This window comes from Ornithodoros turicata, unplaced genomic scaffold (genome assembly GCF_037126465.1).
Source record: "Ornithodoros turicata isolate Travis unplaced genomic scaffold, ASM3712646v1 Chromosome34, whole genome shotgun sequence".
Classification (NCBI taxonomy): domain Eukaryota; kingdom Metazoa; phylum Arthropoda; class Arachnida; order Ixodida; family Argasidae; genus Ornithodoros; species Ornithodoros turicata.
This window is the reverse complement of record NW_026999361.1, coordinates 1,379,297-1,523,143: the sequence shown is the minus strand read 5'-3', so window position 1 is coordinate 1,523,143 and position 143,847 is coordinate 1,379,297. Positions and strand designations below refer to the sequence as shown.

At 45.2% G+C, this 143,847-nt stretch overlaps 5 protein-coding genes across 22 annotated transcripts; 3 read left to right on the top strand and 2 right to left on the bottom strand.

Moving 5' to 3' along the window:
• Positions 1-38,153: 38,153 nt before the first annotated feature.
• LOC135373906 (uncharacterized) lies at positions 38,154-52,327 on the bottom strand. Of its 4 annotated transcripts, none has more exons than XM_064606958.1 (6): positions 51,866-52,327; positions 45,434-45,917; positions 44,942-45,323; positions 41,257-41,406; positions 40,104-40,909; positions 38,154-38,490 (listed from the first exon to the last, which is right to left on the bottom strand). In XM_064606958.1, the coding sequence occupies exons 3-6, from the start codon at positions 44,987-44,989 to the stop codon at positions 38,244-38,246; spliced, it is 1,251 nt and encodes a 416-aa protein (XP_064463028.1). In that variant the 5' UTR covers positions 44,990-45,323; positions 45,434-45,917; positions 51,866-52,327; the 3' UTR covers positions 38,154-38,243. The 4 variants fall into 4 exon arrangements, with proteins under 4 accessions (XP_064463028.1, XP_064463029.1, XP_064463027.1 ...); XM_064606959.1 differs by lacking the exon at positions 51,866-52,327 and having other exon boundaries at positions 44,942-45,120; positions 45,200-45,323; positions 45,434-46,358; XM_064606957.1 differs by lacking the exon at positions 45,434-45,917.
• Positions 52,328-54,776: 2,449 nt separating this feature from the next.
• LOC135373902 (zinc finger protein 436-like) lies at positions 54,777-67,670 on the top strand. Of its 4 annotated transcripts, none has more exons than XR_010416652.1 (6): positions 55,314-55,598; positions 57,645-57,737; positions 57,843-58,063; positions 60,715-60,861; positions 60,926-62,902; positions 67,134-67,670. XR_010416652.1 is itself a non-coding variant. In XM_064606955.1 (5 exons), exons 3-5 carry the CDS (start codon positions 57,940-57,942, stop codon positions 62,290-62,292), a joined length of 1,638 nt encoding a protein of 545 aa, XP_064463025.1. In that variant the 5' UTR covers positions 54,777-55,063; positions 57,645-57,737; positions 57,843-57,939; the 3' UTR covers positions 62,293-67,670. The 4 variants fall into 4 exon arrangements, 2 of the variants coding, with proteins under 2 accessions (XP_064463025.1, XP_064463023.1); XR_010416651.1 differs by having other exon boundaries at positions 63,241-67,670; XM_064606955.1 differs by lacking the exon at positions 55,314-55,598 and adding an exon at positions 54,777-55,063 and having other exon boundaries at positions 60,926-67,670.
• Positions 67,671-69,590: 1,920 nt separating this feature from the next.
• LOC135373901 (zinc finger protein 883-like) lies at positions 69,591-88,814 on the bottom strand. Of its 8 annotated transcripts, XM_064606950.1 has the most exons (7): positions 88,520-88,728; positions 87,057-87,169; positions 86,714-86,946; positions 85,371-85,523; positions 80,618-81,736; positions 77,116-77,348; positions 72,737-72,997 (listed from the first exon to the last, which is right to left on the bottom strand). In XM_064606950.1, the coding sequence occupies exons 3-7, from the start codon at positions 86,844-86,846 to the stop codon at positions 72,842-72,844; spliced, it is 1,794 nt and encodes a 597-aa protein (XP_064463020.1). In that variant the 5' UTR covers positions 86,847-86,946; positions 87,057-87,169; positions 88,520-88,728; the 3' UTR covers positions 72,737-72,841. The 8 variants fall into 8 exon arrangements, with proteins under 8 accessions (XP_064463016.1, XP_064463015.1, XP_064463018.1 ...); XM_064606951.1 differs by lacking the exon at positions 72,737-72,997 and having other exon boundaries at positions 76,942-77,348; XM_064606946.1 differs by lacking the exons at positions 77,116-77,348; positions 80,618-81,736; positions 88,520-88,728 and adding an exon at positions 88,746-88,814 and having other exon boundaries at positions 69,591-72,997.
• A 209-nt stretch (positions 88,815-89,023) lies between these two features.
• Positions 89,024-107,180, top strand: LOC135373899 (tetratricopeptide repeat protein 1-like). 5 transcript variants are annotated; one of them, XM_064606942.1, is made up of 8 exons: positions 89,024-89,203; positions 89,483-89,576; positions 93,954-94,099; positions 95,926-96,063; positions 96,864-97,025; positions 102,603-102,788; positions 102,854-102,908; positions 107,006-107,180. In XM_064606942.1, coding segments are annotated over exons 2-8 (804 nt in total). In that variant the 5' UTR covers positions 89,024-89,203; positions 89,483-89,575; the 3' UTR covers positions 107,122-107,180. The 5 variants fall into 5 exon arrangements, with proteins under 5 accessions (XP_064463012.1, XP_064463013.1, XP_064463011.1 ...); XM_064606943.1 differs by lacking the exons at positions 89,024-89,203; positions 89,483-89,576 and adding an exon at positions 91,367-92,036 and having other exon boundaries at positions 96,933-97,025; XM_064606941.1 differs by lacking the exons at positions 89,024-89,203; positions 89,483-89,576; positions 107,006-107,180 and adding exons at positions 91,705-92,036; positions 104,177-105,453.
• Positions 107,181-118,177: 10,997 nt separating this feature from the next.
• Positions 118,178-121,202, top strand: LOC135373909 (peroxynitrite isomerase THAP4-like). The gene is made up of 11 exons (XM_064606961.1): positions 118,178-118,310; positions 118,375-118,567; positions 118,652-118,693; positions 118,919-118,987; positions 119,218-119,262; positions 119,332-119,391; positions 119,448-119,486; positions 119,648-119,686; positions 120,001-120,066; positions 120,271-120,330; positions 120,593-121,202. Exons 1-11 carry the CDS (start codon positions 118,234-118,236, stop codon positions 120,779-120,781), a joined length of 879 nt encoding a protein of 292 aa, XP_064463031.1. The 5' UTR covers positions 118,178-118,233; the 3' UTR covers positions 120,782-121,202.
• Positions 121,203-143,847: the final 22,645 nt, after the last annotated feature.

Below are 143,847 nucleotides of genomic sequence, written 5' to 3'. Positions count from 1 at the left end.
ACATCATTGCGCACAAGATTGTTGTGTTCTCCACGTATGACGTACACGTACCTCCCATGGCTGCAGGTTCCGTGATGTCCTCTTGTTCTCACGCGGTTTCCTTGCTGTACAAAAATGAGATTTTCCATTGAGACGCGGAGGAGGACAACAGCTTCCTTTCTGATTGAGAGATGCATCCTAAATATAAAATGCACACAACAGAGACATGAACACTGCATGTGCAGGGCGTTGGAAAGCGTCGGTGCTCTTCCATGCAGCGGAGCAGCACCTCGAAATGAGCGCTTGCAAGTGCACGGACTCGGGGTTTTTCGGACATGCGACTTTTCCGTCCCTTTTACCATGAAGTGGTTGTGTCGTCGCAGTGCGGGCACTAGTCTGTTTACATGGGCTCAAATTTACACAGGGTCATTTTGAAAAAGAAGCGAGCAGATACATAGAAAAAGGAAATACGAAACATATAGTTTTTAACCGAAGCGTTGTTGTGTTCACTGATCCCGAATACACGTATAGCACACATGCCGATACAGCGGGTATGTCATGTAATGTGTCACAAAACAGAGGCTTAAAATTCTACTTCGGGGTGTCACTAGCGCTTGTCATCGACAAACTTTTGGTGTGACTTGCGCGCACTTGATCGATTTGCAGTCGCGAGAAATATTCTCAATAGAACTCTGGCAATGTGCCAAGTCAGCGCAACTTTTTTATTTTGTTTGTTTCTTGTTGTCTTTCTTTGTGTTTTTTCTTGTCCGAAACAGAAAGGGCATTTCGTTTTCTTAACCAACTTCAACACAAAACACATTAATCCACTGCAATCAAAATAGCTGGGGAAGCTTTTCTTTGCGCAAAATCCCGACCGCGTCAATTACTTCGTCACGGAATGTAGAATACTGTGGAAAGAAACGATGAGTCTCCTCTTCAGTTCCCTCTTCCATGCTTCTGCTGATACCGGCAGCAAGGTTGAAACGACGCAGCTATCTGAAGCAACAGTGAGGAAGTTACAAGAAAAGCCGTGTCACTGGGTGCTTCGTCTTTTCGACTTTTCTTTTTTTTTTTCTTTTCTTTTTGTTTGCATAAGTTGACGGAGGACTGCACGGCCGGCAATTTCCGTGAATCGTACACCAGTTTTTCGTTTCTTTTTTACCATTACCCAGTAGCGCGGGTGTTTTGTGATGCCATGGGATGAGGCCTCGAGTCATGCAGTTTCTGTATGTATTTAGTTTGGAAGAAATATTGATTCGATTCAAAATTGAACATATAATTCCGTATACATGACATTCTCAGGTAAACATAAACAAGCCCCCGTCACAATTTCCGGTGCCACGGAGACTTCCGGTCCTTCCGCGACTAAGGACGCTCGGAACCAGCCGCCATGCAGAATTATATCTTTCGCTTTCCTTATTTGAACCTCTGTATGCAATAAGTCCAAAAATCACAAACCCAGAAAAGGGGCCAGATCTGATTGTCTGTCCCATTGACACACATGCATTTCCCGTTTTTCACCATGCTGTAGCAGGCCAGCAAATCACAATAAGGTCCTAAATTTTCATTCACAGGTGCATACTGGTATGTAGATGTCATCGCAGCAAAAATAGTAAAAAGGGAATAAGTAGGACTTATCCCTTTATTGCATACAGAGGTTCATTTGTTCAAGACGTGAGGCGTAAGCCTTTTTGTGACAATCTGAATTACCACAAAAAGGCGTATACGACCCTCTCTCTCCTCAAATCAGAAGCGATAACTGCATCAATCGGCACAGTGGGTGGCGCATAGCGTGTTGCTGCGAAACCGGATGTCATTTTGGCAACAAACCGGAAGCGGTGCAGAAAGGCATGTATTCGTTTCGGAACACAGTCATGCGCCTCGAGATCCGAAATATACTAATGTTCGCGCAGCCCAAATATATTTAATTGACCTCAAGTCCTTCAAGGATGTATTGCTCTGCATTTCACTCGTCACCGGAGCGGACAGAAGTGGTGCGCTTTCTGTTCTTCATTCTATCACGCTCGTGCCAGTGGGCGGGTCGCGTACACACTGATTTTGATCTGCATTGACGTAGACCCAACTTCAGTTGCCAGGAAAGGGAAACATTGTTCTTGAACTTCGGAAGTTCAAAACTCCCCCGCGCGACGTCATCTTTTGAACTTAGTTCTGCGTTGACGAGTCTAGCACCCCTGGGTTGTACCCGCTACCAAAAAACCAAGTAACGGGATACCGGTACCGGCTACTCCACACAAATGTGTGCGCCATACTACCGTTGCTACATATTTTGAAAAAATTAACGAGATACCGCTACTGAAGATAAGCAACGTAAATACTATGCCGCTACTTTTCCGCTCCGGTACCCTTCTTTAGGGAACACTTTGCCGTAGGCATCTCGTTGCTGAATGTGTCTAAAGACGGTGCAATATTTATGTTCCCTCACATCCCACACAACCATAATCAGTACCGCGGACGTCGGCGGCAGTAGTATAGTTTAAGACGGCATAATAACCGTACTGTACAACGACATCCTTTTTCTAATCCAAGATGGCCGATTCTAATCCAATTCTAAGCCAAAACCAGCTCTAAGCCAACAGAATCCAGTTCTAAGCCAAGACAGTCTTGTGATCCAGCACAAGCCAAATCCAAAGCCATCTGATTGGCCGCCATTAACCCCGCCCACTTCACGTTGACTGGTCCACGCCAAGCCCCACTGGTCATTGATTGGTCAATCGTAGCTCTGCTCCTTTATGCTAATTAGTTGGCTTCGCTCCGCCCACTTCACGTTGATTGGCGCACAACGAGCCTACTTATCGCGTTGATTGGTTGATCGTAGCTCCACCCCTTTATGCTAATTAGTTGGCTCCGCGTGCTTCACGTTCATTGGACCATACTATGCCCGCTGATCGTTGATTGGTTCACCATAGCTCTGCCCCTTTTATGTTAATTACTTGACTCCGCCCTGCTTCACGCTGATTGGTGCACGCCGACCCCGCTATGCTAATTAACCGGCTCCGCTGATTGGTCCTACTCTCCAGGCGACTATTGGCTCCTACTCCGATTGGCCCGACGGCGGCCTCGCTGCGGCTTTATCTCAGATGTTCAAACTTACCTATCTCTTCATGCCGATTGGCCCGCGCTAAGCCCGCCATAATGGCTAGCGGTTCCTGATTGGCCTACTGAACATAGCCTTCACCGGCGCCCGCCAGATGGTGCGTGGATCGCTCGGCGGTGGCTTCAGATGGTCCTAACCCAATTGGGTATCTCTATCTCATACGTCCAAACTTACCTCGTGCCACCAGATGGCGCGACTCATGTGCATCAACTCCACGCGATTCCACTTTGAGGCGTCACACGAGCGAGAGAACTTCGTCGAGATGTGCTGCTACATATTGCGCTCCCGTTTCACCGCAAACAAGTTGCGGGACATCATACGTGAAATCTTGGATGAGTACCTGTCGGCTTACAGGGAGCAATCACTGCGCGAGCTTCAGGAACTATGTCAGGAAGAAATAACAGTCCTGGAGACGATCATCAATCGCGTTAGGAGCTATGGATGAAAATAAAGATGCATCACACCTCGCTACACAGTCTGCTCAAGTTATTCCACGATGCCCATGCTGTTCCAGCATCCCGCTCAAATTCTCATCTCCGGCGCGTCCATGTGTGGGAAGACGGTGCTCACGCAGAATATAATGAGACACCCCGAGTTATTTAGCATTCCACCGCAGAAGATACTCTACGTACGAAAGTATGCAGCCGGCTGGGAAAAGGATTTCGACGGTGTGGAGTTTATGGACAGGATACCCGCAGATTGGGATGAGCGATATCCCACTCTCATAGTTATTCATGATCAAATCACGGAAAAGGGGGTTCTATCGGAGGTAGAGTCGTTGTTTGTACGTGGTAGCCACCATAGGAATGCGTCCGTGATCCTGATCACACAAGCCTTGTTCTATGACAACGCCGCTTTTCGAACGATATCGCTGAACGCCAGTTATATCGCATTGTTCCGGAACGCTCGGTCCGTACAAGAGATCGAAACCTTCGGACGTCAGGTATTCGGGAAACAGGGGCTCTCCTATTTTCTCGACGCATATAACCAGGCGACGGAGAAGGCGCATGGTTATTTAGTTGTGGATCTTCACTCACAAACACCTCCCTCTCGTAGCCTGCGAACGGATATTTTACCGCACGACCGGCAGTTTCTGTTTACGCCCGCGAAATGACGGCCGATCTTAGAAGACATCTCACGCTCCTCAAAGTATTGGCCACCAGCAAACCGGCGCACCGCGCAGAGTTACTTAAAGAGCTCAGCTGCGACGACATTCGAATCCTTTCGGAAATCTGTCTGAACATTCTACGTGGAAATATCCCACTTTCGACGGAACTTCATAAAAACTTGAAGAAACACAAAAAAATCCTCCGCTTCCTCGCTTACAAGTCACTTCATAAGTCCCCCAGCAGTTGAAGAAATATATTAGGGGACAACGAGGTGGTCTCATTCCCATACTTCCACTGCTCCTCTCAGGGCTATCAAGTCTCGTGGCGGGAGTCGCCGGGCGAGCGATATCCAAAGCCATCGGTCATGGCTCATAGAATAGAAATAGGTGAAGTTCTGAAATCTAGCGATTCGGCCGACGTAAAAGTGGGCAAAATACTAGAAGCCCTCTATTGCTTGCTGAAGCACGCTCACTATCATCCTCCTCCCCCACCCCCTCCTCCTCTAGAACCTGTCCATTCGGAGCCCGAACCGGAACCCGAACCGGAACCCAATCAATTCGATTTTAATCTTCTACCCTCCGGCGTTGATAAAGGACGCGCGAAATCTGTGCTAAAAGAATTGAAGGAAGTTTTCACCTGGCAGGCAGATAATGTGCTAGTATATAGAGGGAAGCGAATCAATCGCTCAAATATTGTGGCTCTCGTGAGCTACTTAGCACGTCGTAGCGCGCTCATCAAGAAACCCAGTTCGTACAAAAAAGTATAGAAAATTATAACCACTCTGAAAATGCACCGCATTGCTCGCTGGAGCAAATATGGGGCCCTATAGAAAGATCAAGGAGAAAGGGTTAGGTGGAGTGGATCGGTACCGACGTCATCACAACCCTAGTAGCACATATTGTGGCCTCGACGTTGCAGCAATGTTGCGAATGTTGCCCAATGTGGGACAACGTTTATCAACATTTCACAACGTTCCTGCAACATTATCAAAAGTGGACCAACGTTACTTGACATTCAGCAATGTTCAAGCAACATGGAATGTCAACATTTGAGCAATGTTGCGGCCGAACGTTCCTGCAGCATTGTCAGAAATGGACCAACGTTACTTGACATTCACCAATGTTCATGCAACGTTGCAGAGCAACGTTGGAGGTATATTGCGGCTCTACGTTTCCTGAACGTTGTTTATTGACTTTCCAGCCACATAACACTGCGTAACACCTCTTACCCACAGAGGAAACCTACCGGTTTTACAGCTCCCAACAGTAGGTAATTACATTAGAGACGAAAGCTTGAATTAAAAACACAGTACATGACAGGGAGGGATGTCAAAAATGTTGTTGAGTGCACTTGACTCTTGCAGATGCAAGGGCTAACTACAAGGACGGATCCTGCATGGTCACCGTTGCAAACGTTGTACGCACTGCTACACTTAATGAGCATTCCCCCAACACTTCGCATTTTAGTATATGCCTCATCCTGTTCGCAAATAGAGCCTACTGCTTGATGACAGTATCTCTATATCCAAACGGGATACCTACAGGGATACCCAAGCGGTCTCCCCTAGCCCCACTCCAGTATAAGTGAAGCGGAGATTTGCAGAGCTCAAGTCGGCTAACAGTGCCGTGCAAGTGCTTGCAGTCAGTATGCATCTCTGATCCGACGCAAAAAAGAAAAAAAGAAAAGTAAGAAGAAGTAGAAATATAATAGCGCACAAATACCTCCGCCAACCTCTTGCCAATATTACCTAAATGTTGTCATAACGTTGCCCTTATGTGGAATGTTGCAGTTGTCATGCTGCCGCAATGTTGTATAACATTTTCTAGCAACGTTGCTAGAACGTGGCCTGAAGAGGACATTAGCGACGTCTATGCAACGTTTGAAGAAAACATTGGGGCAACGTTTCGGCAACATAGTGTGCTACCAGGGAAGCTCACGCGCGCAGAAGCCGTGGAACAGCTGAAAAAAGATGCTTACACCCTTCACAAGCCAGTGAAGAAAAATTGTAAGCGGCGCTCCATCATCGCAACTCACGTGCAGGATTTATATCAGGCAGACCTATTCTGGATATGCGTAAATATCAGAAATTTAACAAGGGCTTCAGGTACATCTTAACGGTCACAGATACGCTATCCAGGTACTTGTACATGGTCCCCATTCGCACAAAGCGCCCGCAAGACGTAAAGAAAGCTTTCCAACGAGATTTCCGTCATGGAATTCCGAAGAATCTGCTCACGGATCGCGGAAGCGAATTTTGGGGTTCCCCCATTCGTCAGTACTTTCAGTCGCTACTAAATCACTATAGCACACAAAGTGGCCTCTTGTGAACGCGTGCAGAGAACAATTAGAGAAAGAATAGCCAGGCATTTCACTAGTACGGGGAAGTTTAATTATATCAACGCGCTGCCGAAGATAGTGGCCGACTATAACGACTCGGTACACTCCGTCACGGGCGAAAAGCCGAAAAACGTGAACGCTCAGGTGCATGCTAAGTGTCCACGGTTTTTCCCGTATGACATGTCCTGTACAATATCTACGCAGAATGGGTACTCCCCTATCACACCGGCTCTCCTCTGCCTTGACTCGCACTCCACTCCTGAAGCAGTCAGTGGAGGGTATACAGAATATGGGAATACTACGGTAACCAAGTTCGGATGTAACTAAGAATGTGTCATCAGCGTCATGACAAATGATTTTAACATCTATGGATCTGTCACTTGGAACAGTGCCTGAATGCTGTTGCAATACGCGCACCATGACATACATTCATCACAGGAATGCTTCCTTCCCCCTCATCGTCACCAGGAGAATATGTGAATGACTGGCACCAAATGCCCGTGACATATGATTGTATATGTGTCACACCTGGTTATTTTTTTTTTCAAGTAAGCAGTTCTTCAAAGCCACATGTGAAGAAAATTTACTGCTACACAAATTTGTGACTGGCATTAGCTTAGGCTTATCGCATACCATGCCATCCCCAACACAACTGACCTTCATGAAACACACGAAAAACAAGTCTGTGTAAGAGCTTGCGTCAACCTTAGGTTCATAAATCATGTGGTTGTGTGTGTGGAATTTTTCATTTCTTTTTAACGGGAAATTCACACTACTTCTGCTTCTTTTTAGAACCCCCCTCTCCTCCCACATTTTCTATTGCACCCTTTGGGGTGCATAAAGTTCAGTAAAGTGGGACGAAATAATTACATAATGCATTTGGCCGGAACTTGTGAAACTGTTGCTTTGGGTGCTGGTAAATCTTCTGAACCATTTCCCCATACATCATGTATTAATTTCCTGAAGTTGCCTGAAGACTGCATGTTCATCACTCGTTACTGAAGTTAGGTGGTTAGTCATGCAGAGGCATCTGTATTATTTTACTACATAATCAGTGTTATGTCCCATACGTCTGCTCCCAAACTTTGTCCTTCATGATGCAGTACACCATGCTCACTACATTAAACTGTCCAGTTGCATAGATTTGTGTTGACACAACTGGATGAATATGTCCGCCTCTACAAAGTGACAACTACCAAAGTGGTTCAAAAAATAAGTGAAATTGTGGAAGAAAGATATACAAACATGTAAATTTTAATAAAAGTAATACAGCACATTGTAGCTAAGATGCACGTGATTTCAAGTTACATTCCTTTCTTTGTGTGAGCTTATTTGCATTGCGCATATTTGGCCATTGCAAACTTCATCTCACTGTCTGCTATAGATCAATACAGAAAGCAAGCAGACAATGATCAGTGCTACTACAGAGATTTCATGCTAGAATGAGCACCTCTAGCTGTGCCTTGCTTTGATATTCCACTGTATTGTTTCTCAAGAAATAGCACTATCTCTCAATACAAAGCTGTACAGTCAAACTGCATAACCACACAGTGCAGAAATGCAGCCTGCGCAATAATTTTTCAGAGCTTTATCATCGGTGTAAAGAACGATTTGATTTTACCTTACTGGCGCAAGGATATCAAAGGGTGTAAAGAACGAGAATTAGTCGATGCAGGTCACAAACATGTAATCCTAGAATGCCCAGTTGCTTGAATTACAGTGTGTAGCTCAGGATGTCTGCAATCCAGTAAAGCATGGAAAAATGGGAAAATAGTCCGAGAACTATTCCATGACTGGAAAACAAAAAAAATGCTAAGCAAGCGGTGAAGAGCTGCCTATATAAATAAAAATTAACAAACTAAATTTACACAATTATACAGTGGCAGTTATCATTCTCATGGTATCACACAGGCCTCTTATGTCGTTTCACAGTCAAAGTTGAGTGATCTGTGTGAGGGTGGAGTGATTACTAACTGCATCACTAATGCAAATTCTTTCTGAACAAGAATCCTAAATTAAAAGCTTAAATAAGGAGTGATTTCACAGAGCGTAGTGCATGATGCAGTCGTCCGTGTCATTGTTCTTCTGTCCGCGTCTTTTGGCTGTCCACACACCATAATTCGTATGACCTACCCTGCCTTGCTACACTTGTTTAGTGCATGATGTGCTGTCGGCAGCCGTATTTTAGCATGGCATGGCATGAGCTGTGGATCTTTTACGCATTGGTGGTCGTGATGGTTTGGCATGTAATGGTGCGATGATAACCCTAGTGAAATTTACGATGCCAGTATGAAGTTGAGAGAGAAGCTTGTAAAGAATGAGCCTGGAAAATGTGTAAGTCCCGAACCAGTTGCATAAAAGTGTTCCCTCAATAATATATGAAGTTGAAGAAATAAGCACAATGCAATTATTGAACAAAATAACAGCACAGGCTTATTTGTAGCTGATGTTGCAGCTGTTGTATGTGTTTTCTTTGGTCCATTCCTTTTTGCTCTATCCTTTGAACACCACTCGTGAAACTGGTATAACACCCCCTTCTTTATGAGATGTTTGGTTCATTTTAACATCTGTATTTTGTGTACATGGTCTCATTAAACTACAAATCCTGAATGGTTCAGACGTAGTGTGCTGGCACTAAAGTGTGGCCATTTATTTTAACAATGTCGAATGCATCATATTAAATGACAAATATGCTCAGTAACTGTAATGACAAATATATACATTAGGTATGTTCCTATTTCGTGAAATTTCATCAGAGCAAGAGACACTCACAACGTAACAATGAATCTTTGTGGGCTGAACAGAACAATCAATTTAGTGCTTAGTGATCTCTACAATAATCTGATATGCTGAAATGCAGAAATAAAAGCGGTCAGAGTTAAGCACAGCAACGCACCGCACTGACAGGGGGTCACAACACTTCCACGCTCACAAGCAAGGACGCCCTGGGTAACATGACGAAAACAGAGCTAAACAAACAAACGAAATGCGCACACACGCACAGGACGACGACGCAAACAAGGCAGCAGCCTGAGTACGTCTTCCGTATCAGTCGCGCTCCAAAGAAACACAGCCAGCAAAGAGATACTCTAACGCGTTGCAGGTTTGTGACACGTTGAAAGTATCACGTCGATTTCTTAAAACGATAGCACCATAAAAGTTGTGCGTGTGGGAGTCCCATGCAGCATACGGCCACCCTTGCATCAACTTTCTTTGTGTTTACATAGCCCACAGTGATCAAACACTTGCACACACGTTGCGCTCATGACACCAGGCTCGAAAGCGTATAAAGGACGCTGCTGGAATGCCCCAGCAATCGAGAGGCAATCTTGATCGTTGCAGTTCACCACACATATCGCACAACAGACGATAAATAAGCGATGGTCGATGCGGATGAAATTATTACACGCAACCACAATCGACGACGAAACACTGACAATAGCACAACGATCACCTCCGCGAGGATACCTACTTCTGTTTTTCAAATAACATTGCAAACGCTCACTATGTAGTACACTTCTTTAGTGACCATAACAACCATATCTCGCGGAGCTTGTCATTAACAGATACAGAGGTAGATCTAACCACGGATTACCGATACCCGATACCCTGATCCGCAGCCACCTGCAGCAGCGCCATCTCAACTTTTCTTCCGTAACAACCTCATAATAGAAAGCAAAACAGGAGCCTTCCCTCCTTCGCAGTCCTGTCGTCTGCTACTTTCTCCCTCCCCTCAACCGTCACGTGACAACGTGAATAATGCGCATGCGTTGTGGTCAACCGTTTGGATGGCGCTTCATAGCCCACTGATCTCTCTATGGGCGTTTATGTTTAATCGCCCGGAGGCGCTCGGAGCGGATATGTCGTCACAGATCTGGCTCGAGAGCGTATGAGAATTGGCTCAGATCCGCCCGCTTTGTGTTTGGATATTCGCTCAGAGTCACCTCCGAGGCAGCTCGCTTCGCTCGGAGCTTGGAGGGCGAGCTCGCAGATCCTTCCCACAATTCCTGAGCTAGAAGATGGCGGCTATTTTGAAATTTTGAGATTGCTTTCATCCAGACAATCTAGACCGCCGTACCACACGAACCAGTTGTGGAATTAGTGCTTGAAAATGCAAAACTCTCTGACAGATGTCGAGAAATTTTTTGTAACACAGGCTTTGATGCAGAGTTTGCAGCCAGCGTCGTGATGGACGAACGCGCGAGTGGCCCCGCGTGAACGGCAAGCAAATCGGTCGTCGTCGTCTTCCACACATTACGTGCAACATGGAATGAAACATGAAATGATGTACAAAAAGAAAAAAGAAGGAACACAAAATCAGAAAAACTGACAGAAGCGAAACCTTCAAGCCACTAAGGCATAAACGGTGCCCTACGACGAACACCAACGGAAGCAGACGACACAGCAATAGATACTGCGCAAGCGCAAAGCCGTTATCGCTCGGTCGCGTATGGAATTTAATTTTCTCCTCGCTTTACACCCGGCCGATCGATTTCCGGTTCGGTGACGCACTTCCGCTCATCTCGGGTTCTGCTCCGAGCGAATAAACATAAACGCCCACGTATAAAGGCTGGATCGCGCATGGGAGAGGGGCTCGTGGGGGAGAGGCGTGCCTTCGGGCCGCCATGTTGGTGGGCCCTAAAGTGCTGTGCGTGCCCATAGAAAACAATGGGAGGCAACGGAGATTGTGAGTATTTATTGCGCTGCAAGCATTGGTCGTTGTTTGTCATCACACAATTTTGTAAGGTGACAGTATACTGATGTATCCTAACAGTGTTTCACAGGTGTCCTGCCGTTCGATTCTTAATTACGTTATGTTTTGCATTCCGAAACTAGACCGTCACTGCAGTGCAGCGCTGGGGATTGTACTACAGCACGTTTCCCAGCCAATATTTCAATAAGAAACGACTTGAGGTTAACAACAACCATGTATATAATACCCCATACCGCGTTCTGGACAAAAATTGTTCCATAAAGAACTGTCCGGGAAAGGATTTACTCGCATGGCAGAAAGAGATCGTTCTGTAGAATCACAGCCGCTGTTTTAGCCGTGTATGTGTTTAGTATGATTTATATCAAGCATCGCCTTAGAAAGAGTCTTTTAGTAAACGACAGGGGTGCTTTGCCTCGCAAATATGGACACACCGAAGCAGCCCAAATAATTACTTCACGCAATTAGATCACACTCGTTAGGACAGTTAATCAGGTAGTGATGTAAGCTTAATCAATTAAGTTACTTAGAAAGTGGTAACACCTCCATGAGACACAGGACTTATCTCTTTTTGAAGTACAGTCCTTTTATGTTTGTTTGCTTCTTCCTTTATTTGTTCTGATTATTTGCAGTCGCGGTTGTGCCAAACTGAATGTCCTTCTCCAGCACTCACATGCTTTTGTTGAATACAACTGCAGCGTGAGAAAAGCTGCTTGGGGACGGGGTCCTGCTATCCAGTGCTGACTTTGTCATGCTTGTTATGTGGAGCATGTTCCAAAAAATGCAGCTCCACGTATGGTCTTCAAATTGCAACAGGACTATTTGGAGCTTGAAACAGTTGTGATTTTGTAATTTTGGCCCTCGTGTACCCAGTCTGTGAAACGCAAACAAAAAAGTCTAACACGATATGCTTTTGTAATGAAGATCACTGATGATGAGTAAAGAGAATATACGAGTTCAAGTTTATTTAATATTTTATATCATTCATTAGATTATTCAACATTTTATGTCAAGTTTATACAACATCGTTTATTCAAGTTCAAGATTTATTTCTTGCACTTATGCGTTTCAGGATACAATGAACGTGCAGGGAGGTCGCAAAAGACTACATTTATTGTTTTGTGACCTTGCTACAATGGCAATATATATTTTAGGAATGACAATGGTCAGGTACGCTCTCTCAATTTTAGGTTCGAATGAGCAATGAATAGCAACTCCCCTCCTGATATTTTCTCATATATGCTAAATTTTAAATTTAATGTGATCAAATATGTGATAATATAATAATAATATATAAGAATATAATACAGTAAAACCTCCAAAGTCGGACAACTCCCCATGTCGGACAAGATTTCATTGCACGGGCAGGCTCCCATTGAAACTACACGGGGACGAAATTCTCTATGTCTGACACCTCCATATCTCGTAAGTAGGACAGGGCCTTTCCCTGCTAAGTCGGACAAAACCCTGGCCAAATTACCGTCCCATATCGGCCCATTTTTGCACAAAAAATACCCAAAACGAGCCAGTGGCCTTGACTTTCGCCCCTTTTTTTCCCTATACTGGTCTCAGAATTTTGTTGCTTTAGTTTTTCAGAGTCCAAAAACAAGTGCTGTCAGTGTACATCGTAATTCTTTGTGTGAGCACTTGTCTTCGGTTTGTCTAGAGCCTTTGAACGCACACTGCACCAAAGCAACGAAAAGTGGGCTGACGCTTCAGAGACAAGTCATCGCTGCTCAAAAAGCTCCAGAGATAATGCCATTGAGTGGAATCTGAACAGAATTGAATCTACTAAAATCAGTAATAATTATCAGTGAAGAGTGGGTAGAGGTACCACTGCCACCAGGTACCACTCATGACCATAAATTGAAGAAGGGGGACATTTCTGGCAACACAGCTGTGATCTTTTCCATTTTTTGTTTCCCTCATATTCTGTAACTCGGACACCTCTATAAGTAGGACACGCTTCTGCTGCACCGCAGGTGTCCAGCATAGGAAGGTTTCACTGTATGTGATAAATGAATGTGATCAACAGTAGATGTAAACAACATGAGTAGCCAGAGAAGTGCATTCTCAATAAATAATTTTCTTCTTATAGCGTATATGTGCATGCCTATTAACTGAAACAATTATCACAGTTCCATGACAAGTTTTAATTTCTGAGAGTGTACTGTAGAGGCTGCTTAAATCTACAACAGTTCATACAAGGTATTATATACTGTGAATGCCTTTAAAAATCCCATGTGACACATATGCCTTTACTTTCTGGAGGTGCTGTGGTAGTCAATGTTTGTGGGCATTACGCAGGTTCTGCAGGTTCTTGAATATGTCGAGGCAGCTGTGAAGTAACCTGCATTGATGATGATTATTCCAATTTTTATGGTGCATCGACAACAAAGGAAATAATACATCAAAACATTGGTTTGGGTGCAACCAGTTAAAAATGAATATGTTGTTTAATAAATGCATTGGACAAATGTTAAAACATCAGTTTAAAACATGGTTTACAATCCCTGTATCTTCTAAAAATTAAAAAGATTAAAAACTAGTCTAAAAAGAATATGGGGAACTCTTCTAAAAAGAATTATAATCTCTAATTATTATATTGCTGGGTGAAGGAGCCTAAAGTCTAAGGTGTGTTTCTGATGTGAACATGTAAGAAAATATGCAAAACTAAGAGAGGCTAACCACAGTGCGTGCACTGAGGTTGTTCCTTCCTGTAAAGTAGAAACCAGTGGATGAGGAACGTGATGCTTACCTGTACACCCAGCCGTATCACACTGCACAGATTATTCACTGGGTAGCCCTCATGACGAAACCTGTATTGAGAGACCACTTGTGCCTTAAAAACTGCTACAAATAGCACGACACGCTACAAATTATTACTATCGTAACAAGCTGACGATACAGCTCAGACACAAATGCGTTATTGAAGTCGCGCCACACCACCGTTACGTAGTTTGTTTGTCACAAATCAAACCAAGGCACAAAACAATACCAATACATGAAAAAAGGTGATAGTCGTGGTCTTATTATGACGTAATACCGAACTTGTGCGCGAAGGTAATTCAAAGAAATGAATGTGGCACTTGCTTCCGCAGAGAACACCGTGTACCATGCTAGCAATGCATGCAAAAAAGCGCTCGAGTGCTTGCACATACATTGATGACAACACTACCTGTGTAGTGTAACATGTTCTTTCAAGCATATTATGCACCCAAACTGTATTTGTCGCCGGGTAAAATGCAAGTGTGCTCGATTGAACGTCGGAAGAGCGATCAAGCAACCAGCATCCAGTGCTCGTTTTGGGCAAAAAAACACTTCATAATGGTCAACTAAATATACAGAATGGACGCCTATTTATTCCTTGATGAAGAGTGACTCAGTGCAAATTTAGGCCCTGTAACCTTGCCAGTACGGTTGGTACGACCGTAATTGCAAGAAGTTGCCATGATCGCTGCGGCGACTGTTGGGGGTACAGTAAGATGGCGGCCGGTTTCTTCACGCTCGCGCTCCCCATCCGCGATCCAGCCTTTTACAATCGAGATCAGTGTCATAGCCGGAGAGATCACGTGATCGATTTAAACCCGACGTCGCTAAACCAGTGGTTTAAGTCGACTGGTGAATACGGGTTTAAGCTACCGTCGCGCGTGCGCTCGGTGGAATTAATCCACAGACCACTGCATCTCGCCTTTGGAATCGTCGACATCGATGGAGATCACCCGGAGGGCGGTAGAGTACGCGCCGTCCCAACCGTGTTACCGCTCGCGCAGGAAAGAGCCGTTATGATGCGAGTTCTCCGGGTGCTAGTGATCAATAACGATCTAATTTTAGAACCCCGATCACCAATTACCGACACATTCAACGAATTCTTCAGAGCGACGAACGATACAGAATCAAGGGTGGAATACAAAGACAACACTTACTCGCTCTCTCTCCCGGCGAATTTCAACTTGTCGACCGAGTTCCTGGACCTCATTCAGGTGAAACACATCCATTGAAGGATCCCGAAAGCGTATCACGTGTAATCCCATAGTGAAGACGTACTGCATCCACATAAACACTCGAGAGACGGAAAGTCGGCGCATTTCACTTCCACCAAATTACTACGAAACACCCAAAGCTCTCGTGAGCGCCATCCATGAGCGTCTGCAGCCGGAGGCTTCCCTCACGTACGATGCATGGGCGAGCAAGTGTTCGTTGAGCTTGCGGGAAAACGTGTCGCTTACATTATCCGATTACTTTGCGTACCTACTGGGTTTCGGCGCAAAAACCGTATTTACCGAAAACGATACGGGCGTCGAGGAAGTGACCATAGATCTTCCCATTAACTGTATTATGATATACACCGCCCTCCGTAGTGGGAAATGGGCGGCATCCGATACTGAAATTAATTCCATTCGTATACGATAGAACGAAAGAACAACTGAGTTTCAGCTTTCTTCCCGTTCAGTATTTTAAGTTAGTGCAGCGCGAAATTTCCTCAATCACCGTCTCTATACGCGACGACACGGGTCGCAAGCTACCGCTACAAAATCGCGGTAGATCGACGCTGACGCTGCACTTTAAGCATGTACACTACCGATCTACGGATTTGGCGTTCCGACGGTATACAGGTCGCACCTGTACCAGAGGGGAGGAAATTTCTTTTCTCAGCTCGGGCGTTTCGCTATTCCACTCTTTAAACGCGTATCGCCCTACTTAAAAAAGACGGCTGTTGCGGCCGCTAAGCGCGTGACCAAAAATCTGTCGGAGGGAGACTCTTTCCGAAGTGCGCTTAAAAGATCGGCGAAAGATACGGACCGTGAAATTCTCCGAGACCTCGGAGGGGCTGGCGGGCGAAGAAAGAGGAGAAAACCGGACGTCTTCGACAGCATAAATCACGCTGGTTGCGCGGCCACAATTTAGTTGCGAGATGGACACGATTAACGTCGTACATCCCGACACTCCTCTGTTGGATAAGTCGGAAACACAGTTATTTTCCGTGTTGGGAATGCTTTGGCATATACTGAAGGGGGAATATGAGGTATTCTACCCGGTCGCTGACATATCCTCCGTCATAGAGCTTTCCAGCTTTCGAATTTGGGGCACCACTATCTCGACTTGAACTCCGCGCACATAGTGACGAAAGTCCGCATCGTACGTGACGATGGTTCGCTACCGGAAACACACGCTGGCGATCGGACGACCTACGACGAGGTCAACCCCGTCAACGCGTTCGCCAGCTCGCTTTTCAAGAACGTAGCCGTCTTCTTGAATCAGACCATGATTACGAATAATGATTTGTATAGCTATGATCCTGGATACCTGGATATTTTGCTTCACGCCAGCACCACGGAGCAAAATACCGTGCATAAAGCGGGTCTGTACACGCAAGAAGAAGCGCGTCAATCGGAAAACAACATTCGCGCTCGTGGACCGACCGAACGATACAACCTCACACGTGGCGGCAAGACCATCGACCTGGTTTCCAAGATCAACTCGGACATTTTCCTGCAGCCTAAGCTACTCATATCGGGAGTGGAAATTAGGCTTGTTTTTTATCAAGGCTCCGACGCGTTCCGCATTATGAAGACCGATCAGGAGCAGCACACGCATAAAGTGGAAATCATGAGTGGCACCTTGTACATGAAGAAAATCACCGTGTCTCCCAGCCTATTCCTCGGGCACGAAACGGAATTGCAGCAGCGCAAGGCTTTCTACACACTGGCCGGAAGTGAAACGCGTATTCGTTCGCTACCAGTTGGCAACCTGGATGCATGCCTGGAAGATTTATTTCCAGAGAAGATACCGTCTAAGGGGGTGGTCGCATTCGTGTCCACCCTAGCCTACCAGGGAGCATTCAATCGGGACCCGTACCGATTTGTGAACTGCGACATTGAGTCGGCGACGCTCACCGTGAACGGGACGCAGCGAATAGACACGTTCGACTTCAACAATAACCTGAACCACCGAAGCTACTTCAACCTCCTGGAGCAGCTGTGTAAGAAGCACATCTTCTACGAATACGACCACTACGTTGGAAACAACTTCCTACTGTACTAGGACCTGGATCCCGATCAATCCTCCGTCCACCTGTCACCGATCAGCTCAAGTTCCGACGTGCCTTCGCCGAACCCACGACCGTATTAATACTGTCCGAGAGTGTGCGAATTATGTCCATCGATAAGAATAGGAACGTCACACTGGATTAGCGATGTTCGAGCAAGATATCGAGAGACTCCTGAAGTACAACGATTACACTTCGGCACTTTTTCGTGGTGTATACGCTCGAGACGACCGTCTACCAGCGCTGGATAGACCGGGTATAATCGTGGTGAACACCGATCGGCGAAAGCAAGCTGGGGAGCACTGGATTCTGTACGCGAAAATGAAGGATGACCTCATCTACTTTGATTCCTTCGGATTGCCACCCATCGAACCCGAGTTGAAACGCCTCACCGTCGATGAATATAATGATGTCTGTATCCAAAGCCTGTATTCTCCAATGTGTGGTGTGTACTGTTGTATCGTGACGACATTGTTGGCGAAAGGGAAATCACTGAAGACCATTGTATCCCTGTTTTCCGATAATCTCGCCGCTAATGACCTAAAATCAATCAAGCTGCTAGAAAAGTTGTTTGTCGCTTAAAAAAGTGTGGTGTCCTTTATTCTCTATAGCTCCCCACAAACTATACTTTCTTAGTCAATGAATACGCGCTATAGCTCCCTATGATATCATTCTATCAATAGAGCTTCCCATCATATCAGCCTATCTTCCTAATCCATCACAACAACGCAACATTTTTTTCTCTTAAAATCAGAAATACATGTATTTTTATTTTACTGCTGATTACATATGGGACGCGGACTTCCGCTGGTTTCGCGGTCACTTCTTCTTCGCGTGAGTAAAGATGATGTCGTGCGATGCGACTCTTTTACGATCCCTGAATGTCTCCTTCTTCTCTAGTTTCAGATCTGGTAATTCTCGCATTTCTTGCAAATCTTCATCTGTGAGTCGCTTAAAACGACTGGGTAGGTACACCTTTACGCATTTATCGTTGTCCATCAGGAGTTCCACGTACACGGACTCCCCGTACATAGTATCCACTTTGCGTAAGTCCAACACGTCGAGCTTTTCGTTGTTCGGAACAATGCTCATTTTCTGAATGTCCCCATCACCTGGTTTCTTTAGTTTATCCAGCTTCTCGAAAATAGATGACATATCTCTCAGTGCAAGTTTCTACGCACGCCAAATGAACTGAAAACGAGGACAACTATTACCTAACTTTCCTCATCTTGAAGACAATAGTGAAACATACCTTTCTCGTTGTGCGCTTCACCGGGAGTCGACCGACGGAAGTAGCTTCACAGACCTCAAATGAGTTGTATATATCGCAACTTTTATATAAAGCACCCCTGGAGGAGCGCAAGGGTGGTGCGATTCTGTTTACACAATCATGCAGGAACAGCATGTGATATATGATGCGCGCGCGCGCGAAGGACATTTGGAACTTCTTGGAAACTGCATACGCGAACCCTTTGTTTTTGGTTAGAGAAAGATTGTTTCGGCAATGAGCAGGTGGTGACGTGGGCTCATAGGGATATTTTCCTTCAGATAGACTTGTCTCATCAGGCACAACAGTTTACTTTTGGTTTTAATACGCGCGGCCTCGGAAAACATGATTTACGAGGTGACCCAGTTTCTCGGAGAAAGCCTATTTACATCACCTTGACGCAACATTTTTTCGCAAGGGCCCGCCACGATGGGTGGAAGTGCGTTTTTGATATTAAACAGATGGCACCGTCGTGTTGGAGCTTGTCTCAAGGTGACCCAATTTCTCGGAGAAGACCTATTTACATTACCTCGAAACATACGCAACATTTTCTTCGACGGTGATAAAACAAAGCTCACCATAGAGTTCTCACTGCGGCTGCGCGCGTTCTGATATCAAACAGATGGCCTCAACACGGCCTCATCCTCGAGGTGCCACATGATTTACGACCGTGTGGAAACAAGCGAGCCCCGACGTGTTGGCGCATGTAGCGTGGATGCTGGTTTATAAGCCGCGCGATCGCCTCAGGGGGGGAACAGTCTGCTTTCACTCGCTTCACAAGTAAGTTATTCCCTTTACTTGTTGCACGTTTCTTACAGATCCGTTTATTTACAGTGCCTCGGTGTGTGTTCTGCTTTTTTGATCCTCACGATATCGAGGATGAATCGGATGACGATTCTCGGGACGGCGCACCTCCTACACTGTTTGCTCACGTGATGCGATCGCACCCAGACGTCGATACATCCTTCCTGCCCTTCTGCCAGACTGACACTGCATTTAGAGGTATCGTCAAAAGATTCATGCTATTGGCATCTGTTCACGATCAGGGAGTAGAGGATTTGCAACAATATTTAATGAGTCACTTTCACGATATGCTCGCTATATTGAGAGCGCAACGAATACCCTTTAGGTTTTGCATTTGTTCCGATGTTTTAATGGTGAAGGAAACTCGGGGGGAGATAACCGCGCACATAGCCCACTTTATGGCGTTTGCTCGCGAAGTCCACAGCGACGGAGCCATCGCGAATACCCTGATGGACTTGATTCAGGAGTCCACGGGACGCGTCGAAAATTATCAGTGGGAAGGGAGTGGGTTCGTGTCCACCGACGTCCAAAACGTTCAAATGTGTATTTCCGCTGTGAAAACTAAAAAATTCGGATGCAATGGCGCACTTCCCGATCATTTGGCTAAACGCAGGAACGTGCTGACGAATATTCATTTACCGGCAGTTAAGGAGGGTGAGTGTTTTAAATACAATACGCTCACCCTCCTACACCCACAGGAAAGGAATTCGTAGAAAAAATGTGAAAACTACGCAGCGGAGTACTGGTGGCATAGTCGCTTCCCTGTTTCCTAGTCTCATCTGGACGAATTTGAAGACAAAAACAAGATATCCGTGTACGTATACGAGTACGTCGATCAGGGAGTGCACTTGTCGCGACCCCCAAAACTCGAGTATGAAAAGAAAATTCACTTATTGGCTATAGACCAGCATTTTTTTTGGAATCAAGTCTCTCGAGCGGTTACTGATGAGAGACAATAGGGGTTTCGTATGCGAGCGTTGCACGCGCTCTTTTAACAAGGAAGAGAGCATGGCGAAACATCGTCGCCTGTGCGCGGACGTAAACGAAATCATATTGGAATTTTGCGAACCGGGCAAAAACTTTGTAGAATTTACTAAAATACAATACAAGCAGCAGTATAACTACGTCGTCGCGTTGGACATGGAGAGCGTACTCGCGCCCAGTGGTGTTGGCATGCAGCGTCACGTCACCTCGAGCTTCTGTGCCGTGCTCATGTGCACCCACGACTCGAAGGTGATGCGCGTCAGGACGCACCACGGTGAAGATTCCGCGAGGCAGTGCGTCAGAGCTTTGATGGAAATGCGGGACGAGATGATCGCCCTGAACGCCTGCCCCGCCGAAATGGTGCTGAATGATGAGCAACGAACGCGGCACAGAGCTGCCACCCACTGCGCGTACTGTAGGCGGGAGTTCGCGCAAGATCTACCCCGTGTCCGGCACCATGGCCATTCCAAGCGTTGTACTGCCGGCGAGACAAATTACATCGCGACGCTGTGCAGCCCCTGTAACGTGGCGTGCACGACGCGGGAAAAACTGCCCATCATGGTGCACAATCTGGCCTACGATTTGGCCGGACTGTTGCGGGAATTTCCCCTTCTCGAGTGGAAGCGAGCTCCCTTCATCGTGGCCAGTTCCATGGAAAAAATCCGATCGTTCGAAATTGGCACCTTCTTATTCAGAGATACCATGCAGTACCTAAATTCGTCACTGAGACAGCTCGTGGAAACCGTCAAATCGATGGGGGGCGAGAAGGCGTTCCAACGCCTGAGCCAGGTATTTGGAGACGACTACGAAATTTTGCTTCGTAAAGGTGTATTCCTGTAGAGCCACGTTAGCTCGTTCGCGGTCTACGACGAAAAGGCTCTGCCGGCAAAATCCGCCTTCCGAAACGATCTGACGGGGGAGGATATAAGCCATGAAGACTATCAGTACGCGCAGCACGTATTTGAACGTTTTGGATGCTCGAATCTGAGGGATTATAATGCATTGTACCTGAAAATGGATGCCCTGTTACATGCTGACGTAATGCAGCACTTCCGACGCCTGTGCTACGACGCGCGCGGATTGGAATTGCTTCATGGTGTTTCTCTGGCATCCTATTCGTGGCAATGCGCTCTAAATTACACGCGGGCAAAATTGGAGCTGATCATTGACGAGGACATCTACTGGACCATCGAATCGGGTGTTAGAGGTGGACTCTGTCAGGCGAGCAGGCGTCATTTACGGGCTAACAACCCGCTGTGCAGTGGCTACGATCCCGATAAAGAGGAGGTGTACCCCCATATCGTACATAGATTGCAACAATCTTTATGTATTCAGTATGATAAAGCACCTCCCCATCGGCGATTTCGAATGGGTCGACGATTTTAGCTCCGTGGATTTTACGCGTCACCCCACGGATTCGGACGTGGGATACGTGTACATGTGCGACTTGGAGTATCCAAAATCTATCCACGCGCTGACGCGGTACTTCCCCCTGGCTCCCGAGAAGGCGGTCGTCCTCAAGGAATGGCTCTCACCATTTCAGCGGGGGCTCCTCGAAGAGTTAATGTATCAGCCGGCGAATAGTAAAAAGCTGCTGCTCACGTCGTTCATTACGCGCTACTCGCGCTCTATTGTAGATTGGGCATGCGAGTGACAAAAATTCACCGAATTCTAAAATTTCGTCAGGCACCGTTCCTGCGTCCCTACATCGAGGACAATGTTGCCAGACGCGTCGCCTCGAGCACAACGTTCAAGAAAAATTTCTATGAAATCTCAAACAATGCGGTCTTCGGGCGTACGTTGCTAAATAAATTGAATATGCGGGACATTCGAGTAGCCTTCGATGAGGAGACGGCGAGTCGCCTCGGGAGTCAGGCGGAATGCGTGCGAATGGAAATTTTGTCCCCCGATTGTGTCATGTATGAAATGCACAAGGGAAAAGTGCGATGCGATTTCCCCCTGCGTATTGGCTTCACGATTTTAGAACTGAGTAAGTTCACCATGTACTCGTTCTACTATGAAACCCTGTTGAGTAAGCTCACTTGTCCGGTGATTACCTGCTACTTTGACACGAATTCTCTGGTCCTCGGCCTACTCTGCAAGGACTACGAAGATCAGTTACGTGCGGTCGCCGACGACCATTTAGACTTGTCTTCCTTCGATCATGATCATCCGCTGTACAGCGAGAGGAATCGCGGTAGGCTTGGCGCGTTCAAAAGTGAAACGGGTAGCATACCCATCGAGGAAGTAATATGCTTGAAAGCCAAAATGTATTCCATCAAATTAGCCAGTGGAAAACAAATTGCAAGAGCTAAAGGGGTCAAAAAGAACATTGTGCACAAACACCTCCTCCATGATACGTACCGTGATACCCTATTCAAGCACGCTAGCGTATCGCACAAACAGGTGTCAATAGTGGGAAAGAAACAGTGCATGTACACCACCAGAAATGTGAAAAGAAGTCTGATGGCGTACGACGACAAACGGTACCTCTATAATGACGTGCACTCCTACCCGTACGGAAGCTGCGAACATGGTAAGCTCGAGTGGATGACGTAGATAGCGGGATTTCACCTGGCGTTCTTTCCCCCCGCCACACAGATAATGCAGAGGATGAGCAGGAGTAGCGTCATTTGGACTGCGTCACTGGAAGGTTTTGGTACCTCGTTCTCTTCTCGCTCGTCTCGTGCGCGCAGGCGCTGGACGCCGGCAACTGTACGGCGAGCATCAAGCTGGAGTAGGATAAGCACACGTACGCGCACTAATGCCCTGGTGACATCTTAGCCATCAGGGAGTGGCACGTGGTACGTATGCGGTCCGGCATTAACCTGGACAGGAACGCTACTGGATCGTTGCGTACGTGCCTTCACTCGCTGGACGTGAGCGACAGCTACGAAGATATCCAGTGCACGTGGAAGTGCCAACTCACGGAGGACGAAATTTTTCTCAGTCGCTGTCCCGGAGACGTCTACATGATCCGTCACTTCCGCGGAACCATGCCCAGCATCAAAGGAATCAACCTTTCCAAGACCGCCATGCTTTTCCTCAAACATGTACTCAATAAACGTTGAAAGGTACTTTTTTCCCTGTCTGTTCGACCTCGTAGAGCTATGTAAGATAGAGATACCCAATTGGGTTAGGACCATATGAAGCCACTGCCAAGCGATCCGCGCACCACCTGGCGGGCGCCGGTCAAGGCTATGTTCAGTAGGCCAATCAGGACCCGCTAGCCATTATGGCAGGCTTAGCGCGGGCCAATCGGCATGAAGAGATAGGTAAGTTTGGACATCTGAGATAAAGCCGCAGCGGGGCCACCGTCGGGCCAATCGGAGCGCCTGGAGAGTAGGACCAATCAGCGGAGCCGGTTAATTAGCATAGCGGGATCGGCGTCCACCAATCAGCGTGAAGCAGGGCGGAGTCAAGTAATTAACATAAAAGGGGCAGAGCTATGGTGAACCTATCAACCATCAGCGGGCTTAGCATGGTCCAATGAACGTGAAGCGGGCGGAGCCAACTAATTAGCATAAAGCGGTGGAGCTACGATCAACCAATTAACGCGATCAGTAGGCTTGTTGTGCGCCAATCAACATGAAGTGGACGGAGCCAAGCCAACTAATTAGCATAAAGGAGCAGAGCTACGATTGACCAATCAATGATCAGTGGGGCTTGGCGTGGACCAATCAACGTGAAGTGGGCGGGGCTAATGGCGGACAATCAGATGGCTTTGGATTTGGCTTCTGTTGGATTACAAGTGGATTGTGTTGGCTTAGAACTGGATTCTGTTGGCTTAGAGCTGGATTTTGGCTTAGAATTGGATTAGAATCGGCCATCTTGGATTTGAAAAAGGATGTCGTTGTACAGTACGGTTATTATGCCGTCTTAAACTATACTACTAGCGGCATGTGCGACGCGGATATAGCCAAGCTTTCCGGTACGTCCGTGAAAAGCCACGCGCTGTGCAGGGGACACGACGACAACAACTTTATTTGATGATGATGAACGGGAAGTTTCATCGCCAACGACATGACGACGGGGAACGAAATCAAGCCAAAACTACGTATTTTGTCCCGGATTACGCGTCCACCACGTCTGCTATACCGGACGTCCCCGTTGTGGGCTGGCGCGGCTCTTTCCATGCTGGGTTTCTTTGTTTTTGTTTCCTGCCCGGGGTAGCGTCTGTGCCGCTTCAAGCCTGTTGCGAGGCGCGGTCATCTCTACTTCGCATGCGTTTCGGTTTTAACGCCGTGTTTAGAGGAGCACAGAAAGTTCTTCAGTCACGACCATTTTTCTTTCAAACTAAGCCGTTCACCGGACTGCTAAAACGCACCATGCGAAGTGGTTCACTCGACAGATGCATACATATCGCGGAATTTAATTTTGAAAATTGTGACCGCGTGCAACGGTGGCAATGCCCGCAACTAGCCGCCAGAGTCGCTTTGACGTCATCGCGGTGCAACCCGCTAACTGGATTGCTTGTTTGGGGAAGCGTCGTCTGCTACACAGAGAGAGAACTGGAAGCAGATACCAAAGAGAAAAAAAAGTGCGAAAAGCGCCGACCCCAATTGCAGCGCGGTCTCTCTTGTAACCCTGATGACATCACAATCCTCCTCCCCCTCCTCGTTTCGGCCTGCAGAGGGAGTCCAGCGGCAACGCGCGCGTGGATGTTCGGGGGAGTTTTATTCAAAGAAAAATATTGCAGACAGATAATTGTGTGTGTGTGTTAGTTGTCACGTCAAGTTACGTCCTTGCGTAATTCGCCAGAAACAGGAAATCTTTTGGATGGCTTCCTGGGCTTCTTTAAATGAGATGGATCTGCGCTTCTCTTGGGACGGTTTCGCAGAGCAGGTTTTTCTATGATAGTCATTTCGCGAGAAGAGCAACGTAAAAGCGCGCGCTCTACCGTCGCAAGACAAGAGCGGAGACATCTCCGTTTAAACACGGCATTCAGGCCGAAATGCATTCCGCTCCTCGCACACGGGGTTACAAACAGTGCACCAAACGTGAAGGTGAACGTAAAATGTTTATTTGCATATAATCTTCATATCATTAACTCAGAAACATGCACAACAGCGTACTAGATACGCTCATCAAATGAGGAATATGTTTGAAAACGAGAAGGCAAGCTGTCATGAATGGGGACACCGGCATGCGGAAGAAGCTTAAAAAATAACGGACTCATAAAATCCTATATGCAGTAAAGTTAAAATTTCTGCATGTTCCCACATATTAAAAGGCCATAGCACCCACTCCTCCAATTGCCGGGTGGATACTCATGAAACAAGGACAATCTATAGCAAGGCAGAGCACACTCACCCGACATATGATTATTTTTTCTTTTTTTGTATTTAACTCTGCTTCTGCGTATTCTTAGTACGTTATGTTGAATATAGTTTTGTTTAACGCCGAGGAATTACATTACATTACAAATAATTACTTACATCCCCATACCTACACGCCTCTGTGATCGATGCCTCAATAACGATTTTTTTTTAGATAGGATGGTAATACTTCCCGTAAGGATCTGGTACAGACGAGTGTTGTTATAGCAACTCTTTTGGATATTATTGTCCGAGTGAACGTCGACTGCGTATTCTGTGTCTCTGTTGTTTTGAATTTAGCTGAGGGTCCTGCTTGGTTTTCAAACGAAATCCTATGTGCAGCAAGCCTATCCATGATAACAGAAGTCAAGTCACTAATGTTCTGAATGCGACCAAGAAACTTGCGCGATACTCATAGAAAAGTAAAGAAACGTAATACAAGTTACATTGTCTTCTGTGGTCAACCTTCCCTCTGACTATGGTTTTCTTCCTCAGCAGTGACGCGACAGGTACCCGGATGAAAATGCCTAAGTGAAAATGGGCCTACTCAGGCATATTGTGGGCTAAAAAAAAGAAAGTCTGTATAGTTTAAACTTGTTGGGAATACGAAAAAAACAAACGTAAGCCAAGTCTCCCTCCTAAAAGCGCTCATTGAAAGTTAGTGCAATTAACTGAAATTCCCCAGACAGGGACTTGATTTAGACTAAAATTAAAAATACCAGAAGACCACTTGATGCTGCCTTAATGACGGCGCGAAATTTAAGTCGTGTATTGACCCATTGCAAATGATAAGGTGCGATTTTACGCGACTTGCACTATGTAAATGCGTTGGCCGTAGAAAGTTGAATTGTTCAATGACAGCTCAAATGAAACTTGTAGTTGTTTACTTGGTGTTACGTACGGGTGACAAGGAGGAGAAGCTGCTAGGTTTCATTGCATAGGAAGACGCGACACACTGCTGTTCATACCGCACGGGCAGAACAAACATGTCAGTCGCTTCAGTCAACCCCGCGGTGTGATGCACAGCAAAATGTTATTTGAGAGATGCAGGCTGCAGCTTACGAAACGTCTTCTCCCGAGTCAGTTACACCTGCTGATGCCGCGTGTTCTTGAACATTTTCTTGCGTGCCACACACGGCACAATTGTACAAGTGAGGTAAGTGAATACTAGAACACAGACCTCAGTCGAGCACAAGAGCAAGCTGATGATCCGGGATCCTAAAAACGACGAAAGTCGCATGGATTGTCAGTGTTGCCACACGTTAAAAACATTTATCTGTAGATCCGAGTACGAAAAATCTGTAGATCGAGCTATAAATCTGTAGCCACTCAAAACTCAGTGACTCGAACGTTTTGCCTTCGAATCTGGAATGTCTGCCTGTGTCTCTAAATTAGTGGAAGAGCAAGGGCTTATTTCGTTCCACTGTCGAATACCACAACGGGAATCTATTGCTGCGGCGCACTGCCTTTACGTCTTGGAACTTTCGGTTTCGGTTTGCGATGACGCGTTTTTTGTGATTGCACGTAGGTTTGTTTGTTTGTAAGGGGGAAAAGTACGTAGGTTTTAATACTTTGACATGTGTATTAGTAGTGACTGGACACAGACTGTCGGCAACGCTACAAGGCTTCTGGACACGTTCAATTAGCAAATTAGAGCTAATTGGGACCCCCCACATTAATCAGCATCATCCAATGAGTCATCACACTAATTGGGGATCATCTAACTCGTGTCCAGACCACCCTGTGCGTTGCCAACAATCTGTGTCCATAAAAAATAAAAAATAAGTAGAAACTAAAATAAAAAGATGGAATTAGAGTGGAGAGAAACAATTTATTCGAAAATCAACGACGCCGCGGCGAAGAAACCGCCCCGCAACGTCCGAGTGACCAGCGCCCGCCATGTTCGTAGTTGGCGACGGGCAGTTGCAGAGATCGACGACAGGTGGCCAAGTAGTTGCAAGGCATCACACCAGATGGCGCCACCATCATAGCTCTATGCGAGAAAGACAGAACAAGACACTAGCGGCAGGTAGAAAATGCCAACACTGCTGAACAAGTCTAGGCATGCGAGAGAAAAGGTTTAACACACAGAAAACAGTACACATCGGGGAAAAGGCAATCGACTAGGCCTAACCACAGCGTCAAAACACTATACAGCTAACACAAGGCGGGAACCGCTAAAAGTGCGTCAACACGGAGAAAACGCTTGCTCTCCGCTAAACAAGTCTAAACATGCGAGAAAAGGTTTAACACGAGCGCGGTCAAACATCTACAAATCACTCGTTGGTCACCGCTAAACACGGGGGGGGGGGGCACGGCGAACATGCCAGAAAAGGAGCGCGGCAAATCACTCACCTTTTCCCCCGCGGCGACTGCTGATCAGCCAGGCAGAAACTGAGTGGGCCCGGGGACGGCGGAGCAACCGAGCACACGTCTGCTCTCCGCGACAGCCAGCCAGAAACTGAGCGAGCGCGGGGACTGCGTCATCAGCCCCGACGTCCCCTCCAGTCCACGATGCGGGAGTCCATCCGTCGATCGCCGCCGTCGGCGGTGAGATTAAGCTTCCCCCCTTCTGGACCAAGAATCCCCGGGCCTGGTTCTCCCTAGTTGAGGCGCGATTTGCACTTCGGCATATTTCGTCCCAACTTACCAAGTACCTCAACGTTGTGTCCGCGCTGCCCATGGAGATCGCCGACCAGGTTGATTACCTCTTGGCTTCGCCACCGCCTGACAACCCCTACGATCGGCTGAAGGAGGCTATTCTTTCCCGCACTGAATGCACCGAGCAATCCCGGCTCTGCCAACTTCTATCCGAGGAAGAACTGGGCGATCGGCGGCCAACCCAATTACTGCACCGCATGAACCAGCTCCTCGGAGACTCGGCTGATACTCAGCCCTCAATCCTGCGGGAGCTCTTCCTCCAGCGGCTCCCACAGCAAGTCCGCTTGGTACTGGCCGGATCTGACGAGATCTCCCTCGATAACCTTGCCCAGTTGGCGGACCGCATCATCGACTACTCGGCCCCCTCTGCGCCACCTTTCACACGGGCTAGAACATCGCGGCTGTTTCCCCGTCTGATCCTACGCTCCTTGCCCTACAAGCGAAAGTCAAAGAGCTTACGGACGCTGTTGCCGCTATGCGCGCAGACCTTTCTGGTCGCCCACGGTACGACGCTCTCATTCTCGTCGGCGCCGATCCCCTTCCCGCAGCCCGGCCTCCCAGGGGGATCTATGCTATTATCACCAGAAGTTTGGCGACCGTGCCCTCAAGTGCACTCAGCCGTGCTCCTGGACGGGAAACTCGGGGGCCAGTCGATAGCGGCGGCACATCCACGATTTCACCAGTGGCCTTGCTGGTGCGACCACCTTCAGCAAGATCGATCTGGTCAAGGCCTACCACCAGATCCCGGTAGCGCCCGAGGACATTCCGAATTCGTCCGAATGCCGTTCGGTCTTCGGAATGCTGCACAGACATTCCAGCGCTTTATCAACGAGGTCATACGAGGTCTTCCTTTCGTGTTTGCGTATCTGACGACCTACTCATTGCCAGCAAGTCTCCTGAGGAACACGAAGCACACCTGCGCCAGCTGTTCCAGCGCCTGCACGACAACGGCCTTGTCATCAATCCCGGCAAATGCCTTTTAGGCGTTCCGTCGTTGGAATTCCTCGGCCACAGCGTGTCGGCGGACGGCATTTCACCGCTCCCGTCCAAGGTACAAGCCGTTCAAGACTTCCCCGTGCCTTCTTCACTGCGGAAGCTCCGCGAGTTTCTCGGCCTCGTAAACTTCCATCGCCGTTTCATCCCACACTGTGCCGACCTCTTGCGGCCCTTGACCGACCTGCTTCGTACGCACACCAAGGCGAACTCCCCTCTGACTCTCTCCTCAGAAGCTTTCACTGCCTTCCCAACCATCAAGGCGGCCCTTGCTTCAGTCCCCATGCTCGTACACCCGGTGTCTTCGGCCCCTACACGCCTAATGGTGGACGCCTCATCTCATGCCGTTGGCGCCGTTCTCCAGCAGCAGCAGTCCGGCGATGATTGGGCCCCCTTGGCTTTCTTCTCTCAGCGGCTCAAGCCGTCCGAAGAGAGGTATAGCACCTTTAGCCGAGAACTCCTCGCCATCTACTACGCTGTGAGGCACTTCCAGCATTACCTCGAAGGCCGGCGGTTCTACGTTCTCACGGACCATAAACCTCTTACGTTTGTCTTCAAGTCCAACCGTGACACATACTCCCCGACCGACCTCCGTCGTCTCTCTCTCATCTCGGAGTACACCACCGACATCCGCTTCGTTCGTGGTGATCAGAACGCTCCAGCCGACGCACTGTCACGCCTCGAGGGTGCCACCTGTTCGGCTGCCTTGACCTTCGACACTCTGGCCGCCGCGCAAGCGGGAGATCCTACGCTTAGTCACATTCTCTCAGACACGACCAAGCACTCCCTACAGCTTCAGAAGGCGCCTCTACCCTTTTCGTCGTCTGACATATGGTGCGACCTCTCCGGCCCCGTCCCTACTTGCCGCCCTCCCTGCGCTTCCCTACCTTTCAATATCTTCATAACACCAGCCATCCTAGGATCCGTGCCACGCAGCGACTATTGTCATCTCGCTTTGTGTGGCCGGGAATGAACACGGACGTTCGACGGTGGACGAGGGCTTGCATCGCTTGCCAAAAGGCCAAGATCAGACGTCACGCCAAGACACCCGTTCATCCCTTGACCTTGCCTGACGCACGGTTGCAGCACCTTCATGTCGACCTCGTTGGTCCATTACCCCCGTGCCACGGTCATCGCTACCTTCTTACTATCGTGGACCGCTATACACGATGGCCTTTCCATTGGCATTGCCATACTTTCCACTGCACTCCGACTTACTTCACCGTTACAGGAATCTCCGTTTTGCACTGTGCCGCACGTGGTTGTTATAATGTAGATGATTGTCAATCCTCTAACATGAATTTTGAACTTGTGGCTTAAACGTCCTTTGTTCTCTGTGAAGGCGCAACTCATCAAAGTTTCATCCGAGATCGATGTGACGACGGAACCAATTATGCGGGTCAACTTTCACGCGTTCTAATGGTAAAGGGAATTAAGATGAACAAACTGCTACGCGTGTTTCTTGCAGTTTAAATACATGTCAATCATTTTCGGACATGTGGCTTAAACTTGCTTTATTCCCCAACTCGCCAAAACTTTCGTTCTCAGCATTGTGCAAGGCCGTAATCTCCTTACGGGTTAACTCGTTCTAGGTACTAAAATAAGAAATATGTTAAAAATACATGCGTGCTTATTGTCATATATACAGGGTACGGGACGTAAGACAGACTAAATTTTATTAAATCCGCGATTGACTTCCCGACGGGAATATATCTATTCCCGACGGGATCTACTCAATGGTGGCGGTGTATTAGTAAATAGCGCAGCAGTTAATTAACTTTCGTAATTTATCTTTGTAATTAATGAAAATACGTTGACTGCGTAATTGCAAAGATGTAGAGTACAACCCTGGAGGGTCTACCCCACAAGAACCGACACGACAGCGCCTTTTTGTGTTCTATTGAAAAATGTGCGAAAATACAAAATAATTGAGCACTGCGCGGGTTTTGCGGCCAATTTCTCCTCTCCCTGTCTCGGTGTCACCCCTTTTCAACTGATATCAGGTTGTTCCTGAAATCATGGAACAGCCCGCTTTGTCCCCAGAAGTAAGCGTGGGGGGAATTATTCAGTCTACTGTATCATAAAACATGCCGTCTTTGATCTTCTTTCCGTCATTATCTCGTTTGGTCTGCTCAACACCTTCCAAGGCAGTTCGCGATTTGATGTGACAACTGGCACGCAATAAGACTACCAATGTATTACGTCGGAGATCACAAAACTAAAATCTGCGATTCTGCTGCTCGATAAGTGTGTACGTTCTACGACGATGGGGCATTTTCGCATATTCTTTAAAGGCACAGAAAAGTACTACTGTTTCGATCCTTGCTGACTAGACCTCTCAGAGTTATGCTCTACACAGAGCCGTAGCGACGGGGGAGGGGAGGCGAGAGGGGCAGCCGCGAGAGGCCCCTGCAGGTTGGTTGGACAGGATAAAGCGGGAACGAAGAAAATTTGAATCTAAGACCTATGCAGTGCAAATGAGCGTTTTCATTTCTTTGTTTACATGGCTTCTGACGGCAGTGGGAGAGGGGGAGGGGGGATTTACCCTGCCCTGGGCGCAAACTTGCCTCGCTACGGCTCTGGCTCTACAAGTCTGGAATTGCGCGTTCAACTTGTTTTCAGGAATTGTGAAGATTCATTATAAAAGTAGTTTTTTTCTTCTTTTTTTTTACACGACCAAAGTAACGGCTGCTGAGTGTGCGTTCCAAAGCGGTTGCGTCTTGGTTTCTCACGATGACAACATTCTGGGCTGGTGGTTCAGTGATGCAGATGTCGATTCTAGCTTTCATGTTCCCTGGTTTGATCTGAGAGTTTTAAGATTACGGCAAGGCAACAGCATCGCAATTTTCATCCTGAATGGCCTATTATTAGGCACTATGACATAACATGACTAGTATGTGAAAGGTAGACCACTTTCATTGCGTCCGAACCTACTACATCGTTATAGGAGCTCATGAACAAATTATGAGTTGACCTTTCGTGCCATCTACACTTCACCCACCTTCGTTATCTTATATTCGGTTTTGCTCCATCTTTGTGCTATATTTTTGTTTTAGGAACAGCAAGCCGGCCTTCGGTCAGGCTGACCTTTCCGAAATAAACGTATATCCCCCCACCCACCGCTTTGCAGAATGCCAAGGTGTTAACATTTCAGAACAACAGCAGACAGAGCATCTTTAACCGCCATCGTTACAACAGCAAGGCGCGTGGGGTCGAAATTCTTGTTTCTGTTTTTAAATTTTATTTGTTCATCCTTAACAATGTGCTCTCGTGCGCACTCACAAGGCTTCCCATGCATTTTAATCAAACTGTCATGTCAAGTCATGCACGTCCCACGGAGACTGCGGATTAAGCATTATAGTGCTTCCGACGGGTGAGAAAACTTTTACTTGGATCCGCGTTTTTCTTTACCGCTTCTCGCATATTATAAAGTGTCTTCATATGGGACATATAACTGTCGTTGCTTGCTAGTTGAGGTCTCTTATTTCAGGTTATCAATAGCAAGCGCATAAAAGCAGCTTTAGCAGACCGTTTGTAAGGTTATCATGCTTGTCTGTGCCAATTTGCAGTTATGTAAGACTCAGAATCTTATCCACTGGCAAGCCACGTTCAGGCAAGCCACGTTATGAATGGTTTGCTAAAATTTCCTACCATGTTCACCCCATTCCACAATGAAGCGAATTAGACGCCCGCAAAAATTCCAGAAGAATGGCGAATATGTGCGGGAAACATCACGGACGTTTGCGCGACTCTACTCTTGGTGCGGTGAAAGGAAACTTTGATATGACGTCCGTTGCTCCCTACCATCTTATCACCACAGTTTGCGATTGCACCTTTCTTCCTTTTTCTCGGTTTCTCGGACTTATTTGTGCAGAGTTTACCCAACACATCCAAGATAAGGAGAAGGCCCTCGCCCTACGTCACACAGGAAGGCCCGCTGTTACTATTGTGGATGCTGCTATGAAGTTAATGAAAGAGCGAACGAGAAGAAAGCTCGATGAAGATGAAAGTCACTGAAAAAGTTAGCCAGCTGTAGGGATCGAACCCACATCTTCTGGATTACCGGTCCAGGGCTCTGTCCCTTCTATGTTGTTCCAGCCTCAGAACATCAGTTTCCCTCTGTTTCTCTCTTGTTCAAGAAAGCTCGAAGCAGATCGCAAAGTTGGAAAGGCCTCCATAGGTGACGTAAGCGCGCAGGCACGAGGCTACCTAGGAGGTGTTGGTTTACCAATCACTTTTTGTGTCGAACGTGACTCTGCTGCCACTTATAGATGTTCTGAAGATAAGCACCCTTCCGCTTGTTTGTTTGTTTATTTAGGGGGAAAGGGTGTTGAAAACCGACAAGCTTTCTTGATGGTGGCGGGAAGAGACTGTAACGCGCAAAATTTGAAATTAAGCATTGAAATGTGCTCATGATAAGGCCAAGAACAAACTGAAGTGTATGGTACAGTGATAGCGGAGTAACAAGGTACAAGTAACAAAGTGAAGTGCAGTTACTGAATTCGTCTTCGAAGCCTATAGAGTATGTTTTTTTTTTGTTTTTTTTTCATCATAAGGGTAATTTCTGAGGGTTTCCTCCGACGCTGTCACACATACACCGGCACAGTCCCCTTAGAAGTCGCCCCAGGACGCACATTTCTCATCATCGACGGCATCCCGATTTCCCACAGAGAGAACAAAAATGGATATTGACCAGCCTACACGAGTGCCGGTCATCCCGTTCCACATGCTACGAGTAGCAGCCATGAATTATGAGCACCAGTACTGCAAAGAAAGGCTTGCCAAAAGTTATCAGAGCTGATTATCACGTTTTCATTCTGCGTTAGGCAATTGCTGCTGATAGCCAGGCTCGGCGCGCGATATCTGATGTTCCCTTTCTCGTCTGCCTACGCCTCTTTCTATCTTCCTTCCTCCTCACCTCATACTTTTCTTTCAAGTTGGCTTTCCTACATGTTCTTCTGCTATCAGGCAGAACCTGCATCGAAGGAGGTGTCCCTGAATTCTGGTCATGAGTTGCTCATTGTTTCTGTCCAGACTTATTGTCAGCATTTAATTAACAGTCTGTGGACAAGTAGGAAAGTCCCACCCACAAAACGCACTCTGGTCTCTGCAAGCAGGAGAAAGTGCTCTTCACTTGTGAAGAGCACAGTTTTGTGTTGCCCATTGCGCTCCAGGAACCTCCTCCTGTTCAGTCTCACCATAGTAACCACTGAGTCCATGGTCTGCTGCAGCCTGTGGCCAGCAGTGACCTTTTTCACATTACATATGGCTTGGACAGTGTTGTACAAGAACATACCATACAATTCTAAATTGAAGAGTAAAATTTCTAATTAAAAATTCCTATCTGAAGTATATTTTTTTCTTCAAAAAGCAGTGTCAAATTCTACAATAATTTCGCATTTTGTTCCAAATTCCAATTCTAAATTGCAAATTTCAATTTCATTTGTTTTTGTATTTGATGTTAGTGTGTAATTGTGTTGCTTATATTTTATGTTGTGTGTTACTTTATGTTTATGCATGTCAAAAAGCCTGCATCTTTTGCCTGTGCTGCAGTGAAAATTAGAATGGCACACCTTGTGTCGGGCAGGCATAAACACCGCCCACAGTGCATCTATTTGAAGCCCAAAGCTATTGAAGATTTCTCTCGCTCAAAGCCTCCAAATGCTTGCTCATAGGCCTCCCGGCTGCTTCTAAGTATTAACAAGGCATTACGCATTTCTTGTTCTTGGGTTGTCAGTGTTGTCACCTAAATCTGTAGACAAATACACTGAAAATTCTCATATTACACTCTAAATTCCAATTTTAAATGGACGTGCAAAATTTCCCATTGGAATCCATATTTTATGTTTAAAATTCCAATATGCAGAGCCAAATTCTGAATTGTAAATCCTTATTGAATACAGTTATCTTTTTTTGTTAGAAATTCCATTTCTATATCAAAGTACCAAACCCCTAATTGAAAATTATACGGACAACCTAGAATAAAGACTGTTCAAACATGAGCTGGCACCAGAGGTGGGCGTTTGTCCTCACTAGCCTCGCCCTCACCTCAGTTTTCTAGGAGAAAAATTTTCCTCACCTCATCTCACCTAAAAAAAATTTGAACATTTTTCCTCACCTCAAAAATGTTTTCGAAATTTTCCTCATCTCACCTCAAAAATTTTTGAAAATGTTTCCTCACCTCACCTCTATTTTTTATTGAAAATTTTTGCTCACCTCACCTCAAAGGAATTTTTGAGACTTTTCCTCACCTCACCTCAAATTTTTTTTAAATTTTCCTCACATCACCTCCCCTTAATTTTCTAAAGATACTTGTGTATTCGATGTGAAGATTGTGTATTCGATGCGCGTTGGCTTTGAGTGACTGCCAATGTAAATGCATATACCACAAGCGTGAATGCATGCCTCAAGCGTGAAACGTGTCATTTGACCATTATAAGAAAACGGCTTAACGGAAAAATATGGGGTAAACAACTTTTTTTCTGGACATTTAGTTTGTCACCAAATAGAAATAGTTTCATCAATTTGCCATTGAAATACATTTTCGAAATTGAACTCACGAAATTGCTTAGTCAATGTAACGTTCTTTTTTTTTTTTTTTTTTTCTTGCTGAAGGATTTGGCCTAGTCAATTACAGAAAACGCTTCGTGGAACGATTGTTATACCCGTAAAAGTTGCGCGGAAATTGAGGTTCAGTTGCGGGTATGCGAATGACGCGCAAAGTCGGGCGTCAGATCAGCGGCGAGAGAGGAGGGCAGTCCCCGCCCAGATGAGAGACAGAAGCTGCGGAAAGAAGGAAAGATATCCCGTGTACACGCTGGCAAAGTTTTCATAGAGTTCCTGTTCATAAACTTTTCCTCGCCTCACCTCAAAAGATTTTCCCATAGTTTTCCTCACCTCACCTAAAGAAATTGAAAATTCCTCGCCTCACCTCAAAAATGTTTTAAAAGATTTTCCTCACCTCACCTCAAATTTTTTTAAAATATTTTCCTCCCCTCAAACATCAGAAAAATTGGTCCTCACCTCACCTCAAATTTTTTTTCACAAATTTTCCTCACCTCACCTTAAAGATCACCAGAAAAATTGTCCCTCACCTCACCTCAAATATCGTGAGGTGAGGAAACCCTCACCCTCGCACGCCCTCGTGAGGGTGCCCGCCTCTGGCTGGCACACTGATCTGGCCTATGGCGCAAAAGGGGGAGGTTCCCTTTTTTTCTTTACGGTAGATGCCTGGACGGTGCTATACAAGAGCATACTGTGGAATTACAAATAAATAATCACATTTTGCATTCTGAATTCCAATTCTAAATTCAAGTGTGCAATGTATCATTAGAATTTTGATTTTATGTTCAAAATTCCAAATTGCACAGGTAAACCCCGAATTGGAAATCCTCATTTTACATTCTAAATTCCATCCCCTAAGTGTGAAATCTAGCATTACAATTCTTATTTTATGTTTAGAATTCCAAATTGCAGAGCCAAATTCTGAAATGAACTGAAGCCCATGACATGGAATTCTTGTGTAAAAAAATTATATTTTCATATAAATAATCTTGTTCAGTGAATGTCATTCGGCTAATTAATATGAGATGTAAATATAGACCACTAGTGCGTTGTGGAATTTTAAATATTATGCAGGTGATCTTGAATTTTATTGAGATGTTGCTGTCAGAATACTCATTGGCCACCCTCTATATCTGTCCTAGTTGCTGACCATATTTCTATAATGTGGAAAGGCAGGAAGTTCATACCTATGCCACGATTCTGTTGCATCATTTGTCCATGTACCACGGTTCCCATGTTGGTTCCATGTTAACAGAGAGTACTGCCCATGCATCCATGTGTTCTCGAAGTAGGGTACAAAAGTCCTCAACCCTGGCACCTGGGGTGCACTAGCCTTCAGTAAGCCCTATGCCATGTGCACAAAAGCGACTGGCACAAATGTCAGGCTTAGTCTGTCTCACAAACACATTTATATTTTCATTTTGTGCTATTGTGTGTGTATGCTGCCGCTAGTCCAAATTGCCTGCCCATTATGAAAATGGCACCCCCTATGCCGGGCAGGCATGAACACAGCCTGCAACGCACCAGGGAACGCCTGTTCAAAGTCGCTCCCCATCCAATCCAAGGATAGTGCAAGGTCTGGATCTTGCATTTCCTGCAGAAGCTGTTGAAACACACATTGGTTCAGGCTCCTTCCCGGCATCAAGAAGAAAGTCACGATTAAGGGCTTGCCATCCTTGTTGGCACTGATAGTCAGTATTTTGTCAAAAATATGTGGACAAGTGAAGGAACGTAACTTCCACGAAAACCTTGAAAATTCTAATTTTTACATTCTACATTAAAGTGTGAAATTTATCATTCTAATTCTGATTTCATGTTCAAAATTGGAAAGCCAAATTCTTATTTGAAAATTCTCATTTTACATTCTAAATTAAAGTGTGAAATTTATCATTCTAATTCTGATTTCATGTTCAAAATTGGAAAGCCAAATCCTTAATCAAAAATCCTCATGTTACTTTCTAAATTCCAATCCTAAATTAAAGTTTGAAATTTTTCATTATAATTCTCGTTTCCTGTTCAAAATTCCAAATTGCAAAGCCAAATTCTTATTTGAAAATTCTCTTCTTGCATTCTAAATTCTAATTCTAAATTTAAGTCTGAAATTTATCATTATAATTCTGATTTCATGTTCTAAACTCCAATTTGAGAATTCTGTGAACTTGCATTTTTATACTGTGCAGTCTCTACACTTATCGTTGTGCTCCATATTAACTTTGTTTTTGCTGTGGGTGTCTCACGTCTATTTACATATCTCTATCTATCTATAGCACCAAAAATGATTGTGAGTTTAATAAAAGTTATATAGGTTACAGATGCACTATTTACATAAATATGTGTTGATGTTGTAAGCAACTACAACCCGCAGTGTCGTTGGCCTTTTCTGAGGAATGCATCCATCATAATCTCCCCTGCCTGGAGTTTTTCTTCGAGGCGGGGGATTGCGGCACCTTTCTTCTGCCATTTTTTTTTTCGTTGTCGTTGAGTGGCACCATTTGCTGCTTGAAGGAGCCCCACACATTGTGCCGATTCGATGCAGCGGAGCGCCTCCAAGCATGTATAGATGTTTGGGTGGGGTTTTCCCACCACTCTCTTGAGTTTCCTGCAATAAGCCGCAGCATGTTAGGATAGGACGGATATTGCAGTGGTGAGGGTTTTCCTCAACAGCCATAAGGTAATAAGAATGTACGGTCGGTTTATTATTATGCTTTCATTTACACTTTCATGTTGCATGATTCTACAATGATTTCGCATTTTGTTCCAAATTCCAATTTTAAATTGAAGCATCATTCTAAATTGCAAATTTCAATTTCATTTGTTTTTGTATTTTATGTTAGTGTGTAATTGCGTTGCTTATATTTTATGTTGTGTGTTACTTTATGTTTATGCATGTCAAAAGGCCTGCATCTTTTGCATGTGCTGCAGTGATTGCATGCACTATTATGCATATGCTTAGCATGTTATGGCATCCACTTTATGGTATTGGAAGTCGCCGGTGCCGCAATGCACACATAATAGTCAGACAATCAGACAATCAACATGGAGCATGCCTAGAATTCCTCGCACAGAAAGCATGGCCACAAAGCTAGGCCAGGGACATTTTCCGAAGCTTTCGAACCTCTGACATTGGCTAGTGGTGAAGGGAGACATGAGGATCAGACGGCATTTATTGCTATGGGCATGATTGCTCTTATGCTCACAATAGTTTAATAAAACATTAAAGTGGGTTACCTAATGCAGCACCATTAGCAGTATTACATTAAAATGCAATGGCACCTGTGTGACAGGCCAAAAGGACTTTGCCACAAGTTAGTCCTTCACTCTTAAAAATGAACTTCACCGCATAGCACGCTCTTAGCCAACCATCATCTCGAATGATATCGTTATCTGCCCTGATTTGTTGAAAACTGGAGTACGCCTTTTTTGTGACAGTTATGAACAGCATAAGTGTCACAAAAAGGCGTATGCCTTCCCTTTTCAACAAATCAGGGCAGATAATGACATCATTCGAGATGATGGTTGGCTAAGAGCGTGCTATGCGGTGAAGTTCATTTTTAAGAGTGAAGGACTAACTTCCCGGTACCGATTTCGAACCCGGGTACCTGGGAGGTACCCGGGTTCGAATGCCGGTGCCGGCTGTGCTGTCTGGGGTTTTTCCTGGGTTTTCCTCAGACGCTTTCAGACATATGTCGGCACAGTTCCCTTAGAAGTCGGCCCAGGACGCACATTCCCCCAGGGCGTCAGTCGTGACGTGACGTTGCCCACATACGTGAGGCCGACAACGGCAAGCCCTATCACCACCACCACCACCACCATCATCATTTTTAAGAGTGTTCCACTTTCTGCAATCAATATTGCATACTTTCTTGTGTTGAAGTCCAGCAGAAATTTTTCAAGATGCCCTGCAATTTTGTAAAATGGTATCTGCAAATGTAAATGCAATTTTGTAAAATGCGGCCTTGACATGATATTTTTTGTCCAAAATTTTGTACAAAAAATGTTTGCATACAAATAATCTTGATCAATTGATGTCATTAATGTCATATGAAATGTAAATACCAACAACTGATGTGTTGTGGAATTTTAAATATTATGCAGGTGATCTCGAATTTTAATCTCGAGCTGCTGCTTTCAGAATTCTCGTTGGGCACTGTCTTTATCTGTCCTAACTGCTGTCCACATTTCTATAATGTGGAAAGGGCAAGAAGTTCATACCTGTGCCACGATTCCGTCGCATTATTGGTCCGCGCACCACGGTTCCCATGTTGGTTCCATATCGGTGGAGGGTACTGGCCGTCCATCCATGTATTTTGAAAATAAGCTACAAATGCCCCCATCCCAAGCACCTGGGGAGCAGTAGCCTTGAGTAGGCCCCATGCCATGCGCACAAATGCCAGGCTTACAGTCTTTCTCACAAATACACGCAGATTTTCATTTTGTGTGTATGTCGCTGCTAGCCCACAAGCCTGCACGTTGCGCCATACAGCCTGCCCATAGTGAAAATGGCACCCCCTATGACGGGCAGACATGAACACAGCCTGCAACGCACCAATGAGCGCTTGCTCAAAGTCGCTCCTCGTCAGGTCCAAGGATAATGCAAGGTCTTGATCTTGCATTTCCTGCAAAAGCCGTTGAAACGCACGTTCGTAGATGTCCCGGCTCCTTCCCGGCATCAAGAAGAAAGCCACAATTAGGTGCTTGCCATCCTTGTCCACACTAATAGTCAATATTTGACCAAAAATATGTGGACAGGTGAAGAACGTGCCATTCACGAAAACCTCATGGCTCTCCGCAAGCAGAAGAAGGTGCTCTTCAGTGGAGAAGCACAACGTACATTGGCCATTGTTCTCCTCACTGAAGAGCAGAAACCTCCTCCCATTCACAGTCTCACTGTAGTGACCACTCAGCTGAAGATCTGCAGCAGTTTGTGGCAAGGGTGGCTGGTTCCTCCTCTTTTCACGGTAGATTATACCCTGTATGGTGTTGTAGGAGGACAGACTCTGGAGTACGTCATCACCAACCTGCAAGTGAAGGGCACACGTCACAACACCAAGATAGTTCCACTTGCATATTTCTGTATGTCATGGTAGCATTTTTTGCTTCACCATTCTTTGTTGTTCTCTGCCTCTATTCTGTCTTTGTGTGCAGATGAATGTAATTTTTGTAGTATTATTTGTAGGTATTTCAGGTATTGTTGTGTGGTTATTGTTTTTGTGGTATGTCCGTGTGTACTTACTGTATTTCTAGTGGTCACGTTTTGTTCGTGTTGGTATCTGCAATTGTTGCTGTTGTAGTGGAATTTTGCATCACAGAAGATGTGTGACGCATGAATTTTTTGTCACTTTTTGTGATGCTGTGGAAATGCTACGTGTGCTCTGTCCAGGGATACAAGCTCCTGCTCGTAAATGTCAGGGGCAGGCAGGTGAGGCTCCTCCCATGCTCGGTCTTTCAGCCCGCAGCCTCGCCCGCAGCCTGTCTTCCTTTGCACAGGCAACGGCAGGAGCATGGTTGTGATCTCCTAGAAGATAAAAATTCATGGCATGAGAAGTGTTGCTCTAGTATGTGTTTAACTGACTTTCAGCTCAAGATATACCATATTTTCTGGTGTATAATGTGCATGTTATACACATTGAGAGAAAGAGTTGCAAAGAGGCAATGTGTTTTCTACTAGTGCGTGCTACACAGGGTGTTCCTTCTTTATTTGTTAGATTTTTTATAGAAAGCTATGACATCAGCAGAGATGCCGCGATTCAGTTTCACATCAAGGCTGATGTCCTCTGGAAGACAGTATGTACAGCTTGGGGCAAAAGTTTACGGAACACCCGAGCAGCGTACTCTTTCTTCGGTGCCACACCCCAGCCGCTGCCGGAGGCGGGTGGGTTCACTGTTTCGGAGGGATGGAAGGGTGCGGTGTTAGCTTCACACAGTGGTACCTTCCACTTCCCTGGCACACCCAAACGACACCAGAACATCCACTGTGCATCGCTAACAGTGCACCCTTCCAGCCCTCCGAAACAGTGAACTCACAGGGTTTCGGAGGCCGCTAGGGTGTCGCACTGAAGAAAAAGTACACCGTTATTGTGTTCTGTAAACTTTTGTCCCAACTTGTAACTAGTGAATAACTAATGACCTAAAATTTCCTCATTAGCTCTTCATTTAGGGGACTTGGGATAAAAGCGATCTTTCAGAGTGAGAGAGAATACTCAATGAAAATCGTTCCACCTGGGCGATTCCACGCGAAATGATCCAGCCGACCTGCTCAGCCCCCACAAAACGATCCCGTATTTTTACGTAAATTTTTTTCGCAGTCCCTAACAGTGCAAAACGACACACCACGAAACATTTCTTCCCAAATCTCAACGTGGCGAGTGCTAGACACAAGCAAAGTTCACAGCACTGGCGAAAACCGTGCCTGGCGTGAACGGCAGGTGCGGCTCATAGAAAGTACCTAGAACTGTGCGGTTTTCCTTTGCGTATAGAGGAAACTATGCTCTACACAGCATCCAAATCCCAGTTGTCGTTCTGTAATCAGTGCAGGTATAGAAAGGCCGGAAGTCTCGCAACTTTCCTCCTACTTCGCGATTTTTTTGTGGAAAATCAAACCATTAAATTTTAATGAATATTTTTTTTCCTGCCAAGGCCCCAAGGAATACTTCAACAAGAAAAATCGCCAGACACGTAACTTTCATAGTCATTGCAGGAAAAAAAGAGGAAGTATGTGATTTTTCCCAAATTCGCTACAATCGAGCGTAAAACATGCAATGAATAGGTCGGAGGAGAAGCCTGAAACCAAAGCAGTTTTATAGAACGAACCTTCCTCTCCAACATATTAAAAAATCTCGAGGGTGTTTTTTCGTATACAGGAGATTTTTTTTTTTTTTTTTTTTTTTGTAGTAGAGGGTATTACGACCACAGTGACCCACGTTGCATTCATCCAGTGGGGTGCTATATTTGTTTCTTGGGCTCCTGTTTTAATTCTTTGTATCTTCAATTTTTCTCTGGTCTGGTTGGGTTTTAATGAGCAAGCAATATGCTGTGGCACAGACTTCTACAAGGTTACCATAGTCTTTGCTACTGTCATAACACGCGCATTGCAATCCTGGGTGGTTAAGTTTATGGCATTGTTTCCGGTGTGCACGGTGCCGGCAACGGAGATTGGGGATTAGCGGTGATGGGCAGGTCTAAGTAACACTTTTTGTTGTGTGAGCTAAAGCCCTGCGCAAATGAGCTTTTTGACATTCGCATCCTATCCGAAAAATCTGTGTCTCCCACGACACGCAGCAATAGTTCAGTTTCTATGCTAGATATATCAGGTCAATTTTCCAGGAAATAAACGTTATTTCCCGTCAGCACAAACAGAAAAAAAAAAAAAAGGGGGGGCCAACAAAAAAAGCTGTCACCAAGCTTCATCCACACAGGCGACTTCCTCTCTTTCGTTCTGACAGTGAAAACCCCGGAGCGGCATAGCTTTTGTAGCGAGGACAGGTCCTGAGCGTCCATGATGCTACCAAAGGATACACGACAGCAAGTACAGATTTAGCTTCCACGAAATAGTATACGGCACCAAGCACAGCAACACATTTTGCACCAAGCGTGATAAGTAGAGTTTATTGCATGTGAAACGCAAGATCGGCGCTGAACGCACACCTCGACTCGAGACGCCTGAGATCTCTCTCAGATGCGCGAGCGCCTTTCATACACCTTGTACTCTATGTTCTGTACCTAGTGTGAAGCAAACTCATGGCGCAATCTCGCGGTTTATCCGAGTCTGACCCGCTCCTGATCCGGCGCCATCCGCGTCCGATCTGCAGATCACAACAAGCGTCCATATTTCATCCGAACCCAGAAGTTTCTTGCAGATATCCGTTTCCAGCACTGCCATGTAAATGACTTTTTTGCACGTTCGTCTTTTCCTCTAGCGTTATAATTTGTTAGACACTTCGTGGTTAATATTTTTTTCTGAATTGTTCAGCATTTAAATGTGACAGTTAAAGGGAACTTTCATCAGCTGAACATGCATCTACGCGCCTATAATATTCATACTGGTGAATTGGAACTCCACAGCACTCAACTGGAGTGATGTTCCTTTGCTCCGGGTGGTTGTCATATGGATGCTACCCACCTCATCCTCTGGTTCCGTGATCATGTCATGTCTGATGTCTAGTGTTTAGCTCATAATGCATTTTTTTGTATATTTTCATGAGCTTGCGACCGTGTGTGCTTGGAGAGGTACTGTATTCGACACGGTTGTCTGAAATCTGCGAGCGCGTGTGAGGCTGGTGTAGCGAACAGAGGTCGTCAGTTAGTACTGCCTTCGCCTCAGTTCCGTGACTAGTAGGGCCCCCTAGCGGTGACTACACTGTGACAATGCCACCAGACGTGAGAGATGGTCTGATCATGTTGCGTCGTCTGCAAGCTTTTCCTCGTGTGCTCTGTTCAGGAGACTCAGTAGATAAGGAATAATGACTTGTCCGTGTGTTCTTTCCATTCGTTATGTAATATGCAACTTGCTGCATTGCGGTGGCTGTTCTCGCAAGAAGTGAAAGTGCAAAGTAATATTGTTATGAGCGTTTTATGATCGCGGGGCTTGCTTTCTGATCTCGCCCTGACTTAGGCAGGTGGAAGAGTTTGGGCTGAACGCCTTCATCTGCCCAGATTTTAATACCATAAAATTGCCTCGAGGGGAGTACTAGAGGGGGAGTACTGTAGCGACAATCTCTTCTCATGCTCGCAGTAATGTTTTATTTCTCAATTCTCGTGAACATAACTCGTCACCAAATAAGGCACCAAGAAAGAAATAAAAGATGTGGATTTCATTCATGCCTCAATCCGTGGCTTTCCGTAAACGAAAATGACCATGCCAGCCAATAATACTGTCATGCGGTGGCTTTAGTAGCGTGTAGGAGCACCCTTGCTTTCAACCACTGCTCTCACCCTCCTCGGTAGTGAGCTGTATAAATTGGAAACTAAAGCACTGAAACTGCACTGGAAAGCATTGGAAACTAAACGTGGCACAATGCGTTCCACTCATTCTGCACAGCTCGCCACAATACCTCTGAGCTCCGCAGGGGCTGCCTTCTAGCTGACATTCTTGCTTTCATGATGCCCCACAGGCTTTCGATTACTGTATATTGATATCCGGGCTATGGGCAGGCCATTCCATCTGACGAATGCTGAGGTCTTCTAGTTCTGTCTTGGTCATGCCTCACATGTACACCAGGCTTCGATCATGCTGAAAAATGTAGCAGCCATCGGGAAAAGGGCCGTCCAGCGCGTAGGGGACAAGATGGCTTCGAATGATCTCAACATACGCGCGCGACGTAAACCTTCCAGTAATCCTCACAAGAGGTCGAAGGCCATGTGCTGAAACACAGCCCCAGACAAACGGATCCTCGACCGCTCTGAAGAACGAGGTGCACATAGCGGGGAATGAACCTGCATAAAGATAACATTTGACATCAGTGGCTGAATGGGTACGAATGGGTGTCGGAAAGTACTCACTACGGGTTTAAAGAACAATAGCACATGTATCATAGTAGGGATACCTTGTCCGCGGCGGACGCCAAACATGACGGGTCTTGTGCCAGCGTGTGCTAAACATCGCCTCATCAGAGAAGATAACGTTGGCCCAGTTGTTTATGTTCCAGTCTAAGTGATCATTTGCGAACTCCAGGCACTCCTGTGAGTGAGCTTCAGAAAATAACGGTTTCTGTACAGCGACCAGACTTTCCAGGCCCCTCTCTCTGAGCTGCCGCTGAATGGTCCACGCGGATGCTGCCACTACCGTTTCCCGTTTGATATCGACTGACGTCTTGAACGAGTCGTCGCTGCACTTCTCCAGTATGCTCTGAATTTCTTGAGCAGCAGTGGCCTTAGGTGGTCGTATCCTTTCTCCTTCCCTCCCTCCGGTATGCGTTTATGACTCTATTAACAGTAGCCACCGAGCAGCCAATGTTTTGGGCGATCTCTTTTTGTGGCACCTCAGCGCGGCACATGCCTATGATCTGGCATCGTGTCTGCTCCGGGATTCTGCGAACCATTTTTAGTTAAAAAATATCAGACCTGTCACTTTAGTATGGTATCGGAGTATTTCGTCATCAGGAGAGAAACCAATAGCAACTCTTTGAGCACACAAACAAAGGAAAAACTTGATAAGAATGAGATATTAAAAGGGACTGTGATGAAACGTCCAGATATCTAGAGAAGATTAAAGAGCTGGACCTGTGGTGCAGGCAGTCCCCTTCCTCATCCTCAGGGCTGTGTTCACATCTTCTGTTTTGATTCTTATTTCTGCGAAGACACGAATAAGATACCGTGCTTTCTTTATTTCTTGGTGCCTTATTTAGTTACGACTCGAGTCATGCTGATGAGAATTGAGAAATAAAAGATTACTGCGAGCATGAGAAGAGATTGTGAGGCAGTTCGATGGTATTAAAATCTCAGCAGATGAACGTGTTCAACCCAAACAATTCCACCTGCCTAAGCCAGGGCGACATCAGAAAGCAAGCCCCGTGATCATAAAACGCTCATAACAATATTACTTTTCACTTTCACTTCTTGCGAGAACAGCCACCGCAATGCAGCAAGTAGCATATTACATAACGAATGGAAAGAACACACGGACAAGTCATTATTCCTTATCTACTCAGTCTCCTGAACAGAGCGCATGAGGAAAAGCTTGTAGACGACGCAACATTATCAGACCATCTCTCCTGTCTGGTGGCGCTGTCGCAGTGTAGTCACCGCTAGGGTGCCCTACTAGTCACGGAACTGAGGCGAAGGCAGTACTAACTGACGACCTCGGTTTGCTACACCAGCCTGACACGTGCTTGCAGATTTCAGACAACCGTGTCGCATACAGTACCCTGGCAAACACCTACACAAGGGTCATCAAAGTCTTCCATGAAGGTGATGTTGCCGAGACAATACCACCTTCCTTGCGCTATGTGGACAGTTCTTCGAATTCTTTTCAGAGCATCAAGGTTCTTTTATCTCCTGTCGGTTATTTGGATGCTTTTACGCAGAGCTATAAAAACTAGAACACCAAACAACATGTCAGCATGCGCACCTTAATGCTGATGCAGTTCTTCCTTATATTCACACGAAGAAAATCAGTTCTGATAGCTTTCCTTTCGAGGGTACATGTATTCAGGCTTCATTGTAGTTTTGAAAACTAGCAAAAAGTTGGGGCAACTAGCAAATAACACCTGGGGCCCTATCCTGGTCAAAGTAATCGACCTCGATTACTTTAAATCTCTTCTGTTATTGGCGCACAATCGAAAAAGGTGTGAATATTAAAAGTGGTTGACACCTTTTATCAACCAATGGCCCAACATGTTATCTTGGAAAGCGACCCGCCTTATCGGTGTTTCCTCCTGAGAATCCGAATGCCACACCTATGATCTGCCCGCCCTGCCTTGTTGCTTCGGTTCTTTGGTGTCGGAAACGAAAAACTCTACCGGCGTAAAACTGAATTTCGTGGAAAATCCGCGGAAAAGCACGCTCGTAATTTCCTTCTTTGCTGTTTGTCATGTTTCATGACGTACAGGTGTGCAAGACGGCGATGTTTGTGTGACACCGTGATTGTACTTGGCATTTATAATCAGGATCAGGCTCGCCTAGTCCCCTTAGAATCAGGGCGGAAGTAGCTTCACAGGCGACGTTAAAAGAAGAAGAAAAAAACACAGAGTCCAGGGGTGTAGCGACGCTAGCTGTGAGTTCAGGTTCAGGCTACGATGTAGGTCGTCCGACGGGGGGCACCACGGGCGGCTTAGATCCCGGATTGGCTGGAGGTGGCCTGTCTGTTGGCTGAGGTTGGCTGGGTTGCTGGTCTCCGGCTTTCGGCGGGGGGAGGGCCGTGCGGAGGATCCTGTCGAGGTCTTTTTCGCCCTGTCCCACCTGAGGAGGAGTCGCTTAGTGTCAGATACGGAAGTAATGCCCTCGTCGCTGTTGGGTGTCTCGAAGCCTAGGATAGACGCGATGGTTTGCGAAGATCTTGTTTCATGGAGGGCTGGGCACGAACGTAGTACATGGTCGATGTTCTCGTCTTCTCCTGTGTCGCAGAGGGTGCATACCGCGCTATCTCTTGCGAAGAGCTCGTAGTGTCTTTTCCTAGTTAGGAGGGAGCAAGTGCGCGCTTGGAACAGAAGGCCGCTTGCTTTATCCCCTTCGTAGAAATTTTCCGGTGATGATGCCGTCTTGTTTTGGGAGTAGATGCTCATGCTTTCTTTTTCTTGACGTCGCAGAGCGCCATAGTTCTTCTTCGACCTGATTTAATTCTCTCCTAGTTGTGTTAATCCACTCCCGCAGGTTCTTGGCTTTATGTCTGTTGGTATTTTTGCTATATATCGTATTTTCCGGACTCTAACGCGCACTTTTAAAAAAAAAAAAAATCGGCCTACAATTGCGTGCACGTTAGAATCGAGTGCAAGCAATTCACGAAGAGCGAACTTCGAAAACGCAACACACGCAGGAGGCGCCATAAGCGTCTGGAAGCCCGTAGCATGCGTAGTCCCTACTGGCCCGGTCCGTACCACGTGGTGTATCTTGAACAGCCTAAAACCACGTCGCTGCGTTCATCAACGCAGTACTGCTGATAGCACTGATAGTGCATAGCCGGGTCATTCTCGCAACGCTAATCTGAATCTTAACCAATGAAGCAAAAGTGTATTCACTACGAGGCTTCTTTCAAGCGAAGGGTGATTGCCTATGCGCAAACAGAGGGCAACCGTGCAGCATCAAGGAGATTTTCTGTGCCGGAGACCCACGTCACGCGACTGGAGAAAACAGAAAGTGCAGATTCTGGCTTCGAAGTCGACGCACAAAGGATACAGTGGACCGAAGCATGGTAGGTACCCCCATGTGGAGGACCTTCTTGTCCCTTTCATAAAAGATTTGCGAGCACGACATTTGCTAGTGACGTCAGAAATCATAAAGGTGAAGGCCCTGGAATTCGCAAGAGCTGCGGGCATCCCACATTCAGAGTTCAAAGGCAGCAGGAGCTGGATAACAAGGTGAACATGAAGAGAGCAGGATTCTCAAAACGACGCCGGACCACGATCTCACAGAAGCTGCCAGAGGAGTATGAGGAGAAATTGGTTGCTTTTCAGCACTACATAATCAACGTCCGCCGTACCCACTGCCATTTGGTTGGCCAGATCGGAAATGCGGATCAGACCCCGATTTTTTTTTACTTCCCATCAAATTATACAGTCGAAGAGAAAGGTGTGAAGCGGGTCGCCATTACTTCTACGGCAAACGAGAAGAATCGCGTCACGGCTATGCTGTGTTGTACTGCCGACGGCTTCCACCGTACCTGATTTTTCGCAGAAAAACTTTGCCAAAGAACGAGTCCTTCCCGCCTGATAGTGAGAGTGAATGAAAAAGGGTGGATGGACACTGATCTGATGAGTGACTGGGTGGATGTTGTGTGGCGGAAGCGACCCGATGCTAACATGGGCCTCCGCTCCATGCTGGTGCTCGACTCATTCCGCTGTCACGTTTCGAAACGCCTAAAAGAGAAGTTGCATGCGTGCAATACCAACCTTGTGATCATTCCGGGCGGGATGACTTCTCAACTACAACCACTGGATGTGTGTCTTAGCAAGCCACTGAAGGACAATATCCGGGCAGCGTATAGCAACTGGCTGATCGATGGGGATCACGTCATGACACCCGGAGGAAGGATGAAGCGCGCTTAGCTTCAAAATGTATCGTCATGGATTAATGATGCGTGGAGAAGCCTTCCCCAGACAATGGTTCAGAACGCATTTAAAAAATGTGGTATCTCAAACGCGCTTGACGGGACGGAGGACGATTGTCTGTGGACTGTGAGCAGCGACAAAGAAACTTGTGACGACGATAGCGATGCTAAATAAACGCTTGTTCATTGTTTGTTTCAATGTTTGACAGGCGTGCATTTTCAACTTTTTTTGCGGCTAAGTCGTAAAAATCACGTGCGCGTTAGATTCGGGGGCACGCTAGAATCCAGAAAATACGGTATGCGATCTATTTGGCTCATCCGCTTGATCCACTTCGTCCGGGTGCCCCTGTAGCAGAGGTGGTGGAAGATATGTGTAATTACCGTATTTACTCGCGTAATTTGCGCCATCGCATAATTTGCGCACCCCCACTTTTTCACTAAAAAAGTTGTGAAAATAAAAACCCGCATAATTTGCGCACTCCTACTTTCGTGTGCAACAGACGTCGTTCCCCCCGTGACGCTCTCGCGTCACGGGGCGCATGCTGCTCCTTCTTTCGAAAAAAGAGGAGATCCTCACCACGAATTCCCTACATCATGTTGCGTAATGCAAGCAATGACTCTTCCTTGGTGGAGGAGATAGATCAAAGGGATTACCCGCTATGGAATCTTATCTCTGTTTTGACCTTTTATCCCCTCACTACAATAAACCGCGAAGCTGTGTGACATCGCGCTGGCTTAGGAAAGAACGACCAGAACACGTGAAGGGAACATATCAGGAAAACTTCTGGCGGCAACATACGCGTCAGCATTCCGCAAGCTGGCTTCACCTAACGCATGCGTGCTTTAGGAGAAGCTCGCTTTAGAAAAAGCGTAGAAAGCACGTGATGGGCCTTTTTGAATCATCTCGCAAATTTTTACAGCATTGGCCAAAAACGAAGAGAGAAAATCCTTACGACCGACTTCTTTCACTGACAGTTATAGAAAATGAACAGTCACTGTCTATTTTCTTGCATAAATTTTTATTATGGTGTAATTTTTTAATACGAATTTCGGATGATACGAATGTCTTCCGCTACCCAGTGAGATTCCTATCACCGAGATTGTACTGTATTATTCACTTAAAGGACCATCTTTTAACAGATTTTGCACATGTTTCAAGTCGGCTTGTTAATGCCTCGCGTAATTTGCGCACCCCCAACCTTCGCGTCATTTTTTGGTAAAAAAAGTGCGCAAATTATGCGAGTAAATACGGTAGTGTATTGTCAGGGTTGTGAATAAGTCGTCTGAGGTATCTGGTCTTCGTTCTCGATTCTCTGAAGGAATAGGTCGACCACGCCATTTCTCCTTGTATCGCTGGGTTCGGAGTTGCGAATGATCCTTGGAGGATCCATCTCCTGATCTCCCGCTGTTGTCGATCGAGTTGGTCTATGGTTTGTTTGCTAAGGCAGATGGCGTCTGTTGCGTATGTGGCGGCTGGGACAGCGTACGTTTTCCACAGCATTCTGTCGATTTCGTATGGTTGGAAGGGGGATTCAATTTGTCTTCCTTCTGACCGAGTGCCGAGACATGTGCCATGTTTGTCCCTTCTTGTTAGTTTGTTAGTTCGTAACTAACTAACTAACCTTTTCAGTGACTTTCATCTTTCATCGTTAAAATTTCTTAGGCAATTTGAGGCTTTGTATGTATTTGTCCCTTCTATATTGTTCCAGCCTCAGACATCAGTTCTCTCTCGTTAATCTTTTACATCACTGTTACGTCAAAATGACGTAGGGTCACAGTCCTAGATTAGGGCCGAGAGGCTGCGAAGGAAAACTAGGTAATTAATAATTGGGTGTTTACGTCGCGAGACAACTGAGATCATGAGCGACGCCACAGCGGTCGGTCTGTGGATTCCTTTTGCCCACCTGAGGGTTCTTTAAAGTGCGATGAAAGCTCATCACACGGCACCCCGTATTTAACGTCCCTCGCGGAAGACGGCGTGTCGAAGCAATTTGTACCCTGCCACCATGTTGCTGGCGTCCTCGGCCGGGGTCGAACCCGCCATCTCGGGATCAGAAGGCGAACACGCTACCGACTGAGCCACCGAGGCCGGTCGGAAAACTAGGTATAAATTTCAATTGAAACGGGCGGGATCTAAGTGCGGAGTATTTCGTGGCAGCCCCGAGGCCGATAGAGGTCGATTAGTTTTGACGAGGATAGGGCCCCTGTTTAATTATATCGACAACATTTAATTATATCGACATGGCAATGTCACACGGCTGGATATAGAACTTACCATTTTCTGAAGATGAAGCCTCGTTTTTCACACTTGCTTGTGCACGGTGTCTGTGTCCTGTTCCTTGAGGTTGTTCTGTTCCGGGTGCTTATCCGCAATTCTTGTTCGTCCCAGACGATCCTGGACCAGTATGTTAGCATCGAACAAAAGATCTCGTCAATAATAATAACAAGGAGTATGTAGATTTACACTTTGAAAGCGATCTAAACAAAAAAACCGTGCCGGGAAACAAACAAAGGACGACACAACACACAGCACAGCGCACATGTAAATTTACGCGCGTCACGTCAGTCAGTCAACAGTGAAGATTCCCATGTTATCTCCATTGAGAGAGCCCCACGTTGCTTTTACCTCGAAGTGAACAGTAAAGGCTCCTTCTAAGTGACACTTGAAGCTACTTTGCCATTACTAGAAGCGTACTAGAAGCTTCGAAGTTTCTACCGATCATGTTTACATGCTTACTTACCGCCATTGAAGAAAGGAGGAAAGAGTGGTGTCGATGTTATGGTTGATATGGCCGATATCGTTGCATGAGTAAAAAAGGGATGAAATATAATGATACGCCTGAGAACAATAAAATTTCTGTTCTGTATCTTGAAGAATTTAATTCCCGATATCATTTAACTCGTGTTAATTTTCGTGTACGCAACGAAACAAAAACGTGTTAATCACGGCAGGTAACGTCGTCTGCTATGGCGATTTGGTGGATTAAATAAATAACGCGAGTTCAGTGATATCGGGAAATAAATTATTTAATATGCGTGCCAGAAAACGCGATTTTATTGTATTTAGATGTATCATCACATTTTATTCCCTTTTCTTTACCCATGCAACGATATCAGCACCATTCTTTCCTTCTTTCCTCTGCGGCGCCTCCCGCGGTACGGTATGTGCTTTTAGTTTTTAGGGATGTCATTTAGAAACAGCCTTAAATTTTCGCTTCGAGGCATTAGAAATGTGGTGCTCAGTCAGTGTAGACGATATTCGGATCTTCACCGTTTTCATACCATAAATCTAACCTAAATTATCACCAAACTAACCCAGGACAAGAAGATACGAAGGCAGAAAAATAGGCGGTGTCAAGTTGCCGGTGATGAGTAGATCAGAGTGATATTAAACGGTAGGAGCAACTTATTTATTTCCACATGGTAACAAGTCTTTCGTGCACGAGACTGCACCGACTGCACTTCTTCAGGTTACTAGGACACTATAAACCAGGGTGTTGAACCGAAACGTTTTTCGTTCCGGATTTCGTTCCGGTTCTATCATAAACGGTTCGGTACCGGATCTGCTCCGGAGCAAAAAAATAACGGTTCATACTGGTTTTAACCGGTTCCGCTTCTGGTGGGCATATTCATTACCGAAAAAAAAATCAATGTTGCAAAATGTAAACCCGTTTATTCCACATACATTTTATTTGATATTAATAGGCAGCTGTGAAATTGGTAGCTCCTGGTTCCTGTAGGTGACTGTCTGTTCAAATATAGTGATGGGCAAGTCAGTTCATTTTTGTGAACTAATTCATTTAGTTCAGTTCACTCCACTGAACTGCCTAAAAGAATAGTTCATTCGTTCACCTGTTCGCAATTAAACACAATCAAGTAATATAGTCCCAAACTTTAAAGTGTCTCGACCAAGAGAGATACAACAAAATGATCTTGCAATTCAGTTTTCGAAAGGTTCGAGAACATCAACATAGCAAACGTAATCTTTTAGGTCGCTTTTTTATTTTGCTTTAATTTTCTACGTATATTTTTAACGAGAAAAGTAATGCACAGATCAATATGCAAGGTGCCGTCGTCGTTCAATGTTACAATCGTGTATTTCTGATCACTTACGTCTGCTTGCTGCGAATTTGAGAACACAGAAGTGTGATAGAGTAACCGCAGTTTCAACTCATTTCATTCAAATGCATGAGAGAGCTTGAAGAAAAGTACAATTCCACAACTGCGAGAAGGAGCTCAGAGCGATCTCAGCGCAATCAGTTCTAAATGATTTACTCTTGTTCAGCGTTCGCCGTTCATATAGTTCACTTGCCCAGAGTACTTCAATCCATACGGCGTTCAAAGCCGCTCTGCTGGCTCTCCCTCCCCGGCCCGTGGACGAGTCTGCGAGTACTTCCAAACGACCCGCGGCATCGTTTAGTTCTTTAGTTCATCCAGTTCTCTTCCTTCACACCTTCACACAGTCCACTCGAAGCTCTCCCTCCCCGCGCTTTTTCTTAAGCGCATGCGCTGTGGACTAGCAGCTTCTCTGACGGCCAACGGCAGACCCTGCGAGTGCTTCAAAACGTCCCGCGGCATCGTTTAGTTCTTTAGTTCATCCAGTTCTCTTCCTTCACACCTTCACTAAGTCCACTTGAAGCTCTGCCTCGCCGCACCGCCCGCGCTCTTCCTTAAGCGCATGCGCTGTGGACGAGCATCAGTTCTGACAGGCAACGGCAGGCTCTGCGAGTCCTTCAAAACGACTCGCGACGTCGTTTAGTTCTTTAGTTCATCCAGTTCTCTTCCTTCACACAGTCCACTTCAGCGCAGCGTAACAGCCACTCAAGGCCACAGCGTATGCGCCGTGGTCTCCCGCCCTTCTTCATGCGCGCATGTGCTTTGTTAGCTTTTCAAAACGTTCGTTAGATGGCGCAGATGTCACACTTGGAAGCGTATCAAAGCGTATGCGTTGTGGGTGTCGCGGCCCAATGAACTGAATTGAGGAACTAATGTTTTGGTTGTTGTTGAACTAGTTCGTTCAGTTCACCCGAATGACTAGTTCAGTTTGAAGGGTTCGTCCACGAACGACACATCACTACTCTGCACATGCTCGGAGAAATGATACCCGTCTGCACATGCTCGCTGCCATATGTAAACAATACGTATGGAGAATCATGAACTGTCCAAGCTTCAGGGCCCGCTTGCACGAAACAATCCTAAGTGTAACACTTGGCAAGTGTTGCACTAACGCGTTAGTGCACTAAGTTTAGGGTTGCGGTTAAGTGGCTTGCACGAACACTTCGACGACCGCCCTAAGTCAAGTATTCTAAAGTGGATCGTGGCTACGAGCAGTAGCAGTTTTCGGAGGCTCTCATTGGTAGAAAGAGAACTTCCGGAGTTCATCCCAGGAAGTCGTGCGTCACGGCATGTTTGGATTCTGGGAAGTCGTCTGCTTCTGCCGTCGCACGTAAACAGTTTGTAGAACCAAAATAAGGTATTGTACTATCATTGTAGCTGCAAGAACGAGTTAGGTCACTTGTTGCGTGCTTTTGTTAAATAAAATAAAGCCTGTGGCCCAAAGTATGTCTCGAATTGCTCGATGATTGGGAACTTATCGCCAACGGCAGTGCCGGTGAGAGGCACTTCGCGTGCGGCGATCATTTTGAGAGATGTTGGATGTTGCTAACGAAAAGCACAACACGTACGGCACCCACAGCATAAAAAAATGAGACGTTGTCAGTATTGCGAGGAAAATGCGTACTGTATTGCGAGATACAGTTGGGGCCAACGACGAATCTTCGATACACGGTTCATAGCGGCCGACATGTTAGTCCTAAGCTTTAGTGCGGTAGTTTAGGGTGCTCCTAGGACCCTTGGCCAGCGTCCTAAACTGCGCGGAGCGAGCGCCACCACTTTAGTGTTGTAGAAGTTTCGTGCAAGCCACTTACGGCTCCGGCACTACACTAAGTGGAGAACTCGTTAAGTATTACACTAAGTTTGTTTCGTGCAAGCGGGCCCAGGCAACACAGGTATACAATTTGTCAAAGAAGCAGTCATTACTGTAGAGGTTATAAATACAGTACCCTGTGAATACGAAGGAAAGAAATATGAGTAGAATTTGGGCAGGTTGCGGCTCTGTCTTTTTGTCATTATTCCTGTTCGGTCGCTGGAGTACGAAGGAAACAAACATGTATAATACGATGAAAGATGAAAGTCACTGAAAAGGTTAGCCAGCTGTAGGAGACGAACCCACATCTTCTGGATTACCGGTCCAGGGCTCTACCAATTGAGCTAAACTAACACGCCTTCTCAGCGAATATCGGGTATAACTGACTATGGCTAATACCCTAAAAAGTCAGGCCCTACATATGGTTAAATGCTGCAACACGCGCTGCATGAAGGGCTCTAAATTTCGCTCAATTTCAAAAAATACGACAAAATGTAAACGTACTAAGCCTCGAAAGGAAAACTACAGTGTTCGCCAAGATAAACTTCGGGGTTTGTAACGAACTTAAAACAAACAAGAACGGCGTCGGAAAGCCAAAGTAGATGTTAGAGGACGTCCCAAGCAATGGCCGACGGTTGGCAAAAGGTTGGGTGACAGTTGGTCAACGACTCTTTCGGCCATCCAACGTTGGCGCAGCGTTGCATAGTGATAGGCATAGCGAGTATTGGAAAGCCGTCGGCCAGGGTACAGATCCGTATCAAGAAAGGAGCTCGTTGGCCAAGCACTTGCCAAAGCTTCGATTATTCTCGCCTGGTGGGCGAGAGGGAAACGTAGAATGGTCTAGCGCTGCATAAGTTCGACTTTCGATGGGCCAAGGGAATTTCTCAAAACTAAAGCAGTAAGAAACAGAAGCATTACCTTCATGGCCAGTTAATACGACAAGCAATTCATCATTTCAGTGTCGTTTGTGTACGCGCCAAATTAAACTTAGACACGCCTAACCCTTCATTTTGACACACACGCAAACAGGTCTCTCAAATTTGCGGCAGCTCGCGAGACAAGTTATGTATGGTATCTGTTTTTCCTCAGGAAACGTTGTGGGAAATACGAACAACAAACAAATAATGGTATATCGTTACCTTACGCCGCGAGACAATTGATTCTGAAAATGAGGGACGCCGCAGGAATGCTTTGGTCTGTATCTTGGCACAAGCTTGGCACAACGTAGGCTGGCCAATGCTTGGCAAATCGTTGGCTGGGTAGGCCAGCCTAACTATAGCCTAGCTTGGCCTAACCTTTGTTTGTTGCTTGGGGTATTATGCCCCGAAATTTGATGTCAATAATTCCGCTATGTGTGTTTCTCTACGGATAAATCGTGAAAATTAAAAAAAAACGCCGCTGCCTAATCGGCTAGACCTGTGTTTCAGCACCTTCCCGTCAGATGACGAAATTGTCGAACGCGGCGTTGCAGAGTACGAGTCTGCATTTAGTTCCACTGGTTTCGATGTCGTCTGCAACGTTGCGCTCGACCGTTTCGCCATCTGACGGGAAGGACCTGAAACACAGGTATAGCCGATTAGGCAGCGGCGTTCTTTTTTCTACGATTTATCCGTAGAGAAACACACCAAGCGGAATTATCGACATAAAATTTCGGGGCATAATATGTCCTCTAACATCTTAGCTTTCCAACACTGTTCTTATCTGTTTTATCTTTGTTACAAACCCCGAAGTTTATCTTGGCGAACCCTGTATATCTTGACTGGTTTTCATTAAAAAGAATGAGTGAGCAAAAGAAATGCATCCAGATCAAGGAGTGTTCATCATGCTATGTGGAAACACGTTGATTGATTTGTTGGTAAAAGAAAAATCTGGAGATTTTAGTCCCAAAACTACTCTGGACTGGCTACTCTAGGACGTGTTCAGGAAATATGTTCATTCATATGTTCATATGTTCATTCCAACCTCATTCACTGCCTAGTTGTCTACCGCAGGTGTACCACAATAGCTTCACTTTTTGAAGCTTTTTATTATCTCGCCAGGCTTTGTTCATCACCATTTTCATCTTCCAGATGCCGCGCGTTGAATCTAGGAAGTATTCAGATAAAGCACCATGTTTCTTTCTCAACAGGGAACGATATCTACACAGGATCTTGTCAAGAATGTCTCACTGACAGCTCTCAATTGGGAACCCATGCAGACATAGCTTACCCTCCGACACGCAGTGAGTCATTGTTTTCATATTCTGCATGAGATTGTGGAGACTGTTGTGATATTGTTTTCACTTCCAATCCCACTTGTCCCTTTCTTGTGCTTTACATGGGACAAGGACAGCAAACTGTTTACTCTGTGTTAAAGAAGAGGCAAGAGATACTTGTGTCTTGGAGTCATCACGTTCCAGCCCTTCAGATTCACAACACCGAGAAATGCAGCCATCTGCAGAGTTCAGTGGTCAGCTCGTGAGAATAAAATTGGAACCACCTGATGTTCCATGTCTACCAGAAGAGGCCCAGATACAGCAACAGCACTGCATGGAGTCTTCATCAGGAGGTGATGCTGATGCTAAGATCCTTCTAAAATACAGGGTGCGGCACTCAAGTGTGCCACATTTCCGTCACTTCATAAAAAAAAAAAAAAAGATAAAGTCCAACTCGCATGAAATTTTGCACAGTGAGAGCCATTTTCCTGAAGTTTTTTAGCATTCATTTTCATTTATCTTCTTTTCTTATGAAGTGACGGAAATGTGGCACACTTGAGTGCCGCACCCTGTATATACCCATGTCTTATAGAATGTTCCTCAGGAACATGTCACAATAAGTTTTTGTCAACATAGTACTCTGATGATGAACCTTTCTAAAGATGATGTCATGGGTCTTGGTGTCTGGTCAGAGTTGACACTGGGGTACACCTTAAAAAAATATTGTAGAGGTTGTTTCTTTGGGTGTTGTGTCAAATTGAATGTGTTTTATTGCAACGTATCTTAAAAGCATCCCATTTGTATGCAGAAAAACGAAATCAATCAATCAATAAGTTGCACTAGAGCAGGTTCCTTGCACTGCATTGACGTTACACTGCAAAAAAAATGTGACCGGTGTGATAACTGTGGATCAGTACAGTATGTGCGGAATTAATTACTCAAAAACTCCGCTTGGGGGGGGACACACCGAGAGAAATAAAATAGGCTCCCCTGCAAAATCGGGTTCAAAAAATATTAACAATGATCAAACAAGACGGGAAAAAAACCTAGATACTTCACACAAATGATTGCACTGTATTGTTGCCCTTGCTCACTGCTTCCACTTGGAAAAGAAATAGAAACGTCAGACAGAAGCTCTGACCTTATTGGCGCCTGATGGTTATGGACTTGTTTAATTTGACGCCCGAAAATTAAAACATGGACAGTGGCAGCAGTATGCCAAACAGGGGTAAAAACAGTGGTTATTGTAACTGAACATTATATTTCATGCATAATTCTTCATTAACTTTTTTGAGAGGGCAGCTTTCTTCTGACTGTCAAGAGCTCACAGGCCTCAGAATAGCTGAGCACGGGCCATGTGGTCTTTGAGACCCCTGCAGTAGAGCGTGACTAGTTCATAGATAGGGTAATTAGTAGAGATGGAACGAATCCAGAATTTTCCGAATCCAAGTCCAAGGAAGGTTCTGCGAATCTACGAATCTTACAAATCTTAAACAAAGTGTCGAAAAAGCCAGTAGAAAGAATACTTCTACTGAAAAGTGTTTTGAAGCAGAATGTGATATTATTTGTGTAATGAAAAACAAATTAAATAATAGTTCACTTTCAGAAAAAAAACATACCCACATACAGGGTGTGTGCAGAAAAACGTGACCCGCATTTTTACATGGAACTCGTTGTCTACTTAGCCGAGGAACTTCTGGTGGCGCATGACGGTGTATTTATGCGTGCGAAAGCTAAAAAAAAAATTCTGGAAGCCATACTCAGTGTAAAAAAATAAACAGAGCGCGAAAACATGAGCTTCCATGCATTAGAATAGGGCGGTCATGACAGTGCATAGTAGTGCATTTCGGTCTCAAGAGAGTTATGCGCAGGCACCGCTAGGGGTACTGCCGATGAGCATCCATGTGGGACATCGTTTCGATTTAGGCACCGATAGCTCCCCTAGCGGGACTTGAACACAACTCTCCTACGTCCACCATGTTGCCCTTTCACATACATGTTTCCCTATTCTGATGCACGGAAGCCAACGTTTTGGTTGTTCCGTTTATTTTTTAAGCTGAGTATGGCTTCCACAATTTTTCTGCAGATTTCGCATGCATAAATGTGCCATCGTGCGCCACCGGAAGTTCGTTAGTTAGGTAGGCAACAAGCTACGTGCCCAAATGCGGGTCACGTTTTTCTGCACACACCCTGTATTTCTTAAATGTAACTTATTTAACGTGTTGTTCGTCGGCTACAAGAAATGCATAAATTGTCGAATCTGAATTGTTTCCAGAAATCTAAGAAACAATCAAAAGCTAAACCATGCTACTTTCAACCTTGTAATGTAAGAGTTCCTGCATAAGCTCTTTCAATCCAGAGCGATGTCAATAAACAAACAAGAATACATCCACCGGCCAATCAGGCTTTCGGGGGACTCTGCAGGCTCCATCTAAAAAAAAAAAAAGAAACAACCAAATGTGGTCGGTGCATTCGAAAGATTCTATTTGCCGTTTTGGGCACTAGAATTCGGATTTCCGAATCTTGAATCCGTGTTTAAGATTAGAGGATTTGCAAATTTGGTTGGCACATCCCTTCTACCGTGTTTACCGGTGAGGTGCTCTGAAGAGGTCCTGCGCGTTATCTAGCTTATATCTAGCTTATCTAACTGGACTTCATAGCAATTAATGATGCTGCTTAAGGATGCTATTGAGCAGTCAGTAATCCTGAATTCATTTCAGAAGGCTGGCATGATTGAGTAGGGACGCGAAGCTAAATATGTTTCAAATAAAGCACCTGCATATCTTATACACCGCTTTGGTTCATTGTGTATAGTGGTGGCAGTACAGAAGCGTGTAGCAACATTGTGGTGTGTGTTATGCACGGGACTTTTTTCAAGTTCGGCCCGTTTTTAGAGGTGCGCGTTATACACAGAAAAATATGGTAATTAGCTAATGAGGCGACTGTCACATGACTTCAAGCTTTGCAATGTGGCTTACTCCTCCCCTTTCTTGTTTTACTTCAGGAGTGACGGCTGGGATGTGTAAAGAAGAACCCCAAGAGGAATCATCAAATGAACATCCAATCATGGAAGTGAAAACTGAGCCTTACAACACTGCAGTATTGGCAGGGCAGGACAGAATGGGACACAGCCATGACTCAGCATCAGAGGGTAAATACCGTAAGCATATTTTTACTCGCGATGTATTAATTTTCGCAAATTTCCGCAATTTCAGGAGCAGGAGAAAGCACTGGCATGCTTCCTATCGAGGACCAGCCCAGAGGCACTTGCGATCAAGCATCTTCCAGTTGCACTTCTTCAAGTACCCAGTTTGAGATCAGCACAACAACGGCCAGAAAGCATCCCAACGGCATTGCACCAGTCACTAGGAACGGTCGGCACACGGAAGATCCTTCAGACAAGAGCGAGACTCAAGGGCCAAGCAAATCGTCAATGTCTAGCCACAAGAAAGATGGGCAGTGCAACTGCAACATCTGTTTGGCAACATGCATCGGCCACGTGGAACTTCAGCTCAAACCTCACAAAACGAAGTCATTTATGTGCCAAACATGTTCAGCAACATTCTGTCACGCGTCAGCGCTGCGAATGCATGCAAAACATCACACGAGAGAAGAGTTGCAAAAGTGCATGCCACATGCACTTGCATGCACGTCGAAGACTAGCCTGAAACGCCAGAAGATTGTACACAGTGATGAGTCGGAAAAGTGTCCCACCAATCCTACATCGGATGCTCAGGTGGGGGAGAAGGATCTCGGGCATCACCTCTGTCCGGCTGCACTTGCGCAGCCTGGGAGTGATGAGAACCACAGTAATGAGAAACCATTCAAGTGCAATATCTGTCTTGCAGATTTCAGCGACAGCACGAGCCTGTGGCATCACAAACGGACACACACAGTTATGAAAGCATACAAGTGTGATCTCTGCCCTGCAGAGTTCAGCCGTACCTCGAATCTGCGGCGTCACCAGAAGAAACACACGGGCGACAAGCAACACAAGTGCAGTTTTTGCCCCGCAGTGTTCCTCCATCTCCAGTACCTGAAGACCCACGTGCGGACTCACACTGGCGAGAAGCCCTACAAGTGCGACCTCTGTCCTGCGGAGTTCAGCCTGAGCACAACCCTGCTGCGTCACAAGCGAACCCACACGGGTGAGAAGCCACACAAGTGCGATCTCTGCCCTGCAGAGTTCTGCTGGATCTCGCAGCTGCACCGTCACATGCACACGCATACGGGCGAGAAGCCCTACAAGTGCGATTTCTGTCCAGCAAAGTTTGGCTACGGCATGCATCGACGGCGTCACATGCGGATGCACACGGGCGAGAAGCCATACAAGTGCAATCTCTGTCCTGCAGAGTTCAGTGACAGCACGCACCTACAGCGTCACATGCGGACACACACGGGTGAGAAGCCCTACAAGTGCGATGTCTGTCCTGCAGAGTTCAGCCAGAGCACCAGCCTGTCGCGTCACAAGAGGACACACACGGGCGAAAGGCCATACAAGTGCGATCTCTGCCCTGCAGAGTTCACTCAGAACAGGAGTCTGCGCAGTCACAAGTGGACACACATGGAAGACAAGCCATAAAGGAGTACAACCACTGTCCTGCAGAGTTCACTCATGGCAAAAACTTATGGTGCCACAAGTGGACACACATGAACAAGGAACTAGCCAAAGTATGTGCCTGCAACATCATAAGCACACACGCACTAGCTAAAGCATTACAAGTGTAATCTCTAATCTGTGCCCTGCAGATTTCAGCCAGCGCTCATATCTGCAGAATCACCAGCGCGCTTGCACGCACTCGCAGACGAGAAGACCCGCTAGTGTAATCTCTGTCCTACAGAGCTCAGCCGGAGCATGCACTTGCAGTGTCACAAGAGTGAGAAACCATGCAAGTGTAGTCTGTGCCCTGCAGAGCCTAGCCAGAGCACACACCAGAAGTGTCGCTAGCAGACACGTAGAGCATGAAGCCGTACAAGTGCAATCTGCGCCATGCAGGCTTCAGCAGCAGCACGAATCTGCACAATACTAACATGGGACACACGATGGAAAAGCCACCAAAGTGTGACATCTGTCCTGCAGTGTTCGACCACAACACAAATTGTCCCACAAGCAGACACACATGGCCGAGGAGACCTACAAGGGCTATCTCTCTCCTGCAGAATTCATCCACAGTGCAAACTGAGGGCATCACGTGCGTACCGTATTTACCCGATTCTAACCGTCCCCCGAATCTAACGAGCAGGTGATCGTTGCGTCGTATTCATGAAAAAAATGTTGAAAAGTACACATCGTGACAGACAACAGTAATTCATACAGCATTACTGTCCTCGTCAGATGTTTATTTGTCACTATCGACAGCTAAAAGGCAGTTCTCCCCAGTCCAGTCAAGCGCGTCTTTTACAAATTACACAGACAATTTGTAATTTACAAATTACACAGATAGACTTTTGTGTGTAGTAAGGTCCGTATGCCTCACTCCACACACTTCGCACGCAAAGTCTTAGATCCTATTATTTTTTTGTGTTACAGAGTTTTAAAAATCGCCCATTATCGAGGCGCCCGCCGACCATAGTGCAAAGCAGAGCCCAGCAGCTCCATGAAATAGGTGGGACGTCACCACTTTCACCGGTTGCTCTGCGGCTCTACGTCGTAGCTCTTCCGTTCCGGTAACTTCGCCGCGTCCCTGCGCACAGGCCTCGTTGTGAGGACAGGAAACTACGCACTTCCGTTGCGCGCTTGGTACTATGTCACACAGAGGTTGGGCGAGGAGGAGGCGAGCCAAAAGTGAAAGTAGCTCCTCACGTTCCGTATAACCTTGTGACGTGGGAGCACAGCTTGAAGGGGTTTCAACCGTAGAACTCTCACTAGAAACCAAGCCAGCAGGGGGGGGGGCATCTGAACATGTGAGCCGCCATGATCGATACGGTAGGCCTAGCTTGTTACGAACGGTGTCTCCTACGAGCTCTGTGCACCGTTTTTTGATGTCGCAGCACAAGGTTTAAACCGTACGATACTCTTTCCCTACGGAATCCAAACGCGCAGGTGATGGCAGACAGAACAAACACATTTGCACACGGCATTGCACGCGGAGCCCACCGGAAGCGGAAGCGACTTGCATTGGATTGGATACCATTGCGCCGAATGCGCCTGGTCTTCACACGTGGAAAGGCTGTGGCCGAATCAGACCGAATCCACAATATCGATCATGGCACCTCCCGGACTTGGACATTGGGAGAGGGTCTTGCCTCCTCACAACTCCCTTGCTCTCCCCCATCACTCTCTCCCCCAGCTTTTCTTCTAGACTGTCTACTTATGATTTCTATGGTTTCAACGGAGATGTCTGGCACCCATAAATCTACATTTCAACCACGAATTCGCTTAATATTCGGGATTTTATTCACAACCGCAGACTGGGGAAGGCATCTCCAAGTGTTATCTTTTCAGGATGACACGCCTTGCCGCGAGGCACGCTTCGGTTGGATGGATGGAATGTAGGGGCACCCCTGGTGGGACTCTTGGTATCGGGGGTACAGCAGCACTTTACATAGTGTGCGGGCATCCCAGCAACAGTTTCAGACTCCTTCGTTTATCACTAACGCGTTCTACTGTGCTGTTATTGCTGTTTGTGGTCCGTCGATAGTTTCCACGTTTTTTTCATTCTGTTCGTGTTGGCCGTGGTAAGTGGCACCTGCGTCTCCTGCCCCCAGGCGGCGTTGCTGTTCGTCCTCTATCCTTTCCTGTCGTGTTGTTCAGTCGTCTGTGCTCTGGATTGTAATTTCCCTCTCTTTTTTCCTGTTCTTTGTCGTCCATTGCCCCAATCAGTCCTTAGTTATTCTGAGTTCTACATTGTAGTTCTCATCCTCCCAGAACTCCAGGGCTTCTCGTAGCGAGCATGTCCTGTACGCCTCTAGAGCAGCGCATTCCAGAATCACCTGTGATGTAGTTTCAGTTTGTCCACTCTTGCACAGTTGGCAACATTGATCAAGCTGGTCAAATTTGCTTCTGTGCTCTCTCGTCCTCAGCATTCCACTCCTCGTCTTGAACAGCAGGCCACTCTCTCTGGAGTTGTCGTATAGCTGATAACACTTTTTATGCCTGTTTTCCCCTCTCTCTATACCTGTAACGCAGGCTTGTTCACCCCAGAGTTGTGCCTAACTCGTTACAAGTAACTCGTTACTTGATAACTGTTACTTTTTTTGGTAAGGAAGTAACGATTCAGTTACTTTTTAAAATATGGTAATAGTAACGGAATCAGTTACAAAAATTGGTAACTCGTTACTGACGTTACTCGTTCCTTTTCTTCAGCACGGGGGAGCCCATTTCGGCACTCCGTGTGGCGCAATGCGTGCAAATCTGACCTGCGTGACCCACGACCACGTGTGACTCAAAGTATTATTGCAATCCCTCGCTGGATGTGTTGTTGTATTTTCTCTTGTTTCCGTAATCTCTGACCATCACTCCTTCCCAAGAATGGGCACCAATTGTGCATTGGCTACAAACGTTTCGACTTCTAGCCTTTCCTTGTCTTTGCTGAGCTTCTGAGCGCCCTAAATTATGACGCAGCCCCTCGTCTGTTTTTGGGAACCGTTGGTGATCGGTGGCACGAATACCGGTGTCTTTTCTTGTGTTCTCATAGTCTCCAACCACCCCCACTTCGGAAAGAAGGAAGGGTCCAAGCAAGCTGATATAGACTCATGGTAAGGGGCCGCGAGACACGGAACACGAAGGACGGACGACAAATTATCAGACTCAGCAAAAGGTTTATTACAATGACCCATACCTAAGACGCGACGCAGAGGGGCAACAAGACAAAACGAAGGGTCACTATTCACGTTGCCACGTATGGCGGCATGTTTGTTGGCTCCTAACTATGCGGCGGTAACGTAAAAGTAACTCGTTACCTGTGAGTAACGAGAACTCGTTACTTTTGTATGTCGGTAACGAGTAACGGATTTAGTTACTTTTTTCGGAAGTAACGGGTAACGGTATTTAGTTCCTTTCTTTTGGTAATGGGCACAAGTCTGGTTCACCCATCCGTGGTTTCCAATCTTCTGTTTCCATGTTTCGGATTTGTTGGTGCAATTTCCCTTTGGTTGGCTTAAGTGAAGTCTGGTCTATTAGCACGATGGGCACCTGTCCATTTTTGTCCAAGTTTTCTCGTTCGGAGAATCCATTTTGTACAAATTCATGCCAGGATCGTGGCCTTGTCGACTATGTGCGGCAACCTGTGGTCGGCCATGTCAATCAATCTGCTCTCATAGAAGATTTTGCTGAAAGCCTCCCTGGCTTCAAAGAAAGAGTCCTAGATCACTGCCTCGTTTGGTATACGTTTGTGTCCTCTAAGGGCCATACGACCCATTTCCCTTTGTTTACGTTCCAGGAACTCTCTCGTGCCAGCCCAGAGCCATTGGCCATATGTCAGTCCACCACTTTCCACAGTTCATACACTACTTGCTTATGGTTGTAGCTCCTTAGTGCCACTCTATTTAGGTATCCCAATGCTCCCTTTGCTCATATGTCTTTTAGTCATATTTTGTGAACCCAGTTTTGCATTCCTTCTATGATAACCCCTACATAGGTGGACATGTCTTGGATCGTACATTCTGTGTTCTCTGGGAGTGCGTTCAGGTGCACAATTGCACGTTTTGTGGTGTTAAACTTGAGCCCTCTTTTTGATGTGAATTTCCCACAGTGGTTGAGCACTATCTGTAGTTCCTCTTTTTGCTCTGATAAAAAGGGAATGTCTGCCTGTAGTAGTCCTGCGATTGTTAGCTGGTGCTGTTCTCCATTTTCCCAACATTTTAGGTGTAGACCCATACCTGATTTTACGAGGCCGCCTTCTTGCTCTGCTATGTATACAGTCAAACCTCGTTACAACGAACTCTGATACTACGAATTTTCGCTTATTACAAAGTTTTATCTTAGTTTGGTTGGTTGCGCTTTGTTTTTTCTTAAAGGGGCACTAGGATGCAAAAACAACTTGCTCTCAAATGAAAGTCCGTGTTTCAGTTTGTGCAATTCAACAAAATTAGTTCACACAACGCTACCGTTTAGAAGGAAAAAGGCAATGAAAACAGCCGTCTTTGGCAGCAACAAATAGCATCCTCAAAAGACAAAGATTGGTGGCATCCAATGAAACAGCAGGAGAGGCGCGCACGTGGATGTGTGAATTTGGAACAGGTCCGATCGTAGTGTTCCGTATATGCGCGGCATGTTGCGTACATGAAAAAAATCAAATTTGCTTGCAGTTAGTATTCGAGAACAAACAGGGGTTGGCTGTATACAGGGTGTTCCATGTGTAGTGATCCAAAAATTTAACTTGACGCAATTTTGGAAGGCTTTGGACAATTATTCATTGAGGGGAATTTTTTAAATCCAACTTCGAAAATTGCAATGGCAACCTCCCTTTTTTTTTTTTACAGGAATGTGAAGTCGTGCACAGATAACTGTGCTCGACAAGAATTATGCACAGTATAGCAACTGACACAGTCGGAAAAAAAAAGAAGTAAAAGTGCTGGATCAGACCTGCCTGATTGATGGTCGCAAAAAAGCACGCACGAAAGGTGCGGCGAGTGTGGCGCTCACGTGGCGTTACATCGCAGGGTGACCCACAAATAACCTGAGGGCAGGACTACTCACAGGACCCCCAGCACAACAAATCTACAAAAGTGCTGTCTCAGTATTGAAAATAGTTCCTGGGATGGGTTACCCTACAGCCTGAGGACAATGCCAAAACCTGTACAAAATCGACCATACAGCCTCACAAACATGTGCCTAGGTAACCCAGTCACCTGTTTGCAAGTCTATCCAGTATCATTCACTGCTTGTATGTCATTATGAGGAAGATGAAATGCGCCGAACTGTGTTCCGTGAACTTTTGACCAGCATTGTTCCTCGAAATAAAATGATCAAAATCCCCATTATAAAATAAACTACTGTAAATAAATGTTATCAGACTATTCAGTGCGAAGTGGCTATATGAGCGACGTACAGATATGGAGAGAGGACTGCAGGAAGGAGTGGGGGACAGGGGGGAAAGTGTGTGTCCTGGGTTGGACCTCAGGTGAATTGTGCCGACATTTGTCTGAAAAGTCTTCGGAAAACCTAGGGAAAACCTCCGACAGCACAGTACAGTGATAGAATTTGGCTATGCTGTCTGAGATTTTCCGGAATGAAAACTAATATCTAATAATATATAAGGAATAAAATAGCTCGAAGATAAGTATCAGTCTCCATAAGAAAAGCATGGAGGAATGGGTGTTGTATATGGAAATACATTGTTGGTATTTCGAACCCTGTGTGAGGGTGCCCTCTTCGTTTTCGCCTTTGTCAGCGCTGGAGGCTTATCTAGATTTCAGATGCATCATCAACCAGACTAGACTTTAAATATTTTCAACCTGAGTCTATAGGTTGGCAAATTCGCTCATGATGTCCACCACAGACGTAACTCACCATTACATCACTCAGAATGATGTGATCCTGAATGATGGGCAACGATGTGATGTTGAATGATCTGTAACGACATGATGTAATGTTGAATTTGATGTTGAATCATGAGTAACGATGTGATGTTGAGCTTGAAGTCCCTGTGATGTGCTTTTCAAGTTGAAATCTGTATTTTTTGTAGGTTTCGAGATTAACAATGTACTCGGGAGGAGGGGGATGCATAGAAGCAACGCATTGATAAGACATGAATATGGTACCCCAGTTTTAGTGTTCCTGTCTTAGTGTCCTTTCAGTGGTTTATCCACAATTCCAAGCACGGAGGGGTATTGGAAAAAATTGGGGGGGTCATTATTGTAGCAGGAAGGTTCCAGTCATACCTGTGTCCTTGCTTCTGGTGGGGGAGAGGGGAGGGGTGTCTGCTGTTCAGTGTTGTATTCAGGCTTTGGAGTTTGAGACTCGGTAGGTGGGGTGGCGCTGCACTTGGATAACGGTATAATCACAGATAAATATGTACTAAAAACTCCAGAAATATGCATGCAGCTATGCACTAAAAATATGCACCTCCAAATATGCATAAAAAAGTTCTAATATAGTTTTTTTTAATTGTTGTTGCTGCAAACTGCAAGGTCAATTTTTTAACAAATTTGAGTACTGTATTAGGGATCGCGCTGTAAAATAATGAAGTTGCCGTTCAGGAGCATGCAGCGAAGAAGGCATACACCACTGTGCAGATTGAATAATAATATATTTGAGAGTAGATAACATGTAATGTGTATCAGCCTATTTGTGTGATGATATGCTGCACGTGCCGCAGGGCAAGACTGAGTCCACCAATTTTGACCACCTGGGGTTCTATTGGCATACCCCAAAAATCGTTGACGCTCGAAGCAATGTTTACCGCTCAACATTGCCTGTCGTCGGCTGGGATTGAGCACACGATCTTCAGAAAGCCAAAGCGTTAATGGCTGTGCTACTGAGGCTGGCAGTATAGTTGAAATGCGAATGCCGCATGTCTCCTACATGATATGCTGAAAGTGAAGAAGCGAAGTATGGTACACCAGCTATGCAGACGTCATGCTGCAAGGTGCAAGCGTTGAGTGCCGCAGCAAGATATACCCTGAATATTTGCTTCTAATGCTTCGCATAGTGGAGCAGCCAGGGTGAGGCTGAACACGACATCCCACCGAAGCATCGAAAATATATCATACTGTGACCGAAATTCTCGCGAAAGACCACCTGAAGTATTCCCGAAGCCAGAAAACCAACCTTCAGTGGGAGAAGGAACAGAGAAGCTCTCACACATGCAAATCTGGAAATATAGCAAAAGAGAGGGAGGGAAAAGGGAATTTGAGTAGAAGAAAATATCCTAAAATACACACTAAGCACCCATTTTCAGGTGGAACATGCCATAATGAACGAAACATACATCTCTATGCGCTATACAGAGCTCCTTTAATTGATCCAAAGTCACGAGCAAATGGGTTTCTATCATCCAGACAAGACACTGTGTCGAGAGAGAAAAAAACATGCATTTGCACGAAAATACGCAGTCTAATTATTACGTGTTTGCAATATGCAAATTTCAAAGCGGTGGTTAAAGTGGGACTCTGCAACAAAATCACCACAATAATTGTGACATAGCAGTAACCCTTGCGGTGTCAGGAACACACATACGAAATATCGCGTTCCCAAAGTCCGCAGATTTTATTCGAACGAATTATTACGAAGTGAGCGCTTCGCCTCTGTGAAGCAAGAGGGCGCCGAAAGCAACACTGACGACGTCATCCTGCATAGAAGAATGCAAGTTTCGTAGCAGACGTCACAGTATCTTCCTCCCGGCGAACTGCTGCACGCTTTTCATGTCAGTATTGCCATCGTTTCCGAATTAATTACTCGCACAAAATGAATGCGAATGTCGTATTTGGTATCAAGTGAGCGGTCCGTGTTCGATATGATGCTCACCTAATTTTTTTTCAAATCCTTCCAAAGTCTCCCTTTAAATACACAGCACATTGAGACAGTAGACTAGGAAGAAAATGGCTCTGTAAACACGAGACACAGAACAACAGGATCGAAGTCACGATTCTCCCTCTCACCCTCTACTGGCACACGCCGATATGCCTCCGTCCACCATGGGATCCCAGTCATTGCCTCAACTCAGTGCCAGTGCAAACAGGTCGTTCTGACCGTGAGCAGTTTCATCAGGCGCAACCACCATGGTTCCACGTACCTGTCGCAGAAGACGAAAACGTGCTAGCTGTATAAGCAGTAGTGCAGCTTCACGAAAGTTGGTACCATAAAGCGACCAGAGGTCGAGATCTGTTATGCCCTTTTCGAGTGCAACACACTCGATCAACACGTTGCGCAGCAATCCCAAAACTGGGTGCTGGCATACCAGTCGCCAGTTCACTGCACGCACCTCACATTTACACATCGCCCACCATTGCAATACCACCACAACACAACATGCGTTCAATTTATGAACGTCACCGTAACGAGTGCCACCTGTAACGCCTGTAACCAAGATGAAATCTGCCCAGGAGCCAGCACACGGTCGCCGAAGCCATGTCGTCGCTCAACGCAGGCATGCTGCTCAGTATCCAATGCCTCCAATCTCATAATTGGTCCCTGGTGTTCAGCTACAAAGTCAAGTTGGATTCAGAATGAGTTCCGGAGTTGGAATTCTTACCTATGACACAATGGGCTGTGATGTCAAATGATGGGTAATGATGTGATGGGCTGTGATTTTGGTGATGAATGATGCGTTATGATGTGATGCTGATGAATGGTCAGTTATGATGTGATGAGCTGTATATGCTGATGAATGATGGGTTATGGTGTGATGAGCTATTATGTTTATGTAGAATGATCGGTTATGGTGTGACGGGCTGTGATGGTGATGAGATGTTGAATGAATTTTTCAGGAAATGACGACCTATGCCTGAGCATATATACGTGTGCATGTACTAAACGTCCGACAGGGACAAAACTTGGTGGGCTACAGTTTGCATATGTACATCGTTTGCCAAGACTGCCATTGCCAAGAACACAGTGAGTGCTATGCGTCCCCTAATTCTTTGTTCAACCTCCACAGTTTATGCTGTACAGCATTTCCCCGCTGTGCATGTCAGTGTGCTTCTTCAGGTCTCAAGGACGAGGCCAAGCAACAGAACTGGATTGACACTCTGTACACGTATCTCTGGTGTATGCAACATTTGCGAAGCCACAGGTCCGTGCTGTGCCTGTACTCTGGAGGACAGAGGCCACACGTTTACGCCTTCTCGCGTGTGTGTTAACTTGTGACGCCACAGGCCCTTGCTGCAGCTGTACTGTGCAGGACAGAGATCACACTTGTGTGGCTTCTCGCCCATGTGTGTCAGCTTGTGGCGCTGCAGGTGTGCCCTCTGAATGAACTCTGCAGAACAGAGATCGCACTTGAATGGTTTCGTGCCTGTGTGTGTCATCTTGTGACGCTGCAGGCTGGTTTTGTGGCCAAACCTGGCAGGACAGAGAACGCACTTGTACGGCTTCTCGCCCGTATGTGTCCGTACGTGGTCATTCAGGACATGGACGTAGATGAACTCCGCGGGACAAAGATCGCACTTGAATGGCTTCTCGCCCGAGTGTGTCTGCATGTGACGCCGCAGCTTCGAGCTGCATCTGAACGCTGCAGGACAGATATCGCACTTGTGCGGCTTCTCGCCCGTGTGTGTCCACTTGTGACGCCGCAGCTTCGCGCTGCAGCTGAACTCTGCAGTACAGAGATCGCACGTGTGTGGCTTCTCGTCCGCGTGTGTCAGTGTGTGACGTCGCAGGTACGTACTGCACCTGAACTCTGCAGGACAAAGAACACACTTGTACGGCTTCTCACCGGTATGTGTCCGTACGTGATCTTTTAGGAGATGCGAGTGGGTGAACTCTTTGGGACAGAGATCGCACTTGTGTGGCTTCTCACCCGTGTGTATCTTCATGTGACTCTGCAGCTTCGTTCTACGTCTGAACGTTGCCGGACAGATATCGCACATGCATGGCTTCTCATCCACGTGTGTCCGCTTGTGACGCTGCAGGCTCGTGCTACGGTTAAACACCGCAGGACAGAGATTGCACTTGTGTGGCTTCTCGCCCGTGTGTGTCTTCTGGTGACGTTGCAAGCTAGTCTTGTGGCTGAACTTTGCAGGACAGATATCGCATGTGTACGGCTTCTCGTCACTGTGCTCCTGCATGTGCTTCTCGCCACTGTTTGACTGGAACAATGTAGCTGGACCAAGGTCACACCTGAGCCTCGTCTCTCCCACCTGATCCTTCGACGCAATGAGACACTGTCCAGATTTGTTGCAATCGTGTACATGCATATGGCGTTTCAAGCTGGCCTGTGACACGCATTCGAGTGTACATACCTTGCACTTGTACAACCCTTCAACCATATGACGCTTCGCGCCCACCTGCACGGCTGACACGTTGCGGATCGTCGCGGAACACCTGTCGCAGGTAAATGCCGTCGCGTGGTTTGTTTCAAGGTGTACTTCGAAGCGGCCAATATCGATGCACGGAGCCAAACAGACATTACACTTGTGCGTCGTGTCTTTCTGGTTGTCGGAGATCGGAGACGAAGACTCGCCTGCCTCTTGAGTCTCTGTGTGGCCCGGAGAAATGTCGCTGGGTTTCGGATCGGTTGGTCGACGGTTCACAGTGACTGGGGCAGGGTTGTCGAATGGAGGCTGAACTGTTGCCGTGTTGATGTTGAACTGTCCATTTGAAGAGCTGCAACGTGAAGACACTCGACGACAAATGCCTTTGGGCTCATCCTCGAGGCAAAGCATACCAGTGCTGGCCGTTGCATCTGAAATTGTAGAAATGGAACAGTGAGAGTGTAGACGGGTCGTAGTAGATTAATATGACTGACATATCTGCTCACATAATTAACGCACCTCTTATACCAAAATGCAGTGCAGCATGGGGGCAGGTACCCAAATAACGCATTCCGAAAATCTTCGTTTCAAAGTAAGAACTCCTAGTCTGACACGAAGTTTCACTCCACTCTTATGCGTGAACATTGCCTCAGCTCATAAAAAAAAAGGAAAGATATGTTGCTGCTCGTTCTACTCCTCGCACTAAAATAAATCATTTAAAATAGTTGTACCGTGTGTGTGTGTTTTTGTAGGTAGCTACGGAAGTGTGTGCCTTTTTTTCCCCATTTATATTTGCATTGAGCACTGAAACTGCTTTGAAAGTACATGGTAGAAGTGCAGGATGCAGGTGAGCTGGCACATTGTAAAATGACGATAAAACCTGTGGCAAGGAACTGAAAATAACAACACGACACGTTCTGTTCTGAGAACATGTCATGTTTTTTTTTTCTGTTCCTTCTCTCAGGTTTGATCGTCATTTTGAAAATAAAGTTAAATAAAGACTTTTTGCTGCACTTTTATGCGTGAACACTGCCTCAGCGCACTGCTGAAAGTATGCACAAAAATCTCATTTCAGCAAAATGCTCCGCAACACGGCTACATTTTTCCTACGCCCACGCTAACGGAAGATATTTTGTTTCTCCGCATTTTTCGAACCTATCTGCCGGAAAGATGCAAAAGGCAGCAGGACCCTGCAGAGTTACTTCTTAATCTTGTCACGTCGTCCGTGTGATCCGTTTCATCAGCTATCCACGAAGGCGCTCTGGTATTTTTGGGAGCACAGAACCCTGCTGGACCATTATTTCAGCCTATGCAACCAGGGACCATTTTTTTCCAGAACTTCTTGTAAAGTAGCCTGCGACACTGACCGTTGTCAAGTTAAAGGGATCAATCCTGTTTGCTTCCTACGGTACTTTAGTGTTAGGTAATCAGTTCAAGGAAAAATACTTAACCAAGTACCATTTAGCTATTTTAGTTGTAGGTTCTATTTAGGTTTTGTTGTACTATTGAACGATACCGACCCCACTTCTCTGGGACGAAAAGTTACTGAGCTACGCTGTATTAAACTTTGTATTTTTTTTTCTTGTGTGCACACTTTATAAACTTTTGGATAGTAACTACGCACGACAGACATGTGGTAATGACCTGCCACAGAGTCCATATCCTTGTCTACGGAATGCACCTGAAAACATGTAATTGAATTAAAATAAAAAAAAACTGCGCCACCTAGAATCATGCAGTCAACAGCATTTGTTCTTACTAGGTTTTTGCGACCTCCTGATGTGCATGTCATGTAGCCTAAGTTTAAATATGTAAATTTTTGTGAAGTGAACTCTGAAATTTTCCAAGTAAAGGTCACTTTTCACCATAAATTGAGAAGTTAACCGTCAAAAAGAACTCGTTACAAGCTAAGTTACCGTGTGCAAAATGTAACTAAGTTAATAACGGAGTTCTTCAGCCTGAACAGTAACTCGCAGTTACTAAGTTACTTAAGAAAAAGAATGAGTTACTTCCAAGTTACTTCGGACACAAAATAGCATTACGCAAGTGCAACGGCCGTGAGCAGTTGAGTTAGACCTCGAGTTGACTGCGGAGGAGTGCAACACGCTTTGTTTTCGTTTATGTCCAGCAATAGACCTTTCCCTGTTTGTAAACAAATGATGTCATAGTGTTCGACAGCGCCAAAATTTGGTAGAATTTAATTACGCTCGAAGCTAGAGGTGAACAAGGTTGCGCCGAAAAGCCATGGTCTTGAGAGGATTGCGATATGGTCGTAATCCAAATAATGGTCGTTTCCAATCCAATATGGTTGTTTCATGGCAAAAAAATGCCATGAAGAACCGGAGAGAAATCAAGAAAATATGTGGACGTGAGTGAAAAGCGAGTTAACAGTAACTTAGAACTTAACTTAAGTTACTTTGGCAAAGTTAGATGAAAAAGCAACGAGTTCCTCTTAAAGTTACCACGGCACAAAAGTACCGAGTTAAGTTGGTACCGAGTACCAAAAAAGGAACTTAGTTACAGTAGCGAGTTACCTCGAACCCTGCTTTTTACCTCACCACCATGAAGAGCATGCCAAATTTACTCAAATTCATGATAATTGACAGTGATATTCAGGATCTATCCTATTGGGAAAAATGGCCGAACATCATGCTTCTTGGGGCACTTGGCACAATCGGTGTCAGTCCGACAAAAGGAGGTTGGACACCCAGCCTAGAGAGTGATAGTAGAAGAAGTGACAGTTCCTGAAATTGGGAGAGGGAAGGTATGGTCCCAGTCAAAGCCAGACGCGATAAGCTATGTCTGTGTTATCTCTTTCTATCATGCTGGTGTTGGCTGGGTTTCCAACCTCCTTTCGTCGGACTGACAATGATTTCGCTGAAAACTTCGTCACATGCTATCCTCTGCAAGCATGATTTTCAGCTATTTTTTCCCCGATACGATAGCTCCTCAATATTCCTGTCAATCATCATAAATTTGAGTAAATTCGGCACGCTCTTCACATTGGCGGGGTAAAAAAGTAACTTTTACTTGGCAAATTTCAGAGTTCAGTTCACAAAAATTTACGTAATCAAACATAAGGTACATAACATGCACATCAGGAGGTGGCAAAAACCTAGTAAGAACAATTGCCATTGACCGAATGATTCTATGTGGTGTAGTTCTTTTATTAAAATTCAATCACATTTTTTGGGACGCCCTGTATGATCCTAAAAATATTTCAGTTTGTTGGCCGAGAGAAAGCAGCTCAGGGGGCTCCCAATGCAGAGTTGTACGAAAGTGCACGCAAGGGTCCCTCGAGAGAGCACATTTGTCATCATTTCATATATTTTTAACACAAATAAGAAGATATGAATTCCGTACAGAGTTGGATTTTAAAAAGGTTACTGTAATTAAGTTCCTGTTTTTTGGTAACCTGTGACTTTACTCGGTACTTTTGCACTGTGGTAACTTTCAGAGGAACTCATTTCTTTTTCAGGTAACTTTGCCAAAGTAACTTAAGCTAAGTTGAAAGTTACTTTTAATTCACTTTTCACTCACGTCCACTTATTTCCTTGCTTTCTCTCTGGTTCTTTGATGCTATTTTATGCCACAGAACTTGATATTCAGTGAATGACAGTATTTTATTCAGGAAGTAAGAACCACTGCCATTGAAATGAAGCTGAACTATTGTGCACCCGCAGGGGGGGGGGTACATATTAGAACAAAGGAAAAAAAGAGGCAAAGGTCAGCGAAACAGGATGCCAGCTTGCTATTCCGCAAAGAGAAAAAAAGAGAAAGCAATGAAAGAAAAAAAAAAAAAAAGAATTAGGAAATCAAGAATACAAACAACAGACCGTTTAAGAATGATGAGATAGGCTAAGACGCAAAGCGTTCAAATTGTTGGACATAAACGAAACCGATCTAAGTGTGTTGCACTCCTAAACAGGCAACTCACGGTCGAACTCAACTGCTCCCCACCTGCACTCCACCTGTGTACCGCTATTTTGTGTTCAAAGTAACTTGGAAGTAACTCATTCTGTTTTTTTAACTAACTCCATAACTGCCAATTACATTTCAGGCTGAAGAACTTCGTTATTAACTTTGTTACATTTTCACACTGTAACTTAACTCGTAACGAGTCCTTTTTGACGGGTAACTTCTCACTCTATGCCTATGACCATATATGTTTATCATCTTCTGACAAGGTGCAATAAAAAGGGCTTTGATCAAGTATCACTAAATAAGCAGTTCACAGTGAATAGGAAATTGGAAGGAAACACTTTGTTTTGCGAGCTTGTTTCCAACAATATACATTCAAGCAACAATGTCTACCGGTTGTAATGAAAATGCTGCTCTTGCCCTTTGGAGATAATGAGTGAAGCAACAAACCACAAAAAGTAGGTGTCCGTTTATTGACCAGCAACTTGGGTACATCCATTGTTTCTTGCTACTGTACAAGGAAACCTGTGTTTTGCAGGGGAAAAGCCACATCACCGTTAACACCCAGGGGTAGTGGCTGTTGGAATACAAATCCGGGATGCCAGAGAATTACGGGCGTTGGCATTACCTGCACTGGTAGAGGTGCGGTGGCCAAATTTACAATGACGGGGACGTTGCCTGTATTGCTTGGCGTCGCCGCAATAGCTGGAGCCACGTTTGGTCGAGAGTAGGGCGACGGCTGCTGCATCCTACGCCTTCGTGCTGTCCGTACACGCCCAACTGCCTGCGCGTTCCAATCTAGAGGTGCAGAAACAGGTGCAGTCGCAGCGTTGGTCTGTGGCAGTGGAGGAGTCACACGCTCTGATGGTTGAAAAATAGAAATGATATTGGCAAATATTGATGTTCTCAGGCTGGAACACATAGAAAGGACAAATACACAGACAGCCTCGAGTGCCTACGATATTAATGATGAAAGAAGGAAGTCACTGAAAAGGTTAGCCAGCTGTAGGACTCGGTAATTGAGATCCAGAAGGTACGTACTATGGGCCTGTTGCACTAAAGTTCTGTCCTGCAACGGCAGCGCCAACTGTCCTCCTGTAGTGTAGATCGCCCGTACTAGACGGTCGTGTCCGGCGTCTTCCCTGCTTTACCGCCGTACCGGGAACGTCATCCCTTTGGTGGAAATCCTTGCGCCACGATTTTTCAGAGCCGCAGTGTAGGTGATACATGCCAGTGTACGGAAAAACCTACGGCTACACGACCACAAATGGCGTTGCAGAATTCGGTTCGGAGTGCCCCCAAACGTCGTGAAACAGGCCCATAGATATGATATGATATATACAGAAAGAGAAAATAGCCAAAACTCACATATATATAGCTGTCCAGTACTGGCATGGCGACGTTTGACTTACAAACATATGCTCTACGTGCAGCCAAAGAGCTCCGCCTAATTTTTCCCTTACAATGTTTACAATTTGATCGTGCACTCCCAGCCGAGGACAGTTGTTTCGCTCTACTTGGACCTCTTGAGCACGGCGCAGGGAAGTGACACGATCTTGGGTCGGCGCTAAGTGTGCCTCGGCGAGGCAACAGTGTCCCACGGTGATGGCGCCACCTGTGGAGGCCGCAGTGCAAGCCAGCAAGTACATATAGGGTTCGTCCGAATAGTGATGCGTCGCACATGCCGTCTTAGTGTGCGTCACATGTGCGCCTTCGAGTCAAAGTATTCGGACGAGCACTCTGAGCACCGATACGCGCGCCATCTGGTGCTGATCGTCTGCAACGTCTATTTAATGAAATAGACTCCAGAGGGCGCATAGCATGGGGTGCTGCTAGGCGCTGCAAAATCGGTCGTAGTAGCAGACGACAATAATTTCTCGGAATTCAGCATGGACACCGAGGCAGTTTTCATTTGTCTTGCAGTTTATCTACATGCGCAGAGAGAGTGAGGTTGACATTCCAGACAATGTGTGTAGAAGTCGTGCACGACAACTGACGGAAGGACGAAAAGTAAGCAGAGCGTAGTAACGTTCCCAAAAGGAGCACTCCGGAAGAGAAGAGACGACGAGAACTCTAATTCTGACAACAGTAGCCTGATGTTGTACTGGGATCGGCTTGCTGCACATTTATCCTGCCCAAGGCACCCTGCAATCGTGCATGACACCCATCATGCAACCTCGTGAGCAACGGTTGTGTTCTGACAACTTATCCAAGGCTGAAAGCGACAATCCCGCATGGGGAGCATTTCTGTGTAGTTTTATTAATCTATTCGCAAATCATAAAACCGTTGGAGAAGTTCAGTCTGCTTTCGTGTTTCGTTTAGCATTTCTACTTCAATATTTGTTGGGGACTGGCAGGGGGGCGCCTCCCGGGTTCCTTATCACTGCTCACCTCATCTTCTGGGCGTTCCTCCCGATTTTCCAGACCTTCCAGCCGATCTTCAGGCATTTCTTATTCCCGTGGAGAAGTACGAAAACTCGTGTCGCTTTAAAATTAACTAAAGAATGAAGGATAAAATGTTCAGTGCTAATATGAGAGACTAAACTCGCCAGCGTAATTGTTCCGCCCTGTTTCGCCTTCGCGGTATGCCCATTTATCTTGGTATGCCGACATTTTTGCAAACAAAAGAGCCGCTGGCCACTGAAAACTGTCGTCTGCTAAACTAACTGTTCGACGAACGCGCCCTCCCCCGAAACACGGCAGAAGCGGGAAACACGAAACGCACTCCGCGAAGTCTGCATCGGAGGAGACTTCCCAAAGTGCGCCTTCTGTGACACACATGTGCGCCTGTGGAGAATTCAGATGGCGCACCATTATGGCGGCACTTCCGGTGTGCGGTATGCGGTGACGCATCTCAGGCTATTCGGACGCACCCATACAAAGGAAAAACAGATTAAAAACATTGATTTAGATATGATATATATACAGGGTGTCCCAGCTAACTGCGAACATATTTTTAAAATATATATATAACTTTTTCCAAGATGCAATGAATTGCAATACAGTGAACCCTCGTTATTATGACCATGGTCGTTCCCGAAAATTTTGGTCATAATGCGGAATTGTCATATTAACGGGGGGATTTGCAGAGGTTTCACAGCATTGTTCCCCAAGAGTATGGTCGTAAAGCGCATATGCCAGATTATCGGGGGTCATATTAACGAGGGTTCACTGTATATAGTATGCTGAAGGGCACTCCTTTTGAGGACATTAGCAAAGTCCAGAGGCAATGTCTTAATTAACTTTCATTAATTAACTTCTTAATTATAAAAGCTACGAAGTTGTGCCAATGAGAACATCTGTTCCTTTCGGTCACCTGATATTGTAGCAGTTTTCAGAACAAAAATCCGTTCGATAGATCGCCCACAAAAAATTCCTAAAGGAAAACCACTTTTTCTTTATTTTGTCTTCACCCTCAATGCGAGAGGCCGAAAGAGCACACTATCGCCTCTCGCGTCCTGGAAAAAAATTAAAAAGAAACAGAAAATGCAACCCAAGATAAGGCCAGTTCCGATAGAGTCACCCGATACATTTGTTTTTGTTTTGTTTCCGCAAGTTAAAGCTCATCTTTGACGCATGAGGCAGCACTGTGCTCCTTCCCCCTCTCACGTTCGGGGTGAAGGAAATACGCGCCTCCGAAGATGCGCAATGAACAAAATAAAGAAAAAATGGCGTTCCTTCACGATTTTTTTGCGGGCGATCTATCTAACGGATTTTTGTTCTGAAAACGGCTACGATATCAGGTGACCGAAAGTAACAGATGTTCTCACTGGGACAACTTCGTAGCTTTTATAATTAAAAAGTTAATTAATGAAAGTTAATTAGGACATTGCCTTTGCACTTTGCTAATGTCCTCAAAAGGAGTGCCCTTCAGCATATGCTATATTGCAATTGATTTCATCTTGGAAAAAGTGTCACATATATTTTTTAAAAATATGTTCGCAGTTAGCTGGGACACCCTGTATATATGATAACTCGGTAATCCAGAAGATGCGAGTTCGAGTCCTACAGCTGGCTAACCTTTTCAGTGACTTCCTTCTTTCATCAGAAAGGATGTGAGATGCTGGCGGTCAGATTTTCTCACACAAAAAAATTGTACAAACAAATAGCCATGAAAACGAAAGACACACCTGTAGTACCGCCGCCTGCCGTGGGAGTTGCTACACGTGGTACGGCAGCCGTAACAGCACACCCACGGTTAGGTACGGCACTGCGTCGTCGCTGAGAAGGTGCTGGTTGACGACCCAAGTTCTCGTTGCGGGGGACGGGACGTGTTTGACACTGGAGCGCTTGCGTCCCCGAGAAGACGCGACTTCTCGCTCTTCCAGCACAGTCCAGGAAGTAGGGGAACGGGTCGAGCTCCATCCTCTTAACGTGCTTCCGCCACAGCTGTTCATCCAGATAGCTTTGGATATCTTTCCTTTGTGGGCCCCGGCGATGAAGCGATTGTTTAAGTAGGCGCCAGGTTGACTCTATTGTTTGAGTGTGCACCTCACAATTTGGTCCCGTAACAAACTCGAGCCGGTGGTTGACAACCTTGTGCGCGTAGTATCTTCGTCTCCCATGCCGTCTCCACTGCTGAGGGTTTTCACCTAGAGTTTCGAGGTTTCTGTAGCCACCCCAAGAGTCTGTTATGATGGTTGTCCCTCTCTTGACATAGCGCTTGATAAGCGGTATAAGGGTGGCTTTGTCCCTCTTGTTGTTAGGACAAACCACAGCCCTCAGCTTGCCTCCTTCGCGCTTGGCGTTTGGGCCGGCTTCCCTCTCTACCATGCCCAGAACCCACTGACCGTTCCTGGCACGACCCCTGTGGTGCTTCCACTTGTCAAAGAGACTCAGGTCGACCTCCACGATCTTTCCCCTTCCGCCAATCCTACCTTCCGCCGCGACCTGTCTCTGAACGGCCGCGGAGACGACAGATCTGCACAGGGACAGCCAGCGAACGATCGTCCGATCGCCGATTCTCTTGGCGTCCCTCGAACATTCCAGGGTCAGGTACCTGTACGAGTGTCGGTCGTGGGTGAAGATGTGCATCAGCTTCAGTGCGAGCTTCAGCGGGATCTTGTACTTCCTGAACACGGAGTCGTGGAAGACGGATTCTCCCCAGTTGTGGCCGTGGTTCCTGCACCTCCATCTTGCCGTACCCGTGGACGGGCTGAACAGCGTCGCAGGACGACCGCATATTCTGCAGTGCATGTCGCTACGCAGCGCACCTTGCTCCATGAGCCATCTGATCACCTCGGGTTGACCTAATGCAATTTCGTAGAAATCGGGAGGGATAGATGAGTACCACTCTACGGTATCGGCGTCCATAGAAATTATGAAGCCAATTATCTTACTTTGGGAAGCGATATCCATTATAGACAAACCTCGTTACAACGAAACGCGGTAAGACGACATAATTGGGTTCCCCGGTAGAGGGCCATAGAGATCAATGTATTTTAACTCCTGCTACAACGAAACACTTTTTAGCCACCGCCTCAATAGAGCAAAAGAATGAGATAAGGTTTATGACCCCAAAGCAGACTTTAGGGTCATGAAAATAGAGGGCGCAAGCAGCGTCCTGTTCCTGTGGCAAAAGGTGGCACACACGATGAGGTTCGGGAGGAATCTGGTGCCTACAAAAGGAAGTCAGAGTTATTGGAAGGTTGGGGATTTTCCTTCTGAGGCTTCTCCTTTTCGTGCTGGTTTTGAACTGTCCAGTTGCAGCCAAGTACAGGACGAAGGTGCTATCACGTGCAGGTGGGGGAAACGCTTTGTTCGCACGGTGACGTAAGTGACCAAATACGCCTAGGTGATTTTCTTGATGAGGACAAACGTGCTGTAGCGACCGAGAGCCTTACAGAAGACGCACTGCCATAGACGTAGAAGGTCTGTGGGGTCGCAATACGATATGGAGAAAGCTGCAGAGGCTTTGGTGGCGTACGGACAATGCACGACACCGCATCTTGTAGGCTGACACAGGCTCGCAAAGGTCGCGATCCGTGACCTTCAATTCGATGCAGCGAAACGTTCTATACAGCAAAAGAAATTGCGGTTCCCGTGAGTTTCGTTATATCGAGGTTCGTCTGTAGTTATAAAAGCGATACTTGCCCCAGTGGGAAGAGGAGAGGGACAGGGAACAAATCACCACAACGGTGTGCGTGAACGCGCAGAACGAACCGCTTCTTTGTGGTTGACAAAAGTAAGTCTCACTCTTATAAGGGGATGAAGACCTTCGCTATTGATGATACAGACAACAAAAAGCATAGATGACAGCCGATATATTCCCGAAAAGGGTTGGCAATGTTCAGGTTCGTAGGGTTCGGTATTGGGTTGGGAACAACACCGCAAACGACGTTGAGTGAGTCACGGCTGAAGAAACAAATGCAACCAATGCAATTATAACACATATTCTACTCCAAGATGCATAGACACTTGACCGTACACAAAAATTTCCAGGCCCAGCGAGCCATGACAAGTCCCCTATGCAGCTAGTGTACACGACCACACATCAAGCCCACACACAGAGCAGCTTCCTTTCCTTTCAACAGTGCTTTGTTCAGACAAGTAGTACAATAGATTGTAACTTTACAGCTATGTGAATGGGCTCCATCGGAAGGGTCTTTGAAGTTCCTCATTGCTGTCAAGGCCACTTCTCCCCCCTCTGCTTCCCTTATCTTTCCTAATAATAATTAGTTAATATTTAAACTATAATAATTAATTATTATTACCATAATTTTACGAGCACTAGCCACGGCTTATGAGTCCCTCTTTTTTTTTTCTTTTCATGGGCGCTCTGGACTATTTTACCTGGTATTTTTCCCCTGCCCTGGTTTTAACGGAAGAGCCGACACTGTCTCATATTTTCTGGGACAGCACACCCCTGCCAATGCCCGAACAATGCTTAACAGGGGCGGGTCCAAATTCGGGTAGACTGACCCTCCTGGTACCTTCCCCCATGCAACTTTATCCAAAGTGGTGACAGCGATTCGTGTCTTCTGGAAGGCCACTGACCCGTTGATCAACGAAAAACATGCATCAAGGGCACGATTCCATCTTAGTAGAATACTGGAACTGACCTCATTTGTTGTACATCATGTCATGGACCACAGGGTTTATGGCCCTCTCTACGATCTCCTTTATTGGAAGACCCACAGGGTCTTCTGTCGAATAAGTGATATCCATTTTCACTGCATTAAACTCACTCTTGATTTTGTATCTGTGTCACTGGCTTACCGCACAAATCAGTTGCGTCCTTTTGTCCGAGGCTTATCTGCCAGAACATCTTCAGAATGTTCCTAAAAACGGGTCCTGCGGCTTATACGTGTGAAATTACTGTAATAATAATTTCCCAAAAAGAGTAATCTCATAGTAAAGTTTAAAGTAAAAATCGGTTCACAATGTAACGCATCTTCCCATGCTTCCCTTGTAACATCAACTATGTCAGGATCGTAAGCTAACATAAAGCCTCTAGAACGTGTAATTTAATAAAACTTGAGCTTGTTTTTCAAACCTCAATATTTCCGAGGCAGCATCGATGGAGGCGCCAGACTGCACTCAGGGACGTTGACAGGAAGTGATGTTCTTTATTATATTATGTCTAATACGTTTGCTGAAGGCAGTTCTACAACTCCTAGGGGCAGACTCCTGCTTTACAGATGTTAAAGGGGCACTAAAATGCAAAAGCAACTTATTCTCAAATGAAAGTCCGTGTTTCAATTAGTATAACACAAGCAAAATTAGTTCGCACAGCGCTATCATTTAGAAAATGCAATGAAAACAGAGCCGTCTTTGGCAGCAATGAATGGTATCCCCAGGAGGCAAAGATTGGCGGCATCCAATGAGACAGCAGGAGAAGCGTGTGAATACCTAGCGTGAGCGTGTGGATTTGGAATGGGTCCAATCGTAGTGTTCTGTATATGCGCAACATGATGCGCACTGCTGCATTTTTCATTACAGATTCGCTGAATTGTAGCCCACAACAGTTCACGTGAATGTTCCACTGACAACACTTATCTTCACGTCCTTTGGACAGCAACGCCAGTCCCCTTCGTAACATGCACTATGTTTTTCACCGGGACTTCTCCATAGCGTGGCACGCGCAGCATGGACTAAAAACACTGATGCACAAGCTGAAACGACGTCACTGCTTAGCGCCGAAGCAAGAAAGAGCCCGGTGTAATTTCGACTGTAGCTCCGTAACGGAATGAAAGTTTTGAATTACGATAACAAGTACGAAACTAACGTAGTGTGTAACGTAATTTGAAGTAAACTTGTTTTTGCATTTTAGTGCCCCTTTAAGTCATTGTAGTAATAGAAATGAAAACTTTGCACTAGTTTTCTCCACCATGAAACATCAGTACAAAAGTGGGTGAAGAGTTGAGAGCGACAGGGCTTACGTGGTACGTTACCTTTGGAACGCAATAACTTTGTAACACGATGTCACAGAGACATAAGCGTTCGGATATGCATGTTTAGTACATGTTTCTCGATCTGTACAATGAGAGTTTCTTCAAAAGACTTCTCCTCCTCGGGTGTGAACTCGAGTTCTCCGGAACCCATGCAAGACTACCATGGCTTCTTTTGCCCGCCTCCTCAACAAGAAACATAATCTGCTCTGCAGTATGTTTGCAATTGATGCTTCAAAGATTGAGATAAAGGCAAATTGTGGACAAAATTGGTGCAATTTTGTCCACTGTGAGTGTCCTTAGTAAGCAAAAAAATGTGTTCGAAAGCCGAAAATGGAACCAATGGAAAATTGAGACAGCGTTTCTGTTGCATCCCATCTTTTGTGCACATCCAGGGGCCTGTTAGCAGGTGTTACCCTAAAAGCGCAAGGCCCTACGCACACCCTGTCACTCAGACGTTTCGCGACTAAATCAATTTATCATTTTGTATCACCTTCGGATGTCGAGTCATGGCTGCGTCCTGCGTGGTCCCGTTCCATCAAAATTGCAGTGTTGTAGGGCTCCGTTTGCACTTCTATCAACTGATGTTCATCTGAACAGTCGTCTGGAGGTTCTTCTTTGATGTGGCACATTCCAACTGTCTGCCCTGAGGCAAAACAAAATACGAACAACAACAACTTTAGGGGCAGTCTCATCGCCAGAGGGCGATACTGTACCTCCCCCCCCAAACAAAGGGAAGAAATAAGCCACATCGTAAAACTTCAAGTCTTCACAGTTATCACCGTCCTCTTCTGGGATCTGGTTATGTTCTACTCGCGACACCCACTAGACTGTAACGACCATGTCATAATCGTCAACCCGTATGAGGAGCTCGTTCACACGATCCACCAGGGGCGTTACTCGTTGGCCCGCGAGGTCTGCATGATGATTGGACGATAGAAATTTGAATTTTGAATGCGCAGAAGCAGACGTACGAGTACTGTAGCAGACGACAGCAACAGCTCCTATGAAAACGCGTAGAATGATGATGATAATCAACATTTGAACGAAACATCTTCTGTGGAATATCCACCGCTTGTACAAAAATGCTAAGGTAAGCTGAAGTACAAAGTGTTGTAGAAGTTGAGGAAGCATTAACTGGGCTGATGAGCAGCGCCACTGCTAGCTTTCAAAGGCGGTGCTGGGAAAGGGTGCCTATGATGTGGTCGTTGTAATCCAGTAGGTCGTGGTTCTACTGTAACTTATCCATACGTGTTGCATGCAGGAACATGTTAGTCGACCAAACCTCGCTTGGAACGAGATAGCCAGACGTACCACGTCTTCCCCCCAAAATACTGCACGGAACATTGACTGTCTGAATGACTGAAACATGACAGGCGTCGAAAAAGTCAGACAGCGACAGGATGTGAACCACACACCTTACTGCTTTTTCGATGACTGCCATCTTTCAATTGTTCATGTTCTCAGGAACATTGTCCTTTGTCTGTTGTCCGTTTCAGCCTCGGGACTAGTACTTTCCAGCATGTCCACCCTCCAAACACAGAAACCCTGTTTTGCAATAGTTTCAATGACGTTTTCCAAGAGCCAGTTTTCCAAGAGCATAGTTTGTAATAGTCTGCAATGACATACTTTGCATCACTTTGCAATAGCATAGTCTGCAAATAGTCTGCAATAGCACAGCTTGCAAAAGTATGCAATAGCATAGTTTGCAATAGGAACAGCATACTTTGCAATAGTTTTGCAATAGTTCACCGCAAGCAGTTCCTCGGGGATATTCCAGAGATAGCATTGACAACCCGAGTGCACAGCTTACAAAACTTTTACAGTAAATCTCACCTCCAAAAGCTTCTGAAGTAGACTCGTTGCAGTGCTGTTGCTGTATCTGGCCCTCGCCTGGTAGGCATGGAACATCTGGAGGTTCAGATTTTACTCTCGTGAGCTGATAGCTGAACTTTGGGGACAACTCCATTTATGACAGTTGTCAAATCTCTGAAGGGCTGGAAATTGATGACTCAAACGCGCAAGTATCCCTTTGCTCTTCATTAACGCGGAGTAGACGCCCTTTACCCCTGAAATGGCGTAAAAGAGGCAAGCAGGTTGAGAAACAAATGACACATCAACAGCTGTCGTATGCTCATGCAACGTGAAGCTAAGTGAATCTATTAAACTATACACTCACTTTTCCTAGGAGCATGGCACGTGTTTAGTTCGTCATGTCCATCGGTCCCGGGTAATAAAATGTGAGTGTCAGTGAGATGTTCTTGGCAGAATCACCTGTAGCCATTGTTTATTCTGAAGAAAGAAATGTGATACTCGTATTAGTACACTTCCTAGTTGAGGAAGCAATGTGTAACAACGTGGACAACTGTATTTTGAACTATCATTGCGTAAAAATATAGAGCTCTCACTGTGTGTCAGCAAAGCCGTCTTCCACCACACAGGTTAATTAGTTTTTTTTTCATATACAGTAAAACCTCCAAAGCCGGACCCCTCCCTACCTCGGACAACTGCCCACTGCACCAGCGGGCTCCCATTCAAAATACATGGGGACGAAATTCTCTATGTCGGACGCGTCCCAGTCCCGGAAGTCGGACAGGAGCCTGGACAAATTATCTCAATTTCAGTCCATCTTGGCACCAAAAAGACACAAGATGAGCCAGTGCCCATGACTCTCTCCATTTTATTTTAAATACTGGTGTCAGCATGTTGTTTGATTTAGTTTTTGGATTCCAAAAAGGGGTCCTGTCAGTCTACATTGTAACTATACTTTAGCGTGAGCACTTGTTGGTTTGTCTAGAGCCTTGGTAAGTGCACTGCACCAAGGCAATCAAAAGTGGGCTGACGCTTCAGAGACAAGTCATTCAGATTCATTCCAACTAGGTTTAAAGTCGCAAGCAAGCTGCACACAGCTCGAAAAGCTCCAATGGTAATGCCATTGAGTGGAATCCGTACAGAATTGAATGTACCAAAATTAGCAATAATTATCGGCGAAGAGTGGGTAGAGAGGTACCAGGTGCCACTTATGACTATGAAGGGGGGGGAGGGGGGGGGCATTTCTGGCAACACAGCTGTGTTCTTTTCCATTTTTTTGTGTGTTTCCCTCGTACTGTGTAACTCAGACACCTCCTAAAGCAGGACTCATTTCAGCTGCACCGCGGGTGTCCAAGATAGGGAGGTGTTACTGTATTAATAACCGATTTTGATGCACCTTGCATAGCTACATTCAGGAATGCAGATGTCATGGTCAAAATCGAGTGGCGCCCCTAAACTACGTAGACATGGTACCCACATTTACAAGGTACCACATTTCTAGACACAGAGTAAGGACCTGGTGTGACGACTGCTTGTGTACTAAACCATATGTACGTACTAAACATTGGAACTACTTCTATCAAGATGAAAAGTAGGGTGTGTGCTATAAAAGGTCAGCCATATTTTCGCGCGTGACGCTATATACCTACTTGACAGACTGACTTCTGCTGCCACACAGTAAATAGTTTACGCCAGAGAAAGCTACGAAAAAATTGGGGTTACCGTTGACTGCGTAATAAAATAAATACGGTCACGGAAACTTTCGTCTTCATGCGTTTCCTATGCGCAATACCGATGGATGGAGGTGAAAGTTTGCATGGTCATGCACACCCTGTATGCGCAGAAAAAGGGACAACACACAAAGCCTCAAGTGCCGAAGAACAATGGACGAAAGAAGAAGCGGCACTGAAAAGGTTAGCCAGCTGTAGCTGTAGGACTCGACCCACATCTGCTGGATTACCGGTGCCAGTCCTTCTGCTTCTTCGTCCAATGAGATGAAGTCCTACAGCTGGCTAACCTTTTAAGCAACTTCTTCTTCCATTCACTACTTGTATACCTGCAAATTTCTCCCATTCAATGCTTCCATTGCCGAACGTTGTGTGGCGGCATTGTGGTTGGATGCAGCGATGATGCAGCCACGCCAGGCCACGCAGCCCTGGATGCGCGAAATACAATAATATGCCTAAAGACTAATAAAATCACAGATTATGGCACAAAGTTTGAAGAAAGTTCATGGAAAAAAGCCAACAGTAAACTTACGTTAATTTTCATGTTGTGACATTGAAAAAACGTAAGCAATCACGACAGTTATCGTCGTCTGCTATGGTCATATGCTGCGTGGTATGTGCTATGGTCATAGATATATTGCTGGCTTGAAGACACTACGAAAATCAGTTGTACATAAATAGTACACACAACGTTTAAAACAACTCTAATTTGCCCTTCGCAACGACATCGGCACCATTCTTTCCTCCATAGCGGTGACAGTACAGTGTGGTGACAGTAAATAAACATGTGAGCATATTCGGCGCTGACTTTAAAGTTAATGTTTAAAGTGTTATCAGCTTCTAGCACGCTTCTAGTAATGGCAAATTAGCTTCTAAGTTAAGTATTACGTAGGCGCAGCTCTTTACTTCTAGGCTTTATAAATGTGGGGCTCTGTTCAGCGGAGGAGCTACTTGGGATTTTCATAATTATCTTGTCATCGCTAAACAAATAAGCTGACTGACTTTTCGCGGAAATCTACTTCCAGTTATTATCAGTGATGAGATCTTCTGTTCCGTGCTATTTTAGTGCTCCACCATCCAGAGAAGAACCTCAAGGAGCAGGACACACGGCCCATGCTCGAGTAAACTGAGAAAAAACGAGACATCGTTTGCAGAAAACAGTAAGATTTATCTAGCCATGTGACATTTACCTGTAGAATTCACCTTGGGTATTAGAGCCTGGAGTTTTCGGGAATTTTTTTTTTTTTTCAAAATACGGGTGAAAAAACTGGGGAAATCGGTGCTGTAACGTGTGCCACCAAAGGAGGGTTTCAACATTTTGCTAATTTTCAAAAACCCCATCAAGCCTGAATATGGATGGATTCCGTGGCTCTGCACTTTGGATTGGGAGGTAGCTTGCACTACCTGGCATAGAATTATATAGCTTAGAATTATATAAAGTGTACCTTTTAGCTGCAACAAATTTTCATAAAAAGTGGAGTTGCCTTAGGACACTTTTACTTTTGTCATTGGATCACTCGATGCGGCTGCTACTAGGAAACCATATTTTTTTTCCAATCGAGGGACTAATTAACGGGGATATTTTAATCAACCTTTTCATTATTGACTTTAGGGAGCTCATTGTAATAGACCTCTCCCTGTTTGTAAACAAATGACGTCATAATGTCTGACAGCGCCACGAGTTTGGTAGAGTTGAACTACGCTCGAAGCTAAAGGTGAACAAGGTCGCGCCCAAAAGCCACGGTCTTTCAGTGGGAGTCAGCGAAGAAGTGCCCGTTCGTGGAACCAAGCCCTCTCCTTCCGATTTGTTTCGGTTTCAATCTGTCTACCAATGCCATGATGACGTTTCTCTAGTAGAGGTCTATTGCAATAATAAAGCTTGATTTCCACATGATGCGCTCGAACCACTGATCAGGCACAAAAGTAATCACGTGCCACAGGCATTTTACTTCCGTTGTCTGCTGTGTGCAACAAGTAATTTGCAAAAGAGCGGCAGTGACATGGATGTCTCTTCCCTCGCTAAATGTCACAGAAATACATCATATGCAGTTCAGGCAAATACTTTTCCGACTCCGAACACACGAAAGAAGAAAACAAACGCAAAACAAAAGATTGCGAAACATACACGCAATAAGAGTTCCCAACCTTGCGTATGACGTTTTTTCTGTGACGTTAAAAGTGAGGGCGGAGATATCAATGTCGCTGACGCTCTTCTGTCGAGCAGTTGCTGTTTATAGCAGACGACGGCGGTCAACTACTTAAATCTGTAGCGCGATCGCTGTGGCTGTGCTTGATCAGTGGTTCTACCGCATCATGTGGATATCAGGCTTGCATATCGCAATTACAACGAGCTCCCTAGAGTCAATAATGAAAAAGTTGATTGAAATATTTCTGTTAGTTAGTCACCTGATTGGGAAAAAATACTGTTTCCTAGCAGCAGCCCTGTGCTAATCAATCTTCGGACAATGGACAGCAGAAATGGCTACAAACCCCGTAGAGCCCTATGTATTCTTCGCCCAGAAGAAGAACAGTCTCTGTTCGAAATATCGGCGGCTTCTGTCCTCAGGCAACTCCCTTCCTACATCTCTACCGGTTTGCTGGATTTCTACCCATCTACCTATGTATTCTTGTTTCACTGTTATGGACACCTTCCTCTGACGACAAGCCATGCACCGCTTGTCGCCTGCTTGCCAAATATTTGTGTGCATGACGTCAGAACCCTCGCTAACCCACCTGCCAAGCGAGGTAGCCACGAGCAAGTACCCCCATCATCCTCGGGTGGCAGCGGGTTATGATGATAACCCTGATTTTTTCTACCACAGACGGTTACTTCCGAGTAGCCAGAGTCGAATAAAGAAACACGTCCAAAGTCTATCTATTTAGTAGTACCTAGTACTTTTAACGTAAAGAAGTTACTTGAAGTAATTTAAATGTCACGTAGGACACCCGTGGTGCAGAACTGCATCGGAGACACTTTTGCGAAGAGCTGTAGAAGATGTGTTTTTGATGTATACTTAAGTTAACAGAGTTCATCGATGGATCAGTGTGAAGAAGACTGTGAAAACCAAAAGGAAGGGGGTCCTGCTAAAGATTCACAATGCAATGAGGACAGTTGTGAAAGATTAGTGGAGCTGGAAAAGTCAATGGCTGAGGCTGAGATAGAGGTTATGGGACCATGTTTTATTTATAACATTTACTCTAAGCTGACGAACGTTGTTTTATTTATATATTTATAAAGGGTTTTACGTTTGCTCCTATTACTGTTGGTCTTGATGCTTTTAGAAGGCAATATTGAATGAGAACCTCGCTGCGTAGAAAGTGAAATAAGCTCTCTTGCAGCAAGACCTACTAGATTATAACAACCATGTCATAATCGGCAAACCCTATGAGGAGCCCGTCCGCACAATCCGCTAGGGTGCAGTACTCATCGGCCCGCGAGATCTACATCACAATTGGTCAATGGAAATTTGAATTTTGAACACGCAGAAGCGGACGTATGACCACTGTAGCAGACGACAGCAACAGCTCCTCTGAAAATGTCTAGAATGGTGATGATATGGACGCAACTTCAGAAAGACTCATCTCCTGTGGGTCATCCACCACTTTACTAAAATACTTAGGTAAGCTAAAGTACAAAGTATTGCAGAAATTGAGTAAGCAAGAGCCGGGCCGATGAGTAGCGCCACCGCTAGCTTCCAAATGTGGCACTGGCAAATGGTGCCTACGACATGGTCATTATAATCTAGTGGGTCATGTCCTGCAGTAATCGTACTCTCGTTCTCGATTGCTCGATACAGCACATTGGTGCAACGGGATAACAAAGGAACAATCGCCAGCCTCTGAAGGGACACACTAAACAAGGACCCCCAAAGGTCACATATGTTTAGGGAGTTACTTTTTCGGGTTAAATGCCTTTCTCAGATTCGGGGGGTAAAAATCAGGCGCTATTTTTAAATTTGTAATTCGGGGAGAAATCGGGCGATAATTGTGCCTTCGGGTGTTATCGGGTGTTTTTGTTTCTCATCTTGTCTATTAAGTCCTTTCCTAATCTCTCTTCTTTTTTTTCCTTCTTTTCTTTTTTTTTTTTTTTTTTTCGGGATCGTGATTTTCCAGCGGTAATCCCTGAAGGCATAGACAGTGTTGACGCACATGGGTGTATTGCTGGGAACGTATAAGTGACCCATTCTTACATGTGTTCACACGTGGTGACCTTTGCTCGTCTTCTGTGGAAACGTCACTTGAACATTTAGTAGTCACTGGAATTCGGGGAGAAATCGGGTTTAACCCGAATTGGTCAGAGGTCAGTTCGGGGGCTAGTAACCAGGCGGAATAGGGTTTAACCCGAAAAAGTCACTCCCTACATATGTTTGACCGGGTCAAATTAAATTACTACGCATACTGTAAACCAAATTTGGGTGTACACGTGACAGACACAATGGGGAGACATTTCTAACACAATCCACCCTTGCGGTAATTGAAATGATTGAAAAGAAACCATAGAAGAATCACTTCACAAGTGTATACCATTCTTTTTTACCAATCAGTCAATGAATCAATATTCTCTTCTTCCTTTTCTTTTTTTTTTCTAAATAATCGCGTGTAAAAAAAAACTGCTGAGTAGACAACAGCCACATATGCTTCATGAGATGATGATTTCGAATTACATGACCGTAATAGGGGGCAGGACCACCATGGATCAATTAGGCTTTTTGTTATGCGTGAGAGGGTCTTCGATGCAACTCCTCTCGGGATCAGACATCCACAATGTACAATCCAACGTGCGCATTCGAACGAGGGGAGGGGCAGGTTAAAAGTGAGTGAGAGGGTGAAATCTTAATCGCACTTACCATTAACCAGGGTTCGAGGTAACTCGTTACTGTAACTACGTTACTTTTTTTGGTAGCCTGTAACTTAACTCGCTATTTTTGCACCGTGGTAACTTTAAGAGGAACTGGTTTCTTTTCCGGGTAACTTTGCCAAAGTAACTTAGGCTAAGTTCAAAGTTACTTTTATTTCGCTTTTCACTAATGTCCACATATTTTCTTGCTTTCTCTCTGGGTCTTTCATGGCATTTTATGCCATAAAACGTGATACTCAGTGAATGACAGTATTCTATTCAGGAATTAAGAACAGCTGCTATTGAAATAAAGCTGAACCATTGTGCGCACACAGGGAATAAGATGCAAGGCATTCGAATTGTTTGACATAAACGAAAACTCGGTGCAGGCAACTCAAGGTCGAGCTCAACTGCTCAGGCGCACTGCACCTATGTAGTGCTATTTTGTGTCCGAAGGAACTTGGGACTAACTCGTTCTTTTTTTTTTTTTAATGTAACTCCATAACTGTGAATTACATTTCTTGCTGAAGAACTTCGTTATTAACTTAGTTACATTTTTCACACGGTAACTCAACTCTTAACGAGTTCTTTATGCCGGGTAACTTCTCGATCTATGCCATTAATTATGGCAGGAATTAACACCTGGGCAATGCCAATATCCTCAATTAGCCCTTGTAAGTTTTAAATGTTGACTTTGCAGTGCGGACACCACCAGATCAGCTGGGCCATACCCGTCAAACGAAAAACCGAAGCCATGCACCGATTGTCTTCTGCTCGTCAAAAATTGGCACGCATGACGTCAGAACCCGTGCTAACTCACCGGCTGAGCAGGTACCCCCACAGCAGGTACCCTGGGGTGATGGGAGGTGAATTTTCGCTGGCGGATTGTGACGTCATTTCCGCTAACCCCGATTTTTTGCCGACTGAGGGTTACTTCTGAGTTATCCCGGTGGAGTAAAGAAATGCACTCAAAGTCAGGATTACTATGTTGAAATTTCACGTAGAAAAGCAGGTTCTCTACCAACCTGAAAACCCTGGAAAAGAGGGAATTTTGTCAGGGAACTTGCATAATAGTAGCTGAAGTCGGTGGGGGAAATCACAGACAAGTGCCGTTTGAATGTGCGGCGGATCGTGAGTGCCCTTCGGTGGTTGAGCAACTTTGCCACAAGTAACAGTTCACCACAAGCTCGGAGAGTGAAAAGTAGGGCAGCCTCACTAATACTCGATAAGTGATCTGTGTTTTTTTTTTTTTTTTTTTATGAGGGATTTGTGTCAAAACGTAGTAGCAGGCACCAAGTTATTTTTTGTTTTGGTCAGTGGATTGGCTTGAAATAGTCAGTGGGGACCTGGAAAAGTCGAGGAATTTTAAGGCTGCAATTTGGTAGACACCCTGAAAAGTAGCCTGAAGTAACTTAAATGCAAGACTGACGTAGGACACCCCGTGGTGCAGAACTATGTCGGTAACACTTCTGCGAAAAGTTGCAGAAAATGTGTTTTTGATGTATACAGTCGTGCCTCATTAATACAGAGAGCTCGAATTATGGACGATTTTTGTGAGGACCAAACTTTTTCGATGCATTTTCGTCTCTTTAATACAGAAACTTGCTTTTCAGACAATAGACGGTTCATTGCTGTGCAAATCATAGTTCATATATTAGTCCACAGTCCATATATAGTCCATGTATTTTTGTCTCCTTATTATGTACGATATCCGTACGGAGGGCAAGCCTCTCCCCATATTCTGCGAGAGAACTTTTTGAAGTAGGATGTTCTGTTGCGTAGGGAGCTATGCCCTCTCCGTCGCAGCCATCCACAAGAACTATAAGAGGAGAAGGGGTTATGTGTGGATATGAAGAGCCTGGAAAATCTTCAATGATTTCATGACTGTTCTGAACAGGTCCACAGACATTGACCCTCGTGCAAGGAGTTGTGCCTTTAGTTAAACACAGTACAGTCGATGAAAGGTGAATTTCACTGAACAGGTTAGCCAGCTGTAGGACTCGAACCCACATCTTCTGGATTACTGGTCCAGGGCTCTACCAATTGAGCTAAGCTAACACGCCTTCTCAGCGACTTCCAGGGTGCGTCATCTGAAGGGACAAACCAGTCACTCTCTCTCACTCATCCTCCTTTCACTCTTACATTTTTGCACACTCATACACATATTCATACCACAGGGATCGACGCAACTGGCAAATGTTGAACATGAGAGAACTGATGTTCTGAGGCTGGAACAACATAGAAGGGACAATGATTGTTAATTCAACGTTAATTTCTTAGGGGAGGCCTTCTATGTTGTTCCAGCCTCAGAACATCAGTTCTCTCATGTAGTACAGTCGCTTGGCAGCTTACGAGAACACAGGCGACAGTTGTCAAGGCAGGTTGTCGGGCACTGGCGTCGACGACTTGAGCAACGCCGAGCCAACGGTCACATCTGCTATGGCTTATGCAGGACTACAGACGGCTCTTCAATTCTTTGATGACAGTGAGGAGCATGCTCTACGTGTTGCTGACGTATTGCTAATATGCAACGAAGTATACCTTCAGGATTGTGTTTGTTATTTCCTCGGTATTCGATAATATGGATGATATCTTGATATGCTTCATGGATGATTTTGGTTGGGGACAAAAGTGTTTGTGTTAACGAGGGACGACTGTACTTCTGTTAACAGAGTGCATTGATGGATCACTGTAAAGAAGGTTGTGAAAACCCAGAGGAAGGGGATCCTGCCAGAGATTCACAAAGCGAGGAGGACAGTTATGAAAGATTAGCGGAGCTGGAAAAGTCAATGACCCAGGATGAGATAGAGGTAATGGGACAATCTTTTATTTATATATTTATTTATGTCATTACCTCAAGCCCCCCCCCCTCCAAAGTAGTGAGCTTACCATACTTTCAATCACATCCCATAGCATGGAAATCTTACAGAGAGAGGCTAGAAGGAAAGGCAGGGAGGAGGATCGGAGGAGAGCAAAGAACTTGAACGGGGCTCTTCCCTCTCTCATTGTATACGCTTGGAGGCAGCCATATTGAATCAGCCGAGGAAACGTCGCATATTTTTAGCCTAGGAAATTAGGTGAGCTATCTGGACGGGAGGAAATTAGGCGCAACTCCGAAAACTGTTGGCAACGCTTGCTCCGCTGCTTCTGTTGGCTACGGATTTTGTCACAGTCTGCCCCTATCCAGGATTGTAGCCAAAGCTGGTCGAGGCAGCAGCTGAGAGCGCATCTCCATGTGGCGTCCGCGTCGTGTCTGTTTTTTTTTTTTCTTTTTTTCTTTCTTTCAAATCTTGGGTGTTTCATGGATCAGGGCTGTGTGTTACTGCTCCAAAAACCTGTTTTTGCGTTATGTTTGGTGTATGCAACCGGATTCTTTTTTTTGCATGCACCGCAGGAATAGGTGATTCAGTATGGCACTACCCTCACCCGTACGTCCAAGTTTCTGAGGTATTCTTCTAGCATACTCCTTAAGATTTCTATGCCCCATAGCTACCACAGTAATTTTGCATTTCAACTTCCAGCACTCACGGACGCATTATATTGGTGCCGTTTCTGAAAATTTTGCATGTAGCACAAACGTGTCCATTATAGAAATGTTTTCTCCCAACAGGAAAGGCGGAAGAAAGCTCGTCAGTTAAAAGAGGATGGTAATGGAATGTTCAAAAATGGCCAATTCCAGGAAGCCTCGGACGCATACACCCAAGCCATACGACTGTGTACCTTGGATGCAGCCATTATTTATTCCAATCGTGCAGCGGCTCGGTCCCGATTGGTGAGTATTATTTGCATTGGAGGAGAGGGCCATTTCTAAGGTTTTCCTCGAAATATCGCAGAATCCCTCGTTTGGCACGGAATTTCACGGAATCCCTTATTTTATCAGGGGTGTGTGGATATTCGAGTTCTCTAATTCTAATCAAATATCAATCACTCGAAGTATTTCATTTGCGAATAGAATACCCAGTATTCGGATTTCCGAATATCCGACTATTCGCAGAATATGATGGGCTTCACCTGACGGTTCCCTACATGAGGTGAAGCCTGCTTTACGGAACTGCCCATGCTGCAGGGCCAGCACAGATAGATTGTAGTTTAGCTTAAGGTAACGTTATCCCAAGTCTATTGTGCATACTCCACCTGTGGAAGGGGACGGCGTCCCTCCCGTGTGCAGCTTAGTGATTTTGATTTGATGTTCAGGAGTTTTCCTTACACTTAAATCATGCCTACAGCCCAGAAACAAAAGGGGTGTCCTAAAGAGGTAACCTCCACAGGGCATGTATTGTAAGCTCCTTCCTATAATCTTCGTATACAGTTCCTGTAAACTCTGAAGATGCGGAAAGAGCTTTCAGCAAGTATGAAATGATTGCAGGCGACAGACGGCATTGTTTGTCAGGCGAGAACACAAGATGTCACGTATGTGATGCTGAGCTGCAACAGTGCTTTGAATCTGTAATGTTTCAAAAAAGAATCTTTAGTTCCCACATTATCCAAGAAAATAAAGTGTTTGCCGTTTCAAACAGCCGTTGACTGCTTGCCGCAGAAAATTGCGGAATTTACGAGTCGGTACCGCAGAATTTTGAATTTGCCGCAGCAGAAAACCAGGCGCCTTAGCCATTCCACTTCAATTCACGAAGGGCCGCAACCTTTGTGTCTTTTGATTTTCTTGGTTATTTTTCGGGAGATAGCCCCCTTTTGTGGCGTTGGTCCGGTGTTCAGAAACCTCGCCACTTTAATGTGCTCTGTTTTGGTGTTCGTAAGTAGCCAATGCTTTTGCCGTTTTTACTACGTACATAATTACCATGTCGTAGGCTATGACCGTGCGACATACTTACCATCTTTCACCAGTGGAAAGCTTCGTAAAAAAACGGCAAGAGTGTTGCGCAGTTTTTCTCACCCTGTTTGTGCCTGTCATCTTCGACACATTGCAATAAAATACTAGACACTAAACGAAACCTTAATGTTTGCTTTTTTTTAATGGTACCCAGCACAAGCTCCTGTGTTGCGCCGTTCAGTGGGAATTTGCGCCCGAGTTGACATAGGTACAGAAATTTTGTGAAAGTTCACGAGGCATGTGCTTGAAAAGGCCATTTTTTTATTCAAATAAGAAAAATTGTGATTCATGGCAAATGCTTTCACTTTAGTTAGACATAACATTTAGCTCTGGTAAGCACTCAGAGGTCAAGTTGCAATGGTTAGAAACTGCCCCACTTTGCTATGCCTTCCTTGCACAACACTACAGCATGCGCTTCATGAGCTATTTCCATGCTTACACCAACTCGGGTGCAAATATGCGCTGCACTGTGCAACACAGAAGCCCACCATTAAAGAGCCAACATTAAAGTTTCGTATAGTGCGGAATGATTTTTTCACGTTTTTCATGAGCGCAAAAAATTTGCGAATTTAAGTAGTACTATACCCGCGAAGTAGATACATTGATGTCACTGAGAAACCTGAGTTTGTGTTTTTCACGAATTTAAGTTCCCATGTCAACAATGGCCTCCACCTAAACACAAAAATATGTTCCACGCGAAATCAACGACTTTTACAGTATGTTATCGCGATGTTGATTGAGATGACTGGCACGAGCAGGGTGAAAAAATGACGCAAAAATGAACGGGCAACAATTTTGCATATTTTTTAAATGAAACGTTATGCTTGTCAGAGATAATAAATATCACGCAGAGTCATAGCCTGTGGCATGGGAATTACGTAGTAAAAAGGTAGAAGCAATGGCATTTGCAAACACCAAAACAGTGTGCTTCAAAATGGCGAGAAAATGCATCTGAGCGAAACTCGATTTCTTGCTATAGTTATGCTCTTATTTTACATCTCACGAAACATGCCATTTCAGAACGCCGGACCAACACCAACATTCAAACCATAGGTGGCGCCATCTCATAAGGACTAAGGAAGAAAATCGAAGACCCAAAGGTCTGGGCCCTGCCTGAATCGAAATGAAATTGCCCCAAGAGAGGTGCATTTCTGAAAGGGGGTGGTGAAGACCAAAAGCACGTCATCCAAGGTACATATAAATGGTAGCGAAGCTTGCATTGGCCACCACGTCTTCAAGGGCGGCCATGATAAAGGCCGTCAGCGCCATACATCCGTTGCGGGACCTACTACAAATTCCGTCATAATGACGTCACCTGGTACGTCACCATTACGTATAGCGCGCGGCGCGTTCCTTCCATTGCGTTGTGGAGTTGCGGAATGTCACAATCGTTGTTGAAAGCAAATCCAAGAGCAAAAGCTCATGAACAATTTGTAAACAGAGAAGAATCAACACCAGCGACATGCGTGCAACAAAGAACACAGGAGACCAGGTGGGGGCTTGCTTTCTTTTATCACAGGTAAATTCCCCACGCCGTTGTAAACAGTATAAGTCCCCACGACAAAATAATTTGCAAAATAACCAGTATGACAGTCCATGCAGTACTGAATAAGCCCGAAAGGATAGTGTACAAATTCCAGCAAACACAAGTGGGGCACAGGACCTTAATGTCTAATGCATGCTGCTATAGCTGTCCTCATGCAAATCTGGAACTTTCCACATATCTCTCGTACAAAGAAGATGGAAGAACATATTTGCACTTGAAGCTCACATTATATCATATTTGCATACTGCGTGATGCTATGTCTGCCCACAATTTTTTGCATTCATAACGAATGCTATGGAGGAATTACAAGGCTCAAGTCAATTAGCTCAGTTTAGAAGTCAGTGATACTTTATCTTGCAAAACAGCCACAATAATATCAGCTTCCAGCAATGACAACCTTGTTCAGTGTGTACACACCCTGTTGATGACTACTTGTACTTAGATTACAACAGTGTTTTTGCCTTAAAGGCACGTCAAAGCATCGACAATGTTCTGTGCTTCTGCTATTTTGTTCATATTTTGCCATGTGGTGTAGATTTTCACATTGCACAAGGTGCTTAGCCCTGCACATAACTGCACGTACATACTGGCAGTTGTACACACAACTACTGAACTCAGCACAGGATTCAAAATATAAAATTACTTGCTAGGGATCTATGTACATAGGTATGCACTAAATACATATCAAAGGGTGGGCAAAGAACTGAAGGTCCAAACTAGAAAATCCATGCTAGGAATCTATGTACACAGAGATACGCTTAATACGTACCAAAGAATAGGCAAACTGCTGAAGATTCAAAATAGCAAAAAAGTATGCTAGGTATCTATGTACACAGGTGTACATACACTAAACATATAAATAGGGATTGCCTTTTTCGGGTTAAACCCGATTCCGCCCAGTTATTCCCCCCCCCCCCCCCCCGAAGTCACCTCCGACCAATTCAGGTTAAACCCGATTTCTCCCCGAATACCAGTCACTATGAAATCCTCAAGTGATGTTTCCACTAAAGACGAACAAAGGTCGCCACGTGTAACACATGTAAAAATGGGTCACTTACGTTCCCAGCAGTACACCCATGTGTGTCAAAACTGTCTATGCCTTCGGGGATTACCGCTGGAAGGTCACGATCCCGCAAAAAAACAAAAACAGAGAGATAAGGAAAGGACTTAATAGACAAGAGGAGAAACAGAAACAAGAGGAGAAAACAACCGAAGGCACAATTATCGCCCGATTTCTCCCCGAATTACAGATTTAAAGATAGCGTCCGATTTTTACCCCCCGAATTTGAGAAAGGCATTTAACCCGAAAAAGTAACTCCCTACATATAAATAATAGGCACAGACTACTGAACTCTGCATGGCTGTCAAAATACAAATAAACACAGTAACGAGCTATGTGCAAAAGTGCACTATGACAAATCGTGTGCTACAACTGAAGAGTTGGTAGGTTACAACTGAAAGCACTTGATAGACAACAGAACTGTTCATATGCTTTTGCGTGGAAAGCAAATAACTTCTGGTTACATCACAACAACGTGCAGAGATTACGAACTTAGTCTCGCTGCCTGCTGCAGTGCCTTCTGACGTAACGTACTATTTCGTACTTCCTCATTCCTTTGTCGTGCAAACCAGAACAGTCGCACCCTCAGAAAAACGTGAAATAAATCATCATGCACAGATGAAGAACACAAACTCAATGTCTGTGGCACAAGTGTGTCCAACACTTCACACAGCTTGGATCTGACCCCTTGGGAGGTGAGGAATGTCTTGACGTTGGCTTTGAAGGCTTCCTTACACGCACCCACAAACGTCGCAAAGGCAGGAAGAGGAACCGACAGCTCCAAAGTCAGTACTGTCCACATTCTTGACACTCAAATAAAACAATAGCTAGCTACTGTCCTGATTACGTCCCCTGTTCGACTTGGTGGTTTGAAATTGAAAACACAACGATGAAGAAGAAAACGGCTATGAACAGTCACAAAGTGCGCAGTCAACGTACGGCAAACTCGTAGCTAACAACAAGGTGAGGGACAGGAACCGGAAGCGTACTCGGCTCTGTCTATGATCTCACGTATTACTGGCAGACGGCGCGAATTGCTATATTAAAAACACGCATATTACATTAGTACACACATTATTTGCGCCCCGATTAAAGTATTTTTGTTTACCTTCGTAGTTTGCCCCTCAACAACCACACTCGCACGTGTATCATGAAGGGTGCAGGGTTGCTAACACAGATTTGGTATTTTTTATCACCTTCGCTACCATTTATATTTACCTTGCGTCATCTTCTATCCAAGGAGATGAAACCAGGAAAAGGGAACGGAATCTTTTTTTTTTTTTTGTTTCCGTTACTGTCAGCGATGTTTTCGTTTTGATTGCGTTTCGGTTTTCAGGACCCAGCTCCAGTCTTTTTTTTTTTTTTGGTAAGCTTTGAGAACATCACAAAACTTAACACCTCTACGTGTAGTATATTCTGATATGAATTGTGAGGACTTTAGATATACCTGCATGCAACATTTACACAAAATTATAGTTCATGGTTTCTTTGAACAGCTAGCATGGTTCACATATGTTACTCACGCTTGCAACGAGCAAGTTCCCGTAACCATATAAAAACTGTATCCGTAAGTTTGTACAGTCCCATTCGCTGCTAGTGTGTCACTCTGAGGAAGGAATATACCAGTGTGTGTTCCGTAAACTTGTGTCCATCACTGTACTTCCTCAGTTAATTTTGGTTCGCTTTATTCAACTTTGTTTAATAAAGCATCTAAATGATTCGGCGAAGGATTGTAGTAATTCCGGTTCTGCAGTTCCCGAATTATTACTGTAAACTATTTTTATTTCCATTTATGTTTCGGGCATTCCGAGTGTGCGATATTCGTTTGTTTCTTTCACCTTTAACTGCTATATTTCCAGTACTATAACACTGTTTCCGTTTCTGTTACCTCCCTCTGGATGAAACTTCATTTTAGGACCAAAAAGAAGCAGCAATAGAAGACTGCACCAGAGCGATAGAGTTGGACCCCTGCTACATTAAGGCCATATTAAGAAGAGCACATCTCTATGAAGAGACTGAGAAGCTTGATGAAGCACTGGCAGATTATAAACTCGTTTTAGAACTGGACCCCAGCATCCAGGAAGCACGGAGGGCTTGTGTGGTGAGGCACAGAGAAACTGTATATAACTTGATCACACAACATTTTCTTTTTTTCTTCTTCTTCAGGTCCTTCCTGATAAGATCAACGAGAGGAACGAAAGGCTCAAAACAGAGATGATAGGTGAGTGGTGATGAGCATTGTGGGGAAACTGGTGTCTATTCCATTAGAGTGGAGACCACTTATAACGTAACTGCTTGGGCCTGACTTTTTAGGGTTAAACCCGTATCCGCCCGATATTTACCCCCCGAACGAAATCTGTAAAATTCGGGTTTAACCCGAATCTACCCGAAAACATCCGGGTCGCGTGGCACACTCATAAGCGTGCATTAAAATAAAGTTTGATAACATTGCTAAACATTAGTTCCATGTTAAGACAAATTTTTATTTAAAAAAAAAATCACCCGAATACACCCGAATTCCTGACGACAGAATATGCCGTAACGGGATTTAACCCGAATACACCCGAATTTTCAAATAAAAAATATCACCCGATATTTACCCCCCGAATTTGGCCAAAAATAAAACCCGAAAAAGTCAGGCCCTACTTATAATGCGGCTTTTCCTGACCCCCAATATTCTTCCCGTAGAACGTAATGTATAGGAATACCGCTTATAATGGTCCATATCGGTGTGGGATACGGGTTATAGTTAGGGTTGCCACCTTTCGGAGTGCAAAATACCGGCTGAGGAGAGGAGGTGGAATAGAGGGAAAGGAGGAAATGTTCACGGGAAAGGGAAAGTGGGTGAGGGGTGGAGAGTGTACAGAGAGAGAGAGAAAGAACGAGCGTACTCGCTCAAGACAACAATGATAATAATAATGAATAACTAAGAAAACGACTGGTGACTACGGAGTTGGGCCTGTGCTCCAGATTTATTCAAGCTGTAGTGGAATGTTGAAAGGATAGCCCTGTAAAAACCCCTATGAAAGGTGTTAAGCCACAAATACCGGCAAAAGGCTGCCGGTATCACTTTCCTACCGGCAACCGTCAGAGCGAGCAAATAACCGGCCCTTCCGGTATAATACTGGCCTGGTGGCAACCCTAGTTATAGTGTGGTCGCCGAAGCGCAGTGCGCATTTGTCAGCGAATTCCGAAGCGGGAATCATCCATCGCGGAGAACGCTTCGGTTATCTCCTCGTGAGGAAGCGGGCGAGGGTGTCTTGTGAGGAGGTTGGCCGGGAAAGCGTCTGAGCTCTCTTTGCATTATGCCGCCCGTGCCATCTGAGACACGATCAACATGCAGAACTTATGTATAGAGCCCGGATATTTGTGTACTAAAAAGCACGGAAATAGGCAGGCATTTAGTCCCCCACACTACCAAAATAGGCAATAAAAGGCAAAAATAGGCACGTTAATCTGGTACGCTCATTGGATTTCTTGGTGTTTCAGAATGCTCCATCAAGGAAAACTTAAAGGCTACGGTACCATACAAGCCTCGACGTCTGGTACACGAATGCTGAGGCAGCCGGGAAACACGCTATATTGAATAATACTTTGTTCTCCGCCCTCGAAGATCTTGGAAGGCTCAGAGAGGCTAAATCTTTGGATCAAATGTACGCAGAAAAAGAAAAAGCAACATGCAGCACTCAGCACGAGCCCTAAAGCCGTATTCGAACTTACACCTCTAAAAAAAGGCTCTTATAGTGTCTAACAATGTTTAAAAATGGCTACAATTCAATAGAGCCGATAAAAAGGCAAGCAACCCCAAAAATGCCGTATTTAGGCGTTTCTAGGGATTTATAGGCAAATGCCTAAAAATCCAGGCCCTACTTATGGAACAATCTTGTAGAGATACGTGCAGATACGTTTGTCTCCTTGTTTTAACCGCCCTTCGTCCCGTCTGAGTGCTGCATTGTAGCGACATGAATCTTGTAGAGGACGACTTCAGGGGACACTTTTGACGGGCACCGGTGTCTGCCTCTGCGAGCGAATAGCGACCAATTAAGCGATAGTGTAAGCCGTCCGGAACCGTGAGGCGTGCTGGAAAACGGCTCGGATGATGATCAGGACTTTGTGGCAGCAGAGACGTCCCGTAAAGATACGATACTGTGTATGCACAAACTAAGACACGTCTGTGCTCGGAGTGGACTGAGCGATGAGACATTCTGTTGCCGCATCATTGTTGGGGATGCACGTGCAAGACACGGTCAGGAAACTATGCCAGACAAAAATCGCGGCGTTTCTACGGGCTCCGTGAGCGAATTGAATAAACTGTTTTTGTGCAAGGAATCTCCGCGCTGTTCAGTCCGGTGCACACAACATGGTATAGCAGAAAGGTGGGTGTAGAGCCCTGCACAGGCCCCCAACCTGGCCCCGCCTGTCGGCTGGGCCAGGCTTGCTATTGGCTGTGTGCTCCGGGCCGGGCTGGGCCCGGGCGGACAAAATATGCACCCATCGCGGACCGGGCCGGATCCGAGCCGACAAAAGACGCCAGCACGGCGGGCCGGGCCAGGCCGACAAACATTTTTCTGAGAGTCAGGCTGGACTGGGTCACTAAGCAGCTAATTCCACGCAATGGAGGACTATTCGTTCATATCATCACGTGCTTGCATCATTCCTGTGCATAGTATTTGCAAAAACAAGCAAGGGACACTGCATTATGTGTATGATTCGACCCTCTATAACAATCTCAAAGCCACTTTACATTGCTCTTGACTCCTCACGTATTTCACAAACACGTTCGCAAAGCTTGGTCAGAGGGGTAAGGATTGGGAGGAGTTTGTCGACGGCATCCTCTACATCCACAAAACTTGGTACAGTCAAACTCCTTTACAACGAAGCTCAGGGGACAGCAAAAAAAATTCGCAGTAAAGGTATTTTCGTTAAAAAGGATGTCCATTATTGGACCTATAGGCTCCAGCGGGACCGCAAAAACAATTTGCTGTAGTGGTATTTTCGTTAAAAAGGTGTTCGCTATAAAGGAGTTTGACTGTACTGTGACGGTAACGTGCTTGCCCGCGTGCGTCGTGGATTTAATTTGGTCTCGTGCTGTTGTGCTGTCAAAGCCATAGTTCTTGTATGTCTAGCCGTGTCTTCTCTTCCTATAAATTTAGTTATAAATTTGTGCGATAAGCGCTAGAAACGCGTATGTCACATCTGGAAATACTAGGCCAGGATACACGCTGTGTCACCGGGCCAGGCCGGGCTCTATTCGCTGAGTCACCGGGCCAGGCCTGTATCTATTGACGGGGCCATCGGGACGGGCTGCATAAAAACATGAAGGCCTGGGTCGGGCCATTTTTTTATGTGCCCGGGCCGCGTCGGGCCTGTGCAGGGCTCTAGGTGGGTGCCCAATCTCGGGCATGTATTGGCTTAAAAATGTGATATTTGGTTATAGTGCGGTACCGCTTGTAGTGCGGATTTTCGGCGGTCCCACAATGTACGTTAGAAGTGGTCTCCACTTTAGGTAAAAGTGGACCACTTATAAGTAAGGAGTGACTTTTTCAGGTTAAATGCCTTTCTCAGATTCAGGGGCGTATACGAAGAGGGGAGTCAAGTCCTGTAGATCACATGAACAAAATACAGATACTGACACTGAAGATTTTTGTTTATTTTTGTGGATTTTTGTTTAAGTTTAATTACTTAGACTTAAATAATTGTTAATTAATTAATTAAACTTAAGCAAAAATCTTCAGTGTCAGTTTCTGTATTTTGTTTATCAGACTCGGGGGTAAAAATCGGGCGCTATTTTTAGATCTGTAATTCGGGGAGAAATTGAGCAATAATTGTGCCTTCGGGTGTTATTGGGTGTTTTTTGTTTCTCCTCTTTCGTATATCGTCCTTTCCTTTTTTTTCTTTTCTTTTTGTCGGTGACCTACCAGCGCTAATACCATAGCGCATACTATGCGCACAGCGCATAGACAGTGCTGACGCACATGGGTGTATTTCTGGGAACGTGAGTGACCCATTCTTTCATGTGCTACGCGTGGTGACCTTTGTTCATCTTCAGTGGAAACGTCACTTGAGGATTTCATAGTGACTGGAATTCGGGGAGAAATAGGGTTTAACCCGAATTGGTCGGAGGTCAGTTCGGGGTGGGGGGAATAACCGGGCGGAATCGGGTTTAACCCAAAAAAGTCACTCCCTAGTTATAAGCGGTCTCCACTATATACGTGACCACATAGAAAGTGTAAAGTGGAACTGTGTACAAAACTAGAACACCGCAGAAAGTGAATGACATTTGCAATGTGCAGTGAATTTGTCTCTTTTGCTTTCTAGGCAAGCTGAAGGAATTGGGCAACCTGGTGCTTAATCCTTTTGGCATGTCCACTGACAACTTTAAATTTGTTAAGAACGAAGAGAGCGGTGGCTATTCTGTCCAGTTTCAAAAGTGAAATCATAGTCCTTTATTTACTGAATAAATTGTGAATAAATTGAAGTTTGTCCAACACAACTAGGGCGTTGTGTTTCTTGGGTTAAAGCCCAGTAAAGCACAACTTGCATTGTCCTCACTTCGGATCCAAAGTGCCAACGTGGGCACTGCGCTTTCACTACGACAGGCTGTTTGTCTGAAATTGTACTTCATTTATTTTCCTGCCGACCGAAGTCTGATTTTGCCCCGTTATACAGCTCCTCACATAAAACCCGGAAACACGGAGGTCCAGACATAACTCCACATTCTCATGAAAGCAGTAAAAACTTCATTTACAGACTGTAATCACAAGAATCCTCTACCCTGGAATGTCACTTGGGTTGAGACAGTACAGCACAGAAAAAAGTGCTCCAGAAATTTAGAAGGAAATCTAGTAAACGAGGGCCCTTATTTTGCCGGAGAAACTTTTTCACCAGATTTCTGTACTGGAATGATCGACATGCCAGTCAGAAGGGATGTGGCCAGTCATGAGATGCTGCTGCATTATTAAAACTAGGAATTCTGCCCATACATTTTTAGTATTTTCTAATCGTTTAGAACTAATGTCATCAATGCCACCTGCTCGAGAGAGCTCAGAGTTGTTGATTAGTTCTGCAATACCATCGCAAACAATCAATACTAAAGTGTCACGTTTGTGGAAATGTGTACTATGATGCACTTGGAATGCGCGACATACGTATTTTCAGGACGAAATATAGAGGCTAAGTAAGGATTTAGTATGTCTGCACATTGATCACTGGGTATGGCAGAGTTTGATATGTCAGGTTAATAAATGCACGTTCTAGCTCTCTGCAGGGCAGAGTTTACTGGTAGAACAGATTCTTTGCGGATTGCAAACTTTGCACTTTTTCTTGTATGTTTGAGATGAAGTCTCTTCGAGCCGGCCAGCATCAGTGATTTGAACTCTCCATTTGGCATTAGTTCAGGCACTGTGATGCCAAGGGTGTGCTCCACTAGACAGTGCAAGTGTCGGTCCAGCACTAGCGCTGCGTTGACATTTCCAGGACGAAAAACCTAGTGCAGGTGTGGGCTGATCATCTGCTGTCATGTTCTCTGTTTGCCTTTGCTTTCGTGTATACTATTTGTGTGTTTTGTGCCTCATTCCATTTACTGTCACATTGGAATAAGTGTTTGTTATGGCTCTGTACCTGTAAGCAGCAAGTTGGACGGCATACGCATTCTACCTGCCTGTGTGAAACAAATGGAAGATCACATCCGCGTTCCTGGCTATCACAAGAACATTGTGGCAGATACTACAAACACAAGTTCTTTTTGTCTGTCCTGCTTGGTTCTTCATCTCGGCATATTTTTATTAATTTTTATATATTTATTACTATTAATATATATATTTTTATTATAATTAAATTTCATGCAGGTGCAGTGAAGGCGAGCATAATATGCTTCCCGTGCAAGCGAGAATTCGAATTATCTGTTCAACTTGGTTATGCCTCAAAATATAACTGCATCGTGCCACGTTTTGCACAACATCGCAAGCATGCAAAAATCCGAATTGACCTTTTTCACAGTGGCCGATGCGCATGTGTATGACTACAGTATGACCTGGAGGAGCTGGAGAGGATTATCTCCAGTAGTACTATTAGGCCACTGTACTATTAGGTTGAGAGACTACGACAATGAGAAACTACAACATTGCCACCAGGGCAGCGACACCTTCGCTCGCGTATTTTTCCCCCGCGAGGCGCGTGCGCGGAGGGTTGTCCGCGCGCTTATCGACGGGGGGGGGGGGGGGGGGGGGGGGCCGTATGCGCGCTTACCCTCTCACATTTTTCAGCCTCGGCCCACTTCTTTCGTCATTTTTCAATCTGTGCCGACTTCAATCGTAATTTTTTTTTATCTACAGCGGGTGTGCAGTAGGCTGTTTACATGCAAAGGATAGCCATACACAAAAGTACAAGTGAAAATATATTTATTAAAGTCATTAATGTCAGAAATTATGTTATGACTCTGTGAAGGAGAAAAACTTAGCCAAAAAACCTGATGCAGAAGAAACACAATACACCAAACAAAGATTATACTTATTACAGGCATGATGCAATAGCATTGAAGGGTATCACACATCATACACAACATTTTTTATTATTAATGGAAGTTTTCAATTAAGCAGAAGGGATAGCACATTTAATCAAAGAAGATATTTTTAATCAATATGATTACAATCAAAATTACAAGTTTTATTATAAAAAGTTTCACATTATCATACGTGAGCACCATAGTGGAGTTTTAATTACAAAGTTCTGATAGATGTATGTAACTTCAAGAACAATAGCTGGGCCGACTTCTCTAGCGATTTTTTATTATTTTTTTCAGCGCGCGGTGGGTGGCGCGCAGGTGAGGGGCTGTCCGTGTGCTTACCAGCGGGCTGAAGAGCTGAGCGTACACTTATGGTTGTACACACTGGACTGACTTCTTTGGCTATTTTTCAGCCCGGGCCGACTTCGTTCGCATTTTTTTCATGCGGCGCGCAAGTAGGGGCATGCACACTGACAACATCGGGCCACATCTTTGGCGATTTTTCACCCTGGGACGACTTCGTTCGCAATTTTTTTCAGGTGGTGCGTGTATCAAAATTAAAAGTTTTATTATAAAAAGTCTAACATGAGCACCCTAGTGGAGTTTTAATTACAAAGTTCTGACAGATGTACATAACTTCATGCACAACAGCTAATATTCCATTATGACACATTTAATCAAAGAATATATTTTTAATCACTATGATTACAATCAAAATTAAAAGTTTTATTATAAAAGGTCTTGCATTATTATACGTTACCACCATAGTGGAGCTTTAATTACAAGTGCCGATAGATGTATGTGAACAGCAGAGAACCTGGAAGACCATGGGACACAAATGACACGAACACAAAACTAAATAAGATCTATAACACTACATTGGTTAATCAAAACAACAAAGGAGGAGAATAATCTATCATTTTAACTACCATAAAATCATCCTCGTGACTTAATCTAGTCGAATCCCATACTATTTTCATTCTAAGAGACACTACAAACCTTACTTTGTTTTATGAATCAAACACAGCAAATATATTACAAAAATGAACTTCACCGCATAGCGCGCTCCTAGTCAACAACCAGCTCTAATAATATCTGCCCTGATTTGTTGAAGACGGAAGGCGTACGCCTGTTTTGTTACAGTTATGAACATTTTCGAGCGCAATAGGGAAGATTATTCCAATATTACACAATTAACCAATTTCTTATTAAGTAAACAGCATAGACATACGGAAATAATGAGAAAGAAAACGATCAACAGCTAATAGAGAACCAAAACCCATCACGTAAACAAGAGGTACACAAAGGATTAATAATTGAAAAAGAATCCATCAAAACGATAAGCATGCACGGATGAATAGCAGAGAAACACTCTAAACGGCGCATCTGTCAATGTGTAAACAACAGACAGGAAAATATTATTGAAACAAGATCAACAGAGAGAGCCAAAATCCAACACGTAAACAAGAGGTACACAAAGGATAAATAATTGAAAAACAATCTATCAAAACGAGAAACATGCACGGATGAATAGCAGAGAAACAATCTAAACGGCGCACCTAGCCAACGTGTAAACAACATGCAGGAAAATAATTGAAAAATAATCTATCAAAACGAGAATTATACTTTCTACAACTCAATTCGTAAATTGCGGCAGCAGTTCAAATTTTAATTAAACACTTACTGATGTGTGATATTCACCACTGCTCCGGAATGTGATCTGATAAATTTTAGCAATTAATGTACAAACAAATATCTTGTATACAATGTGTGACTATATAGACATCTTTTTAATCTATATCTTTAAAAAAAATGTAAGAAAGCATGTACAGTTTTGACTTTGAAAATTTAAACAAGAGCCTTTGGTGTTGGAGTTTGTGTTTTGATTCCATTATGAGCTAAAATCTTCTAAAATTAAAGTATGTCCTTCCCATTTGTAGTGCCTCATATGCCGTGACATAATGAATAGACTCATAGTTTTTCAGTATGGCTAATGAAAAAACCTCGCGTACATTCTGTGAATTGGAGCTACGTTTATGTGTGCTGTTTTGGTTAAGTTTGCAAAAGCAATATTTACTTATTATAATTACGTATCTTATGCATAGTGCTCATCTTCATTGTATAGTGGTTAAACATTTCTGATGACAGTTGTGTGATTCGATTCTCCCAAAATCTTATTGGAACTGTGTGCCGCATGTTATGATGATTAGAAATGTAGACTCCGCCTGCGTATCATGCTTGTCCATCACTTGCATCGCGTCATGTGGTAATAGATTCCTTTCAATATAGTATTGTCAACTGTACAATCGTTAGAGAAAATATACACACTGTGCAATTTAATTCATAAAGTAAGCTTTCGCGAAATATTAGTGATCCTCTTTTTGTAAACAAAGATTGATGTAACATGCATCTAAATTTATATTAGCGATTCTTCTACAATTCTTTCCTTTGGGTGTCGGTGTTGTATAGAGTTTGACCGTGTAAAATCTGTTTGATTGCCGGCGCTGATTCCATGCGAAGATCCTTGTACATAGTGTGGAACAAACGTCTCCTTAGCAATCTTCAATCTAATCATAAGCTGTTTTCCTTGCGATGTGTAGAATACATTACAATGATGACAAAGAATACAATTATTATTTCATTTATACACATGTTTATTTCGATAAATTACTGTTCTATCCAAACTCTGAAGTTTTCGTTTGTTGTCTTGATTGATGAATTCCGAAGACATCAAGTAGTTTATTCTGATTATTGGGCGCTTGAATCCAGCGTTGATTAACGCGGGTGATATGTTGTCGCCGTGTTTGTATTGCTTCAGCAACTAGGACTTTGTAGCGATGAACTTGCACAGTCTCTTATTGATGTTTCCTTTCTTTGTATGAAGATTCTTGAATGGCGTACAAGAGAGTATTAGATGAAAATCGTCCTGTGGTCCACCGCAATTGATATGTTTGTTGAGTTTCAATAAGGGATTTCTTGATTACTGCAATGCCCATTGCAATGATTACAATTATGTTTGGTCTAGTGTACTTCAATTCTTCGTTAGCAAACCTCAAAAACTCCACCATCAATCCCAGTGGTCCTTCCGATGTTGACGTGCAAATATTTTTATAACTATTGTAGATTCGGCATACAAGTTCTCGCATCTTGAATTCCATAATTTGCGCCATATCTCCGAATACGACCATGTCTAGGACGTATCGAAATGCAGCGATAATTGAATCGTTTCGACGCTCCTCCTTTTCGAAGCAGCTTTTTATCAGGTCCTCCCATGACCTATGGTAACGAGTACAAAATCCGTCCATCTCTTCAATGTATAGCAATTGTCTGTTCTGATTTGTAGTGTGCCTCGACACTTAATTAAGTCATATCGGTGCTAATTTTATTTCTTAAAAATTTATTATGTTATCGCGTTTAGAATGTTAATATCCACCTGACGTTAGAATTATGAAATTCAATTTACAAAAAGATGTGTGTAAGGAAAAAACGTGTGCTTTCAATGATTTTACGTACAAGACAGCGCTAGAAACCCTCCTTCCCTAACTTGACTTGCGGGAGTCAGTTTATGGCTTTCAACTATACATTGTATACCAAGACCATTGTTGGATTCCCCTACTCCCTGCGGGCGTAACCTTAACGAAAGTGTACGGGAACTCAGCTTCCCTCTCTCACTTCGTTTCCACTAGTGGGCCCTGAATGGAAAAGACATGTTTCTGTGATGTATATTTGCGCTGCGTGGTTACGAAAAAAATGTTTGCCTAAATTAATTACTGCTTTTGACTTTGTTTCAGATGATCACTCGACTAATATTAATAAAAATATTCTACTAGTTCGGAATGTATTTTTAAGTTGTGTGCATTGATTTTCACTGTAGCAAACTTTTACATTAATTTGCATTTCAGATGAGTTGTTTGTGGCTTCTGCGTGCAGAAATTACTATTGCAAAGTTGTCATAAAACGACGTAATTAAATTTGATTCTCGTTTTCGAATGAGTATTGTTTCTATCATTAAATAAATTTGACTTTCTCTTTTTGCTTCAGATATTCACTCGATCGATATTTTGTGAGTTGAGAATAATGTATGCATAATAGTTGTGTCAGGTTTGAAATACATTAAAATGCATCGTTTCTCGTTTTGGTTGAGTATTGTTTGCGCCGATAATATTTCTCGTTTGCTTAGATAATGTTTCTCTAAAACCAGTTTGCACTGACATAAAAGTCTATTCTTAGATTTTTTGCGTGCTATTGTTTTTTGATAGAATTCTTATTGCGTTCTTGAGAATCGAATAATTCCAATGTCTATTTGCGATCAATAAAAAAAATTGTCTCTGTACACCGGTCCTAAGAATATTTCCTTTTGGAGGAAAGAATGTGAAAAAGAGAGAAGGTTTCCCCACTCCATAGATTGACAACAGATTCTTCGCTTTGGGCTGTATAGAGGGAGGGAGTGACCCCGCCGGGCCCCAGTCTGGTTGTACTGTGGAAAGCTTAGCTGTGCTGCGTGTTTGGATACCTTTGTCAAGGTAATGTTTATAGTGCCCGAGTAGGATGAAAATTCTATATTGTTAGGTCGCAAGGTTGATGTTATGATAGTTCAAACGATATATTATTTCCATTTCAATTTGTAATGTTTGATAGTTTGTTTCGCTATTATTTTCCTGTGTGTTGTTTACATGTTGGCAGATGCATCGTACAAAGCGTTTCCTCTGCTATTCATCCGTGCATGTTTATCGTTTTGATAGATTGTTTTTCAATTATTTTATTTTCTGTACCTCTTGTTTGCTTTGGTGCATTTGTTTGGTTCTCTATTAGCTGTTGATCTTGTTTCAATAATATTTTCCTGTCTCTTGTTTACACGTTGGCAGATGCGCAGTTTAGAGTTTTTCTGTGCTATTCGTCCGCGCATGCTTATCGTTTTGAAAGATTCTTTTTCAGTTATTTATCCTTTGTGTACCTCTTGCTTATGTGATGGGTTTTGGTTCTCTATTAGCTGTTGATCGTGTTTCTCATTATTTCCGTATGTCTATGCTGTTGTTTACGTGTGGAAGGTGTGCTCTTCAAAGTGTTTCTCTGCTATTCATCCGTGCATGTTTCTCGTTTTGATAGATTATTTTTCAATTATTTTCCTGCATGTTGTTTACACGTTGGCTAGGTGCGCCGTTTAGATTGTTTCTCTGCTATTCATCCGTGCATGTTTCTAGTTTTGATAGATTGTTTTTCAATTATGTATCCTTTGTGTACCTCTTGTTTACGTGTTGGATTTTGGCTCTCTATTAGCTGTTGATCTTGTTTCAATAATATTTTCCTGTCTGTTGTTTACACATTGACAGATGCGCCGTTTAGAGTGTTTCTCTGCTATTCATCCGTGCATGCTTATCGTTTTGATGGATTCTTTTTCAATTATTAATCCTTTGTGTACCTCTTGTTTACGTGATGGGTTTTGGTTCTCTATTAGCTGTTGATTGTTTTCTTTCTCATTATTTCCGTATGTCTATGCTGTTTACTTAATAAGAAATTGGTTAATTGTGTAATATTGGAATAATCTTCCCTATTGCGCTCGAAAATGTTCATAACTGTGACAAAACAGGCGTACGCCTTCCGTCTTCAACAGATCAGGGCAGATATTATTAGAGCTGGTTGTTGACTAGGAGCGCGCTATGCGGTGAAGTTCATTTTTGTAATATATTTGCTGTGTTTGATTCATAAAACAAAGTAAGGTTTGTAGTGTCTCTTAGAATGAAAATAGTATGGGATTCGACTAGATTAAGTCACGAGGATGATTTTATGGTAGTTAAAATGATAGATTATTCTCCTCCTTTGTTGTTTTGATTAACCAATGTAGTGTTATGATCTTATTTCGTTTTGTGTTCGTGTCATTTGTGTCCCATGGTCTTCCAGGTTCTCTGCTGTTCACATACGTCTATCGGCACTTGTAATTAAAGCTCCACTATGGTGGTAACGTATAATAATGCAAGACCTTTTATAATAAAACTTTTAATTTTGATTGTAATCATAGTGATTAAAAATATATTCTTTGATTAAATGTGTCATAATGGAATATTAGCTGTCGTGCATGAAGTTATGTACATCTGTCAGAACTTTGTAATTAAAACTCCACTATGGTGCTCACGTATGATAATGTGAAACTTTTTATAATAAAACTTGTGATTTTGATTGTAATCATATTGATTAAAAATATCTTCTTTGATTAAATGTGCTATCCCTTCTGCTTAATTGAAAACTTCCATTAATAATAAAAAATGTTGTGTATGATGTGTGATACCCTTCAATGCTATTGCATCATGCCTGTAATAAGTATAATCTTTGTTTGGTGTATTGTGTTTCTTCTGCATCAGGTTTTTTGGCTAAGTTTTTCTCCTTCACAGAGTCATAACATAATTTCTGACATTAATGACTTTAATAAATATATTTTCACTTGTACTTTTGTGTATGGCTATCCTTTGCATGTAAACAGCCTACTGCACACCCGCTGTAGATAAAAAAAAATTACGATTGAAGTCGGCACAGATTGAAAAATGACGAAAGAAGTGGGCCCAGGCTGAAAAAAGTGAGAGGGTAAGCGCGCACACGGCCCTCCCCCCGCCGATAAGCGCGCGGACAACCCTCCGCGCACGCCCCGCGCGGGGGAAAAATACGCGGGCGAAGGTGTCGCTGCCCTGGTGGCAATGTTGTAGTTTCTCATTGTCGTAGTCTCTCAACCTAATAGTACAGTGGCCTAATAGTACTACTGGAGATAATCCTCTCCAGCTCCTCCAGGTCATACTGTAGCCATTGTGTAGAGTACACCACTAAAGGGCGCTACGAGCGACGCTTCACCACTGGGGGCCTCTGCTGTCGCATTCCGCGGATGACGTCATTGCTCTTTCGGGGAGCATGGTGAGAGATAGCGAGAGGCATTGGATGGCGATGCGAAATAAAGCGCCCTTGTGCAAGGCTGTGGGGGCGCTGCGAGCGATAGGACAGCCACTCTCGGCGGCGGCTCTCCACAGCGTTGTTATAGTCTCGTGGACTATTCTCTAGAGAGCTGGCCTGAGGTTTTCTCTCTCCCTCGCGCGCCCCGCCCACCCCGAGCGCGCCAATGGGAGGACGCGTGAGTGACGTCGGCTGGGTGCCATCTGGGGGCAGAGGTTCGAACGTAGACGGGGACGTGCTTTTGGTGATGTTACACCCACTGGGTCGTTCCATCCACCACGGCACGAGTTGGACCGTGAGATGGCGCTGCTCGATCTGTGAACCTAGAGTCACTGTAGTACAGCGACTCTAGGTTCAACCTACACACACATGCTAACATCTAGGTTCACAGATCGAGCAGCGCCATCTCACGGGCCAACTCAGGGCCGTGGTGGATGGAACGACCCAGTGGATGTAACATCGCCAAAAGCACGTCCCCGTCTACGTTCGAACCTCTGCCCCCAGATGGCACTCAGCCGACGCCGCCCACGCGTCCTCCCATTGGCACGCTCCGGGTGGGCGGGGCGCGCGAGGGAGAGGGAGGAAGGTGCATTGCATTGTTGCATATTTGTGATACGATATGCCATGTAAAACAGTTGACATGGTTACAGAAATACTATTTTTATTTTTTATTTTACTAAGTTATTTAACTGACTAACTACCACGTTTTTTTCGCTTCATACGAAGAACTATTAGATGGGAAGCCATATATGTAAGGATGCGTACATGTTCACTCGCAAGAGTCAAGGATGTTGGAGATGGAAGGAACGTTTTACGGAAGCTTTTCGAGATCATGCAATGCGAAAGACCAGAATGCAGAAGGCTTTGGACAATTTTTAATTGCGGGAATTTTATTTTTTTAAATTGAACTTTGAGAATTGCCAAGCGAACCTGACTTTTTTTTTTTACAGAAATATGATGTACTCCACGGATAACCGCAGACCCAACAAAGACTATGCACAGTATCGCAACAGAAATAGTAAAAAAAAATTTGTAAAAATCACGCTGTAGCCCCGCCTGCTTGATTTTCGCAGGGAAACTACGCGAAATCTAAGTCTAGAGGAGAAAGTGTCCCCGCCTTCATTTGTTTTGGCCTTTGTGATAAAGACGGTTGTTTTCTTTGTGATAAGACGGTTGTCACCAGCATCAAGGTCAACGCGGCGCAAAGGAAGGCAAAACAAAAGGCGGGAACACTTCCCCCTCTCCCCTCAAATACCGTGGGCTTTCCTTTGTGACAATCAAGCAGGCCAGGCTAAGGCCGAATTTGTACTAATTTTTAGGGGGCCTGGGGTTATCCCCTGGAGGACTTCATATTTATGTAAAAAAGTTGTCCAAAGTATTCCTCAATAGACGATCTGACGATATGCAAAATGCAGCGCCCTCTCGTAGCGCGCACGGAAACCTCCAGTTTGTGGCGCCCATTTGGAAGATGTTGAGCACGTCGTCGTATCGTGTCCAGGATTACCCGGTGGCGCAAGAAGTTGCGACCTATCCCAGGCTCTCGGTTTTACCGTGCAAAGAAAGACTGCCGGGCGGAATAAAGACAAGGCAGAAAGAGAAACAGGCCCACAAACCGCGACTACTGGCGTGAACCACAGCGCAGAGCATGAAGATTTTGAAAGAGCGGACGTGGAACCCAGCAAGCGCCGCCTGGTGACATGGAGGAGACGCAAACCGTGAAGAAGCAACGAACATTTTAAACTAGACTTTTCCTTCTGTTGTCTCGTGTGTATTTTATGAATGTATTTTTAGTGTATTTTATTTAGCCCCAGAGGCTATGGCAAACCTTCTACGAGAAGTCGAGCATAGCCCACCCTGACCAGGCCCCCATACACAGGGGTGACATATGTCCGCCATATTTGTAACTACCCTCAAGCGGTCGCTTGGTGCAAAACCGCCATCTTGTCCTGGTCGCACGTCACTAAACGTCATTGCTCTACGGACCAATCATGTGCATATACATGTTTTGTTTGTTTACTTCGACGCTTTTTGACGCAGCGCACAGCCTGGGGCTGCCGTGTACTTCGGTAGTTTTGTTTCTCTGTTGTCGGCATGCTATTTGTAATTCACAATGGTGATATGTTGCTATTTGGGATGCGCGAATCGCTCGACATTCGCCTGCAAAGAATCTGGTATAACATACCACTGGTAAGTGACATGTTCCGCGAGTTTCGAAACTCTTCGTATTTATTGCCCTCGGCTCTTCGTATAGTTTTCCTCGCGATTCCTCTCTGCGGCTGGCATGGGCACATGCAATTGGACGTCCAAGCTGGGTCCCAACAAAGAATAGTGTTGTCTGCTCGAAGCATTTCAGGAATGACGATTTTGACAGGACATCACCGGCACGAGTCCGCCTACGACAAGGCGCTGTTCCCGTTGCACACTCTTCGGTACACGCTCTACAGGTGCGTAAAATAAAAGAAGAAAAGATAGTCGGAGCGTGCATGAACTACATTGATATGCTGCTGATATCACTTTGTCATTTATAGCACCTGCAGGTGTTACAAGCCAGCAGACGAGAACCAAGTGATGTAAGCTAGTCATTTTCATTATACAGTACCACAAAATGCTTGTTGCTTAAGTTCACGAAGTTGAGGATGTGCCAACCGCATTAGCCGGCTTATATTTATTACGTTGTACTGCGCGCATCATTTATTTCTGTTGCCTTGTTTGTTACGACGTATGTAGTTCCCGAAATCGGAAAATGTGCATATGGTACCAAATACAATACTGTTCTGATTTTCTTTTTCGTGTAGAGCACATCAGGTCCCTCTTTTGAACAGGAAGGCAGGTTGGGCCCACACTGCTCTGCGCAAGCTCAGCAGGTGCATAAAGAATTTCGTTTTGTGCATAGAAGTAATTGCAAAGCTGAATAATGTGCCATGTGAATATCTACTGCTGGCTTACATTTCTAACATTAATGTGCTACATTATATATGTTGCCTTGGTTACTTGGTGCCCTATATTAAATCCCTGAAAGTGGAAAGTTCCTGCATGTATATGGTATGTCATTATCTTTTTTGTGTAAGACACATCATGTTCCTCCTTTGAACAGGGGTCCAGTACGGTGAGCCCACACTCTTTGATCCATGCTCAGCAGGTACGTGAAAAATTGTGGTTGTGTGCAGTGGTGCATATATAATAGCTGTTGAAACTGTTGTCATTGTAGTATCTACAAGAAACAGAAGTGCCACATACTGTGTCTGAGCCTGGACCAGAGCTATGTGACGTAAGATCTGGTTATATGCATTCCACTACAGTATCACTAAAAATTTTGCATTACAGGTGCACGAAGCTATGGATGTATTCACCTCGTCAACTATGGTATATGTGATTTAGTGTTCTCAGTTTAATATTCAGGTGTCGGCTATGCATTTCAAGTCACCTGTGTACACAGTAGCTCGATTGGGCATGATGTGTTTATTTCCTTTAGCTGGATTATGTACATCACCATATAAGACATTCTGCTATTTTCTCCCTTTAAGGGCACATCAGGTGGTCACTTGGATACTGCGCTGAGTGGTGTAAGCATTGCTTTGCTTTCATATGGACGCTGTCATTGCTGTGTACTGCTAAAAAATATAGCCATATTGTAAATGCAATGCCAAAATGATTAGGTTTCCTGTCCATTACTTGTGCTTTACCGTATTGACTACATAGATGTAGCAGTGTTGTGTGAGTATTTTTGCATGTGCTTTTGAACCTTGCTTGAATGAAGTGACTGAGCACATTAAAGTCCCAAAAGATCTATATGCTTGCATCATCACAAAAATCTGGAGCTTGTTTTTAGTTTTCCGACTGTTTGGATAAGTGCTAATCGTATTGACGTAAATTTTAGGACAGCACTGGATTTGACTGCGAGAATCTTTCAGCTTTTGATGACTGGAATGAGGCAGCATCACCGGTAAGATGTTAGCACGTGGAAATTGCTGTATGAATGTTAATTGGCTGTGCAATAGCTATTACTCTCTGCCCCTCTGTGGTAGTATATGTGGTAGAGCTCATTAATTCAATTTTCATTTACCCACCGTGACAAAAACCATATTTTGCTCTATTCTAAACCACTTCGAAGCATAATCCTGCATCTCTTAGTACATTTTCTTTGCAGAGTCTTTTGGAAAGCAGTACCAGTGCTGAAACTCCAAAATCGTTGAAATACCCATCTCTGGTAAGCCTCATAGAGAAAGATCGGTAGTTCTGAGACAAAAAAAAAAAAAACAGTGTAGCACCCATGCCATTCATCCAGTTATGTGCTGGTCACTTCATGATCACAAAACACGCTTCGTTCACAGCATTATTTAAACGTGAAAAAAAAAAAACTTCTTGGTTCCTTTATGTGAAATATACGTGAGTGCTCTGAAAGCGTGTAATTCAACATTGCAAACCTGTAACATGTAATTTATGTTTTTGTTATTTCTGTATATTTCCAGATCACTAGTTCCTCCAGCATTACCTTTTCTACCCCAAGCACCAGCAGATATGTGGTAAGAGTAGTGACCAGGGATACTAAGAATTGCATGGGTATATACTGTGAAAAGATTAACCAGTGGATATGCAGGAGAGATAATATGTCATACAGGTACAGGCAAACTGCTTGTAGACGGCAAACTCCACACTGAAAATAGCTTAGCTTAGGTGCAAAGAACATGCTGAAGATTTGGTGCAAAGAATGAAGTACAGCTGAGCATGAGAGCAGAGGGCACAACCATAGTGAAGTGCAGTTAATGAAAGTCATGAAAGTTTATGAAAACTCTGAAACAGGGGGAGGAAGTAATTTTTAAAGTACATATTTATCGGATGTAAATACGACATATACGACATGCTGGAGAACACAGTGAGGGATTGGCCACACACCGATAGTGTACATGAGCATTAATGTCAAGATTTCATAAGATATTCGGTAGGATACTTAGTTTCATTCCCTCTAATGACAAATTATCCACTGCATACCACTTTCTGCATGTTGTTGATTACTTACAACTGTAACACAAACCACAATGAATTGTACACATTTGACGAAATAAAGATTACTTTAGCCATCCCACAGTGGTGGACTTCCTGTGATTTGCATGCCTGATTTTGTGCCACCTGTTGTGGCAACTACGACTCAAAAGTGCAGCACTCCTGTACTCTGTGAGTATCACAATATGTATTCAGAAAGATACAAGTTTGTTAGGTCATCACTTAGTTCAGGGTAGCACTGCGTACAAGTGAGAAACAGCAATGAAGCTTCCTTAAAGTTATTTCTAGCTTTGGCATGGTGGTGAATGAAGGGAAACATCATCAGGTACAGAACGAAAGGAATCAGTACAGGAAGAAGTGTGGAAAGCTTGTAATCAATTTTAGGAAGCTTCATTGCCATTTTTCAAGTGTCTGTTCTACTACTAGACCTGACTTTCCCACTCTACCTCCCACTCATGTATATATATACCTCATCTGCATTCCACTGCATGTAAGTGTTCAAATTAGCCAAATGGCATGGCTCTTGTACTGAGCATATGTTACCGTCCTTTTATTTTTCTTTACTCAAGGAAGAACCATTTGTAAGAGAATTAAGATAAGTCTCCCTTGCCCTTGATAAAGTGCAAGCAGCACACTACTATTACATGAAAGCAAAATAATAAACAAGTAACAATAGATGCATGATATAAGATAGCTGCATGGCCATTGCTGTTATCTATATCAAAACTGGCCCAGTGATGTGTTAACATAGATGCTAAATACTGTCCTAGGAACCATCATCTGAGGATACACCTGTAAAGGCTTTCCTCAAAAAGGAAGTAAAAAGAGTAGGAAACCTTCACACTGTCAGCAAGAAGAGGATTAAGGCTCTGCAACAGGCACAGCGTCGTATAAAACAAAAGGTTGCAAAGCTAGAGCATATAACTAGTGACCTCACATCCAAGAACATTCTGCTGGAGGAACAAGCAAGGTGTCTAGAAAATATTGCTGGCGCGAACAAAGAGCTCCTTATGCGACAGGCAGCTAAGGTTGCAGGCACTAGCTTACCAAAACAGTACAGTCCAGAGCTCCGCGCTTTTGCTCTTACTCTGCACTATCTCTCACCACGTGGGTACGACTACGTACGTCACACTTTTGACACATGCCTTCCTCATCCCCGTACTATTAAGAGGTGGTACCAGTCTGTCGATGGTGAGCCTGGCTTCACAAAGGAGGCAATTGCAGCACTACACATGCAGGCAATGAGCAACAAGCAAAAAGGTGTGCCATCTGTGTGCAGCCTTATGGTTGACGAAATGGCTATAAGGCGGCACATAGAGTGGGACGGAAGAAGGACTTATGGGTATGTAAGTGTGGGACCAAGCTGTGACGATACTGGCACAGTAGCTAAGGAAGCGTTTGTCATCCTGCTTGTTTCCCTACATGAGCAATGGAAGTTACCCATTGGCTACTTCCTAGTAGATGGCATCTCTGGGGAACAGCGCAGCAACCTCGTGAAAGAAGCATTGGTACTTGCTCACGAAGCTGGAATAGCAGTTGTGTCACTTACCTGTGATGGTGCTGCAGCTAACCTTTCCATGCTGCAAAACCTTGGCTGCTGCCTACAGTCGAACAATCTGAGAACAAGCTTCCCCCATCCCAACACAGCAGAACCCATATTTATATTCCTTGACGCATGCCATATGCTAAAATTAATAAGAAATGCCTTATCACATTTCAAATGCTTTGTTGATGAAGATGGCTGCACAGTTTCGTGGGACCACGTTGAAAGACTACAGTTACTGCAGGAGAAAGAGGGGCTTCATGCAGCAAACAAGCTACGAAAAGCCCACATTCACTGGCAGCGACAGCCTATGAAGGTGAGGCTTGCCACAGAGCTTCTAAGTATGTCTGTGGCAGATGCTATAAATGAATGCCGTAGCCTGGCCATTGAAGGTTTCGAAGATTCTGAAGCAACTGAAAGGTTTCTTAGGATCATCAACAATACTTTTGATGCCCTTAACTCAGTGAATGTGCAACAAAAGTCTTGGAAAAGACCACTGTGCCCTGACAACATTGATGATGTCCGTAAAATGTTTCAAATTGTGACCTCCTACATATCTCGGCTTCGAAAAAGTGAATCTGGGCCTCTTCTTCTGCAAACAAATAGGAAAACTGGGTTCCTTGGTTTCCTTGTGTGCTGTAAAAGTGCCACTGAACTGTATGACTCTCTCTTCTCTAAGTCTCTGGTGAACTACCTCCCAATGCATAGAGTGAGCCAAGACCACTTAGAACTATTCTTTGGCATCTTACGTTCACATGGGGGCTACAACAACAACCCAACTGCAAGGCAGTTTGCAGCAGCATATAAAAAGTTGATTGTGAGTACTGAAGTACAAAGCTCCCGGAAAGGAAACTGTCTCCCACTTGAAAACGTCACTATACTGCATGTCAGTAGTGCAACACAGGTGCAGTCAGAAGACATAATAAACTGGACGTCAAAAGGGAGGACTGTGGTGACTGAAGAAACAAGCCTGCACAACGACATCTCTGATCATGACTATTTTTCAGATCCTACAGAACCGTCCATTTTTGGTGACAGAGTTATCGTATATATTGCAGGACACATTGTGTCCTACCTACAGGGATACCTAAAATGCGAGACCTGTGTCTCCCACTTGACAGTTCTTGTGCCTTCTCTCCACCATTCTTTGATACAACAGAAAGAAAGGTTTCACAAACTTCCTTATCCATCCCCTGATGTAATCACGATATGCAGAAGATCAGAGAAGGTGCTACGCGAGGCCCTTCTTAAAGAAGGTATGGCATCAGGAACTCTCATGCAAAGAATGCTCCTGCAAGTGCTGGATTCTGTGATGGACAGTGGGTTCTTTCCTTCTCTACGTGAAGAACATATGCTCGAGCAGTCTCCATTGGAAAATCATTACTTTCACTTGATAAGGTGCATTGCACACAAGTACCTCAATATACGTATGCGGCATGCCAGCAAGACACGCACAGAGGAGCTGCATAAAGTCAGATGCAGGCAATTGTTTACTAAGCTAACTCAGTTTAAAGGACAATAGTTTTATGTAACTTCTTACAATATTTCCAGGGGTTTTGTACATATGCGCAGTAAGTCTTTTAATTGCATACTATTGTTCAAGTGCAATTACTATTAGTTTAAAGTGCAATCGTTTTATGTGATTCCTTATAGTATGCTTATTTCCTGTTGTTTTGTACATATGCACAGCAAGTACTTTAATCATGTATTATAGTTCAAGTGCTATTACTATTTGAAGATGTAGTTCAGTCACTAGTGAAACTACATTTCTATACCATTAATTAAAGCCATGACTACTGCAACTGTGTAATGCAATGTAAGTATATTTTCAATTACTCACCCTTTTTATAGTTCATTTTTTTACAGTATTCCCATGCTCATAACACCCTACCATGTCTTACAAAATATCATACACAAAGATCACTGACAGTACTCTAGCTGTACCTTGGAGCATGCCCACGCCCGGGATTCTGTGTACTCTGATTTACCTTGTACAATGTGCATCTTGTCTTTTCCAAAATGTGGTCTTACAAAAATTGGGCCCGTGCAGCAGATATTTTTCATTACTTTTCCTTTGCGTGAGCAAAAACTTGTACTTGCAAACAAGTTTCACAATGAAGTTTTATGCATTGTGAATCAAAATCAGTGAAATAGATCCGATTATGAGAGTACTTTCAATGGCTCCCCGAGACCTTTGGCATCTCCATGCAGTCAGAACTTATTCATCAGAGTTATGATAACTTATGATTAGTTATGATTTTTCTTGGGCTGCACTTTTGTAAGTTGGCTGCAAAGTTGTAGGTCCCTAACAAGCATGAAAATGTCAGGCCGTGCTTCACTAGGTGTTGTCAAACTCCAAAGGAGCTTTTTGTCCTTGGCTCCCCCACAATATTGTGGAAATAAATACTATTATTATTATAGCATACACACAAAGAAAGTAAAGTGAAATTAGGACCAGATGTCTTGCCTGCCCATGCCTTTTGGGGATAATAACGCATGGAATGGAGGAGAATGTGGTGCTTTTGTCAGTGTTCAGGTACGTGATGTGGAATGTTGTATGCACTAAAGCACCCAGCAGCATTGTAGAATGGTCGCTGTATGCTATATCTGTACTTTCCCCCAGTTTATTTCAAGCGTCAATGAGCCATAAAGACCGCTGTGTATCAACGTGAAGGCAGGAGCTGCAACTAAGTAGTTACGCCTTGCAATATAACCTAACTGATGTAGGTAATCAGCAGAAAACATCGCTACTATTGACTACTTCCCATGTCTGCATATAATTTTTCACCTCGTGCTATCTATCATGCATGTCATAAACATATAGGTACGTTCGTATAATGTCTGTAAGCAATACAGTACTTTTTTTAGCTGTCAATAGGCCATCGTTCCGTTGCAAGCAAAGTGATCATACTACGGTGCCGCAGTTTGACGTAGTTGGAACAAGATGGCATAAATCAACACTAAGCGATATTTTATCTATCGAATCACAGCGATAGTTTATTTCACATATGATGGGTACCAATATGACTCCGTGTAGAAGAGCACCTACGATCCGATTCACTGAGCGAACCCAAACACCGATGTCGTCGGCGGTCACTGCGAGACCAATTTTATGAACTTGCATGCTCAGCTGCAATAATAACCAATAAAACTGATTACCGAGGTTGAAAGAAGTCACGAAATACCGCACAGAAGTAGAATCCGTATTGTTTACAAACGTTTCGAAACCGATCACGGGCGCAGCCATGTTTTTGGTGACGTGAACAGTGACGTAGCTCATGACGTGCGACCAGGACCTGTCCAGAATGCATTGCGGACCCCCGGCACGCTATCTCTATGGGCCGAATGCATTGTACGCCACCCCTGTGCCCCCATAGCTCCCCCTCTTCGCGGCTCTAAAAAAATGTTTGCACGTCATAAACACGTGGTATTACTCCGTCAGGCATCATAGTTGATACCATTGGCCGAAGGACATTGCGCGCTCCGCTATTGGTTGGCAAAGTTTCAAAAGAGCATTCTTTCGCGGGCTGTCTGTCTTGCGGGCAGTTACGAGAAGAGAAGGGAGAGAAGTGGCAGCGGCGTCTCGACGATGTCAGTTGACAGCACCATATGACCGCATTGTTCAAAGAGAAGTCGCAGATTTGTTAGTGTGTCAAAGTGACTCAGCGCGTGTTGTGATGTTTCCCGACACAAGTATCTCGAGTTCAGAACTGGAATGCAGTGGTGAGCTGACGCCTGAGGAACACTTGTGAGCGCCGTCGCATTTTCAAATGCAGTCGCAACGGAGACAGGATTCCGTGTCCGTGCGACAAGCATTTCCCTCTTCGTTGAAACCTTCGCACTGCGACCAACGAAAGGAGATGCTCACCGTGAAATCACACGCACTCGTGCGAGCGTCTCTCGCTTCAGGAAGTAGAGAGTGTGTGTGTTTTGCGAGTTCGAACTTGGACAACGAACGCAACGATTTGGACTCTGTACGCACGGTGAATATTTGTGTCAGACTATTGAGTCAGTACGATGTTTCAAATAAATGTGTATTTTGTCCAAAATTTGCCTAGCAGTTCTGGAATACGGAATAACAAGCGTCGGGCATGAGAACCAGTAAAAGTAAAAGCCGATGGTAGCCAGTACGGAGCCGAAAGGCGAGCCAAACTGAGAGACTCCTGATTGGCCGAATGGTAGGCATCATAGTTCATTTTCATTGGTTGCATGCCCAGTGTTGCCTGAATTATCTCAAACTATGGGCTCTATGGGGAGCTGTGGGAGCCTGCCCTGACTGAAAAGGGATAGGACATGGCTACTAGCACGTGTAGCAAAACTGTCTATATTACTGCTACCATTGATGATACACATTTAGGAGAAGTATGCACTCCACAATATAAAAGTACAAAAAGGAGCATGTTATTTCTTCTGCGAGTGTGAAGACATCACATGCTGCACAGTTATAATTCAGAAAAGCATACTCCATCAACTCTTCAGTCATTTTCCGTCCTCTCTTCTTGTAGTCCATATCCCATGAATAATTAGTTCACATGATGCCGGACGAAACGCACATTCAAAGACGTCACACCAACGACCAGTCGTCACATCTGCCCCGAATGCATCTCTTGTATTTTCTCATACTTCCACTCGTGCACAGGTTGGAAAGCAAACTACGACATATAATGCAGAACTTCAGAAACACATATTCAAAGTTGTTCACATTCGTGCGCCGTTTTTATATTGAAAACCAGGACGGAAAGCTACCTCAACCACCTCGCCAGCTCGTTGAGATCAAAACAGACACTAATGCCAATGGCGCTGTCTCTGTCTTATGTGACAATGAGAGCGTAAAGTTTCGTTTTCAAACTCGAGTGAAAGCCGCAAAGCGTGTCAGTTTCGATACTCGCGGGAATTATTTGCGATGCGAATTATCATTCCTTTGGAAAAGAAGTTGCGCTACGGAACTCATGATCATTGTAAATAGCGGTTTTCATGGTAACAACGTGTAGTGCTCATACCCTGGCGCCTGTAGGTCTGGTGTCTGTGAACCACACCAGACCGCTCTAACGGTCACATTAAAACACTACGTCTGTCTAGTGTGCACACCAAGCATTCTAGAAGGCACCAGAATCATTCTGGTGTCGTAGTAGTCCACTCTGGTGTTGACATCAGGAGAATTCGACAGCACCAGAATCACCCTGGTGTCACGTCATAAATTTTTGATGTGCACATTACAAACGTCAAAAGAGTATAGTGTTAATGCCAGGAACATCAGGAAACATCAGAATAATTCTGGTGATTTTTCCAATCGGGTCTTCTTGAATGTGAAGACTGGCACAGCAAATTCATAGACACCCCGTTTTCCATTCGGTACGTTTGTGACAAAGTCAGTCACTTTGAAGTATAATAATAATTGGGTGTTTACGCCGCGAGACAACTGAGATCATGAGCAACGCCACAGCGGTCGGTCTGTGGATTGCTTTTGCCCTAGTGAGGGTTCTTTAACGTGCGATGAAAGCTCATCACACGGCACGCCGTATTTAACGTCCCTCGCGGAAGACGGCGTGTCTAAGCAACTTGTACAGGGTCGGACACACATAAGAGTATCGTGGGAGCGCATGACCTGCAAGTACGCCAGCGCCGCGTAACGGATGTTCCTGGGTTTGAGACCTCGCGCCTAGTGAACGTTCGCCACCTCTCAGTTGGGTTCCTCATTGCTCTCGTGGCGCCGGCGGGCGGGGAGACCCACCTGCTCTTGCTATTCAATCTCTGCTGGCGATGTTTTGATCAGTGCGTGGCGCGACGTAATATTTGTCCTATCGGAATCGAGAATAAAAGTGAAACAAGCGCATGTCGCGGCATACGTTGTGTCGTTTCTACAGTGTTAAAACGGTGTTGTTAAATCTTCCGATTTTGTCATGTAGCAACAGTTTATTGTTATGTATAGTTATCTGTTTACTTTCTTGTTATGACGTTTGCAAAGGATGCATCGTATGTCATTACATGCGCCTGTTTCACTTTCCTTCTCGATCCCGATAAAACGTTGATGTCGTAAAAGATTACGCCGCGCCACGCAATCGCCAGCAGTGACTGAATAGCAACAACAGGTGGGTCTCCCCACCCGCCCGCGCCATGAGAGCAATGACGAACCCAACCGAGAGGTGGCGAACGTTCGCTAGGCACGAGGTCTTAAACCCAGGAGCATCCGTTACGCGGCGCTGGCGTACTTGCAGGTCATGCGCTCCCGCGATACTCTTATGTGTGTCCGACCCACGGAGGAGAAGTAAGGAGAACGAACTCTGCCGAGCCGCCGTTGAGAAAGCGTGGTCTCGATTCCTCGAGTCTAATTGTGGCCGCGGCGCTCGCGCTCCGTCAGGTACTTGCTCCGCTGAAATAAGGTTGCTGTAATGCACTCTTTCAGATGTACTTGTGTGTCCAGTGGAAGCAGAAAAAAATATTTTGCTAAGTAAACACGCTTATCGTGTATCAAGGAACGATCTCTCCGTGAATTTTTCGCCTACAGTTTTTGTTAGTGCAAAGCGAGAAGCTTTTATTTTAGAATGCGGGGAAGCCGCCGTGAAGGGGGCTCCGCGTTGGCTGGACGGCTGGCTGGCTGGCTGGCTCCCAGGTGAATATTAAAACTGCATTTAAGCCCACGACAACACTGAGGAACGTACTAAGCCACCCCAAGGACAGAACACCACCGGAAGAAGAACGAGGCGTTGTATACAAGGTATCTTGTCAAGATTGCCCTGCCGTGTACATCGGAGAAACAGCTTGAATGTCTCCGTAAGCGTGGTGCTATCGCAGTCAATAAGCTATCATCTTTCTTCTTTTTTTATTTGCGATAAAACACGACAGCCGAAGAAGCACAAAGGTTGTTATCCGACATCGTACAGGATGGTACGCGTATTTACATCACCGCCAACGCACGACCACGAGATGTACATTGATAATGATTTGCATTGATCAGTATTAGTTCCCGGGAACACCTCGCAGTGTAGGGTAATGATGTCATTGGGCTGGTTAATCCGCATTTGCATTCTAGCTGTTGCACGAGAGCTTTGTCGCGTATGCACAACGCTTTGGAAAACAGGAGCCTTTTGTCGTAATTGTGATGCATCCGCTGGGATAGAGAGTTACATACTTCGCATGCCACCATACACGAATTTAATACCAAGGTACCAGAACGCACTTCTGTCGCAGGTTTTGCACACGCGCGGTACAGGATTCAGTGCATGCACTTCCTAGCTGTTTCTCGAATTTTCATCTTGGTGTACCGGGGGGGGGGGGGGGTAAATCCCATATCTACTGGAATTAGGGCTTTTTAGCTTTTCTGGCAGGTATATATTGGTGGTGTTGCAGTATTGTTCCTTTTTTTTTTGTGGTGGTGGTGGTGGTAAAATATCCGGTGCAACGCTTTGAGCAGCATGCTTGTACAGAAGTAACTTGAAACTGAACACCAAAGCGATAGTGTATCATGTAGAAGTAATGTGTTGTTCAAGATTTCAGTGTTCATGAAGAGACTAGATCCCGACTTTATTTTGCGGTTCCCAAAAGCGAGCGATTGGCATGCATGACAAGATATAAGAAACTAAGTGCCAGAACCTTCGGAATCGCACCGTGTCCCATCATCAGAGCGTCCCGCCCCTCCTTGCACTCACACACACACACGTACGGAGATAAAACTTTCTCAGTCCCAGCTTATGCAACGATCCACATAACGCGCGATTCCGGAAAGATCGCATCCGGCGACTTTGGATTACACAGCTTCGAACTTTCTTTCTTCCCTCCTGACTTTCTTTCCTCCATACCACTCAAATGTGGCTTTTCGGAACAACGTTTGCTTCCTTTGGGGTATGTTAGCGCGTTAGCGCAGCGGTCAAAGTACGCGCGCACCACAGAGAGAAGGGCAGATACCCGAGACGGCCGGGGAGAAGCGACAAAGGATTCCGTCGGAGGCATTCGACACTACACCTTTAACAATGTCAGACGTTTGTCTTACGTATTAAAGTTTCGTTTTTTTTTCTTATTTCCGATTCCATTTTTATCGGACAGGTAGCTTCCATCTATGAGACAAAAACGAGGCAGCAGAAACCGAAAAAAGAAAAAGAAAAGAAAAAATAATTGTAGCTGACCCGAAAATATTAACTCGTTACTGGAGACACCGTTGTTTATGCTTATCAAACAAACATTCGTTTTGAACGCTTTTAGTAGAGTATTCGAGCACAAACGGCGCATTGCCGTGCAGGCGATTTCGCGGAGCTAGTACCGGAGGGAACGCGAGCGCCGCGCCGCGGCCAACAATTTACTCGATAAATTAGGACGTCGTTTTTCACCGGAGTTCGGTCTCCTTACTTCTCCTCCGTGGTCCGACCCTGTACCAGTCCTCCTCAGGCCTCAGGTACCCGCGGACGCGGCTGTAGAGTATGTACCACTGCGCCAATACACCATGTTGCAGGCCCATTGGCCTAGACTGTGCACGCGCTCCGATTGGTCGAGAACGTTTTGAAATCGCATTTTGTAGCGCGCATGTGCGTACAGCGTCTCGGCCGTTTCAGCATAGTTTCGAAATAGCATGGCTGGCATGTCGTCCTCCTGTGTTCGGTGGTGTCAATCGACAGAACAGTTTGCAGAAATATGTTCACGGGTTTATTCGTTCGTCCTTGTGAGTCTACGCGTGTTGTGCTGTTTCTGGACACAACTTTTATCCCACGAACAATTGGTCAACTACGGTACCGGAATGCTTCATGAGTTGGAGCGTGAAGAACAAGTTCGAGCGCCGTTGGACTTCGAGGACTGTCAACAAAGACAGGATTACGTGCCACACAAGCGCCTTTCGCTTCGCTATAAAGGATGCACCGGAGGCAGCGAAAGAAGATGCTCATCATGAAATGGTACGCACTCATGAGACTGGCTCGGTATTAGGAGTTGAACGGTGTGTTCGTTCTGCTTCATGTTCGAACTTTGTCCCAGTGTGTCAGCAACGCAGTGGGCTTTGTACTGTTAGGGTGAACTTATGCTTTATTTTTAAACGAGCATATGGTTACAGAATGCACCTGCTTGCGCCATCTTGTCCTTCTTGATGTCGCTGTCACTCTTGCTTCCGCCTGTAGGCTGTTGCCCTAACATGCCCACTACAGCGTTGAATTGTCCTCAATTCAATTGTCACTGAGGTCGTAGTCCTTCAAGTGCTGGGGAATTTTTCGTTGGCGTGGGGTTCTTATAATCCCGCTGGCTGGAGGGATGGTTGATGGTACCCGTTCTGCATCCTTGATGTCTGTGCATTCCTCGAGGTTGGAATCTGTCATCTCTGGTGATGTCGGCTGGTCTGATTCCATATCTCTAATGGTTGTGAAGTCCTTGAAGCTGGAGTTCGTACCTGCTGTCTCCGGTGGTTTTGCAGGTTACAATCCCGCTTGCTCCAGAGCTCTGCCTATAATTGTGTCTGTCAGTTCAGGCGCATCAATATCGCGTTCAAAGCAGTGCTTCATCTGCTCCAGGTTCACGAGCCTTGTTTCACCTCGTCCAGGGGAAGACACAATTCTCTTCACTGTTGCGGTATTTTCGGATTGAAAACTCGCAATCTCAAATGGACCTTCAAAGTATGGGTCCAGCGAACAGCTTCTTCCTCCTATGGCACAGTAGACAAAGTCTCCCACCCTGAAGCAAGGGCGTTTCTTACGGCTATCATACCGAGATTTGGCTGTGTCTTGGCTCGCCGACAGACTGTCCTGTGCATCACAACGGTCTTTTGCCAATTGGTGCAGTCGGTCTGCTTCACTCAAGTCCTCAGAGACCGTCCCGATGTTGAGCTCTCCGGACAACCTTGGATGGTACCCATGCATTAACCAAAAAGCACTGAAGCGTGAAGATTTCTGTGTACTTGTGTTGATCGCAAATATGGCTGCAGGAAGTACAGAATCCCAGTTACGCTCGCTGCTAACTGTTTTCCTGATTACTTGCTTGACAGTGGCCACCATCCTTTCAATGAGGCCATTGACCTGTGGCCAATACGGTGGCGTCGTCATGTGAGTGATCCCTAGTCTATGATGGATAGCAGCTGTCCTCTTGTTGATGAACCCACGTGCCTGGTCTGTGATCACGACCTCTGGCACACCAAAACGTGGTATCCAACGAATTTGCAGGAAGTTAATGTAGTGCTCTGCGGATGTGGTCGGTACTGGGACACCATCGAGGTACCTTGTGGCATGATCAATGCAGAGCAGCACATGACTGTTGCCGTTTCGCTCGTTAAGAGGTCCAAAATGGTCGAGGGAGACGACACTGTTCGGTATCTCTGGCACACGACGGGGCAAAAGGAGCCCTTCTCGCAGTACCGTCGGTCTGTTCACTTTCTGACAAGTGTGGCACGAGCGAACAAAGTTTCGAATGTCTCTGGACATCCGTGGCCACCAATATAGTCTTTTAACTTGTTTGGTTGTTTTCTCTACCTCCATGTGGCCTGTCTTGTCATGACACATGATCATAACAGTTTCTTGAAGTACCCTAGGTACAACGATCCTGGGCACCTTTCTTTCATCAAGGTTCATGAGTCGTACCAGAATTCCGTGTTGCACGTCGTAGGGGCTGTCGTCGTCATCCGCCAAGGAAAGGAGTTTCTGGCACGTTTCGTCACTTTCTTGAAGGCTGCGTAGACGCGTGCCATTGCTTACGATGACTGCTAAGCATAGCTGAGGAGCCTGCCCCGCTGTTATCATTTTGATGTCCTCCTGGACTCCAGTCTGCCCATTTAAACGTGACAGAGCGTCAGCGGCTCCGTTCAGTTTTCCGGCACGGTGGACAATGTCGAACTCGTATTCTGAAAGGTCGAGAGTCCATCGTGCAAATCTTCGGTTCGTTATGCCGTACCTGGCAAGATAAGTCAGTGCTATGTTGTCTGTAATGACAGTAAATCTTGGACCGCCTTTGACATAGATTGAAAACTTCTCAGTGATGGCCCAGTGTACGGCCATGCATTCCAACATGTTGGAATGTAGCATTGAATCGTGCGCATTCAGAGCCTTGCTAGCATACTCTATGACCCTTTCAGTGTCATCGTGTTTCTGTTTCAACACAGCACCAAGTCCTGATTGACTGGCATCGACGTACACGAGCGTCTGGAGACCGTTAGTGTAGTTTGCAAGAACGGGAGGGCTTTGCAGTGTCTGTGTGAGGTCGTTGACAATTTTCTGATGGTTACCAGACCATGTGAACGCCTGGTCTAATTTCAGCAACTGACGTAGTGGGGCCGTGATTATCGAGAAGTTCTTGATGAATCTTCGAAAGTGGTTGGCGAACTGCAGAAACGAGTAAAGATGTTTTCGGTCTTTCGATGGCTGGAACTTGTTCACTGCTGAGACACGTTCAGGATCGGGAATCCGTCCTTCCTTCGTTATTACATAGCCAAGAAATGAAATCTTGGATCGAATGAACTGGCATTTTCTAAGGTCCATGCGTAGACCATTTGTCACAACACGTTGCAGTGCCTGTTCGAGTAAACAGAGAGCCTCGTTAACTGAGGATGCACCTTGGCCAACATCGTCCATATACGTTGCTGTCCGTGGGAGCCCGTCGAAGCTTCTACGCATCACGGATTGCATGGTTTGCGGTGCCTTGCAGAATCCAAATGACATGCGTTTGTACTCGTATTTGCCATCTGGTGTAACAAAGGCAGTCTTGTGTATGTCGTCGTCCTTGATCCTGATGGTGAGGAAAGCAGATTTGACATCCATGACAGTGAAGCATACTGCTCCATTTCGCATCACATCATCAATTACATCCTCCATCACAGGCATAGGGTACGGAGTGCTAATCGTCTTTGCATTTAAGCGTCTGTAATCGTGGACCATACGTCTTGGGTTTGTTGGGTGCTGAGGTTGATCAACAACGATGGTTGGAGCGGCGTATTCGCTTTCACTTGCGCGTATAATGTCCTTGTTTAAATACTCCTGTACCTGTGATCTGATGAAATCTCGATCAGCCGGGCTGCATCTGTACGGTCGGGATGCAACAGGGATGTTGTCCCTGAGTTCTATGGAATGCTCTGTGTGAGGACATGCACCAACGCTGTCTTCGGTCGTTGCAAATGCTTCGTGGTGGGTCGTCAATAGTTCTCTTAGTCTGTTTTGTTCTTCTTCCGTCGCGTCGGGTGTCATATGATCAACTGCTTTGTTGATTTCAGACTGAACAGCAGGATCAGGAGCGTTGCGTTTGTGTCGTATGCTGACAATGTTAGTGTCGGATGACGAGTGCATTGGCAATTCACGACTGCAGAAGGAGGCTACCAAAGCCTGGGCGGTTTTAGACTGACGAAGTTCACCTTTACTGGATGGGGAGTCACAAATTGATGTTGCAGCACCGTCTTCCAGCAAATGCACAATAGTTACGTCGTTTGAGTTATGGAATGTTACGTCAACATTAGCAAGTTGACGCCAGTCTGATCCCAAAAGCAGATCAACGTTGTCAGGGAGAGGTGAGACGATAATATTGGGGAGACGTGTTTTCGTCGTACCCACAATGATGTCCAGTTCAGTCACTTTGTCTGGGATTAGTTCTTTGTCGATCACGGTTACACGTTCTTGACTTGACCATGGGGATGTCGCCACATTTGGGGGAATAACACTAGATATGACGACTGACACATTTGCTCCTGTGTCTATGCATGCGTTCACCAATGTGTTTCCGCTGATCATGGCCTTGATGAGAGGCAGATTGTTTGAAGTTGTATTGATGAAGCAATTGACTCGTGAAGTGTTGTGCGTGGTATCTCGTCGAGGCTGATGCTCGTTACTGGGTTGCCTTCTTTTTACTTCGGCTCGTAACGTTGCGGCTGACTTTGGCTTTGGGCAGTGCCGAGATATATGTCCGAGCTCCGAACAATTGAAGCATTTTGGTTCTTGTTGTGAACGAGTTTGTCCGTCACTGTTAGGTCTCGGCTGAGAAATGTCTGGATTAGTTAAGTTTGGTGTTGATGTTCGCGATAGATGTACATTGTCTCGATGAGTCTGTCGTCGGCTGTCAAGAGTCGCTGCTCTGTCGATAAGCTCAAGTACTGAAGTGCAACGCTGTGCAGCTAACGGAACAGCCCATCTATCATCTTTGATGCCTTTTATGATCAGGGAGATCCGTTCTTCTGCTGCGAGGGTATACGGGGCCTTTTCAAGCATGGCATTCTTGGCGTAGATGTATTCTACCATTGTTTCGTTTTGTTGTAGTTTCCGCTGAGACTGGTATTCTATGAATTCTTGCAGCGTGAGCTTTCGTTTGAAGCGTTCCGAAAGTGCTATCTTCCAAGTGTTCCAATCATGAAAACGTGTTCCATACACCCTCTGCCAGTTTTGGGCGGCGCCCCGAAGACGTGAAAAGGCGCTGAGCATCGTCAACGATGGGGTCCAGTGCGCGTGAGAGGCAACAAGTTCGACGTTTTGCAGCCAGTCCGTTACGCTGTTGTGTGGATCACCGTCAAAGGTCGGGATAGCGTTGGCAGTGTCATTGGTGGAGTGGACTTCCAAAGGCCGTGAGGCTTGAGTAACGGCATCGGCAATGCGGCGCTGAGTATCCACAAGAACCGTTAAAATATCGGTCATCGATGGGGTGAACGCGCTGGCGTGCGTTGGCTCACCCGGCGTTGCCGCGAGCAGTTGTCCCGAAACGTTGGGCTGCTCAACGTTCACGTCGTTGCCAGGTGGTCCGGTTTTGTCGTTGGTCACATTGCAGTCGTTCGTGGTCTCCACCGTTACCATTGTGTCCGAGTTAGCGCGTATATTCAAAGCGTCCATCAGCTTTCGTGTCTGCGTCTTCATTTGAGCGATGTCGTTGCCTACGTCGTCCGTCATCTTTTCGGGTCTGTAGCGTGTCGAGTGTTATTTAGGGAGGTTCCACACACCTTCGTTCTGTTGATCCAGTTGCGGCTGCGCCATGTTAGGGTGAACTTATGCTTTATTTTTAAACGAGCATATGGTTACAGAATACACCTGCTTGCGCCATCTTGTCCTTCTTGATGTCGCTGTCACTCTTCCCAGACAACACAGATGCGTACCAGGGACGTCCCAGGTATGCCTCCATGCGGGTGTTGCAGACATCCCAGAGATAACCGCAGTTGGTTCCATACACGTCACTGGGAGATCTGAATGAAACTCCAAAGTACGTAACAGTGACGGTCCCATAGATGTCCCTCGAGATCTCTAAAGGATTTCTGAGGGACTTCACCGGTACCTCAAGCCCACGCTGGTAGGAGGCTTCACAGCATAGCATATTTGCTCTGCAGAGGTGCTAGCCTCATCTGCTGATTGTTCTGTAGGGTCGGCGGTCATCGGTATCCGGTGCGCGTATTTGCGACCTCCATACTGTTAGTGTGCACACTATAAGAAAACCACATTCGCTTTTATACAGGGAAAAACTGTCAGTTTATTGGTTTCAAATATATTTGAGCTTCAAAGGAACAAAGTATCACACTGCACAGTTCCTATAGCAATCCAAAATCCTACAAATCACATTTACTTGGAACATTGCCCAGACAAAAATGACATGTGCAACACCGTAAGCATGACATCACATCTGCGTAAAGAGAACAGTTTGGCTTGTCACAGCGAGTGATTCGTTCCCCAGTCAGCCTCATTACGGCACAGTGAATCGCTAGACAGAGACGGGACACCGGTTATATTAAAAGGCAAGTCGAATTGAATTCAGAAGTTGAAGCCAAAAAGGTAAGGTGTGGCACTGGTATGCCCAAATAAGAGCACTTGTAGCAAACTATGCATATATCGACATACAGATACAAGCAAATTAATATAATGCCGTTTCTGAGATTGCCACAAAGATCCATAGAGAATTTTTGTACGCACAAGTCCTGTCAGCTTCCGCAAAAGATAGGAACGATAGCTTGCACATCCACAGCACATTTTTGCTTGAAATGTTAAGTTTTATCTATAACTTTTGTCACAAATTACAAGCAATTTAATAATTCTCTCATGCTGAGAAATTAAATTTAAAAAATTACAGTTCAAAATTTGCCGTGTCAGATTTTTACACCATGAATCCAGAGCTGATGTCTGATATAGCGTGTCCCTATAAAAATACACAGCTTACAACAAAGGCAATTTTAATAGATTTTTCTAACGCGCAAGACAACATATGCTTGTCTCATGAGCGAGCGGTGCAGTTTTCAACTAAGTAACCGAAACAAAGCTCTGTATCTGAGTACACACAGTTTAAATGTCCTCTTTGTTGCTTCCATCTGCTGCTCCCGATTTGTGACGTTCCTGAGTTCGCGATGCGTGGTACAGTCACGACATAGTTGTCTATTTCATTTCCCTCCCAAGAAGGTAGCGACGCTTGAGGCACCCGGATCTTCGTGAGGTAACCTGACAACAAACAAAACCGAGACGTCATTAAATATTTAGATCATATACTTGATAGAGTTTTCTTTCGTTCCAGGGCGGTATACAAAATGTTTTGTTATTGAGAATACAATTAAAAAAAAAGAAAAACAGAGCTACTTAGATACCACTTGGGGCGAAAACCTGTATGTACAGCTTGGAACAAAAGTTCACGGAACAACAGGGTGTCGCATTTCTCCAATGGAGCGACAACCTAGCAGCAAAAAGGAGTGGACATACATACTGAGGGATGGATAGAATAGCTCGCCACCTGTTCCCTATTCGGCCGCTTCGTGATAGCTAGCAGGGAAGCGCTCCGATGAAGAAATACGCAGGTGCCGTGTTCCGTAAACTTTTGTCCCAAGCTGTACTTATACTGTCCACATAGTATGCATATACACACAGAAAATAAATAGATTGCATTATTTAGCTTATACTGATTGCTCTGAAACAGTACAGGAGGTAAACATGCCCAGTTCGCAATCCTCACGTGGTAATACAGGTCAGTGGCATGCCAAATGGAGCCCCTGCAAGCAGGGACACACTTGGAATACTATCACAAATTTAATTACCTTGGCATTGTTGATCTGCTCATGAAAAAAATTCCCATACGGGTCGTACAGTAGTTGTTCGTTGGGATGCTGCAGGACAGGCCGCTGTGAAAGAACTGTTGTGGTTACCTATATAGATAGGAAAAATGTTAAGAATTGCATCACTGGGTGCTCTGCTTGGGATAGAAATGAAAAAGCGGGGCACCTTGCAAATGATGCTGACTTGTTCCTCTGAACTGAGAAGATGGAAGTGAGTAATCTTCTGCTGAGAACAATCTTAAAGTGCATAGGACAGAGGACAGTCAGTTACCCCTGGCACAGCATCCTTTTTGTCGTACTGGAAGCTAGCTTACGCTATCCATGTGTACAAGCTGATTCCCACGCAATGAATGCACTGGCCCTGGTTTACCTGAAATTAGAGAAAGAGTACTACAGCTTACCATGTCTGCGTTCAGGCCAAAAGCTTGTGATGGATAGGAGGCCGCTGTAACTTGGCAAATCCTTCATTGACTGATCCCCTGTAATGACATTCAACGTGTTACGGTGCAAGATACATGTTTGTCACAAGCCAGTGTTTTCATACTATTTGTATTTGATAATAAAACTCACTGTCACTCTAACTTACAGTGTTGTTCTGGACTCAGCCATTGGTAGCGAGTTCTCAAACAACTTCTCAACTTAGCAACTTGTCAAACGTCTTCATAACGAACCCTGAAACTGGGGAAAAACACACTAAACGCTCTTTACGTTGTCAAACGTGTTCTCTCTGAACTGCCAGAAAATTATGTCCGTACGCTGCAAAACTTCACTGCATTATGAAAAACAGAATCCGTGACAAACTATCGTTACCTAAAAAAGAGCAAACATACCTATACTGCCGTCCATGTCTCTCACTTGTACATCAAACTGCAGCAATACGCACGGACGCACGCCGCCACCATGGAAGCCATAAATACAAAGAACGGACAACCGTCCTGCTCCCGCCACTTTTAGCGTTCAGTTTCACTCAGCCGCAGTACCGTATGACCGTTTGCTTGTTACCAACTTCAAAACCATGACATGTAATTATCCGCGGTACGTTATTCTCTATTGTCTACGTTAGCAGCTTTGTGTTACTCAAACAATGGTGTGAGCAACATTACAAAGCTAGTGAGAAATTAAAATGATTAGCGCCATCTGGTTGCTAACGGACGCCATAATTGGGCCTCGCAGTTTGCGAGTGTTTGCGAGAGAGTAGAAGAAGGAAAGTGGGAGAGCGGGAGGGAAGTCCCCATTACGACCGCCGAAGTGCTCATGATGGACTTCATGGTGGTTGCCCTCCGCGGCTGTTCCTGGGACGTCTAAGGGATTGCCCACGCGGGATGTGGGGATCTTTTTCGGACGTCCCAGTGAGGTTTCGTGTTGTCTGGGTTGCTTCCGCCTGTAGGCTGTTGCCCTAACAGTACGCACAGTGCACCCATGTATCAGATCTTTGAATTAGTGCTTTGTATCAAATAAATCTTTATTTTACCCCAAAATCTCTTTAGTTATTTTGAATACCGAGTAACGGCGGCAGGCCTGAAATCCAGTAGAAGTCGATGGTAGCCAAGATCGACTGAAAAGCCAGCCAGACATGGAGTTCTCTATGTATAAAGGCTGGATAGCGGATGGGTGAGGGTGTGGCGGCCCGTGTGTGATGACGAAGACGTGCCTCTGCTGCCACGCGCTACGGCGCTGGCACGGCAGTTCTACCGGCACCGTCCTAGCGTGAGGCCACGTCCATCTGCCCGCTGGGACATTCCATCATCGCCGGTCAGGACTCATGTAGAGGGACACCACCTCCTCTACATTTGGTGACCCGAACTATGAACACCATGTTCGGCGTAATTCGGCCAAGCACCATCCCAAATTACTGCAAGCCCACCTACGAAGGTACGGTGCAACGTTCTACCGAGGAACCGCTAGGCGACGACGTCAATTCACCGCGGCTCCACTCATCGCAACGCCCGACCGCGCCACACCATGGTCCTACCCACCTTACCCATCTACCCAGATCACGTCACCATGGTCTCGCACTCTGCGTCACGTCGCCACACGCTTCACGATGGCACTCCTCGGGCTTCCACCAGCGGCACCTTCCCGAGCATCACGCTCCTGTACCGGTCGCGGTACGCCGCTGTCGACCGCCCCACACGCATCTGCTACGCCAGCGGTCAAGGAACCCTGCCCGCCTCGCCTTCCCACCTGGCTTTTGTGCAACATAGTGGCAGTCCAGTCCATCCAATTGCGGTCAAGGGGCACCAGGACCAACATTCCACCGGGGTCACGCACGGAGGCCACAGTGAGTTTACTCCCGGTCTCCACGTGCTTCACGATGGTCCTCCCCGGCACTCTCCGTGGTGACAACACTACGAGCTCAACGCTCACGAACCGGTCGCGGTTCTGTCGCCCCACTCTCTTATCACTTCGGCCTACATGCATGCTCTCCGCTTTGGCCCGCCCCTGGAACCCTCCCGGCCAGCTCTTGTCCGCACCGTTCAGCCCGCCACTTCTGCCCACTCATCACAAGACGCAAGACCAGCCGTCCCTGTACTGCGTGTCGCCCGTCTTCCTCCTCTTCCTGTATCGACGCGGAATCTCAACCGCCAGCTCTACACCGCTCCGCGTCTGAGGGGGGGAGTGATGTGGCGGCCCGTGTGTGATGACGAAGACGTGCCTCTGCTGCCACGCGCTACGGCGCTGGCACGGCAGTTCTACCGGCACCGTCCTAGCGTGAGGCCACGACCATCTGCCCGCTGGGACATTCCATCATCGCCGGTCAGGACTCATGTAGAGGGACACCACCTCCTCTACAAGGGTATCGCGGGAAGGGTACGCCAACCGGCCGCCATATTGCGGTGCTCAAAAGAGCCATTACAGCCCATTGGAATGCATGTAAGCTGTGACAAGTTTTGCTGTTTGTGAGCGCTTCCCTTGCTGCTTCGCTAAAATTTTGCCACGGATCGCTGCAGAAATCCCTCGTGATTGGATTCCTTACGTTTTTTGTGTGAAATCCCGTCACATACATGTTATTTCCCGTCTATTTTGTACTCGTGTGAGGTCGTGTCGTTCCAATTTTGTACTTTGAACTTCGATTATGCGATTTGCTGGTTTTGTGTGATGTTGTATTTGTTGTGTTACGTTTCCTTTGTCGTCTGTCAGCGTGTTGCTTCTCGTGTTTCTCCCATTTCCTTTCTGCTCGGGGGTGTGGAATGCCAGGGAATGTTTGGCACCTTTGTTTATGTAACCACCTTAATATGCTTGGGTATAAACATTATGCTTTGCACAGGAAGTTTAGATATGACTAGCTATGACACGAAATGCCGAACGGCACTAAAGCACTTCCAAAGGACTAGAATGATATTATGTGATATAAAGGCTATAAGACGGTAAAAACATATCGACTAGAAATATGTGCACTGGGGAAGTAAATGGCGGTAAAGACAGTTCAAAATGACTAGAGGTAGAGTGAATAAGTCATAAAAAGGCTAAGTAGCAAGGTCTTGTGGTGAAAGCTCCAACATCAAAGTATCACAAGTCCAGTTGCAAATGCAAGTTTGAAGCAGTAAACCAGGTAAGTGGGCAGAGTGCATTACTGGTTGTTGAATATGATCAACATTGACAATTTCTTTCACAGATGAGGCCCGGCTGTCACCTTCTCTGTATATTCCTTGGCAAGGTGGTACAGTCCGATACTGCTGTAGCACTGGGAAACTCTTTGATCAGACGGATCACATTGTTTTCATTTGGGCTGCATTCAAACATATATTGTCGCAAACTTAAGCAGGGAGAATAAAGAGTAGACATTCGAGGTTGAAAAATTATTTATTGTCTCTAAGTAAAGTAAACATGCTAGAACGCACCAAAGAGACATGTGGCTGGTGTGTTTGTATGTCCCACTAATACGAGTTTGTATGTTAGGCAAAATTTTCATGCAATACTTTTTTCTTTATATGCTTTTGCCCATCTTAGTACTGTCCTATCCAATATGGAGTGGCTTTTAACTGCATATGAATGAATAATTCAGGAGTGTTTTCATATATTGGACTAGTTGCAGCTTTAAGGTGGCCTTCATGCAGTACTGATTCCAATCATCAACCATCGCTTGAAACACTTAACTAGGGAACATGATTCATAGAGGCTAGACTTTCATGCAAATACATACTTTCAACCAGAGTTCGAGGAAACTCATTACTGTAACTAAGTTCCTTTTTTTGGTAACTTATAACTTAATGCTCTACTTTTGCGCCGTGGTAACTTTCAGAGGAACTCATTTCTTTTTCAGGTAACTTTGCCAAAGTAACTTAAGCTCAGTTCCAAGTTACTTTTAATTCGCTTTTCACTCACGTCCACTTGTTTTCTTGCTTTCTCTCCGGTTCTTCCATAGCAATTTATGTCATAAAACGTGATGTTCAGTCAATGACAGTATTCTGTTCAGGAAGTAAGAAACGCTGCTATTGAAATGAAGCTGAACCATTGTGTGCCCACAGGGAATAAAATGCAAAGCGTTCGCATTGTTGGACATGAACGAAAACTCAACGCAGGCAACTCAGGGTCGAACTCAACTGCTCATACGCGCTGCACCTGTGTAGTGCTATTTTGTGTCCGAAGTAACTTGGGAGTAACTCGTTCTTTTTCTTTTAAGTAACTCCGTAACTGCGAGTTACATTTCGGGCTCAATAACTTTGTTAATAGCTTAGTTACATTTTTCACACGGTAACTTCGAAGGGAGTTCCTTTTGACTGGTAACTTCTCGATCTATGCTTTCAACTCTGCATGCTTTTTGTACACTGCATAAAGTAAGATACTTTTGCCCCAGTGAATCTGTTGCGTGTTTTAAATGCATGCAAGTGAATTTCTAGAGGTGCATATTTTGAGCAAGATTAATGAATTTTCCATGCATGTGAGTTCAACCAGCTTTTAGTGCATATAAATCCGGCCTCTACATATGACGTACGCATTATTACTTTCTTTTGGGTGCGTCGAACTTGTTGGGCACAGCGTCAGGCCTCAGTCGAACGGTTTGCCCTGTTCTGTCGAAGCACCTGTCTTTAAAATGTTTGCTGCAGACCGGTGATGTCCTCGACGGCGTCCAGTCCTTTCGCCTGACATTCACCACACACTTTTTTAAATGTTGTGGGTGGCTGTGACGGAACCTGCATTGAACAATTTATGCAATCAGTTACGGCAGAGATGACAAGGCTGACCCAAGCAAGCAGTCATCGATACCGTAACCAACAAACTGAGCC

Coding starts and splice junctions, on each gene's coding strand:
- LOC135373906 (XM_064606958.1), bottom strand. CDS start 44,989: ATGAAAGCAAGAATGTCAGCTAGAAGGCAGCCCCTGCGGAGCTCAGAG. Junction 41,407..44,941: donor AGCCCCTGCGGAGCTCAGAG/GTATTGTGGCGA, acceptor TTTATCTTCTAG/GAGATCACAACCATGCTCCT. Junction 40,910..41,256: donor TATCCCTGGACAGAGCACAC/GTAGCATTTCCA, acceptor CTTCACTTGCAG/GTTGGTGATGACGTACTCCA.
- LOC135373902 (XM_064606955.1), top strand. CDS start 57,940: ATGCAGCCATCTGCAGAGTTCAGTGGTCAGCTCGTGAGAATAAAATTG. Junction 58,064..60,714: donor CATGGAGTCTTCATCAGGAG/GTGATGCTGATG, acceptor GTTTTACTTCAG/GAGTGACGGCTGGGATGTGT. Junction 60,862..60,925: donor CCATGACTCAGCATCAGAGG/GTAAATACCGTA, acceptor CCGCAATTTCAG/GAGCAGGAGAAAGCACTGGC.
- LOC135373901 (XM_064606946.1), bottom strand. CDS start 86,846: ATGGAGTTGTCCCCAAAGTTCAGCTATCAGCTCACGAGAGTAAAATCT. Junction 85,524..86,713: donor TACTTCAGAAGCTTTTGGAG/GTGAGATTTACT, acceptor GTTTTGCCTCAG/GGCAGACAGTTGGAATGTGC. Junction 72,998..85,370: donor CCATGACTCGACATCCGAAG/GTGATACAAAAT, acceptor CTACAATTTCAG/ATGCAACGGCCAGCACTGGT.
- LOC135373899 (XM_064606939.1), top strand. CDS start 91,973: ATGGACGCAACTTCAGAAAGACTCATCTCCTGTGGGTCATCCACCACT. Junction 96,064..96,863: donor TGACCCAGGATGAGATAGAG/GTAATGGGACAA, acceptor TTCTCCCAACAG/GAAAGGCGGAAGAAAGCTCG. Junction 97,026..102,602: donor CAGCGGCTCGGTCCCGATTG/GTGAGTATTATT, acceptor ACTTCATTTTAG/GACCAAAAAGAAGCAGCAAT.
- LOC135373909 (XM_064606961.1), top strand. CDS start 118,234: ATGGTGATATGTTGCTATTTGGGATGCGCGAATCGCTCGACATTCGCC. Junction 118,311..118,374: donor TCTGGTATAACATACCACTG/GTAAGTGACATG, acceptor CTCTTCGTATAG/TTTTCCTCGCGATTCCTCTC. Junction 118,988..119,217: donor GCTCTGCGCAAGCTCAGCAG/GTGCATAAAGAA, acceptor TCCTTTGAACAG/GGGTCCAGTACGGTGAGCCC.